Source organism: Hemiscyllium ocellatum, chromosome 22 (assembly GCF_020745735.1).
Source record: "Hemiscyllium ocellatum isolate sHemOce1 chromosome 22, sHemOce1.pat.X.cur, whole genome shotgun sequence".
NCBI classification, from domain to species: Eukaryota; Metazoa; Chordata; class Chondrichthyes; order Orectolobiformes; family Hemiscylliidae; genus Hemiscyllium; species Hemiscyllium ocellatum.
Genome location: NC_083422.1, coordinates 34,055,089 through 34,188,140, shown reverse-complemented (window position 1 = coordinate 34,188,140; position 133,052 = coordinate 34,055,089). Strand labels below are relative to the sequence as shown.

Sequence of the window (133,052 nt, the reverse complement as noted above, 5' to 3'; positions counted from 1 at the left end):
CAGAGGGGAAGCGCTGCTTTTTGCTTGGTGTTTGTGCTCATTGTTTTTTTTTAAACAGGATAAATCGCCACGGGTGGCACAGTGGTTAGCTGGGCACCCGGGTTCAAATCCTTGGCCAACTGTTTGTGTGGAGCTTGCATGTTCTCCCTGTGTCTGTGTAGATTTCCTATGGGTGATATGGTTTCCTCCACAGTTCAAAGATGTGCAGGTTAGGTGGCCTAGCTGTACTAAATTGTACATAGTGTCCAGGGATGTGCAGGCAAGGTGGATTAGTCATGGGAAATGCTGGGGTACAGGGAAGGGTAGGTCTGGATTGGATGCTCTTCGGAGGTGGTGCTGACTCGATGGGCTGAATAGCCAATCTCTACACTGTAGAGATTCTAGGAAAGTGAAGCTCGGGATCAAGGGCCCAGCATTATAGAGTAACATCACAGGTAAACCGTACATTCTTTGGTTAGTGATAGCTACTAATGTCCAAAAATGTGGTGCTGGAAAAGCACAGCCAGTCAGGCAGCATCCAAGGAATACAAGAGTCAACCGTTCAAGCATAAGCTCTTCATGAGGAATGGGGGTGACATTCCTGATGAAGAACTTATGCTCAAAACATTGACTCTCATGCTCCTCGGATGCTGCCTGACTGGCTGTGCTTTTCCAGCACCGTACTTTTTGACCCTGATCTCCAGCATCTGCAGTCTTCACTTTCTCATAGCTACTAACATGACTATCTATTGTAGGTTCCTTTCAGATTGAAGACATATAGAGGAAATACAGTTTACAAATTAAAAGGCCTGTACAGAATTTTGAAGAATCAAACAGAGATGCCAAACCAGGCAATCTCTTGTACCTACATTGTGGTTCATAGCGACTGCACCTGTGGGAAGGGTTGGTTGCTTGAGGAACCCTGGCACAGAGTTGATGAGCTGGAGTCTCAGCTTCAAACACCTTGACACACCAGGAAGGGGAAAATTACCTGGATTACCTGTGTTTCAGGAGGCAGTCACACCTCTTAGCTTAATGATCTCACATTCAATCAGTAGGACAGAAGGGTATGATTACCAGTGAGGTTGTCAGAGGGATCCAGAGTACTATTGAAGGAGCCTTATCCTATAAGCTTGTTGAACAGGGGTGTTGAGATTCTTCTTCCCTCTATGGTGGAGAGTGGGGACTGTGGCGAGGATGAGCAAACTTACCATAGCACTGTGATGCAGAGAGCCATTGAAGAGGGGGGAGAAAAGAGAAATATAGTAGCAATTGGGGATAGTATAGTTGGGAGAATAGACTATGGCCAAGATTGAGAGTCCCAAAGGCTGTGATGCCTGTCTGGGTTCACGATATCTCATCTGGGCTGCAGAGGAACTTGAGTGGGAATGGAAAGATCAAGTTGTCATGGTCCATTTAGATGCAAGTGAGGATTGCAAAATCCCCGTATACGTTTGGGACACCACCCATGCCCTCCATCTCCTCCAACACCTCCGTTTCCTCCGGCCCCCAATGCCTCATCTTCACCATGAACATCCAGTCCCTATACACTTCCATCAACAATGACCAGGGTCTCCAAGCCCTCCGTTTGTTTCTTTCCTGACATCCCTACCAGTACCCTTCCACTGATGCTCTAATTTGTTTGGCTGAACTGGTCCTCATCCTCAATAATTTCTCCTTTGAATCTCCCACTTCCTCCAGATGAAAGGGGTAGCCATGGGCACTTGCATGGGCCCCAGCTATGACCGTCTCTTTGTTAGCCAAGTGGAACAATCGTATCTTTTGCAGTTACACCGACACCATTCCCCACCTTTTCCTCCGCTACATTGATGACTGCATTGGCAGCACTTGGTGTTCCACGAGGAGGTTGAACAGTTCATCAACTTCACCAACACGTTCCACCCTGACCTTAAATTCACCTGGGCCATCTCTGACACCTCCCTCCCCTTCCTGGACCTCTCCATCAACGGTGACCAACTCAACACTGACATCTTCTACAAACCCACCAACCCCCACAGCTACCTGGACAGCATCTCTTCCCACTCTGCCTTCTGTAAAAATGCTATCCCTTATTCCCAATTCCTCCGCCTCCAATGCATCTGCTCCCAAAAGGACTAGTTCCACCACAGAGCACACCAGATGGCGTCCTTCTTTAAAGACCGCAATTTCCCCTCTCACGTGATTGATGATGCCCTCCAGCGCAACTCATCCATTTCCTGCACCTCTGCCCTCGCAAGCACAACGACAGACTCCCCTGGTCTTCACCTTCCACCCCACCAACTTCTGTATACATCGCCTCGTCGTCCGCCATTTTCAACACCTACAAGCGGACCCCACCACCAGAGATATATTTCCCTCCCTACCCTTTTCTGTTCCCATAAAAAAACATTCCCTCTGCGACTACCTCATCAGGTCTACGCCCCCCTAACAGCCCACCCTCCCCACCTGGCACCTTCCCCTGCCACCGCAAGAATTGCAAAACCAGTGCCCACGCCTCCCCCCTCACCTCTGTCCAAGGCCCCCAAATGAGCCTTCCACATCCATCAAAGTTTCACCAGCACTTCCACACGTCATTTACTGTATCCATTGCTCCCAATGCGGTCTCCTCTCCATTAGGGAAACAGACAACATTTCTGGGACACCCGCACCAACCAACCCCACTGTCTCGAGGCCGAACACACTCTTCCCCACCCCCCAACTCCGCCAAAGTCATGCAGGTCCTGGGCCTCCTCCATCGTCACTCCATAACCACCCAATGCCTGGAGAAAGAATGCCTCATCTTCCACCTTGGGACCCTCCAACCCCATGGCATCATTGTGGATTTCCCCAGTTTCCTCATTTCCCCTCCCCCAACGTATCCCAGATCCCCTTGCAACTCGCTACCATCCTCATGACCTGTCCTACTGTCCATCTTCCTTCCCGCCAATCTCTCCATCTTCCCATCTGACCATCATCTACTTATGGCACTTTCAGCTGCCTCCCCCACACCCCCTCACCTCAAGCCCCATGCCCATCCCCTCCCATTTATCTCACTACCCCCTCGGATTACAGCCTCATTACCGATGAAGGGCTTTTGCTCAAAACATCAACTCTCCTGTTCCTCGAATGCTGCTGTGCTACATGGTCCATGTAGGTAGAAAGAAGAAAAAGATGGTGCTGAGAGAATGTGAGCAGCTAGGGGCTAAATTAGCAAACAGAACCAAAAATATAACATTTCTCTGGATTACTACCTGAGCCATGAACAAATTGATATAGGGTCAATAAGATTAAAGAATTAAATGGATGGCTTAAAGATTTGTTTTGGGAGAAATGGGTTTGAATTCATGGGACATTGATACCAGTACTAAGAAAGGATGGAGCTGTTTTGATGGGATCAGATTTCAAACTAAATAATTTTAGCAGCGGGGGTTTTGGTTTAGTTGAATGGAAAATTATGAAAACAGTCAAACAGGTGGGGGACACAGGCTCAGCAGAGTTAAAGTTTCCAGAACAAGTAATAGGACAGGAAGTATGGAAAGAGTCCGGAATCTAACTTCAGGCATAGCAGGTAATGGGACAACTGAGTTTGGGGCTAGTTAAAGCAGGACTGACAGTGTTGTATCTAAGTGCATGCAACATACGAATCAAAATTCATGACAGTAGTGCAGATTGAAATTTATAGGTATGATGTTGTGGGCATCACAGAGATACGACTGCAAGGAGATCAGGGCCAGGAACTAACAAACAAGGGTACGAGTCCAATTGAAAGAACAGGCAGATAAGCAGAGGGGTCAGGGTTGTCTTGGTAGTGAGAAATGAAATTAAGATAAAGCGAGGATTACGGATGCTGGGGACTCTGAGTCAAAAAGTGTGTCATTGGAAAAAGCAGAATAGGTCAGACAGCATCTGAGAGGGAGGAGTGTTGATGTTTCAGGCATTAGCCTTTCATCAGGAATGTGGAAGGGGAAGGCGACAGAGATAAATAGGAGGGTAGGAATGGGGCAGGGGGAAAAGGTAGGTGGGATGGCGATAGGTGGTTGGTGGTGATTGTGATTGTGGTGACTGTTGGTGGGGGAGGGTGGAGTGGATTGCTGGAAAGGAAGATGGACAGGTAGGTCAGGTCAAGAGAGCGGTTCTGAGTTGGGGGTGCGGGCAGATTTGGAAATTGGTGAAGTCAGTGTTGATGCTGTGGGGCTTAAAGGTCCCAAGGTGGAAGATGAAGTGTTTTTCTTCCAGTTGATAGGTGGCTTTGATTTGGTGGTGGAGGAGGACCAAAATTTGCATGTCCTTGGGGAAGTGGAAGTGGAAGTGGAAGTGGGAGTGGGAGTTGGAGTTGAAGTGGTTGGCCACAAGGCAGTGGGATTGGTTGGTGTGCGCAAACCAGAGATGTTCCCTGAACCGCTTCACGAGTTGGTGCTCGGTCTCCTCGATGTAAAGGAAATCACATCGAGCAACGGATGCAGTAAATAAGATGGGAGAATATGCAGAAAATTCTGCCAGATTTGAAATGATCATTTAGGGCCTTGGATGAAGGTGAGGTGGGAAGGTGTGGGCCTAGGCTTTGCACCTTGTATGGCAGCAGGGAACGATGCCGTGTGTGGAGGGCCGTTTAATGGGGAGTGTGAACCTAATGTGGAAGTCATGGAGGGAATTGTCTCTGCAGAATGCAGATAGGGATGAATAGGGAAATATATTTTTGGTGGTGGCATCTCATTGTAGGGTGGCGAAAACAGCGGAGGATAATGCGCTGTATCTGGAGATTTGTGGGGTGGAATGTGAGGACTTGGGGGAGTGGGGTTTGAGGGCTGAGGTGCAGGAAATGAGGAGATGCGATGGAGGACATTGATCATGTGGGAGAGGAAACTGTGGTCCTCGAAATAGGAGGACATGCGATGGAGGACATTGATCATGTGGGAGAGGAAACTGTGGTCCTTGAAATAGGAGGACATGCAAATCCTCATCACCAAATTAAAGCCACCCGCCGACTGGAGGAAGAACACATCATCATCTGCCTCAGGACCCTATAACCACACAGCATCAACATTGACTTTATCAGTTTCCAAATCTCCCCATCCTCAACCTCATCCTAGATCCAGCCCTCCAGTTCAGCACCACTGTCTTGACCTGACATACCTGTCCATCTTCCTTCCCAACTATTTCCCCAACCTCCCACAGACCTATCACAATCACCTATCTGCATCCACCAATCACCATCCCAAACCCCCACATTTATCTCTCAGCCCCCTTCCCCCTCCAAAGAAATTAAATTAAATCAATACCAACAAATGATAAAAAGTCAGAAGATGCAGAATTTGTGTGGGCAGAGTTGAAGAATTGCAAAGCAAAAATTATCCTAATGGGAGTTGTGTACAGGACTTCTAACAGTAGTCAGGATGTGGGTAAGAAAAAAAAAATCATGGATAAGAATGACATTAGAGTAATCATAGGGGAAGTTCAAATATACTGGGAAAATCAGGTTGAAAGCAGATCTCAAAAAAATGAATTTGTGGCAAGTCCACGAGATAATGTTTTTGGGAGCAGCTCGAGGTAGAGATTCCTGATGAAGGGCTCATGCCCAAAACATTGATTCTCCTGCTCCTTGGATGCTGCCGGACCGGCTGTGCTATTCCAGCACCACACTTTCGACTCCACTATGGAATAGGCAATTCTGGATGTTGTATTGGGAAGACTATGTTAGGGAGCGTAAGGTGAAGGAACCCCAAGGAGGCGGTGACCATAATCTGATAGAATTCACCCTGTGGTTTGAAGGGAGAAGCTGAAATCAGATGTAACAGTTTTACTTTTGAGTAAAAGTAATTGCAAAGACATAAGGGAGGAGCCGGCCAGAGTTAAATTGAAGGGGAGCATAGCAAAGAGTTTCTGAGGTGAACTAGGAAGGCACAGCAGAAATTCATCCCAAGGAAGAAGTACCATACTAAGGGACAGCATAAAGCAAAAGAAAAAAGTAATGAGAGGGAAAAGATGAAATAAGAGAGAGAGTTGTTGGTATTTTAAAAAGATATACTCCACAACCACCTGATGAAGGAGCAGCGCTCCAAAAGCTAGTGATTCCAAATAAACCTGTTGGACTATAACCTGGTGTTGTGTGTTTTTTAATAATATAAAAGAAGATTTTAGATATTTAAAAAATAATTTTGCAAAGTAAGAGAGAGGCGAGGGTGACCACTGGGAAAATGGAACTGGAGTAGTAGTGATGGGGAACAAAGAAATGGCAGAGGATGTGAAGAGCTACATTGCATCAGTTTTCACAATGTAAGACACCAGCAGCATACCAGAACTTCAAGGGAGTTGGGGGCACAGCTGAGTGTAGTGGCCATCACTAAGAAGAAGGTGCTGGGAAGCTAAAAGTTCTGAAGGTGGATAAATCACCCAGACCAGATGGATAACACCTAGAGTTCTGAAAGAGATGACTGAGGACATTGGAGAGGCACTGGGGTGATCTTTCAGGAATCACTGGAGTCAGGGAGGGTGCCAGAGGACTGGAAAATGGCTGAGGCTAAAATCGAACCTGGGTCCTTAGCACTGTGAGACAGTAGTACTCACCACCATACGACTCAGATTTGTACTTAGATCCTACTTCAAATATTATTTCTCTCAGAAATTTCTTCCCATAATATAAGTACCTTCATGTTCGGCTACGTGGGAGTAGCTTATTAAAATGTGATCCAAAGACGGTTCCTCCATTTTATGTATTATAACATTAGAAAAGTATTTGTGTAAATGTGTGGGAAAACAAAAAAAAACAACTTTTAGGAAAATGTAAACTTTTACTTTTATTGTACAAAGAGCAACCAACACCTTCAGTTACACTTCATACTATATTTAAAACAATGTATTATACAAAATGCAACTCAAAAACAACCAAATTTGCCAGCTCTGCTTTATTTTACACAATCAAACTCAAAAACAGGAAACAATGTTTAAACTGCTCATATCACAGTACAGTGCATTTTGCCACTGCAACTTGTAGGGGCATGTAGTTTAGATAATCTCACATGAAATATCAAGGAACTTCACTTTTATAATTTTTGAAGTACAAACACTAGCTAGTTTAAACACTGTTAGCATTTTTCTATCAAGCACTTGTACCAATGTTAGCATTAGATAAATTAAATGGCTATTTAACAGTCACGTTAACAATTTATTCACAATTTTACAGCACCTAAATTTAAATGTGTATTGAATTATATGCACATTAATGTGTATACATATATACAAATGCATTGCTGAAAGACAACACAATGCAAACAAAAAAAACACTTTACATTAGTTACTAATATGTAACAAAACTTTCACTTTACAGCATACAAAATGAACTTGGACTTATAAAACTTAATTAGACAAAGCATTATTAATCACAAAGGCTTGGAATAATCAAGCCAAAAGCTCAACCACCTCCACCACCCACTTAGTAAATTCCTCAGTGTTCTACTTAATAAAGTGCTATCTCAGTGGTGTCTGCCATCATATTAATAATAGACATTTCCGTATATAATTATATACAATAAATCAATGATGGAATGTTGGACTCAGCTCAGAATTTCTAAAGGATACTGCTTTTCATTTGGTCAGAAACACTAAAGGATGATTTTAAGGAAGAGAAAAGTTATTACAATTAAAATCCAGTTAAACTGCTATTATCGAAGATTTTATACATAAACTAAACATTGATATTTAAAATTATAAAACAGAAATTTAGTTTTGATACATGGGATAATTGTATTTTTTTCAAGTAACTGAATTAGTAAAATGTGATTTACTGAATGGCATTCCAGAATTTTACAGGTGTTAAGATTAATTTAGGATATCTGGTCAGCATGGACAAGTTGAATCGAAGGGTCTGTTTCCGTGCTGTACATCTCTATGACTTTATAAACATAATTTTGTCCATTTGTAATTAGGCTTATTTTTATGATGACTGAATCAAATTCCACTTTTAATAGCCTAAAATGCTAGATATTCCAGAACTTTTATTGGTGTACATTCTGCAAAAACAAAATTGATATCAGTGGCTTTGTTGGCAATGTGATTGTCTCAAGTCTATTAATATAAATAGCAAACAGACCAAGAATGATTCTTTTGAAAATTCAAGCTTAGTCAAACCCTCCATAAAATTCAACTGATGCAAAGCTCTGTTGTCCATATCCTAACTCTCACTAAATCCTGTTCATCCATCTGCCCTGTGCTCACTGTGCCATATTAGCTCCCATTCAGCTGCAGTAAAAATAAAATTCTCATCGATATATTCAACTCTCACTGTGGCTTTGTATTCTCTGTCTTTGTAACCTCCTCAAATATTGTAAATTTTCAACATGTCTTGTCACTGTTGGCCTTTAGTAAACCCTCAATTTTCTTCATCTCTCCACTGGCTGCATTTAGTTGTCTAGGCCCTAAGCTCTGGAATTCCCTCCATAAACCTGTGTTTTTCTGGTTTCCATCAAAATGCTCCTTAAAATGGACTTCTTCCCAAAACCCTTTGTTTTTTGTGTGTCACATTTTGTCTAAGAATGATAGGTAAGTTCATTACGTTAAAAGGAGCTATAAAATGCAGGTGATTGTTTGACTAATCTCAGCCTGAATTATTCTAGGGATTCTAAAATTCACCTAACTACACTTTGTTTTTCTCTAAAATCTGTCAGATCATCTGACTTTAATTGTAAGAGGCACCCCTTTCAAACCATGTATGTGAACAATGAATTAGGTTTCATCCGATCAGCTATGACAATCTTACAATTAACGTGTGCTACATAGGTTCATATGTTGCCATCATCATTGGATTGAGGTATCAAGAGGACTTTGGAAATTTGGAACAAGAAAGATTAATATCTTAGGAACAGTTTGGATAAGCTGATGAGCTGCCATACGTTTTCCTGTTTGTTAAAACACCTTACCCTGAAAAAAAGGATGAACTGAATTTTCAAACTAAATAGAATTGCTTTTGTACTGCTAAGTGCAAGAAGGGTACAAGTTTAAAAAAAAACGATAAATCAGCTCCACTGGATATCAGTTGTTCTCGATTGATACATAATATGTTTGTTTATATAGAGGCCTAAAAAGAGTTGGCTATTTCAAGGCATGGTTCTCAGGAGCATAAAAAGAACTTTTACTTCAATAATGTTTTGTCTGTCAAAACTCTTCATATTAAAAAAAATAGAATTTCAGTGACTTGTATAGGCATGAATGCTTCAATTAAAACTAATAGCTTTTTGATGGGAAAACCTCTGTAGTTGAGGACAGGCAGTGAGACAAAGCTTTCCAAAGGTTCCATTTTGTTAACTCACTGTCTGTTTGCACACACTTTGCTAACATTGGATGGAACACTGGTAATAAAGAACTTAAATTGATGATGGGAACACAGTTCAGTGAAGTAATACTTGCATTAGCAATGAAATAAATGACTAGTTAAAATCATTTTGGTGTCATTGACTGAATGATGTACTATGGTTCACACACTTGGAAGAATTCCTTGTCCAATTAGTGCCATTTGATATTCGTTCTCAGGGAATGGAGAGATGTTGAACATCTCATCTAAAGGTCTGCATCTCCAAAGATTACACAAACCTTCAGTACCAAAATACATAAGTTATACATTCAACTCCTGGCACTTGTTTAATGTGCAACATTCTGACCAAGACATGAGCTTATTCACAGGCAAAGTGACACATAGTTGCAATCACCTTGTAAAGTCAGTATCTCTACTTAAAAAGAATCCAATATTCCATCATGAAAACCTCATATCTAAAATGAATTAGATTCATCTACTGTGTAAATGCATTATAACAACATATGCAGTTACTTGACATAACTTCATTTAAACCATGCTGTACCTATTATATTCTGACTTAATATGTATACTGAACCCTGAAAATGACATTTTTGGATCTTCGATGTATTTATTTGTTAGGCACTGCTGGTTATTAATTTAGAATTTAATCAGAAATTAAGGCTAAAGCTTATGCTTATTTAAATTCTGTACCAATAGCCAGTAATGCAGATCAGAAAAACATGGACTTGCTCAACATAAAACAAATGACGCTTCTTCCTCACTGACCACTAAAATTCAACTTTTGTCAATATCAATTTAGAATCAATAAAAGGAGAATTCAGCAGACAATATAACTTTATCTTTACACAATCACCACTTCCAAAGTGACATGAGAAAGATGATTGTTTTGCCAAACAAGACCAAACAAGCATTTTGTGCTAAATGCTAACCAAATGTATTGAAATCAAGTAATCAGAAATAAAAAACCTTGTTAAATCCAATCAGTTTTCAACCTTGAAGGCACAAAAGGTGTGTAACTTTTATTTGTTTTGGTGAAAAGCATATTTAATGGAGTTAGTTAAAAAACAATCTATCATTTATAATCTAAATCAATGATTCACCCTTGCCACCTAGCAATTGGTGGGGTTTGTGACGGACAGATGCTGTAAAAAATAATGTTGACTAATTGAGCTGTAATAGAAACTTTCTTAATACAGTCTCTTGCGTGTGTTACAATGGAGATGCATTTGCATTTTCATTTCTACACTTTTGCAAATGTTGAGAATTCACTCGATACTTCCTTTGCAAGCAACGAGATAATTCCTACCGGATCTCAATGCAAGGTCTTGGTATTCCCAGAACATGAACAGCCACAAACTTCAGGTACACACAAATGAAGCGCCTTGCATTTATTTGACTCCAAAAGCTGAACTTTAATCCAACAACAGATTAGCATATCCATATTTTTGTGGAATTTGTAATGCCGCTAGTTACCACAGCAGATTATTTACATTATGGATATTAGCCTTGGAGGAAAAACTGTACATCTACAGTGTGTTCCAACATTATTTTGTTAAAAAGTGCTTAAAGTATTCCAAAACCTAACTGTAAAAGAGTATGTTTGAAGATTATACATTGAACTCAGGTTTAGAATATGTATTTTGCATGAAGTGCTGACATAAAGCAATCTAATTTGCTACCTAAAATTCAATAGTTCTAATCTACCTTGATATTCAAAAGAAATCATTACATCTATTGGTTACAATGTATCATGGAGGGGAAAATTCCTGAACTAAACTTCAAGCAAAGCTCAACTTTTAAAATCCACAAAAAATGTTTGAAAATCAAGGAGTAAAATTTAAGGATGGTTCTCCAGCATATCTGCCATAACTTTGGTGTAGAAGCTGCGCAGGTCACAGAAAACATTTTATACCATGTTCCCAAGATTTCTGCAACTTTCTTCAAAGTTATGGTTGTTAAGTGGAAGCCCTTCTATATAAATCCAATTTTCTGCAGTGTAAAAGATACAGGTTATGAAGAGTTGCAAGCAAAGTAAAATAGTATCAGTAGTAACAAAGGACATTCAGTGCTGGAAGTTAAAAGCTGGAATTAGAATCCTGAGAGAGAAAATTAAGTGCCAACATATCTATGAAGGTAGCTAAAATTCAGAGACAAGCAAATTCTGGAGTGTGAGAAATGCACAAGAAAGGTCTGATCCAAATTCTAGCTTAACTCTTAAAGCATGTGAAATGCCCAGAGATCAATAAGCAGATTAAGCTGATGCACATACGTGAGAAGGGGGATTTGTCTATATGATGGCTCAAAGCTCATGATCTCACATACTGGAAGTGATTAAAAAGTGGAACATATCAAGAAATCATCGAACTCAAAAAATAATTGTGCTGTAAGAAGTCAGAGTTTAGTTCATTAAAATAACAAAATTGCTTAATTTCATCAGTACTAAATGTGTTGACTTTATATTGATATCCAATAAATAAAGATTATTATTGGACAACTTTTTTGAGTTCTTTTAAGTAAAAAGATGAGAATTGTCCTAACGTAGACCACAATAGGAACGGTTTTGCTGTTGTCACATCATCCACTTACACTGCCCACTTGTAAATTAAAGAATGTTATTAAATATAGATATAGTAATTAGAGCTAGACAGATTTAGTAATTTTGGAAATGCAAACCATTACCAAAGCATTTTACATTTTTGTACCTTTGATGCAGAAATGTTTCTTTGATCCGCAGAATTGGCATAGAGACATGTGTGAAGATTTTAAGGGACAACTGCTTAGTTTGACAGACTTGAAGCAGATAAATTCGACTCTACAATGGAAAGCTGTTAACTGTTGAATAATAAAATGTGAATGCTTACCAGATCTAGTGGGCTATTTTCATACATTTGACAAATAATTTATTTATTAATTTCTTGATAAACCTTTTGTTGTTCATGTCAAAACATAAAACTTTTTGTCTCAGTATTTTTAATGCAGAAAGGAAGTTTAATGTACAAAAATGCATTCAAATAATATAATTTATACAGCTAAATGCTATTTAACGTACTGTAGAATATCAAAAAATATATTGGGGCAATAATTGAAGTTGATAGCTTTTCTGTTATTTCTGCAGTAATGTTCTTCTCTCACTCGTGACAGATACTTGTCAAGATCAGCACTTGATATTCAAGTATAAGCCATGGTTCACTCAGATCACTGAAGTCTTCATGGAGATAAGAAGTGATGCTATTGCTGAATTTACACTGTAGGAGATATATCAAATTGTGCTGCAAACCAATATGCTTTAAAATGGTTTAATTCTAGATCATAACTACTTCAAAAGACTTAAAAAGCATTTTAAAGTATCCACAAAAGGAAAAAAAAGTGAGGCAAGTAAATCATTCCCTCTTATTACATATTTAATATTCTCAATATGAAGCAACATTAGTCTAATACGTATTGAAATTGAATACCAGCTCTTAATTAGGTGCTGTAATGTTAATTCTGCTTATGTTGACCCCGAGCAAAATGACAAGCAAAGTCATATTTGTCTCTACATTTACATCCACATATGTTACATTGGAATGGGTTCTTGTAACCATGGCACCCCATATGAATAGTGTAAAGGATATTGTCTGCAAAATACATGTCACAGTGTTGGCAATGATGCAGAAGTTGGGGATCCTGGACCTGAAGTGCAGGAGCAGGGGTGCTAGGCTGGCTGTTCGTCACGCTAGGTGTACTTGTATGAGCACTATGCTCACTACTGGGGCCAGCCACAGGACTGAAGTTCCGCTGATTTTGCATGGGACATGCATCTGGACTGACAGGAGATGAGCTTTGGGCCACACTGGAAGCTACCGTGGAAACGACTGGAGCTGTAGACTGTGAGATCACATATGGTTTTTCATCCCTGCAGGCTACCACCTCAGGAGATGCTGGAGCTTGGTTTTCAGGTGGAATGCTGGACAATTGGCCTGCTAAGGTAGAAAGCTGGTTTAATGGATTATCCACCATAATATCTTGCGTGTCCCTTGAGATCCCAACAGACTGTACTTTTTGCAAACCCTCATAGGAGTTAGCTGACATATCATGAGAAAAGTCATTGAGGTAATCTGGCTTCGGTACCATCATGGAAGAAGGACTTAGATTAATCAGAAGTCTTGTCCCATAACTCAGGGAGTTGTTAGTTTTTTTCTGCAAAATGCCCAACATTTTCTTATTGGTCAAGCAGGTCCTAGCACCTTTCAAGGGAAGAAGTTTGTGCCTACGTCTACGGTGATGGGATAGGTTACTTCGATCACTGCAGCAGAAAGAGCAAAGCTCACATTTGTATGGTTTTTCACCTGTGTGTGAGCGCATGTGTGCTTCGAGGTGCCGCTCATACGCTGAAGCAAACGGGCATAGGTGACATCTGTGGGGCTTCTCACCTGTATCAGAAAGAATAGATCAGCAAACCTTGCCATTTTCTCTCCCTTTTCGCATTTTTCTCATTTTTCCTCCACCAAGTAGCTTGTCCTTTAGCTAGGAATGCGACAGAGTGGTGGAACTCTTAAGATCATTGTCAACAATCCCATCTGGTTGTCAACATAGTTGCCATGTAAGAAATCTGGACAGTTTTGTTTTTCTTTCCTCGTGGTGAGACAGTTCAGATTCGTGGATTATTTTCTGTAGTGGGTCAATTAAAAACTGATGAAACTCCACCAACATAGCTGATGGATGTGTGTCAGTTGGATGTTTGCACCCTACTCACTATCACATTAAGGGCTGGAATTTTAGCTAACATGAAATATGATGAGGTAACTTGAAATTATCTCAACTTCTTAGCTACTTGGTTATCTGCCATCTGTTTTTGAATGAAATCTCATTAAAAACGTTGAAGATGAAATATGTTTTCAATTGAAAAATCAGCAGAAAATAACTTGCCTCTTACAGGATGCATTTTGAAAATCACAAGTGACAGCAGTTCCTGCACTGCCACATCATAATACATTGTATATTATGGGTGCCATTCTCTAATTACAAAGAAAAACTCTCAAATATAATTATAAGAAAGAACTGTAGCCGTTATATGCTGATTTTACAGCATTATATATCCTACTTAGAGGAGCAGTACTGTACTATGCTATCGTAGGCTTAACCAGATGGTTACTGAATACATTGATCCTTACCTGCTTTTTCGTTAGTCGAGGCCCTTTTCACTTTAAACTGGGGAGACTCACCATCGGTACTCCTTTTAAAAAAAATCAAACTGTTACAAAGAATTGTGATCAAATTTAACATCCTTTAGCTTATTTGTTCTGAGAAAATTGGTATTTAAAAAGGGAGAACGATAGTTGCTGGGGAAATCCTGCAAGAAGTCTATGTTCCTAAGTGACAGAACCTAACCGTGTGGAGAAACTGAATCAATACTAATACCGTAAAAACAACAGGAACATTAATTGATCTAAACTGAGTTAATTAATGTATCAGCAAATGTCAAACTAACTGCCTTACAATGCCAAACAACAAATGATCATAAACTACTTCCAACAATGAAGTTAGCAACACAACTTTAACCAAAGTAATCCAATACGACATGGCAGAAAATAAAAATTAACTGTATTTTAAGGGGACTTTGATGGTGAGACTCCATTTAAGTCAATTTATGTCAAGAAATAATTTTACACGTCACACTCATAATCAATACCACAAACTTAATATCAACCTGGACGCTAAATGTTATCTAAATACCCCAGTTTGGTCTCAGTTAGAATTTAATAATTTTGTATAAAGTATTCTCTTCATTAAATCAACAACATTTGTCAAGAGAAGAGCTTGTCCTCTATCATATAACCTACCATCTCTCTACCAACCTAATTATCAAAATGAATCAAAAGGTTGTTTACCTCATTTTCAATTGACATTCCAGAAATTTGGATTTTATACAACTGAGCATGTTTATTAAATTAGTATGTTTTCACCTTATTGTACAGTACTGCTCCTTTAGGTAGTTAGAATAGAAATAAACATCTGATAATAACTTCTATTTTAGATCACGTACAAGTCAATGTACAGTTGTTACCTGTGTGCATTCTGATATGCTCCATCAGACGTGCGGTCCCTTTACTAGCATAGTTGCAATATCGGCACTTTAGTTTTCCATCATATGTTCTTTCAAGCCCATCAGCCATTAGCCCAGAGCCATCATCCAATGAAACTTCAACTGAAGCATGATGCATTCCATTTTGATCATTTTCTGATCCTGCAGTAATAAATCCCAGAAAAGTAGAAAAAATTAAAAATTCTCTGCAATTTGAAGTACAGACAGCTATTAGAGAAGAAAATCATTTTACAATGCAGGTGACATAAATATATTGTCATTCATAAAATAAGTTCTGTGATCAAAGACATTTCTAAAACGTTTTGTATTTCTGCAAATATTCATTGATTTTCTATGGTAATTCTTGTTGACAGTAAAAGATCTACTATTTTGTAATAAATATGAATATGTAAATCAATGATTTACAGGTGCTAAAGTCAAATTTCATTTTTATTGAATGGTTTTCTGACTAAGTCTTACATTCTCAGGCATTGCAATATGCATTCAGCTAACACAAACAGGTAACAGCGGAAATGAGTAAAGTCCCATTACAACACAGGAACCACAGATGATAAAATATACAGAGTTTTTATTTCTAATGAAAAGATTTCCCTTTACGAAGGAGCATGAATTTATATAGTAACTTCCTTGACCTCTGGACATCCTAAAGTAATCCAACCAATTAAGTACTCACAGTATGGTAATCGTTATAATGTAGAGAAAACTAATTCAATTTGTGTGCAGCAAAATCCAACAGAAATTAATTTATCTTAGTGAACTTATCACCTATGGTGGCTAGATTACCATGATAGTCAGGGAACTGTTCTGCTCTTAAAATAGTGTGCTAGAAAATTTATGGGCGTCTGAAAGAACAGATGAGCCTTTAGTTTAATATTTCATCTGAACGATGGCACCAATGACCTAGCAGCACTTCCTCAATACTGGATTAGTACTGATTAATGGGCTTAATTCTGGAGTGGGGTTTAAGTTCATGATGTAATACAGAGGGACTAATATAACTATTTGAAGAGCGAAGAAGGTTACCTCAAGATTACAACGTGATCTTGATCAGATGGGCCAATGGGCTGAGAAGTGGCAGATAGAGTTTAACTTAGATAAATGTGAGGTGCTGCATTTTGGGAAAGCAAATCTTAGCTGGACTGATACACTTAATGGTAAGGTCCTAGGGAGTGTTGCTGAACAAAGAGACCTTGGAGTGCAGATTCATAGCTCCTTGAAAGTGGAGTCGCAGGTAGATAGAATAGTGAAGAAGGCATTTGGTATGTTTCCTTTATTGGTCAGAGTATTGAGTACAGGAGTTGGGAGATCATGTTGCCGCTGTACAGGACATTGGTTAGGCCACTTTTGGAAGATTGCGTGCAAATCTGGTCTCCTTCCTATCGGGAGGATGTTGTGAAACTTGAAAAGGTTCAGAAAAGATTTACAAGGATGTTGCCACGGTTGGAGGATTTGAGCTATTGGGAGAGGTTGAATAGGCTGGGTCTGTTTTCCTTGGAGAGTCGGAGGCTTAGGAGTGAAGAGCATTAATAGAATAAATAGACAAAGTACCTTCCCTGGGGTGGGGAAGTCCAAAACTAGAGGGCATAGGTTTAGGGTGAGAGGGGAAAGATAAAAGAGACCTGAGGGGCAAGTTTCTCGTCCAGAGGGTGGTACGTGTATGGAATGAGCCGCCAGAGGAAGTGGTGGATTGCAACATTTAAAAGGTATCTGGATGAGTATATGAATAGGAAGAGGTTTGGAGGGTTATGGACTGGGTACTGGCAGGTGGGATATCTGGTCGGTATGGATGGGTTGGACCGAATGGTCTGTTTCTGTGTTGTACATCTCTATGATTCTACTGAGATAAGGCTAATAATATAAAATTAGTTTAGACAGCAGCTTTCAACAAAACATATCACCTATGTATCAAATCTCCTATGGTAGTCTATATAATAAGACAGAACCATTTCTTTTACCAAGATCTGTTTTGTTTTCATTGTTGGTTGTCTCCTTGTCTATCTTTTTCACTTCTGTTTCTTTCTCCTTAACACTTTTTGTTTCTCACTTTAATTTCTTGTTCCTTTCTGGAAGTGGGTGGCATGGAGGGATGTAGTGGGATAATGCATCAAAAGCCTTTACATAATTACAGGAAAAATTAGGCTCTTGTAACTTTCTTTTCCAAACCTTCCCTTTCTCCCCTTGACCCACAATTATCCATGCTCACATTTTCATATACAATTTATTCCCTGGCCCTTTATCTTTCCATCCCTCCACAACTTAACCACCACTTATTCTATGATCGTCTACTTCATCTATAACACTCTGATCTATTGTTGCCCTTTTCCTGCATCCCAGGATAGTTTGTATTGCCCTCAAATTCATCTCTTCCATATTTTCCTCAAAGAGGCATCTTTTAATACTTTGAAAAAACAGATTCAAATGGAGAAACTTTTGTCTATTTAACCTAAGAGAAGAATCACCTTTTCCAACTGTTAACAACACACAACGACATAATGATTTGGCTTCAGAATTCACCTGGAGTTGTTTTTGTTGAAAGCTCAACTACTAACATGAGGAAGGATGAAAACAACAGCTACAACAGATGTATATTAAATACATTACATGAACTAGTTAAATAAAGATTTTGAAGTTTGTCTGCTAGGATTTCTTAATAAATTAGAAAAAAACTGCAAGAAGCTAAAGAAAAATGCAATGTAGGAGAATGAATTGGCCAGAATTGATAAACAGGTGTATGGAGTGATAACAGGAAAGAGACGGGTCAAATTGGGGAATAACACACTGGGGAAAGAGTGCTGCAAATGATCAATGACAACCCTTTCTAATCATATATCCATCCAACGTGTTTTAAATGTTGCAATTGTACTACTTGCTCTGACAACTCATTCCATTCACATGCCATCCTCTGACATTAAAATACAACCATTAACAATGTTGTTAATGAATAAATTTATTGAAAAGATCACTGACCAATGGCATTCAAATCTTCAGATTACTTTCTGCCAGCTTTTAAGATAAACTTTCATATAACCAGATACATTTTTAAATATACAATTTATAATCTATTGTACATCACTGCCTAGTTTGCAACATTTTTGTTCAGAAAGCATTTAGTTTATTGAAAAGAAAACAGTTTCAGCCAATATTAACGCTCCTTGCTTCGGCCCCTCTAGACAGACATTTAATTCAGTCAAGTGGAGATTTTAATTTGTCAGCTGCAAATGTGTTGCTCGAAGATTTTAATTTGTCAGTCCTGATTTGGGACTTCCTCCTTCTATGAATCTAAGTAACCATAGCGGACAAGTTAGCCTCAGAGTAGCATGCCAGTATTCACTATGCACAAAACATAATTTTTGCAGACAAAAATGTCCTTACCAGTTTGTAGAGATTCTGGGTCCTTCTCCACACCAACAGAGCCAGATATCATGTTCACATGTTGGGTTTGTTGAGTGAGATACTCCTGGAAATCCTTGACGAAATCTACAGAAGCAGCTCTCTTCTCCTCCATGATCTCTCAAATGTTTAAAAAAATTGGTTTATTTCCTTGAAAAAAGAAAATATAACTTTATGAGGAATACATTGTGAAGAACTACACTTATTTAAATTTGAATGTTGTAGCAATAGGCATTTGTCAAAGTATGTTATTCTCTATTAATATTTCAAATGAGGTGATCAAATACTTACATTTAATCATCAGAGCAGTACAACAAAGTTGCTGTGACTGAACAGTGAGGAGTTTTAAGTGTTCAGTAGGAACCCTTAGCGCTACATAATAGCATATATTTAATTTAGAGACCTGTTTCTTAAAAGTTTTGTGAAATGATACTGAAATGCCAACTCCTAAATCTTTTGCAAAAGCACATTTATAACACCACAGAATCACATCCAACAAAACCAAACATGACAGCAGCCATTTAGCATTGCAACTGGCGCTATTTTTATAGGTATCTGAGAAGGAAGGTTCTACTGTTCCAGCAGTTTGAATTTCTCAGAATTAAAACTAGAAAAATGCAGCAAGAATAGAATGGCAGTTTGATTAGAAAAATTAATTATGTCTCCTTCATGTTGCCAGGTTATAAAAATAAAAAAGAAACAATAAGTATAAAGGTGGGATATGTTTATCATGCTAACATTGGGCTGATGCTATCAGTGACATAAACAAGCATTGAGATATTGCATATATGTAAAAATTGTAGGGAATCAAGATCCCTCACAGGACCTGAAGTGTTGATCTACATGTACCTTTGATGTTGCCCAACACGTATGGGATGTTGTGTTCCATTATGAAAGCTGCATGAACTCTGCAATTTTGTTTCTCATGTTTTCTGTAGCACAATATACATCATGATATACTGAAAAGATGCATCTTGTGCATGTAGATGGTGCAGTACTTCATTACAACAGCACAATTTTGAAATATTGAGGGAGCTTCTGGCTTTCATCTGTAAAGAGCCCTGGCTGAGACACATTGAGCTTGAGCTGCTTCTTAATTGACGAGACATATAGATTTAAACAGATACAGCTTTACTTTAGCACAAGTAGTTATAAATTCTTGATATAATATTTTTATTCAAGTGACTACAACCAAAGCCAATGAAATTAGATGAGTATAACACACTGGTTCATTGATTAGTAATATCAGCAGATTCTGTTTAACACTTTCAGAAGTACAGGATTTCTGAAAAGGGTGGTAACCATGTCATGTATGATATAATAGGAGAATAGAAGGTAATTGAATGAATCATCTCATAGCTTAGCATTTGTGATTCTTACTACTATTCTGAGGACTAATTGTCATGATAGCTTAATTTATTCCTTTGTACTGTATATCTGTTGCAAATTTTAAAGCTGAGGATACAAACAGACATGTTTGTAGTACTAAAGGGCAAGGACTGTACAAAATCAGAGACTTATTTTAAGGTGGAGTCCATTTGGCCCTTTATAACTACATTCTTTGTTATTGCAATCCAAAAATAATTGTGTCGTACTTTTTCGTTGTATCACTTTATCTCCGTTGGCCTCAGATGACAACGTACTGCTTTCAGAAGACACATGATGAATGGTCTGTGCCCAAACTTTACCAGCAGCAGTGAACTATCAACATTTTTCGACAGCAGCATCCTCCAAGATATCAAAGCTCCTTTTAACTTTTCATAGAATTGGTACAGTATGGAAACAGGCCCTTCGGCCCATTAAGTCCACACCGACCCTCCGAAAGGTAACCCACCCAGACCCACTCTACATTTCCCCATGACTAATGCACCTAACCTACACATCCCTGAACACTATGGGCAATTTAGCATGGCCAGTTCACCTAACCTGGATTGTGGGAGGAAACCAGAGAACCCGGAGGAAATTCACACAGACACAGGGAGAATGTGCAAACTCCACACAGCTGGAATCGAACCTGGATCCCTGGCGCTGCGAGTCTGCAGTACTAACCACTGAGCTACCGTGCCGCCTTTGACTTTTTGACTTCATGACTGATTGTGCAGTTCGTCAGTTGTTAAGTTTCTAAGCATCACGGATTCCTTTCCTAAGCCTCTCTTTCCATTTTTAAGCTGTTTGTTAAAACCTCTCTCTTTGAGCGCTTAATCATCTTCCCTAAGATTTTTGTATGTGATTTAGGGACAAATTTTGGTTTAGATTATTACTTCATAAAGACATTACATTATGTTAAAACTGTTTTATAAATATAACATTGTTGTGCTTCCTAGAATCAGACTCAGTTTTTGAAAACAAACTACTCCTCATCACATAATTGATGGAAAGGGCTATTTCTTCATTATGGTGAGGAGCATGCAGTAGACTATGACAGATCATGACTTACATTCTGCCAAATACTGCACCAGAGCAGTTCAAGCAATTTTTGTTCAGCATTTCATTCCATCAATGCTCTGTTCTATCTACAGTACAAGTGGCAGTGTGACTACCAAAGATTTCAGTATGTGGTCATCAGAAGGATCTTATTGTCTACTGACCACACTTTGGTTTGCCGTCATGTTCAAATGCAACTAACATAGGAGAATGCCACATGAGGAATCCACCATCAATGCTGCCAGTATATCTGGCACTGACCTGAGTATTTGTTGTGGATCATCACACCAGTTAGATGTTCTGATCCAGGGTTCACATATGTTTCTTGAACAGGGTGGTGTGACTGAATTTTGTGTATCTGGTTTCGGTACCATCACTGTCATCTTGACAACCACTGGCAATGTGGTCCTTGTTATATTCAAAGACTGCAATTGTGGCCTTAATGGGTTAGATTTCAGTGAAAATATTCTTACTGAAGCGCAGATGCCCCACATATACTTTTCTTACTAAGGTGCAAGAGAAATACCCCCCAATCATTCCGAGTGCATAAAGCCTCTTGCTGAAGTCCTTCTGTCCTTCTCCTCTTCCATCCTTCCCTGCTCTGTCTGGCCTTTGTTATTTTCCATGTCATGCTGCATTCCAGAGCAATTCTGCCTTGCGTATATATGGAGGCAACTGATTGATTCAGAAGTTTTGAAGTCAGTAAAAACTCACTCAGCTGCTGCCACCTCATTCCTTATAGATTTTTATGACTTCACGGACTTGTACATGGAATTGAAGATTTGTAGAGTCCAAACAACAGGACTCAATTTGTAAGAAATGGGTGCACCCTTTAAATAGCACTGATGGAAGGGGTCTTCCTTCAAGCTGCTGAATGCATGTTCAGTTTGTGAGGTTAACAGAGGATAGTAGCTGCACTGTAGAGACTCAAAATAGCTGGGGATGCTGACTAAAGTCTAATGAAAAAATCCAAAGTCTGCCAGCTCTAGATGCATCTGGTGGCTGCCCAATGTGTGCATACATCTAATACCTGGTGTAACATGACTGAAATGTTTACAAGTCTCAGATGCCAATTTGAAGTTCTAAGGGTACCTTTAGATGACATTAAAGCTGCAATGCTTACTGAACTGCATGTTCACTTTAAAATTGCTACACAGCTAAGCAAACATGCATCTAAAGGGAATAAAATTAAGAACAATGGATGCTGGAAATATGAAAAACAAGTTACTTTCAGCACAACTAACTTATTTTCATTCATTCATAATGCTCATTATTACCTATCTAGTTTCTCTTCTTCCATAGCTTTCTACCTTTCTTTTTCTCTCTCTCTCTGGGCCCTGCCTCCACCTGTCAGAGCATTCCTTTTCCCTTGCCCTACCCTTGTCATCAAGATAAATACCACTTTTATTCCCAGATGTTATCAGTTCCAAACAATGCCCCTGGACTTAAAGGTTAACGCTGTTTTCTCTTCACAGACGATACCTTACCTGAGTTTCTCTAAAAGGGAATAGTGCTTGTACAGAAGTGGTTATTCACTGTGTAGTACATTCCCAATATCTATGCAGTCAAGCTGTTTCTCGCAAAAGGAAGACAGACATTATTTGCAACAGCCTAAATGAGATGCAATTGGTCTCAATTATTAGTTCAGAAACAAGAGTGAATCATAAGATATTTATAACTTGTCTACAGATCAAGAATAGGCTCGCTTTTAAAAACAAATTGCCAGATAGAGACTATCTGTTTCAACAGCAATCTGTGCAGTGAATCAGTGATACAAGGAAGTAACTCAAACCCTTTAAATACTTGTTGTTAACAGTGAAATTACACTGTCTGATAAAGCCATTTTATATATTTGTACTGAATCTTACAATGTCTGATTGTACATCATATGTCATTCAGCATTATGGCATTAGTCCTGTACAACTGAGGTTACAGTTAATAGTAATGATAATAGGAACATTCTAGATATTTATCTCCCTCAATTTATTATGTAAATAGGTAGTAGACAACTTTATCCAAAGGTTAGTTTGGACTACATACACTCTTGTGTCTCACTCAAGTATTCCACCACACGAACTTAAATTAGAGTATATATTCTAGGACATTTTTACTTCAAACCAGACCATGAGCATTCATAGTATTTTGTTTTTATTGTTCTGGGGACATTGATACTTCCCAGGAAAACATGTGCAGTTTGGGTCTCTAAGGAGGAACATACTTGTCACAGAGGGAGTGCTACAAAGGGTCAGCAGATTAATCCTTGGGATAGCAGGATTGTTTAATGAAGAGATTCAATATACCATATATACGCATAAGAGTTGAATTTTTTTTTAATATGTTTTAAGGTTGAATTTATGGCATCGACTATTAGATGGATACTACTTTTGAGGGGCTGAAATTCATGCCCATCAAAATTCATACTGTATCATTAGAAGCCCAGTTGATCTTGAAACAAATAAAGAAAAAGACACAATGAATTACAGTAATTATCAGATAAAGAAAATAGAAGATAAAATGAATTAGTGATAAACCTTGGAGCGACAATGACATCATCGGTGCAGCTGAAGGCTAGACTGGAATCCCAGACCGGAGCTGGACGGTCGGCAGACTGGAATCCCAGACCGGAGCTGGACGGCCGGCAGACTGGAATCCCAGAACGGTGCCAGACGGCTGGCAGACTGGAATGCAGGAACAGAGTGGTACGGCCGGAAGACTGGAGTCCCGGAAAGGAGTGGAATGGCTGGCAGAACAGAGAGGGATGGCCAACAGACCGGAGTCCTGGGGTGCAGCAGGACGGCCGGTGACTGGAATCCCAGAACAGAGCAGGAATGGCTGGCAGACTGGAATCCTGGAGCGGAGCAGGAACAGCCAGAGACTACAATCCTGGAATGGAGCAGGAATGGCAAGCAAGCTGGAATCCCGGAATGAAGCGGGAACAGCTGGCAGACTAGAATCCTGAAACTGAGCGGGAACTGTTGGCAGAACAGAGCTCCGGAACAGTGGGACGGCTAGCAGAACAGAGCGCTAGAGCAGAGCAGAACAGCCGTACAAAAAGTGAATACTAATTATAGTGTTTGCTCAATAATGAACTTAAGAAATCCGAAACCTAATGTCAGTATGAATTGTGTGAAGAACTAGGGTCGACTTTACACGAGATATATGGAAAATTCAAGATTTTTTGGCCAAGAACAGTGCTTTGACCTTTACATGGGATCAAGATTTACTTGAGTATATACAGTATACTCCCTAGAATTTCAAAGAATGAGGGTGAAACTCAAAACATTCTTAATAAGGGGTGTAATAGGGTGTATGCAGATATTTGCCTTGGCTGATGAATCTAAAATCAGGGAAGAAAGGAAGATGATGGCCTAGTGGTATTATTGCTAGTCTATTAATTCAGAAACTTAGCTCATGCTCTGGAGACCCAGGTTCGAATCCTGCTGTGGCAGGTGGTGGAATAAAATATATTGGGAATTAAAATTCTATTGAAGTCCATGAAACCATTGTCAATTGTCAGGAAAATTCCATCTGGCTTAGGGAAGCAAATCTGCCATCCTCATTGTTTCTGGCTACATGTAACCAGACCCACAGAAATGTGGTTGACTCCCAACTGCCCTCTGAAATGACCTAGCAAGCCACTCAATTTTTGTCAATCTCTACAAAGTCTCAAGGATGAGATGAAACCTTATGGACTATGCAGCAACAACCTAAGCTTCAGAAGCGACACTAGCACAAACAGCCCTGACAACCTTGCAAAGTGTTCATTACTAACTTCTGGGGTCTACTGTCAAAACTGGGAGAACTGTCTCACAGACTAGTCAAGCACCAGACAGACATACTCATACTTGTGGAATCATACCTAATAGACAATGTCTCAGATGCTACCATCAACATCCCTGAATATGTCCTGTCCCACCAGCAGGGCAGACTTGCGCATGAGGTGCTGGCTCAGTGGTATACTGTCGGGAAGGAATTGCCCTCAGAGTACTTAATATTGACTCCGAACCAACAAGAGGGAAAAACATACTTGACCTCATCCTTACCAATCTGCCAGTTGCAGATGCATCACTAGGAGTGACCATTGTACAGTCTTTGTCAAGACAAAGGCCTGTCTTCACATTGAGAATACCCTCCAGCATTCTGTGTGGTACTAACTGTGCTAAATGGACAAACTTCAGACAAATCTAGCAACTCAAGACTGGACATTGATGAGGTGCTGTACTCCGTCAACAGCAGCAGAATTGTACTCCAACACAACCTGCAACCTCATGGCCCAGCATATTTCCCACTTAACCATTACCATCAATGGGTCAATGGACAACGCAGGAGGGCATGCCAGTAGCAGCACTAGGCATACCTGAAAATGACATGCCAACCAGGTGAAGCTATCAAACAGGACTACTGCATGCCAAACAGCACAAGCAGCAAGTGATATACAGAGCTAAGCAATCCTACAACCAATGAATCAGATCTAAGCTATACAGTGCTGCCATATCCAGTCGTAAATGGTGGTGGACAAATACACAATTCACTGGAGGATAAGGTTCCACAAAGATCCCCAAATTCAATGACAGAAGAGCAAACTCTTAAGTGCAAAGGTTGAAGTATTTGCAGCAATCTTCAGCTAGAAGTGCCAAGTGGATGATCCATTTTGACCTCTTCTAGTGGTCCACAGCATTACAGATACCAGTCTTCAGCCAATTCAATTCACCCCATTTGATATCAAGAAACAGTTGGTGGCACTGGATTCTGCAAAGGCCATGAGCCTGACAACATTCCAGTAATAGTACAGAACTTGCTGTTTTCTTAACCAAGCAGTTCCAGTATAATTACAAGACTGCTATCTACCCAGTAATATGGAAAATTGCCCAAGTATGTTCCATCCACAAAAAGCAGGACAAATCCAGCCCAACCAATTATCGTCCCGTCAGTCTACTTTTAATCATTAGTGAAGTGATGGAAAGTGTAATCAACAGTACTATTAAGCAGCACCTGCTCACTGACACCCAGTTTGGGTACCAATTTTGATACAAAATTGGCTTGAAGGTGAGAGACAAAGGACAGTAGTAGAGGGTTGATTTTTACTGCAGGCTTGTGACCAGTGATGTGCTGCAAGGATTTGGGTCCACTACTTTTCATCATTTATATAAATGATTTGAATGTGAATATAGGAGGTATGGTTAGTAAGTTTGCAGATGTCACCAAAATTGGTGGTGTGATGGACAATGAAGAAAGTAATCTCAGAGTACAACAGGACCTTGATCAGATGGGCAAATAGGCCGAGGAGTGGCAGATGACATTTAATTTTGATAAACGTAAGGTGTTGCAGTTTGGTAAGGCTTATACAATAGTGGGGCCCTGGGGAGTGTTGCGAAACAAAAAGACCTAGATGTGAAGGTGCATAGTTCCTTGAAAATGGGGTCACAGGTAGACAGGGTGGTGAAGAAGGCATTTGGCACACTTGCCTTCATTAGTCGGTGCACTGGGTACAGGATTGGTTAGGGAAGTGGCAAATTCGGTACTATTGCTGGAATGGTGTCAAGGCTCATAGCCTTTGCAAGGTGCACTTGTAAAAGACATTGGTGAGGTCACTTTTACAATACTGTATTCAGTTCTGGTCTCCCTGCTACAGGAAAGGAATTATTAAACTTGAGAGGGTTCAGAAAATATTTACAAGGATGTTGCCAAATTGGAGAGTTTGAGCTATAGGGAAAAGTGGAATAGGCTGACGGGTGACCTTATGGAGGTTTACAAAATCATGAGGAGCATGAATAGGCTGAATAGTCAAGGTCTTTTTCACAGGGTAGAGGAGTCCAAACCTGGAGGGCATCTGGATGGATATGTGAATAGGAAAGATTGAGAGGGATGTGGGCCAAATTATGGCAAATGGGACTAGATCAGTTTACGATATATAGTTCGTGCAGGTGATTTGGACTGAAGGGTCTATTTCCATGCTTTATAACTCTTTGACCGAGTGCAGCATCATGGAGCCCTAGCAGAACTGGAATCAATGGGTATGCGTGGGAAAACTCTCTGCTGGTTGGAGTCATACAAGGCAAATAGAAAAATGCTTGTGATTGTTGGAGTTCAGTCTCCTCAGCTCCTGGACATCTCTGCGGGTCCTCAGTCGTGTCCTCGGCCCAACCAACTTCATCTATGATCTTCGCTCCATCATAAAGTCAGAGGTGGGGACACTTCCTGATATTCCATAGTGTTCAGTACCATTTGTGACTCCCCAGGTATTGAACCAGTCCAAGTTCAAATGCAACAAAATCTGGACAATATCTAGGCTGTAGCTGAAAAATGGCAAGCAACATTTGTGCCACACAAATGCCAGGCAATGATCATCTCCAATAAGAGACAGTTTAATCACTGTCCCTTGACTATCAAAATACTTGGGGTTACTACTGGCCAGAAACTCAACTGGACCTGTCACATAAACACAGTAGTAATGATTAGCTCAGAGGCTAGGTATACTGTGGCGAGTAACTCATCTCCTGACTCCCCAGTGTCTTTTGACTATCTACAAGGCACAAGTCACTTGCCTGGATGGCTGTAGCTCCAACAGCACTCAAGAAGCATGACACCATCCAAGGAAAAACATCCTGCTTGACTGGTAGTACATCCACTCCCTCCATCACGATCCACAGTAGCAGCTATGTATACTGCCTATAAGATGCACTACAGAAATCCAAAGATTCTTAGACAGCATCTCCCAAACCAATGAACACTTCAATCTAGAAGAACAATAGCAGCAGATACATGGGAACACCACATCATTTTTGTGCAAGTGGCAGAAGTGTCAAAATGAACTTAAATGGTGATTGCCATTGATTTCAATGAGAAAGCAAAGCTTTGATTTCAATGGGAAAACAAACATGTCTTCACCTGGAACAACAGTGGAACATATGTCTTGGGGGGAACAATATGGAGCAGTAATTATTGGTGCAAATCACTTCTTTCATAATTTCCTCTTTTTTACACTGTTCAAAAATTCCCATGTAACAGATGTGTTTAGAGGAAAATCTGTTGATAAATAGTGGCAAACAAATATTGCGTGTTGCTGCTCAACACACAGATGGGAAATGTTAAGGGCAGAATCTGTATGTATTATATTTATTTCATACTGTGTGCATACACACAAATACCACATATTTTAATGTATACTGGAATATTTCATTCTGTATTGTTTGCTAAGATGTTTCTTTACAGCCACAGTGCAACCAACCACAGGATATAAGAACATAAGAAATGGTACAGACATGGATCTTTTGGCCTCTTGAACCTGCCCTGCCATTCAACATGATCATGGCTAATCTTCCACCACAATTCCACTTTCCTGCATGAGCTTGACATCCCAATGTTCATAAGTCTATTGGTTACTTTTGAAGATAAGCACTGACTCAGCATGCAAAGTTCACTGACGTGGAAACTTCCAAAGATCCAAGATTCAATGAAGAGGTGTCTTCTGGTCGCAATCCTAAATGACCAATCCCTTATTGTGAGAGTGCACCCCAAAAGGAGAAAACATCCCATCAGCGCCTACCCTGTCTTGTCCCTTAGAAATTTTGTATGCTTCATTGAGATCGTCCCTCCTTTTAAATACAAGAGTCTATTTAATCAATTTTCATTAGACAGTCCCTTGAAACCACAAACCTAATGAACCTCTATTGTACTCAAAGGGTGGCATGGGATTCTAAACTATTCATTAGGGCAATTGCGAATCACGTCATGCTATAATAGTTTCAACATTATAAGAAAATAACCCTGAACTCAAGGTGATCATCAATGGTAGCTTATCCTTTGAAGAATAAACTTATTTCCAAGATGTTCCATAATTACAATTCCATTTGTAATTGGTTTTATGTGGAGGGAGAGCGACTGGACTCTGGACACCCTGATAAGTCGGTGATTGACACGCACTCCCACCTTGTTCCCATTCACTTCTCAAGGGACCTTGCTGATGGAGGGGCGGCACCGCTGCCTGGCCTGCTCGAGCCGATTGGTCAGTCACAACGGCCGCCGGTTCCCATTGAGCCAACCCCGATGTCAATCACGGACAGTCCATCAGCAGGTTAGGCTGCGCCGCTCAGGCCGTGTTGTGGATCTGGAAATGGGGGAGGGGATGTGGGATATTAAAACTGTCTCCCGAAAGGGATGGGGGTTAGTACAGACAGACGTCAGATAATTCAAGGAGCTGGAGACAGATATGTCCGGGGAGCGTTAGGTCGTCGCGTCAATCGATCGACCCGGACTCCCTAACTGTATATAACATACAGCTCCTTCGTCCTTAAAAGAACACTAACGCTGCATCCGACCTACCTACCAGCATTTTAAACATTGTATTTGTTCACTTACCCTCTAATTAACGTCTGCCCTGGAAACGCCGTTTCACCAGAGTAGCATCCCAATCGGGCTGGCGGAGGGGAGACGATCTTTTGCACGCGACCAACGGCATTGTCGTCGACAGGGGCTGCCAGCTAATTTAACGGATTTCTAATTTAAATTATTTTCTTTTCCGCCGAATCCTTGCTGGAAGATTGAAGCGAGCAACCGAACAAAAGCCAGGGGGGGGGAGGGGGGTCAGAGTTCGGGAGGGAGGAATCGGTGCGACAGCTTAACGAGTCCCCACGGAAACTGTCACCCTAGAAACCACAGCGCTAACAGAAGACAGCAATCATGGCAATGACTGACATCCTCATTTGTCAAACAGCAGAGAGAACCTTTGTATCACCAGGAAGGGTGAAGTACCGAACGAAGGACCTGACCCCTGTGCAATCGGTTTTATATTAATACACTACTCCTCGATATGGTTCTGGTGTGACGACAGAACCAGACCTATGATCTTAGCGTTGTCAAAGAGGGCAAAAGATTTGTTGAGAGTAAAGACAACTTTACACCTTTGTGAGAAAACTTTAGGTGCTGTTGTCTCCTTGGGGCCGGTGTAAAACATTTTGGAAAACAAGTGTGTAGGATTTGAACAAATTTTTAAAAGTTAAGGACATTCCAGCAATTAAAAGATGACATTCTAAGAATTATTCTCAAAGCCAAGGAACATTTAGCGTCAAACACCTTCCCTCTAGCCCAGGCATTGGAAATAAACTATCTGGGGTATTTTGTAATCAACCTGTTTCAGAGATGATACTACACATCTTTGGAACAGGTGGGACTTGAACCCAAGAATCCTGGTTCATAGATAGGAATGCTAACATGAGACTGGGGTTCATGAAATGGATGAGAGAAACAAATGGAGTACAAATATTAGAATAGATCTTCAAGGCAACCTGTTTCTAAAGTTGAATATTGGAGTTTAAAGATAGATAAATAAAGGGAAAGTAACTGATTACAAGAGAAACCTTAAAATCGAGAGCTGGAAACCTAATGAAAGATTTATTCCAAAGAGCCATCCAGTGGTTTTAATATGCAATTGCATTGTGATAATATCAAGAAAAACAGACAAGGAATCCATGTGGACACTGGATTTCTAATGGAAATTCCAACAAGTATACCTGATAAAATAAATGTACTTTCATCCTAAGACACTCATTCTTAGTCAAAAACCACAACATTTATAGCAAACTATTCAAATGTTTAATTTGCCTCCTGCTGATACAAAGAAATGATCGTTTGCCAACACCATTACAACTGCATTTAGTAGAAATATGTATTTGAAGAAATCCTTGCCTGTTCGATAAATGGAAGTAGTCACTTTTGTCACCTAAATATTTTCTTGGTCCAATTTACTTGAAATATAGGTAATACAGTCTAACAAAGCATGTTATTTTTTAAAAAAAACATCTGTTCAGCTGTGTTATGACAGTGCTGGAGCAAGTGTGACTTGAAACTGAGTCTTCTGGCCCAGAGATGTGGACAATACCAATACACTAGAGGCCTCTCATCTTATAGAACATTAAAAGGAAGTCTTAAGACAACCAGTAATTAGATTACTTAGTGTGGAAGCAGGCCCTTTGGTCCAACAAGTCCACACACCCTCTGAAAAGCAACCCACCCAGACCCATTCCCCTGCATTTACCCCGTCACCTAACAGAAATATTTCTGCGTAGACCAAGTAGAGGCAGGTGAGATTAGTTCAGTTTGGAATTACGGTCGACATGGATTGGTTGGACCACAGGGTCTGTTTCCATGCTGTATAAATGCAGAAAGCACGTGGATGTCTGTATTCAATTCTGCTGTAATACCACCATGTATCAGTCTACAATTTATTGCCGGCTTACTTAGTTAGTGATTCATCTCCTATTAAGGTGTCCATGTCTCAGGGTTGGTACCACTGAAACAGGTTATTTTAACCAACTCTTAAATTATTTTGCTGTGAGTTTAATACGTCAAGTCAAACACGTAAAAAAAATTCATTTTTGTCCTTTCTCATGCAATTAGGTTTTTCTTTTGGCTAACCATATTGGAGGTTATCTTGGAGAAAAATGTTGATTCCACAAGTTTCTACTTTAAAATTCAGTCAAGTCCACAAATGTATATAAGAGTGGGAAATTATATAATTTTGCAATATATCAGACATTTAAGTGCATCTTGCAAACAAGAAATTTCACATTACCACTAATTTGTCAGCAAAATGGTTGTATATACCAGCTAGGTTCTGCAAACTCACTCCTGACAGCAAAGACAGAACCACAGAATGTTTAGCAACAACATACAGTCCCCTCATTGACAAGATCTTCTGGTGCAATATATTAAATAGATTTTTTAATATCCTCCTGCTTTTAAAGGTTCTCATTAACTATGAATCCAAACATATTTTTTCCAATTTAACATGCAATGGTAATAACGTTAACAGCAGAACCACTTTATATACAAAACCACGTGATAATTAAGTGTAGAGGCACCTACGTAAAATCTTAAATTTCAGTTAGAGTATTAAGGCTTTTGTAAGGATACATGGTAGTAAATAATACCACAGGGTAGATAAAGGAACAGCCTTTTCTAGTAGTTGTATATGAATTGAGGCCATAAATTTAAAAAAAAAGCACTTCATTTCTGAATTTACTTTCAGAACTAAATGGTTGAGGCAAAACTGTCAACATTAAACATTACACTGGACAGATTGCTGAAGAACCAATTTCCATGTTGTAACTTAATGTATTTTTCTAATTTAGTTTGAAGGAATAAACTAGGATTTTTGCATACTTCAACCTTCTACTCCATTGTCAAAACCACATTAAATCTCACATCAACTTAAATTCTCAAAACTCCACGACCTAGGTTTTATCCTTGTATATCCATTTCTTCCAGCTCACCATTAAGCAGACAGAATTTTCTATTTTGTAGCTAACACCAGAAAATAAATTTGAAGTTTGCATTAAAGTGGTTCAAATTTTGAAAAAAAAACCTTTAAAAGCAACGTTCCTCATGAAGAAAAACCTAATAATTATGCTAATAGTATTTACAAATCCTCTATTTTAGGGCTGGTGAGCAACTTGTCTCAGGCTGACTTGAGACATTCACAAGACTGATATTTCCCTTATGAAGTACATGACTTGTGCTCATCAACCACCAGCTCTTTCCTCACCCCAATCTAACCCAGCCCAGCCCTAAAACAACATGATGATCTTCTGTCATTCAGCATATTTTGTTGAGATTTAATAAATGTACAGTTCTGCTATAATGCAGTAGTTTTGATCTTGCGCAATCCCTTGTTACAACAAAATTGTCTAATAGCACCACCATTATATGCTTTAAAACTTCTTGCTTTAGAAACAGTATCCCAATTCGTCAATTGTGTTACAGCAAATTTGTTGATGAAACACACACTATAGCAGAATAACCTGTATCTACTATATAATACTTGCCCACCTCTTAACTAATTCTCCTCTTTCCACTCTCCAATCACCACACATCAAGATAACACCTCTCCCTGATCTTCATGCTATCAATAGATTTGATTCCTTAGCAGTCTGGAATTCTCAATTTCCAAACCCTTCTTCATAGTTTCCAAAGCTCTTAATACTGTAGCTGACTCCAACATTGACCTCCATTGCCTCCCATCATCCAGTTTGATGGAATTGCCTTGTACAAATTTAATTCCCATTTTCTGAACACATTCAGTACGTGCTGAACAATTGCATCTCTACCTTCTCTATTTGAGATCTCCCCCATTTGACTTCAGCATCATTATTCAATATTTATCTGAACTCCTAAATGGCCTTTGTCTGGCAGCAAGTCCTGAATGAAGCATAGCCCACTTTAGTCCAAGTTAAGGACAACAGTTTAAGAATCTGTCACAAGCTTTACTCTCTTGACACCAACTCCATCCATTTCTGCTATTCTCAATCTAAACCAGTCAACTTGTAACCATGATGTCTCATCTGACCCAGACTAAGGTTTAGAAATGTCATTCATCCATCATGAACTCTTTATCTCCATACATCAAGACCAGTAACTCCTTTGCATACTTTTTCTACCCATATTTAAACACTGTTCTTGCTCTTCTTCCATTATTCATCTATAATCAACATTTCCAAAACTTATCATCCCATCCATAACTTGCAATGGTTCATCACCTCCAAATTAAAAAACTTAAAATCTTTGTTTATTACATCCACAGTTAGCTTTAGTCAATCTCATTTATGCTGTCACCTCCAATTTTGTAACCTCTCAAGATGGTTAACAATGGGATAGTCTGACGTTCTGTGGATGATAGCAGGTCAGGCAGATTTTACATGGGGTACAACGATACTTTTCATAACTCTACAGATGCTGAGTCTCTCCAGCATTTTCTCTTTTCATTTCAGATTTTCAATACTGCACTATTTATCTTTGACTAGGATCAACAGAATTTTACTTCAGGCCAAGACTTCTTTCAATGCTTGTCATCCTACCCTTCTTGACCTGAAGTTTATTTACTTACATGCAGATTTTGAAACATCCTAGGATGTTTCTCCATCATAAAGGGCACAAACTGCAAATTGTTGTTTGGTACATGCATAGAAAGGACGAACAGGTGATTCCAGTTCAAGCCTGACCCAAACAAGATGACTCCATTAGATTTTTAAATTTCAAAGCATTAAGGTTACAGGGAATATAAAACTGCACTACAACCTCAAAAGTGTTGCCAGTTTTGTATTCAGAGAGCAACTATTATAGATTCTGATCAGAAGGTACCTATAATTGCTGCACATGACAAACTCCATCCTATAATTTTAAGTTCTTACAACTTTTAACATTTTAAACGCACATATGAAAATGTAATTTATTTTGGAGGAACACATGAAATGGGAGGAACGCATGTAATGAGAAAATAGTTCAGTAGTTGCACTTATAATTAGTGGTACTGTTTCAGTTTAAACTACAGTAATATAAATAACAATAGTGCTGATTTTGCTGAGACCAGTTTACTCCAATGGCAAGTTCAGCTGATAAATAATGTTATGCATACAAACAATACCAGCAGAGATAACAAGCTGCTGGCAAAACAGACTCATATGAATATGTTCCACACCCTTCCTCATTTAACCCAATTAACATTTTCTTATACTCCTTTCTTTGCATGCACTTAGCTAGCTCCTATTTTATTACATCTATGTAATTATATTACCTCTGCGCAAGCAAGTCCCACAATCTAACCATTTTCTGTGTAAACAATTTTATTTTGAGTTTGTTTTAATACATCCAATGTCTATTTTGCATTTATGATTTATAAATTTGGTTTTGCACTTGGAACTATCTTCTTTGCCTACCCTATTGGATAGTTCACAATAAGACCACTAGTAGGCGACTACTCAACTCTTCACTTTTCAATAGAAAGGCCCAGCCCTTTGGATTTTTCCTGATTGATGTAACTTCAGTTCAGTATCACTGTACTAAGTTCTCTTTTGCACTTTCTGCAGTATCTCTATTTCCTTTTTATATTAAGACCAGAACAATTTACAATACACCAAAAGTTGTGTACAAGTTTATGCAAAGTATCTTTTCAATTCTACCCCTCTAGAAGTGAACCCCAGCATTTGATTGAATATACAAAGCCATAAAAGTTAATTTGTATATCTGCATCACTAGATTCCTCTTGCACTTATCTTTAAAGCACATTTGTTAATAACACACCCATTAAAATTTATTCATATCTTTCTATATTTTCATTTTTTCACAAAACTACAAACCTCAACCTCTTACTCAATATTTGAAATTGTACTTCTAATTCAAGAATCAAAATAGTTTATTTAAATTAAGTAGACACAACACCAATTCTTGGTAGAAAATTATTATACAGTACTGCTAGACAAATCTAACTTAAAAAGCTAAATCTTACAAAGACTTGAGCAATATGTGCACACTTGACATTAATATGCATCCTCCCCTTTCCAAAGGAGTTAGTATACAGGGCAACCTCAATTATTCGAACGACACAGGCGGGGAGTATTTTGTTCGGATAATCAAAAGGTCGGACAACAGTTTACCAGAGCATCGGGACCTTGAGATCTTGTTTGTATAATCTGAAATTTGGATAATCGAGGTTGTACTGTAATTTACATCTGCTGTATACAACACTCAGGCAAGGAACAGACAAGTAGAGTAGAATAATTAGAATAATAACAAGGATTTAGTTTATTCAGTATGGAAGGGAAATTAAAATTAAATCAAGCAGACCTAGGATGAACTCATTGGGTCAGGTGATAGGGTACAAGAGTTTCTTCAATTCTTTACTTGAAATCCTGTTCTTCACCAGCAACAGCTAAAATAGATCAGACATTTCCTAAGGAATAAGTACAAATTTCCATTTTTCTATTGAAACCTGGTTGCCAAGTGATAACATTGGCAAATCAAGAAAATAGCCCTCAGTAAAGACATGGTAGAAACCAGAACCCATAATACCAGCAAAAATAAGTAACTTTACAGGGAGAAAGAAGTATGGCTGTCATGAATCTTCTGAGAATGTTCAGCAGATTCATTCTAATGCTCCAGCCAAGAATTCTTCAATATATTTCTTTAAAAAACAAAACACTGATTTCTGAACAGAACCTTATCAATGGAACTTTAAAATCAACTATATTATTAAAATTAAAATATACACGTTTAAAATCAATTCCTAAGAGATTAGCAACAGAATGTTGTAACTACTTCACCATTCCTTGGCTAGAATTTAAGTGGATTCAGAGAAAGATAAATTTTGACTCAAGTGAGGATTAATTGCAACCATGTTCAATGCAGTCCACATTACACGCTTTCAATGATAAATAACTGCACAAACAGATTTGTAATTAAGCCACTTGAAGTAGGAACAAGGCACCTTAGGCAATCATATTGCCACTCAAGCTCATTCTACCATTTTGTGATCTAACTCTGCCTAACTACCTTTCTCCAGAAAATCCCTCAGAATCTGTGATTTTTGTTTCCAAATGGATTTCGGTTTTAAGATTTACAATGAATTTTAACATTAATTTCTGAAAAGGTCAGCCTGCAATTTTTAAGATTTTGTTTCTTAGTTCTAGATACTCCAATTTAAAAAAAAAATTCCCTTACTTCTTCCTTTAATATCTTAAAGACCTTCTATCAAATCATCCTATAAACTACCTAAATTCCAAAGAATGCAACCCCAGTTGATATCCTACCTTACTTTAACCCTGGAAATCCACATTACCATTCAAATAAATATAAGATGTACCCTTCCAAGGTCTTTCAAGAGAAATGAATTGAAGTAAATTATTTCCTTGTTTTCTTGCTTGATTCACCTTTCCCAACTTTTAAAATATGTTTAATAGCCTGTTCATGGTTTTTAAATACATATATGGTAGACAAGCAGTGACGAAGTTATTAGGTCATTGGCAGCCTGGAAAATATCTTAAGTTTCCTTGAAACAAATTGACAATTGATTAATCTAGTTTTTATTATAGTTTTACAAAAGATTGAAATAAATTTACCATTTAATAAAACAAGATTAATTTTGATTAATTTTAATAACTTTATTAATACAAATAACATTAAGTTTGCTTATGTTGACCCCTGGCAAAATGACAAGCAAAATCATATTGGTTTTTACATTTACAACCACATATATTACACTGAAATGGATTTTCATAACCATGGCACCCCATGTGAATAGTGTAAAGTATATTGTCTGCAAAATACATGTCGCAGTGTTGGCAGTGATGCAGAAGCTGTGGATCCTGGACTTGAATTGGAGGTGCAGGAGTGCTAGGTTGGCTGTTCGTCATGCAGGGTGAACTCATGTGAGCACTGCGCTCACTGTTGGGGCCTGGCACTGGACTGAATGTTCTTTGATTGTGCACAGGATGTCTATCAGGGCTAGCATTGGATGAGCTTTGAGCCACGCTGGAAACTACAGTGGTAACTATTGGCGCTACAGACTGTGGTATCAGATAAGGCTTTTCATCTCTGCATGTCACATCAGAAGATGCTGGAGTTTGGTCTTCTTGTGAAAGGCTGGAAAGCTGGCCAGCTAAGGCAGAAAGCTGGTTTAATGGATTATCTACCATCATTTCCTGTACATCCCTTGAGATACCACTAGTTTGTGCTTTTGTCAGGCCCTCATAAGATTCAGCTGAGATGTTATGAGAATATTCATCAAGGTAATCTGTTGTCTTCTGTGTCAACATGGAAGGTCCAAAGTTATTTAGAGGTCTTCTTCCATAGTTCAGGGAGTAGCTGGATTTTTTCTGCAAAATTCCCATCATTCTCTTATTGGTCAATGATGTCCTGCGTCCTTTCAGAGGAAGTAGTTTATGCCTGCGCCTACGATGGTGGGATAAATTACTTTGATCACTGCAGCGAAACGAGCAAAGCTCACATTTATATGGTTTTTCACCTCTATGTGAGCGCATATGTGCTTCAAGATGACGCTCATAAGCTGAAGCAAATGGACATAGATGGCATCTGTGGGGCTTTTCACCTACATGACAAAGAACAAATCAGCCAAGTTATTATATTTTTTCTCCTAAAGAATTAATATCTAAGCCAAATGTGAAAAGGATTTCTCTCCTTCCAACTGTAAGTTAATATAAATATTACTCAAATCTCCAGATGATTCACGGAATCTGATACTGATTGAAGCAGCGGAAAGCTTCAAGACTGGTCCTGTTTCTATGCTGAGTTAGCGGATCTCAGTTCTCACAATATTTGAAAAGCCTGTGGTTCCAGGGATGGAGTCCAGAATTATCTTTAATATAATTCAAGGACTCATGTTGGGAAATTAATGTATATGGGCCAGTCAGCATGACCTGACATTTGAAAAAAATTATAAATATGGACTATTTAGTTTCAATAGCATTGTCCCACTTAATACTTAGGAGTTCCATGGTTGGAACTGGCTTCAATAAAAAAGCATCAAAAACAGACTTAACATGAACAGTGACAACTTGGTCCACAGGTTAGCTTTGTTTAAATGAAACTAATATAGACTAAACAACAAACATCTTATGCTAAAATTAATAATTACCTTAAAGGCAATAAACAAGCAGCAATCCCCCTGGGGAGGTGTGAAAAGGCCTAATCTATTTTGAATGACACTGTTGTAAGAATATTCACATGTTGGACATGGAACTTCACCAAAGAAAAAAAAAAGCCTAAAAATATGCTTCTGTTAGCATGGAATACATAATTAAGTTTGTATTTCAACAAGATAAGTTTGTCAGGAGATAAAACTAAATATGCATGTCTGATCTGAGGCTTAGGACTCTGTCTCCCAGGAAGAACAAGCAACCAATGACAATACTAAATGAAAAAGTATGCGTGCCACTCAGTATTTGTCCATGATTTTCCAGAGGCCCTATGCTCAATGTCACATCGTTGTTATTTCTCTTAAAAGAAGTCCAATAACAGCAAAAGAATAACGTACAATTGCAGATCTAGAAAGGCTATTTCTCCCCCTACTTCTCCATTGAGGTTTTAATTTCCTATTCAAAGAAAGAGTTCTCAGATACATCATACTGTGAACTTTACACCAATATTAGGAAGCCAGACATACCAAAATGATACCATTTCAGTCCAGAGTGCCTGCACAGATGTTGTTACTGAAGAGAGACACATAGTAGCAATTTAATAAACATTAAAAGTAACTGCATAATGGCCAAAGGTTTGCTAACTCTATTCATGTGATCTAAATTAGAAAATAAATTTCTGGCGATTATGCATGCACATTTAAACAACAAAATCCAAAAGATTCCATCAGGCTACTTGACTCCTCTATTGTTGCACTGCAACTACCTTGCAGAGAGGCTTGGCATCATCAATGGTACCAAATTGTAGAAGTCACTCAATAAACTTGCCAGGAAAAATTAAAATCAGTACATCAAGATCAAGTGAAATTTTAATAACACAGTGAATGGTAATCACTACCAAACTTGAAATTCAAATCCCATTTTTGGAACCTTTGCTGTAAATGCCAAAACTGGTGGCTATAAAGATGCAGGTATACATGGAGGATAATGAATGTTGAGGAACAGAGGTTATTTTTACTTTTAATCACTGTAACTGACATGGAGTGTCAGAGCATTAAGATGGGCTTTAAATACCAGCCTCAGCACCCGGTGAACTTGCAGCTGCCTCTGAACTTTTTCTTGGATCAGCATCCTGAAATCAAAATCTAAAAATTTAGTTTCTCCAGAGTCAGATTCTAATAGTAAGGAATCTTTCTGATTTTGAGCTCCAAATTGAGAATGAAAAAGAATCATAAGTCAGTTAGGATTCTTCAGTCGGATTTGAACAGGCTTGCTGTTTAGACATCAAGCTCCTGTGTAAACTGCCTCAAAAACTTTCCAAAGGTTTGTGGTCAGCTATCAGGAAAATGAATGGCAAACACCATTACTGTCAACTAAATAAAAATCCAGATTAATATAATCAAGAAAAATGTACCCCCTAAGGTTTCTATTTTTTGGAATCTTTCATCAACATTGATTCAATAGTCATCTTTGGAAAAACTGTGTATACATTATTACTCTCCAGTAACCCCAAATTATAAAACTGTTCTGGACATAAGATTACGTTCCAGGATACATTTGAGTTTCAAAGCAAACAATGTTAGGAAGCATAAACCAAAGGACCCGTTACAAATTGTGCAAAAGCAAAATTAGCAAAAAAGATAACAAACAAGAACTGTGCAATGCTGTATACTGTCTTTTCAAACCTCAAAGTAGATTAAAACCAGATTATGTAAGCGGTGTGAAATGCTGAGGTGAAGAGAAATTAGACAATCACTGAAGGGATTTTTTTTCTTTAAAACCTTTCATGTGCCCTCTAAGTTGTGCTGGCAAGTTTCCTTTATTATCCAGTGCAGTCTATCTGGTGGACTTGCACTCAATACAGTTAAAAAGTGAGTTCCAGATTTTTGAACCAGGGACAGTGAAGCAACAGTGATGTACAGAGGAACCTCTATTATCCGAAGGACCCGAAGAAAACATTACATGAAAGAGATGTTTAAACCCTGAAAGCATCTTTTGTTTACACTGATTAAAAATCTCTGCTGAGACCAGTCCTAAACATAACCCAGGTACCGTCTCCAAATGACTGACCTCCCACCCTCTCCCTGGAGTTCTACATAGGCGTGAACCATAAACCTCCTTTCCCCAGATATTCTCTCTAACATTGTCCTGTACAAGGCAGAGGCGGAAGTTGTCAAAATGTTGCCGCAAAACATTGTTTATGGCTCTGTGTGCACATGCACATGCTATTTAGAGACTTACTCCAGAAAGGAGCACCTATCTTACTGTTGGCATCCAGTCCGGCTGCCTTGTGGTAGGAGAGGGGCGCGGTTTGGACAGTGCTGGAGGACTGGGCTAGGGGCTGTGTTGGATTGGTTTGGGAGGGCGGGTGGAGGGCGGTGTTGGTAGGGTGGTGTTGGATGGCAAGCAGGCAGGCAGAGCAGAGTCTATTCTCCTGAACAAGGAGCCGACTTAATAGAAAACCCCCGAGCCCCAGAGGAAAGGCATTTCATCAATTAACTGAATAATCAATTATCCAAACGAAATAGTGCCCAACCATCTCATTTGAATAATCAAGGTTCCTCTGTACATCCAACTCAGGATGTGTGTAACTTGAAGAACATTTAGGCAATGGTGTTCCCTGGTACCTGTTTTCATTGTTCTTTCAGCAATAAAGGTTGCTAATTTGGAAAATGCTTTAGAAGTAATTCTGGCAAGTTGCTGGAGAGAATCTTTTATGTTGCACACAAGGCTATCATGTGTAGCTGTGGTGGAAAAAGTGAATGTTTAACATGGCAGAAAGAGCGCCATTCAAGCAACTGGTTAGTCCTGATAGACACTGAACTTTGAATGTTGTTAGGCATGTACTTAGCCAGGCAAATGGAGGGTATTGGATTATACCCCTCATTTATCCTTCTTTTCCCCTGTGGGGGTATAGGGGAGAATACACTTTTTGAGGAGTCCACCCTCTGACCTGACCTTGTAGCCACAGAACTGATATGGCTGCTTCAGGTTAATATTAATGCCTAGGATATAGATAGTGGGGGCAATTCAAAAATGATAGTGAATTGAATGACATGGGAAAATTGGCAGATTCTGTTGTTGAAGATGGTTATTACCTGACACGTGTGGCACAAATGTTATTTGCCACTTATCATCCAAAGCCAGAATGTCGTCCGGAACTCGCTGAACTCAAAAAAAAACTTTCACGGAGTCATTAAAAATACTAAATATTTTGCAGTCAAACACCTGCATTTCTGATATTATGATGGAAGATGTTCATTGACAAAACAACTGATGATTAACACCAGGGCATTATCAAGGAAAGCTTATAGCACAGTGATAATGTCCTTACATTTGAGCTGGGAGACCTGGTTCTAGTCTCACTTGCTCCAGAAGTGTGCAATTAATATCTCTAATATATATTAATAGATTGATTAGTGAACTTTGGGGCTCTTGTGAGGTTGCGACAGTGGTCCTACCTTTGTGCGAGGAGAGCTGGCTCAAATCCCATCTGTTCCAGTGGCATATCACATGTCTGAACAGGTTAATAAAAGTAACTATTGAGGAGCTTAATTGCATTGATAGTGTCCCTATCTCTGGGCCAGGAAATTCAGGTTCAAGTTTCACCTGGTTTTGGGGCAAGGCATTATATGCCTGAACAGGCTGAGTAAAAAATATCTCCCTGAGGAGCTTCTGCATCAATGTCCTCAGAATGAAAATATTTTCCTCCTAGAAGCTTCATTTGTGTCAGGTATGATTTTACTTCCCAATTTCCATTAAATTTCTCTTTTGCTAGGACTCCTTGATGCCACAGATAAATGGTCCCTGGATATCAAAGCAGTCATTTTCACTTCCAGTATTTAAATCAGAGTTTGAGACCAAAAAAAAAGTGAAATGTAAATGAAATTCAGTAACATTAAAAATAAATTAATATAGAAATTTGGTTAACAAAACTTTAGTTTCCAAAATAAAAAGGAATTGAGCTCCAAAAGAATTCCAAATTTAATAATGTGATGAAACTGAGATGATCGTTTCAAAAACATTTTATCGATAATACAGAGGACTGGTTAGGTCAGTTAGCTAGCATGTAATTCAGAACACCACCAACAACATGGGTTTGTTTACAATTCTAGTTGAGGTACATTTGGAACCTTCTCACCCTACTCATGAGCGAGAAAGGCAATAGCAAACCAGTGACCAAACAAACAAGGCTCAGGATGAAGCAACAGATGAGTCAAGAACCTGCCTTTTTCAGGGCACAAATGAAGCAATGGCCTGTGGATAGACTCAATTTCACCAAATCAGTTCTTTGATTAATTCAAAAGCAGCTACTTGATTGTTGTTGTTTAATACAAGATAATCTGCTTTGTAGTCTATTACCTGTGTGCATTCTGGTATGCTCCATCAGTCGTGCTATCCCTTTGCTGGCATAGTTACAATACTGACACTTTAATTTTCCATCAACTGTCCTTTCTGGCCCTTCTCCTATCAATCCAGAGCCATCATCAAGAGAAACTTCAACTGAAGCATGGTGGATTCCATTTTGATGATTTTCTGTCCCAGCTGCCAATTAAATTGGAAGCATTCATTAAGACAACTGCACAAATTTTTAAAAATCTACCTAAAGTATGAATACAAACCAAATACTAAATTCACTTAACATGAATGCTCATACATACATATGTACACAAAAATACAAGACAATAAATAGATTAAAGTCAGAGGCAAGGTTCTTCTGAAAAGTAATTGTTGAAAATACAGGGTACAAATTGTGTTCTAAGGTAAGAGTATCATAAGACTTATGTAAAAAATGAAATGTGAACCCAAAGTTATACAAGACTGAATGTATGTGAAAAAGGTGAAGCAGCGTGCAGTACACTAGAGCTAGATGATCCCACAATCAACAGATTAAAGCTCTTCAGTCCTGCCACATTCAGTTATAAAAAGGTATTGGACAACCAAATAAGGTTTTTTTCCTTTATTCACTCATTCACGGGATGAGGGTGTCACCAACTGGGCCAGCATTTATTGCCCATCCCTAATATACCCAGAGGGGTGTTAAAGAGCCAACCACATTGCCGTAGTTTGGGATTCACACATAGGCTAGACTAGGTAAGGGTGCCAGTTTCCTTCCCTGAAGAACATTAGTGAATCAGATAGGCTTTTCCAGTAATCGATAATGGATTTGTAGTCATCATTAGACTCTTAATTCCAGATTTTCTTTTAAATGAATTCAAATTCTATCATCTGCCATGTTGGGATTCAAACCTAGGTCCCCAGAACAATATCTTGATCTTTGGACTAACAGTCCAGATTAATACCACTCAGCCATCGCCCTCCCCTTAAATAATTAATAAATGCATTGTACAACACTAAGTTGAAATATTCTAGTTCAACTTCAGACAGCTAACAGGGATGGATAGAGTCAGCAACAAGGGAATGAAATTTACAGAGTGACTGAAGACAATATTCAGCTGGAGGAAATCTTTGTTCATGTACTACTGAATTTGAAACCACAAGCAACATGACAAGTTAGTGTTAGAATTAGTGGAACAGATAAGAGAGATAGTGGTGGTGAGAACAAAATATGCGTGAACAGCTTACATATTGAACCAGAAGTGTTTTGAATGATGCTGGGTACAGCACATGTGTAAAAAAATAGAAGAGATAGCCAAGAATTGATTATATAGGCAAGAACGGCATGTGGAATCATCTAAGCTGACTTCCTGGACTTGACTAGATGGTTAAGAAACTAAGGAACAAAGTGAGTGTAGTAAGATATCGGAGAAGATTTGTACAGAAGGATGTTAGTGTCAAGCATTACAAGTACTGAGATAAATGAAATAGGATAGTTTACCAGGATCACAGTCACTTAGGATGAAAGTTTGACTGAGCTAGAAGCTGATTTGGACTACGACTGATTCAAACACGAGATTTCAAGAATGATGTGCAAAGATTTGGAAGGCATCATATGTTTGGTGATGTGAAAAGGTGAGGATGGAGATGGGGAGGTACTTTCACTGAAGTTTCAAAATAGAAATGTTTTTAAACATTATCCTCCCATATTGCTTCGACTTCAACGCACTTAGTGCTTTTGATTTGTTTTAGTTATACACTGCTCTAATAACTTAGTGGATAAAGGCAACAAACAAAATGTAATTTGGATAAGACAGGTGTTAGTTTCAATTAATCTAGAAGCGGGATGCAATAACTAGATCACACTGAATTTGTGATCAGTGTTCAATAATCCTTGTAGGAATCTGCATAGCAATACTGTACAGCACAGTTTGGAATTTGGCTACAGTTGAACAGCTGACCTCATGTCCTGATTCAACGTAGAAAGTAGTCACACATTACATACTGAAAAACTGTTAGAACTTCGAATTAAAGATATTACATCTGAAGCAAGAGAAACTTGGAAAAAAATGTACAAATTCATCTTTGCATCATACATGACACTTCATAATGTACTTCAGAGAAATACAAGTTCAATTTCATGTGAAACCCTCAGATTTCTTCACAAGAGATGTTTTTATCTGCAGATCTATTGACTATATACAAACAAAAAAATTCCTGATGAAGGGCTTATGCTCGAAACGTCGAATTCTCTATTCCTGAGATGCTGCCTAACCTGCTGTGCTTTGACCAGCAACACATTTGCAGCTGTGATCTCCAGCATCTGCAGACCTCATTTTTTAAACTAATTAACTGCTAATCCTTCTGAACTGTGAAAACTCATGGATGGGCTGTAATATGATATCAACGGGAAATTGACAGGATAATATAGCCCATCAAACATGGTAGAATTGCACCAACTAGGAACGTTGGGCTTTTTAAGTCAGAAAACTCTTGTCAGCATGATATGACAACCACTTTTAAAAATGTTTACTTCAAATATTAATTCCAAGAATCACAAAAATACACGATGATTGCCTACACACTGCACATTTGCGTAAACGTGACAAAAACACAAATATATTGATTTTTAAAAATTGTATGCATAGCATACACAGAAACCAAAAACCAAGGTTTTCTTAGTTTTGGGGACTAGTAAACCTTTGTACATGTATTTAGCTCAATGGTTGTCACATTCTCAAGAACCGTATTATTTCCAGAATTCTTTTCGTTGTTTTCAAACTGATACTTACCTTGGTATTTCAGTCAACCTTTTACAGTCTAAATAATCTTTAAGGCATAATAGTAGACAATTGTTTTAACAGATAAGGAATACTAACTAATAAGGAAATTTGAGTTAGTACGATGAATATTTTCCTTACTTACCAGGCTGAAGTAATTCTGGGTCCTTATCATTACACACTGAACCAGAAATCATGTTTACATGCTGTGTTTGCTGAGTGAGATACTCTTGAAAGTCCTTGACAAAGTCTACAGAATCATTTCTCTTTTCTCGCATATTCTTACACTTGATTGAAGCTTCTTTAATTCCTTAAGAAAGAAATACAATTAACTATTTTATATCCATAAGTGTTACAAAATACTTTAAATAATTCACTATGTGCTTGTATTATTCAGATTTGAACATCTTTTCAACAATGGTCTATTTTATTCAACAAGCAGAGTCTGGAGTAAATTGTTTCTTCATTCAACCATTTTCTGGTTCTATTGCAAATATTTATCCATCTCCTTCCATATCCCTACCTCACACCATTAACCCATTCCTCCAAATTTGACCAAATTCTGACATCGAAAATATAAAGTATCAAGCTCCAAGTACAGCTTATCTTTTATTAAAAATAAAGAAGTTTGCAGTTGTTACATTGTACTGCTGCATGTAAATCAAACAGCCCTGATTTATTAACATCTGACCTACGAATGTTCGTATTATAAACACAATGTTATGCAGGGTGTATTAATATTAATTTCACAGATTCAACATGCAAATGCTTTCCTCATACTTACACAGGTGTTTCATATAGTAATTTAGTGTGTTCCAAGTTGTGTACAAACTGACTTATGAATAGACTCAAGAACCTGTTTGCAATTCAGGGACTGCCTTTACCAGAAATTACATCAAACAGATAATGCTGGAATTACTCAGATCAGATCCGCTGAATACTTCCAGGATTTCTTGATTTCATTTCAGATTTCCAGTGTCTGTCTTATTTTGCTCTCTAATGTTCACTGCCTCTTCACAAATTTTGGCTTATTTTACTCCTTGGTACATTTAAATACTTATAGGGATTGGAACATCGCCATTAACAATGCATTGTTTTTAAGAAAGGCACAGATTTCAAAGTCCCCAAACGAGTGAATGGATTTTCTCGTTGCCAGAAATTTTATTTACGATCAGGTTTACCAAAATTTAGAGCTATACCTAAGTGGTATCACACCAAAGCATCATTGAAAATTTCTTGCACAATATTTAAGTAAATACTGTAATCTAGAATGTAAACTGCGTGGCAAATATATAATAAATGAAGAACACTGATTAGCTCTAGGAAATCATGTTACAGAAAACTAAAGTATGCTACAGCTTCTAGTTACATTAATTTTAATTAGGAAGTATCTTATTCCTTTGCAATTACCCAGCTTTCAAATAATAATCAAAACATTAAAAGAAAGTATATTAAGTTAGCTGCAGAAATTTGGATGCCTTCCTAGGAGTACCTTAGAAATAGTTTAAGTCTATGCTGCAGACAGCCAGGAATTATATTATTTGATTTATTTCTCTTCTTAGCCTAAACACGTGTAACATCTCTTCCACTGCCACTTTCACCTCAATTAACAATGCATCAACAAGAAAAAATTTATAATGTGGTTAATATCACCACCTCGTTAGATTGCCCCTCTCCTCTTTAATCACATACTGAAAATATATACTAGTTACAACCATCTTTTTTCCCCTCCGATATCAGGAAAGTCACAAGTAAAATCCAGTGAATATATTGTGTGGTCCAAAATGTGTTTGATATCCTTTAGATTATGAATCAAGTTAAGGAATCCTTGTGTCTCCAAAATTTAAAAACACTTTTATTCCAATTCAATTAATTGTTTACCATTAGAGTTAAGTTGATTACACGCATGTGTAATCACAAAAGAAAATCTGCTTCAAGTTCAGTAATGAGTACCAAAAACAAATGAGGCTCTCTTTTAGGGCAAAAATCTCCCCAAACATTATCTACAAGTGCCAGAAATAAAACTAACCCTCCACAAACATGATTCTCTCCCTTCTGGATAAGCAACTACACCTACAAATAGCTTTATTCCTCAGCTCCCTTTATGTAATCAGTAGCTATAGTGTCAGTTTCCGTCACAGCATAATCAACTCTCAACATATTAATTGTAATGAGCTAGAACACTCAGGTAGAACTTTGAAAAGATGTGTTGTTGTTCCCTCTGGCTTGAGACTCCATAGCTTCATCAATTTCGCCAACTCCAGCTTTGGTCAAGTTTAACTGAGTTTTACACCATCTAGACCTAGTTCAAAATGACTTGCAAATTCTATTTGAATCCAATAATAATTTGTTTCCATATTCACCTCTGGCCCCTTTCAGGAGGAGATGGTGGCAGTGTGGTAATGTTACCGGACTAGTAATTCAGAAGCTGAGGCTAACGCTCTGGGGACATAGTTTCAAATCCCACCTTAACGGCTTGTGGAATTTAAATTCAAATGCCAATCTCAGTAATAGTGGCAACAAAACCAGTCTTAAAAGAACCAGCTGGATCACTAACATCCTTTAGAAAAGGAGCTCTATCTTTACATGATCCAGACCCACAGCAATGTGCTTGACTCAACTGCCAGTTGAGATGGCCTAGTAAGCCACACAATCCAAACGCAATTTGAGATGTGCAACCAATGCTGGCTTTGACAGTGACAAACATCCCATGAACAAAATAAACAACCAATACTGAAGCTGCAAATAACATTGATACTTGAGTTACCACTAGATTTAACTTCTCCAAAAATCCTCTGCAACCTATTGCAAGCATTAGTTGTTCTACCTATTGTTTGCTCCAGCCCAATTACTATATTCAATCATTCAGTATGGTGTTTGACAAGGTTCCCCATGTAGATTGGTTAGCAAGGTCAGATCACATGGAATACAGAGAGTACTAGCCATTTGGATACAAAACTAGCTTGAAGGTAGGAGACAGAGGGTGGTGGTGGAGGGTTGCTTTTCAGATTGGAGACCTGTGACCAGTGGTGTGCCACAAAGATTGGTGTTGGGTCAACTGCTTTTTGTCATTTACATAAATAATTTGGATGTGAACATAGAAGGTTGGTTAGTAGGTTTGCAGATAACATCCAAATTGGTAGTGTAGTGGACAGTCAAAGTTTCATCAGAGTACAACAGTACCTTGATCAGATGGACAGATGGGCCAAGGAGTGGCAGAAGGAGTTTAATTTAGATAAATGTGAAGTACTGATTTTTGGAAAGGGAAAAATCAGAGCAGGACTTAATGGTAAGGTCCTAGAGAATGTTACTGAACAAAGAGACCTTGGAAGGCAGGGTCATAGTTCTCAAAAGTAGAGTCGCAGGGAGACAGGATCATGAAGGTGGCATTTGGTCTGCTTGGCTTTATGTGTCAGTGCATTGAATGTTGGACTTGGGAGGTCATGTTGCACCTATACTGGAGATTGGTGAGGCCACGTTTGGAATACTACATTCAGTTCTGGTCTTCCTACTGTTGGAAGAACATTGTGAAACCTGAAAGATTTGCTAGGATATTGCCAGGGTTGGAGGGTTAGGGCTATAGGGAAAGGTTGAATTGGCTGGGGCCTATTTTCCCTAGAGCATTGGAAGCTGAGTGGTAACCTTATAGAAGTTTATAAAATCATGAGGGGCACAAATAGGGTGAACAGCTATGGTGTTTGTTTCTCCCATGGTAGTGGAGTCCAAAACTAGAGAGCACAGGTTTAAGCCACAGGGATATGGGCTAAATGTCAGCAAGATTTATTTAGGAGATCTGGTTGGCATGGATGAGTTGGACCAAAGGGTCTGTTTCCATTCTGTACATCTGACTCCATTCGTCAAATCCTTGCACAACCTCACTTGATCCTACTTCTTCAGATTCCTCAGTTACATGTCCTAGCCTGCAGCTATTGACTTTTCAGTGCATCTTCCCTGAGTGTTCATAGCGCAGCCTTCCTCATTACAGTCCTACTGTCTGGAATTTCCCCTCCAAACCACATCTGTTTACTACTTCTAAACTAGCTATCCACATTCAAAAGCATCAGCAAACCCAATTTTTACACCATATGATGAAGTGCAACATTTACAATTTTATACGTGCACTCAACAGCATTACAATTGCTAGAACATGCACCAAAATGCTGGGGATTACCAACCAGATGCTTAAATGGACTAATAAATTAAATGCTGAGACTACAATAGTATGTCAGACTTTGGGAATTCTGTAATTATTGTGTCACTTCCCAACTCCCCTAAGTATTTCCATCATCAACAAGTCATAAGTCAAAGTGTGATGAAATATTTTCCACTTGTGGAGTACAACAGAGAAGAAATTCAACATGTTCAAGAGGAAAGCAGCCCGTGGGATCAACATTCCACCTAACAAACATTTACTCTATTCACCACAAGTTCATGATAGCTGCACATCTACGAGCTTGCCAAAACTCCACTGACAGCACTATCAACTGCATAACCTCCATCATCCAAAACCAGGAAGTGCAAGAAACACCACCGGCTGCAAGCTCCTCTCCAAGACATACACCAATCTGAACAAGTTGTATATCGCTGTTCCTTTACTGTCACTGAGTCAATCATGTAACTTCCTTTCCAATAACACTTCACATACAGGCAGCAGCAATTCAAGAAGACAGCTCACCAAATTCAAGGGCAATGAGGAATGGGCAATATGCGCTGGCTTTGCCAGCAACACCTCTATTCCATGAAAGGAAATAAAAGCTGTAGTATTTAACAAGCACTGTAAAGTTTTGGCAAGTACCTTAAAAAAAATAGATCGGCCTTTTTGGGCTATTTATTTGAGCTAACCTTTGACAGGAGGACCTTGACACCAGCATTTTTTTGTTTCCTTCACAGCCCGCTAAATACAAAGTAGCTAGATGCACACCGACAGTCTACACTTAGCAGTCAGTCAATGAGCAATTTTCCATCTGTGCTGAATAACCATTTCAACACTCTTGAGGAAGAGGGCTATCCATCCTTTATTAAATTATAGTTCTCTTTGTAATCATTTTATATTTTAGCCTCAACATGGATTCAACTCATTTCTCGGCTATCAACACTATTATTAGGTACTTGCTTTGTGGTCACTTTTGTAGAAAAAGTGACCTACGTTAGGCTCTCTCTTTCACTAAACTGAGTAGGATAATAAGGTTAGAGAGGTGCTGGAAAAGTACAGCAGGTCAGGCAGCTTGATTAAGGGCTTTTGCCCGAAATGTCAATATTCCTGCTCCTCAGATGCTGACTGACCTGCTACACTTTTCCAACACTACTTGAATCTTGACTCTAATTTCCAGCATCTGCAGTACTCACTGTCGCCTCGGATAATGTTCAGTCTTTTCAATACATAAGAGTGCTAACGGGATTAACTGCTGCACTTTTTGCCTTCTCCAAGGTAAAAGTGTCCTCTGCCAGTCACTCCTTAAACTCTCCGAAACCAATCATCCTCGGCATGAGAGGCTTCGTCTAACCACTTAAAAAGTACGTTTGTGTTTAAAATGCGACAAAGGTAGCTCACGATCAACTATGTAAGGTTAATTTGCCATTGCAGCCGCCCCTCCTGTCGGACTGAGGGAGAGCTTCGTTCCCGTTTACAAATGGCTGTTGCGGCCGACTCTCTCGGAGAGCCCACCCCTCCCTCACGCCCATTGGTGCAACGAGGGGAGACGTCCCCGAGCGCCGCCCCCCTATTGGCCGACTGGACCATCACTCATAACGGACCAGGCTCAAAGTTAACATCGGAGCGGCCCACGCTTATTTTTGAACATCGACAGACGCAGAATAAAACAGGCACAACGAATTAAAGAAGCACATCGATGGTTAAAAGAAACACAGGATCAGGTGTGGGTGGGAGAAGGTCGGAAGCAGTCTATCCGCAAAATCCCCATCAACGTATCTTACAAGTTTTACTTTCGGCCGAAAGCTGAGGGGGCTCGAGCCGTTTCGGTTATTTTTTTCAAACGCTCCATCCGGGAGCTGCGGGATTGTTAAAGCGGATCAGACCACTGCCCCCATCCCCACCCCCCGCTCGAGGGGGTGGGGGGGGGGGAACGATCACCAACCCCCCCAAATACCTTTAGCTTAATTCCACACACTGGTGAGAGGCTTCGAAACAGCAAAACATAACAGCACTCCCCACCGAGGAGAGAAAAGATGAGCGAGCCAGCTCGTCCGGACGCTCGCTTGGTGACTGTCCCCGTGATTGGTGGAGCGGGGATGGAAGAGACAAGGAGGCCGCTTTCCTTGAGCTCGTTTCCTGAGCCGCCGCAATCCCCGAAGGCGAAAGGAACAAAAGGCCGGCGTCGATGTCACAGTTGAATCGGGATACACAAACAGACAGGCCGCCAGAGGGAAGTGACATCAGCGGGGAGGGGCTACAGCACTTCCGCCAATGACAGGCCCCGGGACCGTCCGGAAGTGGAGCACAACCCCGCAGCCCAGAGCCAATCGTTGTTGCCGCCCGCTGTGACGTTTGAATTTTGCCCTTCCGTTTTCACACGCTTTTCAGATTACCCTAAAAAAAGAGGGTTGACGTCTCCGAATAGGTTGAGCGATTGATTTTATGTGTCTGAACTCTGGAGATGTGTAAGCTGCAGTAACCCCACTTCCAAGCAACAAAATCAAATACCACTAATTTATCCAAATTTTTCTTGTATTCCGTTAGTCGTTGCAAAGGATACAATGGCGACTTGGTTATTGCTTTCTCGGGTGAGTGGTGGTTCTGAATTGGTTCTATTCATATATACCTGAGGGGTACTTAGTTAATTGGATGTTTACCGTTTGGTTAACTGTAAACGTTGGTGTGTGCTCCAATAGTGCATAGTGCCCTTGATGTAATAAAACGCTCTTTGAGGCTTTTACTTTGATCATTACAGAATGAAATTTGACACCAAGGACAAATTCGAAACACACAGAAAGAAGTTGCTGGGAAATTTCAGCAGGTCTGGCAGAACCGGACCCGAAACATTAACGCTATTTTTTTCTTCACAGCTGCTGTCAGACCTGCTGAGCTTTTTTCGAGCAACTTTTCATTTCTGATTTAAAGCATTTAGTTCTTTCGACTCTTATACAAGGACAAATTGCCTAAATCTTGATGAACAGTGAGGTCCAAGGACATATTTAATGGAGGAGAGTTAGAGGTGATGAGATGTGTTTCAAGGGTTCTGCTGTTCAGTCTTTTATAATGGACTCTAGCATTTTCCCTATACCGATATTAGGTTGACTAGCCTATAATTCCCTGTTTCATTCCTCTACCTCCTTGTTTTAAATAGCTAATAATAAAGCTAAATACATTAGCTACCCTCCCATCCATGACAATTGTTTCAGTCTATAGGGTGATAATATAGTATTTTATATTGAGTTTGAGAGATTTGGCGAAGTTCAAAACTAGAGCCTGTGTTAGGTCCTTTTTTTTCTGAGATTCTTACACACTTGATGTGACTGCAATACACAAACTTCTGTGAACAACAACCAAAATTTTACTAAGCACTGTTCCGTAAAAACTTTGGAGAAACTCTTAGCACTCTGCCATGCTTGCGAAGTGTGTCGAGAGGTCTCTCTGAACAAAGGAGACAGTCCTTCCTTTATACAAAATCTTTACATCACAGTCAACAATGCCCACAATACAACTGCTCAGTCACTCCCCCACAGTTACATGCCACTCAAGATACAATGCAGTGACTGCATCATTTCCAGAAACAATATAATGTAAATCATCCCTTCTGTTGTGAATTTTTTTAAACTATAGGGAGTAGTCAAACAAGAGCAATGTTCTTATTGATTTTGAATAGGATGATGATGCAATTGTAAATTATCTCTGAATAATAGGAAATGGCCATGTAAATGGCTCTGAATGGCAAGGTAGGGGAATGTAAATTTACTGACATTCTACCTGTAGAACAGAGATGTCCCACCCTGCCCCAGGGCATTCAATTTCTTGCAGGTCAGCAGAGCAAATTAACTGTTTAATTTCATGCCTAGAGTCTGAGCAAATCAAATTTTGTTGCATATAGTATTAGATTAAAGGATAATATATTTTGGTGTTGCCTGAGATTGAGAATTGACAGGAGTTTAGCATTTACTTGCTCTAAAAATGTTTCTGTATCAAGAATATCATCTATGGTGGGAGAAAGTGAGGACTGCAGATGATGAAGATCAGCGCTGAAAATGTGATTCTGGAAAAGCGCAGCAGGTCAGGCAGCATCCAAGGAGCAGGAGAATCAATGTTTCGGGCATGAGCCCTTCCTGAAGAAGGCATATGTCAGCCAATTTCTAATTTCTCCCAGGTGCAAGAATCAATGTTTTAATGCCTTTGTGCCACTCTTGCAATCATCCTCAAAGTGGAGCTTTGGGCATTTCCACTACTGGCTTGTCATATAGAAAAGTCTTGTGTTCAACTTCCATCTCCAAGCCATTACATTTGGCACTCATCATTCAGAGACAACATATTTGGGAGATTTGCCAACATTCATTGTTTTGACTTTCCACGTGATGTCCAGAATGTGTTGCGAATTGCAAAAATGAGGGTGGCTGAGATTCATTTTTTTTCAATAGCTACAAGTCTTGTATATTTCTTTGCAGTGCAACTAGGTGCTGGGAACAGACCCATAAACAAGCAACTTTATGTCAAGGGTCAGCTTGATATTATTCTATTCTTGTTTTGTGAGTTAGCCAAAGTTCATAGCTGCTTTTTCGTTATGTATGAGGAGTTGTGTGTTAAGAGGCAAATTGTCTGTTACTATGGATCCAAGGTAGCAGAATTTACTTACCATTTCCAGCAGCATATTACTTATCAAGGAGAAGAACCATGATTTCAAATAGTATAGATTCTGAAATAATCTGCAATTTCTGGCTACAAAGATTAGCCTAATTCTGTATGCATGCCATTTATTGCAATGTCTTTATCAGTATGTTTCTTGGTACACTAACTGTTGGTTTTGCCATTCCAAGGTCAAGAAATGTAATCTTAATGTTGTGCAAATATATGTGCATCAGGTTCTTAGACTTAATGAAAAATGCCTTTGAAAACATGTCTACCTATGATCTCAATTACTAAATCCCTGAACTTCAATAGCTCTTAATTTAAGTGGCATAAAGGCAAAGGTATTCTTTCAGTAACGTAAGTCAGAATTGACCTTGTCAATGTAATAGAGCAGGGTTTCCAAAATGGGGATTGGGACCTGTGGGCTCAAATTTGAGCTATAATAGAATTCTGACCAACTTATAGCAGCTGTATTTCGCTTAATAGGTTCCTACTCTCACAGTCCCCATATCCTGCTCTCTCTTTCCATTCTCACTGAGGAGTTGCAACAACTTTCAAGTCTCAGTACGGGTCACAATGGGAAAGCACCATGATACAGAATGTTTATCATGTGGATGTCTGTGACCATTACTTTAACATTGACAGAAAATATTTGGGCTTACTTTACAGAAATTATCCAGATGGTGCTCTTGTTTCGGCAGTATTGCATTTCAACAGGATTCATCACTTAATTAAGCCAGTTCTTTTGCAATAGGTTATCCATTCTTATTAAATAATCAGTCAGACTATGATAGATGATCAATTTTGAGGTGGGCACTTTCACTGTACTAAAAGGGAAATTCCAGTCATTATAATTTAACATGGAGTGAAATATCTAAAAATATATTGTACTTTTGATTAGGATGAGACCACTTTTGAAAAACCTATTTCACATTTAGATTTATGTGTCACTCAGAACACTTTTACCTAAATATGAGTGTATTCTTTGCAGTCTAGGCTTTTTCAAGCAATTATATTGTAAAATGCTCATGTTATTAAATTTCTGTTCTCTGCCCCTGTGATATTTATTATTTTGTATTAAATTCTGTGATACATCTAATCCTGAACCGATCAATACATTTGCTTGTATAATGCAGAGAAGTATCAATGTTGATGCAAACACTGAAGCAGACACAAAATCCTTTGCCATCAAGTCCACACCAAACCTCCGAAGAGCATCCGATCCTGACCCATTTCCTCTACCCTATCCCTGTAACCTTGTAATTCCTATGGCTAATCCGCCTGGCCTATACATCCTTGGATATTATGGGCAATTTATCATGGTCAGTCCACCCAACCTGAGCATTTTTGGATTGTGGGAGGAAACTGGAGCACCTGAAGGAATCCTGAAGGGGAGAAGATGCAAACTCCACACAGGCAGTTGACAGAGGGTGGAATCAAACCCACGTTCCTAGTACTGTGAGGCAGCAGTGCTAACCATTGAGTCACCATGCCCTGATTTATGCAAATCTGTTACAAACAAGTACAGAGGAACCTTGATTATCAAAACGAGATGGCGGGCACTATTTTGTTCGGATAATTGATTATTCGGTTAACCGCTTAAATACCTTTACTCTGGGGCTCGGAGCTTTTTAAGTCTGCTCCTTGTTCAGGAGACGCACAGCATACCACACAAGAGCCCCCACCTGCACCCCCAACCCCATCCAACACCACCCCATCCAAGACTGCCCCCTGTCCACCCCCACCCCCTCTCCAGGGCACCTGGACTGGACATCAACAACAAGATTGCCGCTGCTGCTAGTGCCTTTTGGGGGATGAGTCTCCAAATACCGCAGATGCACACATACGCACACAACTTTTTACTGCAACTTTTTGGCAGGTTCCACTGTACAGGACAATGTTGGACAGATTATCTGGAGAAGTGGGATTTAGGGTACACCCCTGTGTAGAACTCCAGGGAACGTGTGGGGAGAGAGAGGGCAGGAGGTCTGTCATTTGGAGACAGTGCCTATTTAATCACTAAAACAAAAGACGCGACCAGTGTTGGAAACACACCTTTGTAATGTTTCTATCGGCACCTCGAGATCTCCTTCAGATAATCCGATTATTGCATAATTGATGTTCGGATAATCGAGGTTCCTCTTTATCATTCTATTTTGTCTCTTTGTGAGAGTTGATCTTAATTTCTATAGATCAACATAAATATTACTACCTTTTTTTCAATGTAACAGCTAACAATGACCTTATGACAAGTTTTTATTTATTACAGGTTGTTTGCTTAAGCCAGTTTAGGGCAAATATAAGGTATATGATACGATCCAAGATATCACCCCCCCCCCCCCGCCTCATATTTTTACCACCGATCTTCTTGATTACCCACTTTTCATACATTTTTATTTACACACCATAAACTCAAATGTTGAAATATTCCGTGGTCTTTATATTCTGTGACAAATGACAAATTTTGATTTTTGATGGTTTTCTTTGAAAGTTCGATGTTGGCTTTGAAATTAAGAGAATTTCCAATCTGTTCTGACAGTGACCTAACTTTTTTATTATATTCAACTGAGAGGTAGTGGGATAGGGTTTAAAAACATCCAGAAGGTGTGTGTGTTTTTTTAAAACTAGGTTTGCAATTATCTTGAACCAATCACAGAATTGTCAGGTGCAGAAAGAGGCCATTTGGCTCATCATGTCCACACCATCCTTTCAAACAAGCATCATGCCCACACCATCTTTTCAAACAAGCATCATTACTGAGTGTCAATATTCTTCTTTGTCCCCATATCCTTGCACATTATTTCTATTCACATAATCATCCAGTACCCTCTTAAATATCTCAATCAAACCAACTTTCGTCACACTTCCAGGGAGATCAGTTATTGGTTTGATGCTTGTCTTATCCCTTTATTATTTTATCAATCCCTATTAGCTTTGCAATAGCACAGCACAGGGTTGTAATATAAATGCATATTTCGAGTAGAGGAGATCCTTTTTGCATTCCACCCCATTCAAATTTTATGGCATTTTATAAGTTACACAATGAAATATTTGTAAAAAAGGTATTTCCCATCACAATTTACTTCATTGGAAATAGCAATCTTCATAGTAATGTTTAACGATTTTTGTACCAACTGGTATTTTTGCTGGTACTGTTTTTCTGTAAAACACTCAATTATCCACGTCATTCACAGAAACAGTGACTTCTAGGTAACCTTTGGACAATTCACTCTGAAGAAAATTCTTTCCAGACACTCTTGTGACTTAGTGATTTTTTTTTACAATTGACTTCCTTGTGTTGTCTTCGTTGTTATATTTGGTCCTGAGACAAGCTATTAACTACACATTCATGTTATAACTTAAAGCACCAATTTCTATTTTCATAACATCTTTGTCCCGCCTCAAATCTTTTATTGTTGAAATCCTCATCCATGTCTTGTTGACAACCATGATACTTTCCTGACTAGCCTCCATAAACATTGTAGCCTCCATAACTTACCCTCATTCAAAACTCTGCTATTCATGTTTAAACTTGCACTAAATACATTCCTCCATAACTCCTGAGTTAACTGAACTATCCTGGTTCTCAGTTAAACCATGTCTCAATTTAAAAATTCTCAGTGATGTTTTCAAATTCTTCCAGAATCAGACCATTTCTTATCTCTAATTATCTCCTGTGTTTCAGTCTTCTGAGTTAACTGTGTGGCTTTATGTCCCATTCTTTAAGCAAGCCTATTTTTGATTGTTACTTGTTCTGGTGCCTGAGCCAATAGCTGCCAAAGCTTAACTTTTGTAATTCTTTCCTTAAACCTCTCTACCTGAGGGCTTGTATTTTGGAAACCAAATCAAGGTAGGATCTAGAGACTGAGAGACTTTGCGCACAACGACACAACAGATGCAACTAATGGCCCTTGTCTTATTTTCATATTATTTGCTTAGAGGCTGTTGGTCACTATTCCATGCATTGTTTTTAGCACATAAAGGATGGTGGAACTTGTCACAATTTAGTAACTGAACTGTCAAGGAGGTAGACATGTTTGCATAAGACACCCTGTTATGTCAGTGTCACTCCTAAAGTGTGAGTCAGCAGCTTATATGACAAATGCAATTGCATGTACCTAAACCAAATGTCCATTTGTAAAAGTCAAAGAGGAGCAGTTCGTAATGGAGATGAGGGAATGATGTCAGTCAACAGATTTACTCACACTTAGTTAGCCATGGTCAATCCTGTAGGTCACAAACAAATAGTCTGTGTATTACAGGTTTGCCAGTCAACGTGCTGTGCAGACACCAGGCAGGGGAGATGGGCAGATTTTTGTTTTCCCTGTAATGAGATAAAGGAAAGGGCTGAGTCCAAGAAAAATGAATTGGAGAGCAGATAGTGGTGATGCAAGAGAGGTGGTGAGTAAATAGGGAAGGCAGGAAGAGTTAGTGGTTTGGAAGAACTGTGTGCATCAGTAGAATTTAGACTGAGTAGTGGCACAGTGAGTATAAGGTAGTAAAGAGAAGATGATGACACTTACACTTGCAGATAGTAGATGATCATTGAACTGTTTGCATTGTGTTTCTCTCCAGACTCTGCACTGACTCAGAATGTTATCTTGGTCGCTAACTTCTCTTCCTGGGATGTTTCTTTGGGGATAACAGTGCAGCCCCAAACTGTGAAGGGCACTTTCTGGTTTGCAGCTTCAGAAGTGGTGCAAAGCTAGGATCTCAATAAGATGCCTGTGGTGTGAACATAACAAACTCTCAGTAGTTGTGAGCATGTCTGCTTTCTTTGCCACATGATTCCATGAAATGGACACGATTAATTAGATGAGAGTGTGAGGTTGTATCAGTAAAGTGAACATGAATCTTACTTAAAAAAAATCACTTTGCCAAGAAATATGAAAATTTAGCCCAATAAATACAAGTTTTTGATGTCAGTTCAGGTATTAGTCAAATAAATCTGTTTTGCAGCTTCTTAAGTTCATCTGACCTTTTTTTTGTGATAAAAATGTATACCAGACTTATTCATGATATTTTAGTTATGACTTCACCAAATTCTATTCAAGTTCAATGTATGCTCTACTTTTCTATTTTTTATTCTCGAACTCTTGGTGCTTTGTTTGAGCCAAGCCTTCAAAGATTCTTTGAAAGGTTTCCTTCAGTTCCTTTCATTTATATACAGCTTGCAATTCACCTCACCTCTCCCAGGAAACTAGACAGCATCAATTCCTGAATTGAAAAACTGCATGGGATATCTGGATACTACCTGCTGCTTGTTTTTCTGGGCCTGTGTTTCCACAACCATTCACGAACGGGTCATTGAATGCTCCAATGACAGCTTCCTTGTCCAGCCTTCATTTGCCATAGTCTGCATCGGTAAACCACTAACCTTATCATACTGTCTTGAAGACATTGGACCAAATCATAATCCACTTCGGTACTTCATTTTGGAGCCCAGAGACACCTTTAACTTGCTTGCTCCTGCCTGGTTGCGTTGCACACAGCCATTTCATGCATCTACACAAGATGCATTTTATGGTGCTTTGCTTTATGTCTCAGTGCTCACTTACCTTGCATTTACATGAGAGCTGTCAGCCTCTATGGATTACATAGTTTTATTTAGCCAGAGGACAGGAAGGGTTAATAGTTGTGGAGTATAAGGTTGTGTGAAAGCTGTTGAGTGGAAATGCTATTTGCAGTAGTGAAGTTGGTAGTGAATGAGTGTTGTTGACTTTTGTGTGCAATGACAAACAAGTGTGACACAGCAGAGAGAAGATACTGGCATTTGCTGTTTCAGAACAGATCATTGAATAAAAGCAAAGTACTGCAGATCTGAAAATCTGAAGTAAAATAAGAAAGTTTTGGAGATACTCTGCCTGGTTTGGTGGCATCTGTGTAGAGAGAAAGGAAGTTAACAAAGAGTCCAATATGACTCTTTGGAAGTCCCAATGGAAAGAAGAGTAGAACTCCTTCAGAGTGGACATACCTGAACTTGAAAAATGAACTTTTTTTTTGTTCTTCTTTGGATCATTGATCCTTTTTCCTGCACATCTGTATATTCTCTCTAAGCCTGGAGACAGCATTGAGACAGCACTGCTAACTGTATCCAGGCTGACTGTTTTGGTGTGTGGCCTTCTCTGGTCTACTGGGTAGAGGATGACCCTATTCTTGACTGTCCCATCCACTAGGAAGTCCAGATTCCTTTCTGGAAAGCGGAGTGCTGGCTTTCCTTTCTGAGACATTTGGGTTTCCTGTGAGTTAATGAAGGAAAGTCATTGGATTGAAAATGTTAACTCTTTTTTCTTCTTCACAAATGCTGCCATACCTGATACTCTCTAGAATTTTCTACTTTTATTTCGGTATTAGAAAGTTCCTGGTGAGCAGTATCTGAAGTGGGTGTGCTGGTGGGCTTAAAATATGGCACTGTTGGTTTGGACTCTGGAAGATCCCAGAAGTGTCAAGAAATTCACATCCCCTGCCATGTGATTGCACATCAGGGACACCAGAGAGGCTGCTTGTATAATTAACAAGGTGAGGAACGGTAGTTAGTGAGAGAAAAATTGCTCTGGGCCAAAGTGGGACACCTGCCATGAAACCCAGGCCTAAAAGTATTCAACCAAAAAAATGGGAAAATCCAACCCCCCCCCCCACTTTAAAATGTATAGCTGCAATCCATCCAAACCAAGACCTTCTACCCTTTGTAAGTTTGATTTAATTTATCAAATATCTCCCCCATTTCAGCCTTAAATGTCGAGACTTGTATTTTATTTTTTCCGACACCATCTCTACCACGTTAGTGTCATTCTGAGAGATCTAACTTTGAGTGCAAGGAAGGCAATGGGGCAGTTTAAATGTTTTGATAGACTAAAGAGGCAAAATTATTTTGTCTGTTGGAGCACTCAGAGTTGAGGAATCATAATCTTTAAAATTGTCACTAGAAAGATTTTTGAATTGGAGGAAAGTGAGATTATGAGAATATACTTTACAGATTCCAAGCACGGAATGCAGTGAGTAGTTGAAACAAAGTATTGCGGGACAAAATAATTGAATTGGTTAAGAAGAGCAAAATAGATACTTAACTTTATGATAATTTAACACACAGCACTCATTATATAATTAAGGAATGTTCTGCCTTATCAACTTCTTTGACGTTTTTGAGAAAGTAATCCTGAAAGTGGACTGAGAGAAAGTTTATAATACATTAGGCCTAATCTTCTTAAGAATGTTTAATCAAGACCAGGAAAAAGGCTGAGCTGAAAGGAGTAAAAATTTGCAAAAAAAAAGCACGTGGTGAATAGATAATGGACTGAAAGCTAGAAAGGACTTTAGTTAGATGTTACAGCTACCAACCCCATCAGGGGAAAAAGTACTGTGCAAACTATTGGGATTAAAAGCAGACAAGTTCCCAGGGCCTGATGGCCTACATCCTGGGTTCTTCAAGAAAGTGGCAGCAGAGATGATGGATCCATTGGTTGTAATATTCCAAATTTTTCTGAATGTGAGGAAGATTTAAATGGATTATAAAAATGCTAATTAACACCTTTATTCAAAAAAGGAGGGAAGCAGAAAGTAGAAAACTGCAGACTGTTTAATTTAACTTGTATCTTTGGGAAATTTTTGGAATCCATTATTAACGGAGTAATAACAGAACATTGGGAAAGTCAAAAGTGCAGTTCATCAGTGAGCATGGTTTTATAAAGGATAAATCATAATTAATTTGTGAGTGTTCTTTTGAAGAGGTAACAAGCAATATGGATAATAGGAATCCTCTAGAACTGGACTTTCAGTAGACATTTGATAAAGTGATGTACAAAAGGTTAAGATACAAGGTAATATCACATGGGATTAAAAGTAATTTATTAGCTTGGACAGAAGACTGACTAACTAACAAAAAGCAAATAGTTGAGATAAATGGGCCTTTTGCTGGATGGCAAGTAGTAACTGGGGGTGCCATAGGGATCGGTCCTTGGGCTCCAATTATTTATAATTTGTATCAATGACTTGGATGCAGGGATAGAAAGTATTGAAGCCAAGTTTGCAGATGATACAAAAATCGGTGGAAAAGTAAGTTGCAATGAAGAAATAAGAAATGTACAAGTTGTTAAGGTTAAGGTAGGCAAATTTAGCAGATAAAGTTGAATGTGGATAAATGTGGGAGCATCCATTTTGACTGGAGGAATAAAAAGGCAGCTTGTTATCTAAACAGAGAGAAGCATTAGTGCTCTTCAGTTCAGAGGGATGTGGATTTCCTTGTGTATGAATTGCAGGAAGCTCGTGTGCAAATAAAGCAGATAATAAGGAAGGCAAATAAAACTTTGGCAATTATTGCTAAAGGAATAGTGTGAAAATAGACAAGTGTTCCTGCAAGGTATTAGTTAGACTGCACCTGAAATATTGCTTACTCTTTAGTCCACTTACGTGAAGAAGGATGTAATTGCATTGCAGGCAGTTCAGAGTGGGTGCAGTAGATTGATTTCAGGGATGAGGGTTTTGTCTTGCATTTTAGGCCAGTACTCTCTGGTTTAGAAGAATGAAATGTGATCAAATTAAAGTATACAGAATGCTAAAGGGGATTGACAAAGTAAATATAGAGAGGAGTTTCCTCATGGAACAGTCTAGGACGGGAAATCTTAGTTTTAGGATAAGTAGCAGCAGATTTAAAACAGATGAGCAGAAATTATTTCTCTCAAAGGGTCATGAATCTGTAGAATTCACTATCTCAATGCAATGAATACTGGGGCATTACATATATTTGAAGAGATAGACAGATTTTTAATTAATGGATTAAAGAGTTATGGAGAGTGAGCAAGAATTATTAGAATTAGGTTTTATTGTCACACATACTCAAGTACAGGAATACAGGAGTACAGTGAAAAATATACAGAATCACCGTTCCTAATGCCATCTTCAGTGCAAAGGTATCTAGGTTCAAAATCTTAGGTAGAAAGTAGAAAAATTTTTTAAAAATCAAAATTACAGTTCTTTTTAGTTTAAAGTAGAAAAATAAAGAAAATGAAGTTGTAAGTCCAACATTATAGTCTTTGTTTAGCCATGGGCCTACAGACACTCCATGCAGTCTAGATGACATCATATCAAATGGTAGAGTAGGCTCAAGGGGCTGTATTATCTACTTTTGTTCCTGTTTCATTTGTTCTAATCTGTGTTGGGATTTATGCCATACTAATTTATGTCAATGATGATTATTTTTCAAACTTTTATTAAACCTGGAGAATGGAGCATTGAATCTATGTGAACAGACAGGGGCAGCTACAAAAGTTATGTAAAACTAAGTGGTCAAAAATTATAATACATGCTGAATATGAAGCATAAGTATTATAAAGATGTTCTCGAGTATTACTCGATTACCAAATGTATTAGACTCTTATGATTTATTGCAGTTATGACTTTCCTGTTTTGCTTACAGCAAAACAACATTGGTTTCAAATATAAAAATGAATTGGGAAAGTATTTTACTGAAGATGGTGAACTATGGTTAATTTATCTTTACACCTCTGTACTGCAACCAATCTATGATTCTTTAACTGTCGCTTGATTTACAAGTTAAATAACACAAACCTGTTTTATTCTAATTAATATATTACATGAATGACAAAAAGCTGGGAAGAAATTTTGTCAGACCCAGGTGTCCAACACTTCTAAAGGTTCAACCACAGATTTCAAAATTTTCCACTGCAGAAATAGCTTTGGACAATGGCACTGCAGTTGGCATCCGTCATGCACCATTACAGACTTTCACCGAAGAAGAGCTGATAATGAAAGAAACAGGTAACTTACTTCCAGTTTGTTTTTGCACTATCCCTTGTTAATTAGTATTAAGACTAGCAATTCGATAGGTATATTCTTGCCAAGAATTCTAAGACAAATGGAAATAAATCTGGAAAACATATTCTTTAAGACCAGGTACATGCTGACTCAGTGATTAGCACAGGACCAAGGACCCAGGTTTGATTCCACCATTGGGCAATTGTCTGTGTGAAGTTTGCACATTCTCCCCATGTCTGTGTAGGCTTCCTCCGGGGTTCCGGTTTCCTCCCACAATCCCCAGATGTGCAGGTTTGGTGAATTGGCAACGTTAAATTGCCCATAGTGTCCAGGGATGTGCAGGCTCGGTGGATTAGCCATGGGAAAGGTAGGTCTGTATGGGAAGCTCTTCAGCAGTCAATGTGGACTTGATGGACCTAATGGGCCTGCTTCCACACTGTAGGGATTCTATGATTATGTGCATTGTCTATTAGTTCCTATATCAGTCTTCTATAGGCTTTTGCAAAGCTGGCAGCTACAAAGTAATTTGGTCAGCTCATGCTGTTAACTCCAGCCATCAAAAATAAATTCCTCAATGGAAGTTGTTGTCCTCCCTCTCCAACTTAATGTTGAGGCTCTCTCCAATTCGACTGACCTTAATACATTTATTTTTCTTTATACTTACATGGATGTGATGTGAGCATTGTTGTCCATTTGTTGCCCATTCCTACTTACTCTTCAACTCTTGCTTTCTGGGCAATTTGAGAGGGCAATTAGGATCAACCATATTACTATGGGTCTAGAGTCACATGTAAATCAGACTAAGTAAGCATGGAAGATTTTCTTTAATAAACTGGATGGGTTTTAGCGACAATTGACATTAGTTATACTTGTCACCATTAGACTACAATTTCACCATATACTATGGTGGGAATCAAACCCATGTCCATTGATATTACTATTATACCACCACTTCCCCACCAGGTTTTCAACACCTCAATTTGGTACCGGGTTCTAGTGTACATTCCTGATGAAGAGCTTTTGCCCGAAATGTTGATTTTCCTGCTCCTCGGATGCTGCCTGACTTGTGCTTTTCCAGCAGCACTCTAATCTTGACTCTGATCTCCAGCATCTGCAGTCCTCACTTTTGCCTTCTGGTGTATATTGTCACGTGAGTTCCAGTGTTAGTATTGTTTCCCTTTCTTTCTCTCTAATTTCTAAAATTCCCTAAATTATAACATTTATGATACAATGTGAAACAGGGACAAATTATTCACCATCTTTAATCATTTTAGTTTTTGCTTCACTCTTCTGTTGTATTTAAGGGGCCTTTATTGGGCCGATATAATGAATACATAATCGGTAGGAACTAGATTTCAGCTCAACTACAAATTGCAATATATGCGTAAATTAATAGGGAAATTAGATAGTGTAGATAGCTTATCTACCTTTTTCCTGCCAAAGTTGGAATTCTGTCTTTCATCTGTAATGTTGTGCTAATTAGGATTCCATTAGATTGCAGCCCATATTTCTGCAGATTGACAAGTTTTTTTCAGATGTCCTGATGGTAACTGGTATGGAAATTGAAATATTGTTTTTGGTAGTACCTCATTTTATGGGATTGGACATAAAGCACCAAGAGCTCTATCATCGTCTTCTGACCCCTTGCTAACTCTCTGATATGGGAGAACTTGATGCTGACAGTGATGTTGACTTGTTTCTGGCTTCTTGGATTGTGGTATTAGAATCTCAATGGTGACATCACAAAATCTGACCAACTTTTAAAAACCACTTACCATTTTTCAGCTGCGTCCTAGAAATGCATACTTGCTTGATTCTAAAGTTTTTGTCTTAATTTTTTTTTGGACCCATTTTTTCAGTTTCCTTTTTTATTTGACTCCATTATTCCAGTGTAAATAAGTGTATTGATAGATGGGAAGGCCACACAATTGAACCTTCTACTAAACGACTGGGCTAAAGTCTAGAAAGTCTAGAAACCTGACTTATGCGTATCATTTTTATTTCAGTAGGGAACATGCATTGTGATTATCCACTTTTGGAGAAGCATATTTAAAGTGGGCATGTGTAATGCAATTGAAAGTTGATTTTTTATATTGAAATGCTCCTGATAGGGTTTACTAGTACTTGGGGGGCAACAAACTAGCAAAAGGCTGTGGATCCAGAGGCTAATTATTCTTGTAAAAAAAACTCTGAAGGAGCAGGAGTATCCTTCATTCTTCATTCCCAAAAGAAACATTTTGTCTTCCTTCTGCTAATTGAAGTCTGCCCTGATTTTTGTTTTATTTAAGGAAGAGCACAGAGTTCTTGTGGTGTTTCTTCAATTTTTTTTAATTCATTCATTCATGGAATGTGAGCATCATTAGCTGGCCAGCATTTATTGACCATTGTTAGTTGCCTCTGAGAAACTAGTGGTGAGCTACTTCCTTGCACTGCTGCAGTCCATTTGCCGTAGATAGATTCATAATGCCATTGGGGAGTGAGTTCCAGCATCTCGTCCTGCAACACTTAAGGAATGATGATTATATTTCCAAGTTAGAATGGAATATGCCTTGGAGGACAACTTGCAGTTGATGGTGGTCCCAAGAATCTGCTATCCTCGTCCTTCTAGATGCAAGATATTGTCTAAGAAATCTTGGGGACTCTCTAATGTATCCTATAGATGGTACACACTGTTACTACTGAGCATTGGTGTACAGAGAGGAGTGATTGGCAAACCACCATGCCTTCCCCGCCTCCTCCCCCAAACCTCCACTTCCTCTATCCTTGAAGCCAGGATATGTCACCTATTCTGTTCTTCAATTTCCATAAGATACAATAACAACACAATATGCTGCCATCAAATTCCAAACTTAATGCCTGCATTTACCTTTCCACTTCCTAGCTGCACTAATGGCCCATTCTCACATCTTTTGCATTGTTTAACATTAGGAATCGTGTTCCTTTTATATTATGATATAAATTGCATTTTAAGTATATTAGTGAAAAAATGGACCTGTGTACTTGCTGATATTTGCAATTCTTTATTACAAATATTATTATTTTTGTTGTCTCAGTTTGTGGATGTGGACAGTTAGGGGTCAGAAATCTTAGTTCCAATCTTTTCAGTCATAATATAATCTGTCTGTGTCTTTCTGAAAAGTTTAAAGTAAATTGTCTAACCTTTGTAATTATTGGGATTACATGGGAATCCTCTTCCACCATTGCCAATAACTCCACATATGATTTTAAATCAGTTCCTCTGTTATTATGCACTTCTCTGATTCTCCTAACATTATGTCTGTAATCAAGTACAAAACTAGGCAAACAGAAAAGCCGCCTGATATTTAAGATGGAAGAGACAAATAATAAACACAACCAGATAAGAAAATAAATGAGAGAAGCAAAATGGGACAATACTGTAGAACGAAGCCTGATGTGTAACTACTTCACTTGAGTAGTGTTAAAGAGCTATGACTGGTGTTGCAATTCGCATCTTATAGCTACCAGAAGCTTTCTTTATTTGATATCTATGGGAGTTTGTAATGATTTGACTCTGTCTTGTGTTAAATGGAATATTGCAATTTAGAGGGAGAAGGAGCTTGATACTATTTAATTGAAGATCGCAAATAGCCAAAACTAACTTGTTTTACAAGTTGTGAGATAGAACTTAGTTTGAGCTACAAGGTGTTGGTAAATATAACCAAGATAAACTATTCCCCCTGTTAAATTTATTAATACCTTCACCTTGCAGGACCAAAATACATGACAGATTAAAAACAGACAGGAAATTGAAATTCAACCTGTATCATCAATGGGAGAAATTGTTAATCTATATGACAATTGAGCATGGGATCACGTTATTATTAATTCTTCCACCCCCCACCCCCCCCCCCCCCATGAAGGTTTGCACTTGCATAAAATGTGTGAAAAAATACACTATGTATTCCTTTTTTCTTCTTAAACACAAAATTTCACTGCACAATTATACATTATACTGTTTCTCAGATAGACGATCAATTCTCTCAGAACCAGTCCAAAGTGATTCTTAACTCCGAGAATTTATGTCTATTCTTTTCCTTTCCCAGCTTTGTAACTCTTACACCCATAATCCTCTTGTGATACAAGATTTTCCTGGAGGTTCTGCCTCTAATACAACTTAAACAAATCTTCTAGTTCCATTATAAATCCTCACAAATTCATTCGTTTGAATTCAAGTGCAGACTGTCTTGCTTGCTTTGCTCCATGATAATCCAGAGACTCTTGCATCAAACAGCTCTGTTGGTCTTAGATCCAAGCAGACAAATCTGTCTGAAAATCAATGATATTTTAGGGAAACCTGCAACATGATCATTCAGTGGTTTCCAAAGGATTCTTGCCCTCTCAAAGCCTATCTCCATGATAGTATAAATCATACCGGTCTTGTATCCAGGTAGAAATGTTGATCAGTCTTTGTTTAGACCATAATCTTGGAAATAAATAAGACAGTTTATTGAATTACTACTTATCACTCAACATTCTTAACAAGTTCCTGGAACTTTAGGCGGCTAGTCTCTAACCACGATATACGCCGGCCTTGTCTCCCCAATGTGAACACCTTACTTCCCCTTTTCAGCAAAACAACTTGAACCTCCCTTTAACCTCTAACATCCAGATCACCCTGGCCTGATGTTGGGCAGAGTTCAGAAAAGGCCACATTACCCATTTTAATTTTACCATGAATTATAAACAATCCTAAAACAGAACAATATCCATTGCATTTTAAGATAAGAAATACTGAACAGAGCCTTGGGGAAGGGTAGACAATTAAATCTTGTTAGAACTTGAGTCTGTGAAGTCATTAAATAAAATTTCCCTTCTTAAAGTGGATTTACTAAAAGGGTCCTTTAGATTGTATAACATTACTTATTTCATTATTACAGAATAGCAATAGCTATTATGTGGAGGAATTATATCATAGAATCAAAGAAGTATCATAGAATCTCAATAGTGTGGAAACAGGCCCTTCAGCCCAACATGTCCACACTAATCCTCCGAAGAGTAACCCACCCATTCCCCTACATTTAACTCCTGACTAATGCACCCAACCTACACATCCCTGAACAGTGTGGACAATTAGCATAGCCAGTTCACCTAATCTGCACATCTTTGGATTGTGGGAGAAAACTAGAGCACCTGAAGGAAACCCACGCAGATACAGGGAGAATGTGCAAACTGCCCACCGACAGCAGTCCAAGGCTGGAACTGAACCTGGGTCCCTAGCATGAGGCAACAGTGCTGAGCCACCGTGCCACCCATATGAATGTGTAGTATGATAATTGTTATTTGTTTAAACTCAAAACTTTGCTTTTATGTTTTCTAAATGTATTTTCTTAATATAATAAGAAATATAGAAAATTAAGCTTTAAATCTCTTTAAGAACCTTTTAGTAAGAACTTTGACCCTTGCTGAAGGTAGAAAGTGGAAATCTAGCAATACTACAGAAATGATTGATCATCTGAGTTAATTATTGAAGTATAGTCCTCTTGTACTTTATTTGAGGCATCAACTCCAGAATACTTGATGCTGATGCTGGGTGCACAGTAGAAAACTGTCATTTCTACCAGTGACATTTATCATTTTGATAAGGAAATAAGCACATCAGAAGAAAATGGATGATATAAATTCCTAAATGTGGACTATGAGAAATAATGTCTGCATTGTTTCATAATCTTTTCAATAACTTGAAGCATCATTTTTGTTTCTTACTGACAGTTTGACTTTTGTTTTTAAGTTGCTAAGTTCGCTCAGGAACGAATAGCTCCACTGGTTCGCAAAATGGACGAAGAGTCGCGCATGGATGATTCAGTTCTTGCGGGATTGTTTGAGCAAGGGGTTAGTAATATTTTGTTCTTGAATCTTGTATTGCTTTCCATTGTGATAATAGCTACAAAATCATGGAGATTAGCTTTCGTATCTACTGATCATATTTAGGAATGATTTTAGTGTTATTGCTTTCACATATAATTTGATAAATAGTTGTTTATTGTTTTCAGTTGAAGATTAGATTGAGTAGTAAGTTAGAAGTCACAATCTCTGAAAAATTGCTTTTAATCTGTCATAGACAGAAGGGATGTACATATCCACTCTGAAAGGTAACAACACAAACATGGAGCAGAAAAAGTCTATATCACTTACAGTCAATTTATTATTTTCTTTATTGTGAACACTTGACGAATTATTTAGTTTTCTGGTACAGTGATCTAACCAATGGAAACAAAGATGAAATTCTCAGATTAGCAGACAAATCTCCTTTATCTACCAATAAGTAATAAGCACTAATTTATTAAACATGACTGCTTAGCCTGTAAGTATATTAAAAGAAATGAGAAAACATCCACTCATATTTACTAATGAAATCCATAGCACAATGCAGATGGTCTCATTTCTACATTAATTGCAAAGTTTTGTTTTCAGAAGGTTTAATAGGTAGGAATTGGACATGACATTAGGGTTATCTGTAGTCTGTTGGGAAGTTTAGACATCCAATACATCTTGTATCTGACAAGAAGCTTTTGTTTCTTTCTGGTTGAACTACACTAAAGTATTCCATATTTGCAAGAAATTTTAACAGATGAAAATGGACTGAAACTGCTCCAAATAGCCATATGACTCAAGTGACTTGAAATATAAGCTCTCTAGCATTATTTAGTTTTCACAATCTATATAATTGCTGGCCTGTATGACTTAGTACAGTTTTCTTGAGCTGAGTATTACAAAGTAGAAATCAGGGAAGTTAGATGTTGTATTTTCAGAAACTATTTTCTGAAGCAGATTGTCTTACTGCAATTTCCTAAACCTGATTACAGATTATTTTCGAACCTCTGCAATTCTGAGCATCCTGTTTATTTTCTTCAGAGGATTCTTTTGAGAATCTAAGCAGAGAAGATAGTTAATAACCTAATAAAAAAAAAGGAGACCAAGAAGTAGCATTATCATCTTTTGACACACAGAATTTTAGAGTATTTCCAATTGGTAGAATTTGGTCATGTAAGCAATCTACAATCAACATTAATCCAGAAGACTGATAGATTTCCATGAGATTGAGGTCAAGTCTAGACTAAATTGCCAGGCTTAATAATGTTAATAGTTTGAAATATTGCTGTATTAAGCACATATCTGACTGCGATTTTACTGTCAATGGTGAAGAAATGGTACTTTGCCGACAGCGATGCAAAAAGGTTGCCCTAATTTAGTGTCTGATTCAATGCAGAATCTCATGAAGAGGTCGTTTGGCAACCTTGAGCAGGAAAATGAAGAGTGAGTTACTTCAGCAAATCAGATTGGAGAACCTTGCAGAATTGTGATATTAAATCTTTAAATTATGATTAAATGTTGTGCAGATCAAGAAAGCACAACAGATCAGGAAAAAATGATGGAATTAAGAGAGCAATGAAAAGAAGAGAAAAGATTTTTTCAAGCTTTTAAGGAAGAATCCAAGACTAGGACGACACGGTGGCTCAGTGGTTAGCACTGCTGTCTCACAGCGCAAGGGACCTGGGTTCGATTCCTGCCTCGGGTGACTGTGTGGAGTTTGCACATTCTCTCCGTGTCTGTGTGGGTTTCCTCCGTGTGCTCCGGTTTCCTCCCACAGTTCAAAGATGTGCAGTTTATGTGGATTGGCCATGCTAAATTGCCCATAGTGTTAGGTGGATTAGTCAGGGGTAAATATAGGGGTGTGGGTTACTCTTTGGTGTGGACTTGTTGGGCCGAAGGGCCTGTTTCCACACTGTAGGAAATCTAATCTAATCTAATTAACTTCTGAAGGAATCGAACTCTACACTTGGCAAAATTTGAAACTTCAGAGGTTATTTGGCACTAATAAACTAATTGTCACTCTACCATACCTGTATTCCTGAATGCACCAACTCTAAATTATTTTCTTTACATCTTTGGTGGGGAACTGTTGACCAAGTAACCCCTGTTCATACTATGGCATGTCTTTCAAGGCTGAGCTTCTTGAGTTGTACTGCAGAAGTCCTCACGTTGGAAGGGCAAGGGTTAACTCGAACGGCAATTTCCAGATTTCAGTACTTAATTATGCATGCATGGAAAACAAAAGGTGCTGTCCAATCTACATCATAATAACTGAGCACGGTAAATTATCCATAATTGTTAGTGCAAAATTCCAGCCATTACACCTATACATCTTTTAAATAAAATAAATTAACCACTATAGCTTGAGTTAATACAGAATTTCAGTTAAGAAGAACAGCAAAAGTCTGCATAGTCCTCTATTGGAATCACCATTACCAATATTAATATTTATTTGCATGTAATAGGTGAAAGCATTTAATTTCAGTGTTGCCAGTGGGTTTGGGGTCTATGTCAGTGATACTCTAGGCATATCTCCTAAGATGCCAGAGCAGCAAGAAAGTGCCATCCTTGGACAGAAATGTTAAACCAATGAGCAAGAACTGAGTTATATCCCTGTGGACTGTGAACTCTGTCATGTTTTTTGGACGACTGCTGTCTTACAATTGCAACGGCTTGTCTCCTACTTATTGTTCTTTCAAACTGATGTCCTAATTTAAACCACAAGTAGAAAAGAACAAAAAGAGTTTTCAATATCTGTCATACAAACCCAAATTATTTTAATTGGATTTTCACAGAACATGATATTGAAATTAGTCAACTGTTGTGAAATACATTCCAAAGGTTAAAGAGAAAGGAAGAACATTGTAAAGAAAATTGTTTAATTGTTGAGAAAATAGTTTTTAAAGATTTTATGGCATAGACTATAAAGTGTTAGGAGTCAAATAGCATGCAATCTGCTAATCCCTAAACTTGCGCAATAGTGATAAAATGTGTAGAAAACAATGAGATTCCTGACATTGTGAGAACAAAATTCTGATTTTTTTTCCATCTAAGATTTCAAATACAAGGCGAGAATCTCGCTAGTGAGCAACAAAAAGTCTATTTACACGCAGTAACATCTCATTCATCCAACTTCATTATATACAGTTTGTTATTTTGCCTGGTAGTGGAGACAATCTCGCGGGCTACAGTTTCTGTCAGGGAGGTCAGAGTGGGTAACTGGCAGTTGCAACTTGCCACCATCTTCTCTAGGTATCCAAAAGACCATAAGATGTAGGAAGAAAATGGGAGGAAGTGTTGGAGGTTGATGAATCTTTCGGATCTCATCAAGTGTATCCCAGGACATTTTGGAAAGTTAGGGAAGAAATTATTGAGCCATGAGCAGAAATATTTGCTTCATCTATACTTATGGGTGAGGTGCTTGAGGACTTAAGCTTGGTTAATGTTGTGCCTTTATTTAAGAAAAGCTGTAAGAAAAGCCTGGAAACCATAGACCTGTGAGTCTGTTATCAATAGCGGGTAAATTGGAGGTGATTTTCATAGGATTTACATATATTTGGAGAGGCAAGGATTGATCAGGGATATAGTCACCATGGTTCTGTATGAGGGACATTGTCTCACAAACTTGAGTTTTTTGAGGAAGTAACCAAAACGATTGAGGCAGTGTTAGACATTGTGTACATAGACTTTAGGAAAGCCTTTGATAAGGTTCTGCATGGAACTAATTAGTAAATTTAATAAACATGGGATTCTGGGTGAGCTTGTAAATTGAATACAAAATTGTCTTGATGGTAGGAGACAGAGGGTGTTGGTGAGGGGTTTTTTGGACTAGAGGCCTGTGACCAGCAGTGTTCCATAAGGGCCAGTACTGAGTCCACCTTTTTGTTTGTCATTTATATAAATGATTTGGATGAGAATATAGAAGGCATACGTAGTATGTTTGCAGATTTACCAAAATTAGTGGCATAGAGGACAGTGAAGAAGGTTATTTGAGATTACAAAGAAATCTTGATCAGTTAGGTCAATGGACTGAGGAGTGACAGATGGAGTTTAATTTGGACAAATATAAGGTATTGCATTTTGGTAAAACAAACAAGAGCAGGACTTGCACAATTGATGGTAGGGCCCTGGGTATTATTGTAGAGTAGACACCTAAGGGTTCGGGTACATAATTCTTTAAAATTTATGTCACAGGTAAACAGGGTGATTAAGAAGGTTCTTAGTACGCTTGCCTTCATTGCACAGACCTTTGAGTACAGGAGTTAGAATGTCATGTTGTACGGAACATTGGTGAGGCCTCTTTCTGGAGTTGTGTGTGTAGTTCATATCACCCTGCTATGGGAAGGATATTGTTAAATCGGAGAGGATTCAGAAAAGATTTACCAGGATGTTGCTGGGAATACAGGTTGACTTATAAAAGATAGGCTGGGATTTCCTCCTTTGGAGTTTAGGCGGTTAAGAGGTGACCTTATAGAGGTTGATTAAAATCATGAGATGCCAAGATAAGGTGAGTAGCAAGAATCTTTTTCCTAGGGTAGGAAGAGTTCAAAACTGGGTGACATATTTAAGGGGAGAGGAGAAAGATTAAACAAGGAAATGAGGAGTAACTTTTTTTTTAAACTCAGGGTGTTTCATGTGTGGAATGAACTGCCCGAGGAAATAGTGGATGCTAGTACAGTGACAGTATTTAAAAGATACTTGGATAAGTACATGAAAAAGAAAAGTTTGGAGGGACATGGGCCAAGCACGGGCAACTGGGACTAGTTTAGTTCGAAAACATGGTCAGTCTGGACTAGTTGGACCAAAGGGTCCATTTCCATGCTGTATGACTTTATAATTCCACAAGAAAAGCTCATTTAGTATATAAATCAGGGAAATCAGTTGGTGAAACTCTCATTAGTGTAAATGAAATTGCAGTTTGAAACAGATTGTGGACCCTGCAATTTACATTATCCATGCGGTAACAGGCTAATACAAGCGCCTGATGACCTCCAGCATTTTTATGGTGTAGATCAGGAAAGTAGATAAATGAAGCTGCAAACGCTGTACAGATGCTTTGGGACTTTGCCACAGCAAGACTGTGCTTTCCAGTTTCTGACTCTGCCCTTCAGCCCTCCGTTCATCAAACTGGTTTAATTGCTTCATATCCACTCTGTGCCCTTGTTTCCAAAATGAAACTTTGTCTTCCTTCTGGGTTAACCTCCCTGCAATCAAAGGGAGGGGTGGATCAGAGTAAATATTGAGAACACTGAGGGTCACACCTTGAGTATTCTGCTGTGCTGTCACCATTGTAGACAGACAGGAGGCTAGAAGAACACAGCAAGCCAGGCAGCATCAGAAGTTGGTGTTTGGGTGTAACCCTTCTTCTGGACTGGGGTTGGGTGTAGGAGGAGCTACAGATAAAGGAAATAGCAGGGATAGGATGGCCAAGGTAGAGGATATGACCTGGTTGGTCAATGAAAGGAACAAATCTGGTTGGTGGAAGGAAGGGGGAGGGGCTGGGAAGGGAGGTCACGCACAAGGATAGTGATAATTGTGTCTGGGATATTGTAATTGTGAATATGTAACTGTGACTGTGTCAAAGCAGTTAGCTGTTTCAGTTGAAGTATGAAGTGACTAACACAACACTGGTAATGAAATGTGAAATCAGTCATGCAGACAATATCAATTGACAGACTGAAATAACAGACACTGCTTTTATTTGACTTAACACTTCAGGCATTTACTTTTCAAATATTTAAGTGTCTTCAGTATTGCTCAAAAAGAATGTTTTTGTGTTGCACTCAGCACGTAGAGAGGGACATGATTGGCGATGAGTTTAAGCTGAGGGTTGTCATTCCTCTGGCAAAAGTTGCTGTTGAGAAGATGGAACCTTCATGGTGGCCTGAGCCAGTGTGGAGATTGAACTGTGCTGGTGGCTTCACAAACCAGCCATCCAACCTCTTGAACTAAATATCCTCTCTCACCACGGCATACACTTAGTTATCCTAGTGCATATTTCCAGATTACATATTAGAATATTCTTAATAGTTACAAGTCAACTTTACAGCATGCCCATTCTCTATTTATTTTTGTGTGTTCCTCACTTTTAATTCTCTTTCATTTCCAGTTGATGGGAATTGAGATTGAAGAACAGTATGGTGGACCAGAATCAAGCTTCTTTTCCTCTATCCTTGTCATAGAAGAGTTGGCCAAAGTGGACCCATCAGTTGCAGTTGTATGCGACATACAGAACACCCTCATCAACACGTTATTGAGGAAATGTGGGACTGAGGATCAAAAAAGAATGTATCTACCTCGACTAGCTATGGACATGGTGAGCTGTGAATGGAGATTTCAAATGCGCTAAATATAACATGTTTCTGCACTTCTAGAAGGAACACTGAAATCTTGCCCACAGCATTGCTTTCAATTCTCTCTTTTTTAACTGAAATAAAATTCAGTATAGATTGTTGCGAAGGAACGTGTGAGTTGACACATTGATAATCATGCTTAATGTGCTCCTCTTTTTTTTAATGTCTTGATAGCTTTTACTACACATTCATCATGAGAATGTCAGAAAGGCCAAAACTATTTAGTATTCAGTAAGAATCTAATAACTACATAGCATTTGAATTGTGTGTGGCTATATTATGCTGGGATAAGATGTTTCTGTTGTTTGATGGATTTTTGACATCGGCATCTCTGAAATTCACCTTTCTTAATGTGTTTTGACCTTTGAGAGACAGTACAAGGATTTTAAAAATTCACAACAATGCTGCCAGTGAGATTTAGAAATGTTGCCAAGTTGAACTGGGGAGCAGCGAGCATAGGAAAGAGAGAGAGCTGCTTTTTCAGTCTTCGATTTTGTGTCTCCCTTCCTTGCTGTACCAGCTTCTCCAATCACATGTTCCCTCCCTTTTATTCTTGTTGCTTCAAAAGTGAAATGATCTATTTTTAGAGTAGCAACAAGGGCTGGGGATTGGAACTTGTGTTTGAAGTAGTTGGAGCAGTTGTTCTGGTTAGTTTGGTTGCCATCATGCAGGAGACTTTAAGCTGTGCCTTTACCAATTGTTCAACGTCTGCAGAAGAAGAAGAAGAATCAGAAAATGAAAAAAAGTCATCACTTAGCCTCGCACCAGGTCGAATCCAGCTGCCATCCATGCTGCTCAAGCTGGGTCCTAGGGAAGAGGAACACACTAATTTGATGGCTCTCATTTCTAGTGATATTGTGTTAAGCAACAACTAAATTATTTGTTAACAGGGTGGGCCATATCGTTCTGGGGGCAATCATAGTTCAGGTACAGGATTATGCACACAGATATTGTAGGAGTGTGGACTGGGGTTTATTCTGTCAGGGAGAGCTGTTTGTTCCCACTTCTGCTCTATACCTAATCCCAATCTCTTAAATTTGGCTGTTCTCTCTGTCAGACTTGGCACAGGACCTGGATACATGCTGTGTGTTGTCACTGTGCTCAGCACACCGTGATCATGGGAGACTCCTTCCTCTTTATCCCACAACTCCTATGCTCCTCATATTTTCTTCTCCCTCCTCTTTCCCACCCATTCCTCAATAGATCAAGGATCATTGATATTTGAGTTACAATTTTGAACTCTGATCACAATATTTGATTGTTAATTTAAGACTTAACCAATAAGGAAACTGGAGATAGTCTGGTTCAGTAACTCGGGAAACATTACTTAAGTAATATTTATTAAAACAGGACGGTGACTTTGTAGGCACAGTATAGTTGTTGCTTTTCAATTAATCTTGGGCCATGTGGCAACACTCAGTCTGTGGTCTCTCTCCAATATTATCAGGATCTTCTGTTTTCACTTGGACAACAGGAAACCATGACTTCATTTTCAAACTTGATGTATGCCTTGCACTTATTTAGTTTCACATTTGTGAGGCATGTAGATGCAGTTTTAAAATAATGTGTCTCCAAGTTAAAACAAAAGTGAGAATTTTTTTTTCTCTCCAGAGTTGCTAGTCTTTGTTTTTTTTCCCTGGAGAGCAAGAGGAAGTGGGTGATTGAATATATTCAAGGCTGAATTAGTAACCAGATTTTTGATCTACAATGAACTCGAGGCTAATGGGTACCACATAAGAAAGTAGAGTTCAAGCAACAATCAGATCAGGCATTAGCTTATTGAATGGGGTTGCATACTCAATGGCCAAATTGCGCATTCCTACTCCTATTTATTATAAGCTCTACTTCTTTACCAGGTCACATTAATGAGCTACAGAATCCTAGCCCATGTACTGATGTTCCTGGATTGTTGTAATTGAAGTAGTACTTTCCCATTGCACTTTGAACCTTCCTTAAACAATGAAGAATCTGTGGATACAACAAATGTGCAAAAGCAAACTTGCAAATGAGCTAATTAAAATATGTTATATCTTTTTAACTTTATCTTTTTATTGTCTGACCTTCAGAATTGTATGTTTAGTTTGACAGATCAATTGTCTATAGGATATTAAGATTGTTTCATTTACCCATGATTTTTAATACATTTCTGTTCTTTCTTAGCGTTACAACAGACTTTGCATGTTGCATTACATATTTTCTCAGCAATGCTGCTATTAGTCTAAGTTTATTTTTTATAATATACATGCATGCCTAATGCTTTCAACCATATCATAGTGTAATCAGAGTTCGATGGTGAGATAGTGGAGTAGTTTCCACTGGTATTTCCTAGCTGAGGACCTTGGAATTTCACTTCCAAGGGATGTTCAGCACCAGTCAGGTATCCATAATTATTGTCTATTGGTTTAAAAAACATCATACAGAAGACCTGTCTACAAAAATTGGTCACAGCTCCAGTCTTCTCACTGCACTTCTCCATTCAACAAAAATGGAAATCAAACATTAGATATGATGAGGCCAGAATGAAAGGTTTGAGCTGTTTAATTTCTCAATCAGCAAGTCAATGTTCAGAGTAAGAGTTGTCACTATTTTGGGAGTTAGCACAATTTGAATATATGTATTCAAAAATAATAAAGAATATGTATATTCTCATATCAGTGATCTCCTCTTGTTTGACCCAAATGTTAATTGTGAATCACTCATGTTGCTTTTGCTTCTGAGTTAGAAAGTTGAGAGTTCAAGATACACTCCAGAGACTTGAGCGCAAAAATCTAAACTGATACTTGACAGAATACTGTTCTGGCATTAGTGAGTTCCTTCAAATGTAACATTAAATCACAGCTTCGTCAGTTAATTCTAGTGGATGTAAGAAAATTCTAAGCACTGTTTTGAACAATTATGGAGTTCACTCCTTTGTCCTGGTCAACATTTAGCCATCATCCAAAGTTAATAAAACTAAATTATCTGGTTGTTCATGCACTGTGGTTTATGCATTTCGATTACTACGTTTCTTAACTTATAGCAATGATATCATTCTCAAAAATTACTTCATTGGCTATAACACTGGTCTTCCATAGTATTTGTTGATTTAAATCTGAACATCATGGAACATAACTCCATAAGAAATAGGAACAGGAGTAAGCCATTCAGTCCCTTGAGCCTGCTCTGCCATTCACTAGGATCATGGCCGATCAGCATTGCTCATGTCCACTTTTCTGCTCGTTCCCCATAGCCCTCGTTTCCCCTGTGATCACAAATCTATCTATCTCAGTATTAAGTATGTGCAAGGATTCTGCTCTTCCAGCTCTCTATGGCAAGGAGTTCCAAACACACTCACTCTGAGAAGAAATTCCTCCTTATCCCAGTTATTTGTTTTGTAAATATGTTTATTTGCAAATTTTTTTAACTTTTAAAAACATATAAAATTACTGAAAAATACAATCAATAACAAATATCAGTATAATAAAAAGAAAAAAAACACAAATTACAATATAACTACTGTCTACCAACTACTAACCTACCCTGTAATACAAAACAAACCTTAACACTGTGCAAAGCAACACCAAAAAAAGCAAAAAAAAATAAAAACCACAAAATACAGAACAGCTATGCTCTGCGCAAAGCACCCAAACAAAGGAACGGGAGCATTGTGTATGTATACATTGTATATATACCCATATTAACTCAGGAGAGCCCTTCCAGGGTCCAGGGCTTGACAAATCTAACCATCCTGGTTAAACAAACACACTAGTTAAGATAACTGACAAATGTATATCCAAATAACTCAAGTAGGGCTGCCATGAATTATAAAAATGGTCTGTTGTGTGGTGCACCATGTTTGTAAAAATAAAAAGCCAAGGGAATGTGCTCCATAATTAATTTCTGCCATTCCAGCAAACCCGGGAGGTTCTCAGACACCCAATTCATCAGAATATTCTTCCGTGCACAGTATGTAAGAATATTAAATAGTTTCTTCCCATGCCCATCTAAAGATGGTAAATTCGGTAGACCTAAGAGGAGAGATATCGGGTCTACTTTGACTTCAGTCCTCAATACCCTCCCTATCTCTCCCAGCACAGTGCTCCAATAAACACGAAGCCTGTGGCATGTCCAGAAGCAATGGATAAGAGTACCTATGCTTATTTTACATTTGGAGCACACTGAAGAAGCTCCTTTTTTAAACTTTGCCAGATGGTCTGGTGCCAGATGAGCCCTATGCAGAACTTCTAACTGAGTAGCACATGTCCTATTATAGATTAAGATCTTTCAAGTATTCTCCCATATGTTCTCCCATGTTTCAGAAGAGATCTCCACTCCTAGCTCTTGCTCCCAGACCTCTCATACCTGGTTAATATCCTGCCAGGCCCTGCCACCCAGCAGAGGGCACTGACCAAAAGGGTGCTTGTGGAACGTAGCAAGAGCCTCTCTGTATCGGGCTTATAGGGCTTAGTGAGAAGTGTAGTCTTCTTCTGGATGAAATCCCTAACCTGAAAAAAACGGAAAAGATCTCTGCTGGGCAACCCGTATTTGCGGCTCAGTTGCTCAAAAGACATCATAATCTCCCCCTCGAACAAGTCTCCCAAACTAGAAACTCCTCTCGCTGCTCATAGTTTGAACCCTGAGTCCATCATCCCTGGTCGGAACCCTGGCATGCCATCTATAGGTATAAGTGGTGAAGTCATGGATAAACAACCCTCACTCTGACGCATCGCCCTCCATGCCTTGACTGTACTAATGACAATGGGGTTCTGGCAGTGGTCCACAACTGCTCTCATCTTATCCATGAACAACAGGTTAATAAGAGGGCACTTTGCTTGGGAGGCCTCAATATCGAACCATATTGAGTTTGGATCGTTACCTACCCAATCACAAAGGACAGCAGGGAACTCAGTTGATACCTCCTGATGTCTGGGAAATCAACTCCTCTCCCCTCCTTGAGACAACTGCAATTTAGTAAGTTTGGTGAGGGGCCACCCACAAAGCCAAAGGAACTAAACCACCCCATAAGCTTCCGCAGCATTGACCTGGGAAACATTATAGGGATAAAGCAAACGGGGAAGAACATTCATCTTATTAAGAGATATTTGGCTTAGCCATGAAATTGGAAGAGCCTCCCATCTCTGGAGATCTCTCCTAATATTGTCAAGCAAGTGAGCAAAGTTAGTCCGAAATAACAGATCAAACTTGGAGGTAATAAAAATGCTGAGATATCGGAACCCTGCCTGTGACCACTTAAAAGGGAATGTAGGGCCACCTTCAACTTCTGGCACATCCTTATGGTTCCCCAAAGGCATAGCCTCTGATTTTGCAAAGTTAATCTTATATCCTGAAATAGCCCCAAATGAATTGATACATTGTATCTAATGGGGTACAGAGGTCATTGGGATCGATAAAAACAGAAGGACGTCAGCCGCATACTGTGGAATCTTGTGTGCCCTCGATCCCACTTCCGGAGCGGTTATGTGGACGTTCTAACGAATGGCCTCGACCAGCGGCTCTATCACCAACGTAAACAACAACGGTGAGAGGGGGCAGCCTTGCCGACGACCCCTACCAACGACCCCTACCAATCCTAAAATTCCCAGACTTCACCCCGTTGATGATGACCGCGGCCAGAGAGTGGTGATATAAAACATCCACCCACCTAGCAAAGACTTCACACAACCCAAACTGTTCTAAGACATAAAAAAGATACGGCCATTCTACCCAGTCAAATGCTTTCTCTGCATCTAAGGAAATCACCAACACCTGAATCGATCGTTGCTGACAAACTTGGACTATATTCAGCAACCTTCTAATATTATTAGAGGACCTGTGGCCCCTTATAAAGCCTGTCTGGACCTCTTTAATAATGTGGGCAACACCCTTTCCAATCTCAGCGCTAGGATCTTAGACAGAATCTTGAAATCTGAATTTAATAGAGAAATGGGCCTTTATGGGGCACAAACCTCAGGAACCTTCCCTTCTTAAGAATTAAGGAAATATTAGCTTCTCTCAAAGATGGTGGTAGGTATTCATGCGTATGGGAGTGATTGTACATCTCCAACATCGGCCCTGACAGAATTCCTATAAACTCCTTATAAAACTCACCCGGGAGACCATCAGAGCCAGGCGCCTTCCCACTCTGAAGTTGCCTAGCTTCCTTTTGTATTTCCTGAACTGTCCTTATCGCAGTCTTAAATTGGCACCCCTTTATTCTGAGACTATGCCCTCTCGTCTTAGACTTTCCCATGAGGGGAAGCATCTCTCAACATTTACCCTTAAGAAACCTATATATTTCAGTGAGATCCCTTATTCTTCTAAATTTCAGTGGGTAGAGTCCCAACCTGCTTAGTCTTTGCTCATAAGACACTCCCTCATGCCAGTGATCATCCAGTGAATCTTCTCTGAACTGCTTCCAATTAAATGATATATTTACTGAAATGAAGGGACCCCAGAACTGTTCACAGTTCTCCAGGTGTGGTCTCACCACACTTTGTACATTTGCAGTCAGACCTCCTTCTCTTAGTCAACCCACTTGGCTCAGCAGTTAGCACCGCTGCCTCCCAGCACCAGGGTCCCAGGTTCAATTCTAGCCTCGGGTGACTGACTGTGTGGAGTTTGCACATTCTCCCTGTGTCTGCATGGGTTTCCTGCAGTCCAAAGATGTGCAGGCGAATTGGCCATGCTAAATTGCCCATAGTGTTAGGTGCATTAGTCAGAGGGAAATAGGACTGGGTGGGTTACTCTTTGGGGGTGGTGTGGATTGGTTGGGCCGAAGGGCCTGTATCCACACTGTAGGGAATCTAATCTAATCCATTAACCTTTCTGATTATCTCTGCACCTGTGTGAACTTTGTTTTTTGTTCACAAGTACCCCAGGTCCCTTTGTGTTGCAACTACCTACAGTTTTTCTCCATTTAAATAACATTGCTCATTACTTCTCCCTTCCAAAATGTATAGCTTCACATTTTTCACATTATATTGCATTTGTCATCTTTTTGCCAAATTAAGTAACCTGTCAATATTTCTCTGTAAACCATTTGTATCCCCCTCACCACCTGCCTTGCCACCTATTTTAGTGTCATCTGCACAATTTGGCTACAATGCATTTACTTCCTTCCTCCAAGTCATTAATATAGTCTGTAAATAGTTGTGGTCCAGCACTATTTCCTGTAGAACCCAACTGGTCACAGATTACCAACCTGAAAAAGAATTGCTCATCACCACTCATTGTTTCCTGCCCATGAGCCAATTCTCCATCCGTGCCAATATATTACCTTTCATGGGCTTTCATCTTTTTACTTAACTTTTGTCAGGTACCTTGTCGAATGCCTTTTGGAAGGTCAAATATCACACATCTACTGATCTCCCTCTATCCACTCTGGTTGAGACTTCCTTGAAAAACACTAATAAATTAGGTCAAACGTGATTTCCTTTTCATGAAGCCATGCTGACTTTGCTTGATTAGATTATGATTTTCCGAATGTTCTTTTAGTTCCATAATGATCGATTCCACTACTTTTCCAACAATAAATGTTTGGCTAATCAGCCTACAGTGGCCATCTTTTTGCCCCTTTTCCTTTTTGAATAGGAGTGTTACATTTGCACGTTTTCAGTCTTCTGGTGCTTCTCCAGTATCCAAGGATTTTTGAAAAATTACAATCAATGCATCCACTATATCTCTAGCTACATCTTTTAGAATCCTAGCATGGAAGTCATCAGGGCCAGGGAACATATCTACCTTTAGACCCACTAGCTTGTCTAATTTTCCTCTTTAACAGTGACAGTAATTAATTCCTCCCATGTACTCTTCAGTATTAATGGAATATTCAAAGTATCCACTGTAAAGACTGATGCAAAGTATCTGTTTAACTCCTGTGCCATTTCTTTGTTTGCCATAACTATCTCCGCAGATTATATTTTTTAAGGGGCTTGTCTTCACTTTGATTTCTCTCTCATCCTTTTTATATATGTAAAGAAGCTTTTATTTTCAATTTTTATATTCCTTGCTGGTTTGCCCTCAAAAGCTTTATTATCTTTTTAGCTTTACTTTACTTTTCAGAGGGTCGGTGTGGAGTGCTTGGGCTGAAGGGCCTGTTTCCACACTTTATGTAAGAAAGGGGTGGCATGGTGACACAGTGGTTAGCACTGCTGCCTCATAGCACCAGAGACCCAGGTTCAATTCCCGCCTCAAGCAACTGTCTCTGTGGAGTTTGCACATTCTCTCCATGTCTGCTTGGTCTGCGTGTGTCTGCGGGTGCTCTGGTTTCCTCCCACAGGCCAAAGATGTGTAGGTTAGGTGAATTGGCCATGCTAAATTGCCCGTAGTGTTAGGTGAAGGGGTAAATGTTGAGGAATGGGTCTGCTCTTCGGAGGGTTGGTGTGGACTTGTTGGGCCGAAGGGTCTGTTTCCACACTGTAAGTAATCTAATCTAAAAAAAGGTTCTGAATTTATCCCGGTCTTCGGAGCTATCACTGATTTTAGTCGGAAGTCATTTATTAAACTTGGTTCGTTATTCATTACAGATCCAAGAGAGTCTGCTCTCTTATTGGCTCCATAACATATTACTCTTGGCAACTATGTCTGTTTCACTGTATGAAGTTGTTACCTTCGCTACCACCTTCAATTTGTTAACCCAATCAGCATGAAAATTAAAGTCATCCCTAATTATTTTTCTATTCTTCTTACACGTTCCTATTCTTTGTTAATTTATAGTCTTTCCTTCTGAGTGGCAAGTGTTTGGGGCTTTGTATACTACTCCCCTATCAATGTCACGTTTTTCCTTGCTGTCTTTTATGTCCACCCAAATCTACATCATCTGAGCCTAGATCACCTGTCTCAACTGTCTGCTCTTAGTTGTGTTAAAGGTGCTATCCTACCACCTTTTTCATCTGTCTATCTGTAAGGTCAAACATTCCTGAATGTTAAGTTCCGGTTTTGATTTCCTTGTAGCTATGTGGTTATATTGTTTACCTCGATTTTTGCCATTATTCATTGCCCTATTCCCCATGCTTCGTGGGGAATAGGGCAATGTCTTTAAGTTTGTTTTATTGTTACACTTCCTACACTTCTGTTGTTCCTTGGTACATTCGCACATTCTGTCCCTTCCTTTTGTTTTCTGGTAATAATCAACTCCAGAATAACCTGGAATCCTACCTTCTCCTTTACTTTTTACTTTCAAATTCTCCATGCAACTGAAGTCACTCACCCCCCCCCCCCGCATTATTTAGTTTATAGTCCTTTTTGCAGCTGTAGTCATACGAACCACAGTACTCTGGTCCCAGCATAATTGAGGTAGAACCCGTCCCATTGCAGCAGCTTCCTCCTTCCCAGAACTGATGACAATGTTCCAAGGATTTGAACCCATTTCTCCCACACCAATCTTTAAACCATGCATTAATCTTGTTGACCTTGTGCCAATTAGCTTGCGGCTTAGGTAGATCTGAGGCTAAAAAGGTATATTACCTTTTTGGTTCTGCATTTTAATTTAGCTTCTAGCTGCACATTGTCCCTCAACAGAAACGCTTTCCTCACACTCTTGAGTTCCTTTGCAATCCAGATGAGATATCCTCAACACAGCCTTTAGGACTCTCCATCCAGACCACTGAGAATAGTGTTGATTCTCCTGACTATAGTATCCTCAATTACAATTAAGTTTCTCTGTTTTCCCTTCCTGTTAAATGGCTCCCATGCCATGATGCTGTGGTCAGTTTGCTCATCCCCTCTACACCTCCTTGAGCTACTCTACCTGTCTCTCTGGTCATCTCATCCACCAGTCCCTGACCATTGATCAAATTTGAGGTTGTTAATTTAAGGGATGTTAACTGACCCATGAAATACAGCATCTAGGTAACTTACCTCCTCCCTAATGCGTCACCATGTTTGAAACTCAAAATTGAGCTCATCACCTCTCAGGCAGAGTTCCTCAAGCAACCAACAGATGTGGAGGCTGTAATGATACAGCGATTTTAAGAGGTATATTTTGGCACTTTTTTTAAATGAAGAAAGTTAAGACAGGTGACGAGCAGTCTGATTCAAAGCCAATTTTTAAAAAATTGGAACAAAAGAATCCGTCTGCATGAATAGCGTCAAGCTCCAACAGAAACAGGATTTTTTTTTTAGTTTGAGCCTTCAGTAGCAGCTCCTGGGGTCTTTAAGCGGATCTGGATCCTCTTATTTCTCTCTCTATTGCAGCTAAAAGCTGGGGTTCTCTTCCTGCTGCTAGAATTGCACATAAAACAATCTACTTCACTGAATTTGCCTTTGCCAAAGGTCTGTTTATGTGATGTTACTATATTGAAACAGTTACTTAGTACTCATTAATATGTATTATTTTGTTAAGCATTTTTGATAGAGTTGCAGTTAAGTCAATCCTTTTGTTTTTAATTTGTCTCTATTTTAATTATATTGTTATAATAAAGTGTGTTTTGTTTCAAGCCTGGTAGTTTGACCAATTGAATTGCATCCAGAACACAATGCCTTACACTTCCCCTTTCTTTTCTTATTTTAAAATTATCTTAATATATGTTGAGGGGGTTTGGTTTGGACCATAACAATTGCTATGCACCACAATTGGGTCCACACCAGCTCCCACATCATGCAGGTACAACACATTGTCTAGCCTTGCATCTCTGTTTTATTGACTTTGTTTTTAATTTTTAAGCAATTCTCTTCTGGTCTTCTTTTATAATCTGTAAATATTTCTCCTATTCATCTTCACCTTTAAAGTGAAAATAACGTATAATTGTCATTTTTTTTTCCAATTTTCCCTGTGTTAATTTAATGTATTGTCAAGATTATTGAATTCAAATTTCAAACTAATTAAAATATATACTTCGGGGGGAAAAAAAACCATGCTGATTAGACATGAAGATTGTTGTGTATGAGCTTACCACTACCACCACCTTCTGAACAGCAATTAGAGATGGAAAATTAATGCCTGTTTAAGGAGCTTTTGGAAGTCCACCCTGCTAATATTTGGACACACGCCATCAGCCAATAAAGACATTATTGCCTGGAGTAGCTCTTGGAACAAACTTTACAGCAAACAGACTGACACATGACCACTGAGATCACACTTCCAGTTACTTCTTTGCTTACCTCAGAGGCTTATTTACAAATTAATCAAGCCCTATCATTACAATATGCATGAACATTAGTTCAAAGTATTTATTTCTTCACATGCTGAGTTTTGAATTTTAGCAATAAACCTGGCTCAGACTGCTGTGGCGAGGCTAGATCCTTAATCAACTTATCTTTTATGTATTTTCTTACTTGTGCTTTTTAAGCTTTTCTGTAGGTCCTCTGTAAATATTGATGATCCATTTTCTAATTTCTAATTTTCTCAATTCAGCTTTCTAAAGCAAGACAATTGAAAAATAATTGCATGCATATTGTACTTTGCATCTCCTCAAAATATTTAAAAATATATCAAGACAACACTTTTTTGCTCAACAACCAATCGCATATTTCGAGATGCAATCATTGTTGTGATATAGGCCAACATGCAATCAATTTGCACACAAGGTACCATCAGCAGAATTGAGAAAAGTGATCAGATCATGGTGTTGGTTGAGGTGTAAATATTGACCAGAGAAACTCCTCTGCTTTTCTTTAATACAGCCCTGGGACTTCTGTATTCATCTAAGAAACTAGATGGCACTTTGTTTTTAGCATCTCATCCAAAATATGACGCCTCTCAAGCTAACAGCACTAAGTGCTGATGAAGAGCTTATGCTCAAAACATTGACTCTCCTGCTCCTCGGATGCTTCCTAACCGGCTGTGCTTATCCAGTACCACGCCTTTTGACTCTGAGCACTAAGTGTTATCCTAGATACGATGTGTTTACATAATGGACTGTTGTCTGCCTCTAGCACAGTGGAGGTACTACCGGGCCAACAAAAACATCTAATGCTAACAAAAGTACATTGTCTCAAAATCAGCAGCCTCAGGACATTGTGATTTCAGAACTTAACAGTTTAAATGAATAATCCACATATGTTCATTCAAATTGGAACACGTTAACCTAATATTACGAAGCGCAGAAAAACTGATACGATTGCAAAGCATTTCAAGTTAATGGCTGTGTCACTGTTGATATTAGTTAATTGATGCAATAGATTTAATAGATCTTTCATGCTTTTTTTCACTTCCATATATCTGTGCAACCTGTTTATAATGAGAAATTATTAATATAACTGGTTTTTGGACCACACCAGTTTGTGGTTGAGGTACTGTACTGCAATAAACATATTTAATTAGCTTTAAATGCCATTAATTCAACAAAAGCAGGAATCTAATAATAAAAAATCAAAGTTCTGTATGTTAAAGTGTCTGGGAACCCAGAATATAAGATGAAAATATACATAATTTTTTATTCCCAAATGTGGGCTCCTTGGCAGAGACCCAAGTCCAGATCAAAACCTTGGTGTGAAATCTTGAATTGTTGTCATGTAAGAAATTAAGAAAAAGACATGGAAAAAATATGCAGATAATTTTGAACATTTAGCTAATTTGTAATTTTGCATTTCCTTTTCGAAGATAATAAGTGTCCAGCATGGACCTTCTGACCATTTAGCATGTTATAGGCATCTTAATGACTGACTATTTTTGATATCTCTTTTTTTAGGTTGGCAGTTTCTGTCTGACTGAAGTTGAGTCTGGAAGTGATGCATTCTCTTTGAAAACTAGTGCTGAAAAGCATAAAGATTATTATATCCTGAATGGCTCTAAGATGTGGATTAGTAATGCTGATTATGCTGGAATATTTCTTGTTATGGCAAATGCTAACTTCTCTGCTGTAAGTATCAAAGCAAACAATTCGTATTTGCAAAAATGATAATTTAATAATAAATGCAAAACCATGCACATCGATTTTCTGGAAAAATCTATCTTAATTTGACATAGATTAGTGTGCATGTCTTTGTGTATCATTTGGATAATTTTGAATTTTATTCAGTTAATAAAGAACTACCATCCATGTATCTGAAGCAGCATAATACTGTTAATGAAGGGGAAACGGTCAAACCTGTCTGATAACTAACCTGAAACACCAGTCCCAATCTGGTATGGCGGGAGTAGAGGTTCCCTTCTAATAATTAAAGCCGAAACATCCAGAAAAACTCACCTTGCCCTTCCTAATCTGGGAGAAAGTGAGGATGTAGATGCTGGAGATCAGAGTCAAAAGATGTGGTGCTGGAAAAGCACTGCTGGTCAGGCAACATCCGAGGAGCAGGAGAGTCAACATTTTGGCCATAAGCCCCTCCTACACCCAACCCTCCAACTCAGCACTGTCCTCTTGAACTGTCCCACCTATCCATCTTTCTTCCCACGTATCTGCTCTATCCTCCCCTCTGACCTATGACCATCACCCCCACCTCCATCTATCTATCTCCCTCCCAGCTTCCCCATGGCCACCCTACCAACAGCCCACCTCCACCCACCTATTTAACACTCGGCCACCACCAGCACCCCCGTCACCACACCCTTCACACCACCACCACCATATTTCTGATTACGGGCTTATGCCTGAAAGATCAATTCTCCTGCTGTTCAGATGCTGCCTGACCTGCTGTACGTTTCCAGTTCCACACTTTCCAACCTGATCTCCATTTTTGAAGTAACAAGTAACAATTTACTAATTTAATTCTAACAGTGAACAAATTAACAGAATTGTTAACAAACTGAATAATTCCCCCCTAATTATTAACTGGTCCCTAACTGAACTAAATTCTACTGGTGTACTGTTCCAATTAACACAGGTCCCATTTATATAAATCCAAGTGATAAGAAAACAATTAATTAAAAGTTAGTCTCTCAAAATTCTGGAATGCTCTGCCTTCTACACTGTCTCTCTAGCCTTTCCTCTGCTCATCCTGCTGTCAGGGATATTTTCTCTGTAATTTCCTCAAGCTAGAAATGCCATGGTATCTTTTATGGTGCTTTTTTTTTAAAGAGCTTAGTGATTTTGTGTGAGAACTAGGTATTTATTCCTCAGATGGCAGGTTTGCTTTCACACCAATCTGCAAAAACCTTCTGCTTCTATACCTTGGATGACATATCAATTTTGTTATGAAGGTGTAGGTGTGTACTGTACCTTTTAAGAGAGAGAGGAAGCTAGCAACGACTGAAAGTACAGAGTGTGCTGAACAATGTAAAAATGTAACATCTGGTTGACACAAATACCCGGTGCTGTGTTGCCAAATTCAAATTTGGCCGGTCAGTTTAAATTATGCCTCAGAGATCAAAATCCAATCGAATTTGAATTTTACTGTTTGGGATGACATCAAACCAATGACATGATCCGATGTTTTGGAGTATAAAATAAGACATTTTAAATAGTTAGAGAACTGTCAAGTACCAACAAGTATAGACTGCTAGCCAAGTAGGTCTCTGAAAGATAGCTGTCCATAAAAAAACGTGTGCAGCAGAAGACCGAAGAAGAGACGACCCAGGAAAATACAGAGGTAAATCTGCAAAGGCAAATCGACAAAGCTGACTGGTCTTGAAACGTGATAATTTGTTTGTAAATCTTGATTGGGTTTCTATTGAGGTCCTGATAGGAACATTACATCAAAGACGTGTTTCCAACGCTGATCACGCCTTTTGTTTACACTGATTAAAAACTAACTCTGGTTACTGAAATATTGCTGAGAACAGTCCTGGACATTGATGGGAGCCCAGGCACCATCTCCTGGAGTTACCCTGAAGCCCCCTTCCCAGATAATCTCTCCAACATTTTCCTGTACGGGGCAAAGGTGGAACTTGTCAAAATGTTGCAATACAACATTTTGTGAGTGTGCGCGTGCGTGCGCACGCACATATGCAGAGACTCCCCCACTCGCCAAAGGCAGCAGCAGTCTTACTGTTGGTGTCCAGTCCAGCTGCCCAGGGTGGAGGTGGACTGGGGTGGGGGAGTGGGGATTGGGGCATCGGTCGGGGTCAGGGGGTTCAGACGGGGGTGTGGGTTGGTGGGGGTCGGATGACGATGGGTTGGGGACGTTGATAAGGGTTGGAGGGGTCACGGGCGGGGATTCACGAGTGGTTTGCTGCTGCCTAGTCTCCTGAATGGGGAGAGGACTGAGCAAGTGCTCGCCCGCGTCAATCCCATTGAACTGATTGGGGAGGGAAGCTTCAGCAATGCTGCAGGTCCCTTACTGAGCAGTGTACGTCTACTCAGAAAGAAACCCTGAGACAGGGAGAGGCAGCAAGGCAGGCAGAGCGAAGAAAAGGAAACTTCAGAAAACTCCGTGCCCCAGAGGAAAGACATTGAATCAATTAACCGAATAATCAACTATCCAAACAGAATCATGCCTCCCCATCTTGTTTGGATAATCGAGGATCCTCTGTATAGCACGAGGTGAGCTTTTCTATATGTCAGGTTTAAATTAGCAGAGGGGATTATCCCGTGTCATAACAATTTCTTTACAATAACATTAGTCCGAGGTTGTCAAAACCATCAGAGTTAAATTCAGTTGGCTTCTAGTTTTGAATTAAGATTCACCAAACTATACTTATACGTTGTGCATTCTATTCCAAAAGCTCTCTTATTAACAAGCACGTATTTATTTTTATTTCAAAAGATGTGGGTGTTGCTGGCCAGGCCAGCATAAATTGCCTAACTCTAACTTTTTAAAAAATTCATTCAGTAGTGGGACATGGGCATTGCTGGCCGGTCAGTATTTATTGCCTATCCCCAGTTGCCCTTGAGAAAGTGGTGGTGAGCTGCCTTCTCAAACCACTGCAGTTCATATGCTGTCAGTTGACCCACAATGTATTTAGGGAGGGAATTCCATGATTTTGACCTGGCAACAATTAAGTAATGGCAATATATTTCCAAGTCACAATGGTGAATGACTTGGAGGGGCCTTACAGGTGGTAGTGGTCCCAAGTATTTGTTGCCCTTGTCCTTCGAGATGGAAGTGGTGTTGGTTTTGGAAGGTCTGAGGATCTTTGAATTTCTGCGGTGCATCTTGTAGGTTGTACATACTGATTCTACTGAGCTTCAGTAGATGAGGGAGTATATGCTTGTGGATCAGGTCTCAGGCTAGTGGGGTCTCTGTTCCAGACTGATGTCAAGCTTCTTGAGTGTTGCTGGAGCTGCACTCATCCAGGCAAGTGAGGAGTATTCCGTTACATTCTGTCTTTTGCCTTGTAAATGGTGGACAGTCTTTGGGGAGCCAGGAGGTGAGTTACTCACTGCATTATTTCTAGCCTCTGACCTGCTCTTGTAGCGACTGTGTTTATGTGCTGAGTCAATAGAGTTTCTGGTCACTGGTAACCTCAAGGATGTGGATAGTCTAGGATTCAGTGATGGTAACACCATTGAATATCAAGAGCAAGTGTTTAGATTGTTTCTTATTAGAAATGGTAATTTGCCTGGCATTTGTGTGTTATGAATGTTACCTTGCACTTGTCAGCCGAAGCTTGGATATTGTCCAGATCTTATTGTATTTGAACATGGCCTGCTTCAATACCTGAGGAGTCAAAAATGGTGCTGAACGTTGTGAAGTCATTGTTAAACCTCTCCAATTCTTATCTTATGATGGAGGTAAGGTTACTGATGAATGGTTGGGCCTAGAACACTATCTTGAGGAACTCTGGCAGAAATGTTCTGGAGCTAAGATGACTCCAACAACCGTAATTGTCTTCCTGTATGCAACACTCAGTCAAATGTGGCCTTGTTGTTAAGGCCTTTCACTCTGCAATTCATTAAGAGAGCACAGAAATTGGCGATTCTGGAGGTGATGTGGATTAATTATTTCAATAAATGGACACAGTTTGAAGTAGTTTTTGTTCGGTTATGTATATGTTGTTTGTAATGTATAATTGTAGAAATGAATTGTATAAGTAAATTGAAGTAAATATTGCCTCCAGTTCATTTCTTCAATATCTGTTTTTTCTGAAATTTAATATGGTAGCATTTCAAAGGATGTAGGTTGGAAACTCAGATAAAAAAGCAACAAGTCTAGAGACCATTGCGGAAAATGTCAACAAGCAAATCTAAATGGATAGGATATATTTACACCCAATACGCTTGAAATGTGAACTGAATTATCAGTGGAAGAATTAAGTGGATGACCCAGTGAGGGTGAGAAAATGAGGTATGCCATGTTTATAAACTTAGAGCCCCATCAACCCATCATGTTCACACCAATCACCAAGCACCTATTATTCTAATCGCATTTTGCAGCTCTTAGCCCATAACCACGTATGCTACAGTGTTACAAGTTTTCATCTACAAACTTTTTAACTGTTTCTGTTTCTACTACTCCTTTGGCAGGATCCTGAGCAGCATTAATGTATCGAGGGATCTGGGGATTCAAGTGCATTGTTCCCTGAAAGTGGCCATGCAAATAGATAGGCCTTTACCACCGTATGACATGCTTGCCTTTATTGGTCGGGCAATTGAGTTCAAGAGTCTGAATGTCATGTTGAAGCTTTGGTTAGGCCACACTTTTTGTATGGTCTTCAGTTCTGGTCACCACATTACAGGAAGGATGTGGAGACATTACAGGAGGTGCAGAAGAGGTTTACCAGGATGCTGCCAGGATTAGAGGGAATGGAGCCATAAGGAGAGGCTAGAAAAGCTCAGGTTGCTTTCTCTGGAAGGGAGAGGCTAAGGGAAGATTTGATAGAAGTCTATAACATTATGAGATGCATAGATAGATTTGAAGGTCAGAATCTTTTTCCCAGACTTGAAATGTTTAATATTTGGAGCACGCATTTAAGGTGAGAGGGGGTAAGCTCAAAGGAAATGAGGGGTGCATTTTTGACAGAGGGTGTCAGGAGTCTGGAACTTGCTACCAGAGCTGTTGGTGGAAGCAGATACATTAGGGGGATTCAAGGGACTTTTGGATAAGCATATGAATATGCCAGGAATGGAGGGCCAAGGACAGGCAGAAGGGATTAGTTTAAGCTGGCATCATATTCGGCACAACATTGTGGCCGAAGGGCCCATACCTGTGCTGTCCACTTCTATGTTCTATGTTTTTAGGCAGTGATGTCTAGGAAAAAGATGTTTGTTCTCAATTCCCTTCTAAACCTCCTACCCTTAATTTGAGTTTATGTCTCCTGATTATTGACCCCTTTATTAAGGGGCAACATTTTTTCCTATCGACATTGTCTACACTCCTCATAATTTTGCGACCCTCAGTCAGGTCCCCCCACTCGGCCTTCTCTGCTTTAAGGAAAACAATCTCAGCCTCTTTTGTGTATCTTCATTGCTGGAATGCTTCTGGAAAATCTCATTCAGTGAAATCCATACTTCCGAAAGAGCAATCAGAACTGATCACAGTACTCATCATAACCTCCTTGGACTGTATACAGTGCCTCGACTAATAAAGCCCAGTATCCAAATGCTGCCTTAACCACTTTATCTACTTTCTGCTGCTTTCAAGAATCTATGCACAAGTACATCAAGATCCCAGTGATCCTCTATTCTTCCTAGTGTGATACCATTCATCATTTATTCCCTTGTCTTGTTAGGTTGCCAAAATGCATTGCCTCACACTTTTCTGGATTGAATTCCATTTGCCACTGTTCTGCCAAATGACCAGCCCATCTTTATGTCCTGTAGTCTAAGGGTTTCCTCCTTGCTATTTACCATGCCATTAATTTTATGTCATCTGTAAATGTATCAATCATATCATCTTCAATCAAGTCTAGATCATTAAAATGTGCACTACAAACAACAACGGACCTAGCACTGAACCCTTGCGGACACAAGCTTTCAGGCACAAAAATAACTTTCGACTATCAGCCTCTGCTTCCTGCCGCTAAGCCAATTTTAGATCCAATTGGCCAAATTGTTGTGGATCGCGTGGACTTTTATCTTCTTCACCAGTCTTTCATGCAAGACCTTTGCAGAAAACCTTACTGACATCTATGTAAATTACTTCAATGGCACTGCTCTCATCTGTACACCTAGTCACTATCTCCAAAAATTCACACTTGTTGGATCTGAGCTTCCTCCTGACAAACCCATGTTAATGATTCTTCATTAATCTTTGTCTCTCCAAGTGAAGGTTAATTCTGTCCCTCAGAGCTTTTTCCAAAAGTTCCCCTACCACTGAAATTAAGTTCATTGGCATTTACATCCTTGGTTTATCCTTACCATCCTTCCAGAATAACAGAACTACATTATCTGTGCTGTAGTCCTCTGGAACATCTGGTGACCAGAACTACACACACAACTCCATGTATGATGTAACTGTTTTATACAGCTCTATCACAACCTCCCTGCTCTTGGATTGATGCCTTAACTATATAAAGGCCTTTATAACTATATGATCTACCTGCTGCTTTCAAAGATCTATGAACATGCACACAAAGATCCATATGATTCTCTCTATGTCCTAGGGTCATACTATTTATTGTGTAATTCCTTGTCTTGCTAATCCTGTCAAAATGCATAACCTCACATCTTTGGCTGTTGTTTTCTACCAAAAAAAAAGAAATTTTGAAGCAAAAACGATTTGTACCTTGTACTAGAGTTCTTGGATGTGCTCTGTGGGGTTATCAGCCACAGTTACCCATATTTACATCATGTTAAATTTGGATGTTATAGTATAAATTTTATATATGTTGCAGATTGCTTTACTGTTCTTAACTTTATAGTAAAGTTTAATCTGTTCAATGATAATGAGACTTTAATTTTGAAATACACCGTTAAGAAGAATATTTCATGCATTTTAATAGATTGACAAATTTCAATCAATTGATCCATGGATCAGTACTAGCATTTAAATTGCTGGATTGAGCCAATGCATCTCTTTAAGACAGTATTAGTTTTAACTGGTGCACTCAGAAATATGATACCTAGTGTTTTGAGAACGTTCTGAGAAACAGTTATTTAGTTTCAGCTTCATGGAATAAATGGTAGTTTCTGCAGTGATGCAAAAATAGAAAACTCAATGATTACCTGGGTTTGAAATGGTCTGGATATAGGATGCAAATATAAGTCCAGTAAACAAATTAAAACTGATATGGTTATTGCAATGGAACCTAGAACTCTACCAGTAATAATGAGCAAGTAGAGGTCGAGAATGCCCAACAGTTAATTGGTTTTTTTCACGTGAGTCAAAAATTATAATATGATGAACTGTCAAAAACTGGACAACATTGCCCTCAAAATTACATTTGATGAAGAGGATAAAGACAATGATAAATTTCAAAAAAATATATACAAGGATTTTGCATCCTATGATGGATGTATTATTCACGGACTCCAAACTGTAGTGCTAGATCACGTTTGTAGCAAGTTAATAGGTGTTCTTGTGTTAAATGGTTGATGTGAAAAATTCACTACTAGATGATAGAGTCCCTATCAGTCTCGGGAAAAATCCTCATCTTCAATTCTATATGATAACCCTTCTGCTCTGGAAGGTACTATATTTGCTTTCCTTTTTCTCTGTACATTTGAATTGTTTTGTATGCAGGTCTTAGAGAAAATTAAGGGTATTGAGATGTTATACCAGCAGGGATTAATTTTTATTCAAGAGTTTTGAGGAGGGTCATACAAAATGAAAAAGTAATTGTCATGACAACATAGTAATTCTAAACATGCACTCAAAATGTTAAGATTCATTCTTCATTATCATAAAATCTCAGACTCTGAGCAACTGATAGAAATAAATAATCTTGTACTTTATACACTGATGTGCTTTGTGATAAAGGTTCTTGGGAACAGAATACAGCCAATCAGTGATGAATTAGATACCTTGTAAAGGAGATAATGTTTTGCTAAGATGTAGTTACCCAGTGTTACTCACACCTCAGTGGACGTGTTTTGACTGCATTCACTACTTAATTTGCTATGTGGGGTATTCAGTCACAGTCACCCATATTTACGTCATGTTAAATTGGAGTGTTATAGTATAAATTATATAAATATTGTGGAAAGATGTAGAATGTAGGGAAATAGATGGGGACATCTTGAAAAATGTCCATATTACATAGGAGGAAATGCTGGATGAGTTGAAACGCATAAAAGTGGATAAATCCCCAGGACCTGATCATGTGTACCCTGCAACTCTGTGGGGAACAAGGGAAGTGATTGCTGGGCCTCTTACTGAGATATTTGTATCATCGATAGTCACAGATGAGGTGCCAGAAGATTGAGGTTGGCTAACATGGTGCCACTGTTTAAGAAAGGAGGTAAAGACAAGCCAGAGAACTATAGGCCAGTGAGCCTGACATCGGTGGTGGGCAAGTTGTTGGAGGGAATCCTGAGGGACAGGATGTACATGTATTTAGAAAGACAAGGATTGATTAGTGATAGTCAACATGGTTTTATGTGTGGCCAATCATGTCTCACAAACTTGATTGAGTTTTTTTGAAGAAGTAACAAAGAGGATTGATGACGGCAGAGTGGTAGATGTGATCTTTATGGACTTCAGTAAGGCGTTCGACAAAGTTCCCTATGTGAATCTGGCAAGCAAGGATCTCATGGAATACAGGGAGAACTCGCCATTTGGATACAGAACTGGCTCAGAGGTAGAAGACAGAGGGTGGTGGTGGAAGGTTGTTTTTCAGGCTGGAGGCCTGTGACCAGTGGAGTGCCACAAGGATCGGTGCTGGGCCCTCTACTTTTCATCATTTATATAAATTATTTGGATATGAGCATAAGAGGTATATAGTAAGCTTGCTGATGACACCAAAATTGGAGGTATAGTGGACAGTGAAGAAGGTTACCTCAGATTACAACAGGATCTTGATCAGCTGGGCAATGGGCTGAAAAGTAGCAGATGGAGTTTAATTTAGATAAATTTAAGGTGCTGTATTTTGGGAAAACAAGTCTTAGTGGGACTTATACACTTAATGGTAAGGTCCTAGGGAGTGTTGCTGAACAAAGAGACCTTGGAGTGCAGGTTCATAGTTCCTTGAAAGTGGAGTCACAGGTAGATAGGATAGTGAAGAAGGCAATTGGTATGCTTTCCTTTATTGGTCAGAGTATTTGAGTACAGGAGTTGGGAGGTCATGTTGTGTCTGTACAGGATATTGGTTAGGCCACTGTTGGAATATTGCATGCAATTCTGGTCTCTTTCCTATCAGAAAGACGTTGTGAAACTTGAAAGGGTTCAGAAAAGATCTACAAGGATGTTGCCAGGGTTGGAGGATTTGAGCTATAGGGAGAGGTTGAATAGGCTAGGGCTAATTTCCCTGGAGTGTTGGAGGCTGAGGGGTGACCTTGTAGAGGTTTATAAAATCATGAGGGCCATGGATTGGATAAATAGACAAAGTCTTTTCCCTGGGGTGGGAGAGTCCAGAACTAGAGGGCATAGGTTTAGGGTGAGGGGGGAAAGATCTAAAAGAGACCTAAGGGGCAACTTTTTCACTCAGAGGGTGATACTTGTGTGGAATGAGCTGCCAGAGGAAGTGGTGGAGGCTGGTACAATTGCAACATTTAAACGGTATATGCATAGGAAGGGTTTGGAGGGCCGGTTGCTGGCAGGTGGGACTAGAATGGGTGGGATATCTGGACGAGTGGACCAAAGGATCTGTTTCCTTGCTGTACATCTCTGACTTTATGACTCTATTGTTTTACTGTTCTTAACTTTATAATAAAGTTTAATTCATTTCTTTAAAATAGTAGGATCTTTTGGCTTTGCTCTCTTAGTGAGTACTTGGTATGTTAAACTTTATTGTCTTAAAACAAAAGAAAAACGTACTGGTTCCTGGTCAATATAAAACTTAATATAATTTTTGCAGTCTTGTCAGGGATAAAAAAAAATAGCAGTCTTTCTTTATTGTTCTGATCTTCAGTTTGTTTTTCTGATGTATTATTCAAATTGAGACAGCATCGAACTTTGCTCACCCCCACACCCATCCCTTCTCACACTTAAATTGCATGGCCATTGAGTTGCCGAGTAACCAGGTATGAAACTGTCCCTTTTTGAAACAATAAAATTCTTGACTTTTTACTGTTCTTCTTTATTAAAAATATTATTAAAATTAGTTTAATGTTCCTAATTTAATGTCTTGTACATTCAGGGTTACAGAGGGATCACATGCTTCATTGTAGACAAAGACACTGAAGGCCTGCAAGTGGGAAAAAAAGAAGATAAACTTGGAATTCGTGCATCATCTACTTGTGCAGTCAATTTTGATAATGTAAAGGTACATTTTTCAAAGTTGTATTTAGCATATGCTGGAATGTTATGCATACAAAAGGTAAGCTGCAAATATTTCTTTGCTATTTTTCATACTCCCCATAGTAATGGACTGCTGCTTAAATGTGGTTCCACGAATACATTTCACCTGCAGGTATTTTGTCCAAGTGGCAATTCTCTGTAATTCCACACTATTGATAGACTGCTTTGACCATGAGGAACCAGAGCAAAACCAAATCTATTTTTATCTGGCAGTAGTGCATTTACTTTTCCAACAGATGTCACTAGATGACAATTGTGAGTGTGAATCTTGGATTGTTCACGACTCCGCCACTATTATTGAGCATAAAACAGAAATCAGTCTTGGAACGTGTATGTGTGTGCATGTGTGCGTGAGCGCACGTCTGTCTGTGTAGCGTTGCTGCTCAGCTTAACTAAACCACTGGAAGAACTTTGTTATTTACTTGAATATGTTGTAACTTGTGAAAAAAAAACTATATGTCTTTCTGTGTTGTCTAATGTGTGTTTCTTAAATTAAATTTATTTATTATATAAAATATTTGTAATTATAACTTTGATCTATTGTGGCTTTGTTACAAGGATCGTTATGACTAAAGCACAACTGTTAATCTGACCTGTGCGTTCAATACCAAATAGGAAAATCCAGGTACTTGTAGCCACTTATAAACAGTTATGTTCATGTAGCAAAGACAGAGGGATAAATAAGAGTCCTAAATCAGCGACAAGTATTCAGGATATGTTGCAGGAACAAAGATCATAGTTTCAGTGGATGAAATTGAGGCTTATGTGATTACTGATGTATCAGTGGATGAAAGTGAAGAATTGCGAAAAGTGGCAGTGTAGTACAATTCTGTGTATTTGCACTAATGTGTTAAGTATGGCGCCATCTCTGTATTTATGCCACTGACGGACAGCTTGTCGATCAGCAAGAGAGGAGGGTCAAGAATGAATATTCATGATAGATGGCAGAGGTAACCATGTAGATGTGGGAAGAAAAATATTACAGACAGTCTGGCCATGGTCATAGAGGTAAGTGCAAAAACCAAATTCCTGCTTTCACTGCATAGGTTGGGACTGGAGGAAGGTTTTGGGATTTAGGTAAGTGAAGTTCTTACAAAATCAGAGATTTCTGGAATCTGGATGTGACTAACTGTGCATTCATTACTTCTTAATAAACCAGACAGGAAATCAGTTCTTAACAGGAAAAGCAGAGAAGACGACAAGATTCCATCGAATCCCAACAGTGTGCAAACAGGCCATTCAGCCCAATATATCCATACTGACCCTCTGAAGAGTATTACACCCCGATGCATCCCCGTACTGTTTCCCTAGATTAATGCACCTAACCTATACATCCCTGAACACTATCGGCAATTTAGCATGACCAATCCATCTACGTTGCACATCTTTGGACTGTGGGAGGAAACCAGAGCACCTGATGGAAACCTATACAGACACCAGGTGAATGCGCAAACTTCTCCCAGACAGTTGCCCAAGGGTGGAGTTGAACCAGGGTCCCTGGCACTGTGAGGCAACAGTACTAACCAGTGAGCCACCAGGCCACCTCAGGCAACATATGGAGGCATATGGAGGCTTCAGAAAATTATAATGAACAGGTTCCAACTCTCAACTATTCTCCCATTTGTCATTTTCGTGCCCAATCTTTTGCCTATTAGGTATGCCTTAGGCGGTACGGTGGCTCAGTGGTTAGCAAGCAATATTCCAAACATGGCCTTACCAATGTCTTGTACAGCCGCACCATGACCTCCCAACTCCTGTACTCAATATACTGACCAATAAAGGAAAGCATACCAAACACCTTATTCGCTATCCTATCTATCTGCTACTCCAGTTTCAAGGAGCTATGAACCTGCACTCCAAGATCTCTTTGTTCAGCAACACTCCAGAGGACCTTACCATTAGGTGTATTAATCCTGCTAAGATTTGCTTTCCCAAAATACAGCACCTCAAATATATCTAAATTACACTCCATTTGCCACTCCTCAACCCATTGGCCCATCTGATCAAGTGATAACCACATTTCTATGTATTTACAACTCACTTTATTTAGATGCCACTTCCAATTCTCTCCTTTCTCTAGAAACTGAATGGTCTTAATTCCTGACAGGTAAAACAGAAGCAGTACCTAATGGCTGCAGCTCATTCCTTGTTTCAGGCATGAGTAAACTGCCTGTTTAGAGCAATGATCAGGCATGCTCCATGTCCATGTGAGTCAGCGGCAGCAGCAACCTAGCAGCCTCACCACTTTATGTCTGCTTTTTGACCAATTCACACAACTTCAGTCCTTCAACACTTTACTTTGGATCTCAAGAATATCTTGCAAGCTACTGCCTGTAGCTTTACGTGCAAGGATACAAACTTCTCGTGCATCTGCACAGGATGTATCTTTTGCTCTTAGCTTGCTTTCCTAGTGATCTTTTACTTGGAGTCTGCCAGCCTGTATCTATTTCATATTGCACACTATTTAATTACACGCTGCCAGCCTCTGTGCCTTGCATTGCCTTTTAGTGCAGAGGACAGGGAAGCAGGATGTGACATTGGGGTGCACTGAACAGTCAAGAGGGTGAACATGTGCAGTGCTGAACTATGTCAAAATGACACACCTTATGCATTGGTCAGCAGAATATGTCATAAACATGTTATGTGTGTTCCCAAGCAAATGGTGATGTGTGAAAGTTGAAGATAGCAGTCCTTGGTGAATGAGAACTATACTCCGTCAAGAGGTAGTCAGTTAAAGAGTTGCCTGATTTCAATCAAGTGGATTAACATGGTCAGTCAGGCACTTAGTCCTCCTGTAATATGGGAATTGAGGCATGGTCAGTTCTCTCACTCAAGTGCAAGCAGTACAAAGATTACAGATACGATAGTTTGGGTGCTATGAAGATATAATTCAAGGTGCTGGGCCAATTGTTTTCCACAATGCAAATACATATGATGGAAATGAATGGAAGAGCAGATAGTTTTGATACATAAACGGGAGAGAAAGTAAGGTTCCCCAGTAAATGAGTAAAAACACACAGGTCAAGATTTTGCAAGGGTGATGTGTGTGAGAACATGAGTGGACATGATGTATACAATAGTGAGAGTTATAGTCAAATAACTATGGTGAGAGGCATATGCAGTGACAGAGAGATAATAACTGATGGCCCTGTGCGGGAGCAAAGAGATGATGTTGATACTTATCTTTTCGGATCGGAGAGTTCATCAACCTTCTTTCTGCAATGCTGGGCTTCCCTCTTCTCCCAGGACACAACACTGATCCAGGCTGCAATATAGGTCAGTTGCAATTTTGTTCTGATGGTGTGACCGCCTGTGGTAATCCTCCCTCCTCTCGACCACCTCAACCACCAATGCCTTAGGACTCCTATCTGTAAAGCAGCAAGCTTTTCTGTCCTCTGTGATATATCCTTCATGAAAACAGTTAAGCACTGTTATCAGTGGCAATTCCTGGCTTGCAGCTTCTGAAGTGGTGTGTAGCTAGGCATTAAATATTGTGTCAGTCATGAACACCACAAAGTCCAACAGCGGCAAGCTGTTTACCCTGAGCAAAGTGCCTGAGAACCCAATTGCATAATCAGTGAGGTGAAGAGCAGGAGATTGAGAAAAGTCACTCCAAGCTATGAATCTCACTTGACAAAACACTAACAAAATGGGCGTATTCTACCAAAATTTTCAGCTAACGTGATCATTCCTTTTAGACCCTCAAATATATTGGTCACAAGAATTATGCTGCCATTTGGTTATGGTTTATGAATTTATCTCTCATTTTTTCCACTGTCTCCTACACTCTAATCTAACTGCTATCAAAACCTTCCAACTTAGAGTAGCTATACTGTCTGAAAGGAGTATCATAGCTGATAATATTCTTCTGTTTTATGCAATTTGCTTATTTATTGGCCCAAGTCTTGGAGTAGTTCTGACCGATGCTAATTACAAGAAAATATACACATTTGCCTGCTGGCACCTTTCAGATCAGACTTCTAAAGCTGGCTGCTCCCTGGAACCTCCATTCTAGAAAACTAGGCAGGCCTCAATATAGCGCAGAAGAAGCCAAATCCCTTTTTTATGGCATTAGCTGTAATATTCTAGGGAGTAAAGTTCAAATATTCCAGAATTTCTTTTGAGTTAGTGTGATTAAATGAGTGAATAGGTGAAAGTGTAGTTGTGTTAGTGGGTACATTGGATGAGGTTAGTTGGTAAGGGGTTTGGGTGGCAGAGAAGTAAGGTAGGTTAGTAGGACACTAGCTAGATAGTCTGCTACACCACCATTCTGTCAGCTAATTAGGGTGGCTGGGTGGATAGGGGCTGTCATGGAGGGAGTTGGGAGGTTCAGAAGGAGTCGATTGTATAGATAATAAGAATTGGAACTGATAATATTAGGACTAACAGTTTCTTGGTAACTATCCTGGTAAGTAAATTAAAATGCTCAGAAATCTCAATCTACAACTCAGAGACTCTTTCAAAGAGTTCCAAAGTAAGTTTAACTTTCCAGACAATTCTGCATAATCATTGCATTCGGACTTAAAAAGTGAATCTTCAGGGGTATATCCAATTCCAATTATCCAGAGACAAAGATTTGGACCGTTGTACTATGGTTTGCAAGCTGACGAGATTCAGTACTTGGATAGATTGAAGAAGCTGGCCAGTTGTCCTTAGAGAGAAGGTAATTGACAGACAGTGAAAATAGGGAGAAACTGTTTCTACTTTCAGAAGGATCAAAAACCAGCACACACCAGTTTAAGATTATTGGTAAAAGAACTGATGGTAACATGAGGAAAATCTTTTTTGTGTGTAATGAGTGGTTAGGATCTGGAATGCACTGCCTGAGAACTGTGGTGAAGACTGATTCAGTCAGGATTTTCAAGAGGGAATTGAATCATTATCTGAAGAGAGAAAATTTATAGAATGATGGGGAATAAAGAGGGGAGTGGCATTAAGTGAATTGGTCTTATTGAGCCACATAGCCACAATGACTAATGGTCTCCTATTTGAGAACCATTCACTGATTCTATCCAATGATTCAGTATTTGTTCGCATTTTTTTCTTCTGAAGTGGATCACATTTTACTTCTTTGTTGCAGGTTCCAGAGAGTAATATTTTGGGACAGCAGGGACAAGGGTACAAATATGCCATTGGAATGCTAAATGAAGGCAGGATTGGGATTGCCGCACAGGTTTGTAGAGCAATACATAACTAGAATATTTGCAGATATGTAAATTTCTATTGGGGACCTAATGTCACTCAAGGAGAGCATTCTTAGAGTGGGTCAATGGTTGCAATTTCAGACTACTGTGTGAGCTAAACTAAAACTACTTAAGAGGAGTTCTATACCATGTGGTATAGATTTTTTAAAAATATGCTGAAACGAAATATATGTTGTGTGATTTTTAACTTTGTCCAACCCAGTCCAACACCAGCACCTCCAAGTCATAAATATATATGCTTTGCTCTAGTATTTTGCAGCCAAATCATAGACTCAGCCCATAGAGTCTACACTGACCCTCTAAGGAGCAGTCCAGCCAGACCCACTCACTAACTTAGTTTATCGCTGTAACCCTGCATTTCCCACAGCTAGCCCACCTAACTTGTACATCCCTGTACACCTTGACAATTTAACATGGTCAATCCACCTAACCTGTACATCTTTAGACTTTGGGAGGAAACCAGAACACCTGGAGGAAACTGACACAGACACGGGGAGAACATGCAAACTCCACACAGACTGTTATCTGAATCTGGTGCTGTGAGACAACATGGTAACCACTGAGCCACCATGTCACCCCGAAAGAAGGCATTCATCTCACTGAGTCTACATCCCACCCAAACCCACCCCATCCCCGTCACTCCACGTGTTTTTTTTTTAAACTAAGGCTAACACACATAACCTTCATATCTTTAGGGTTTCCATGCAGAAAAGGGGAGATGTACGAACTCCACACAAACGGTCCCCCGAGTCTGGATTTGAACCTAGGTCCCTGGTGCTGTGGGGCTGCAGTGCTAACCACTGTCACCCCAGTCAAGTCTAGTCCATTATATTCATGGTCTGTGCTGTGGTGTCAGTTGGTCTAATTGGAAAATGGTCAGCATTCTTATTATAGAACCTAGAATATTAAAGGGGGACCGCTTTGAATGTAAAACACTAAATTTTTCTGACTCTTTTAGGCAATGATATGTTTCAAATTTTGTTTTCTACAGATGCTTGGGTTGGCACAGGGATGCTTTGATAGCACTATTCCTTATTTGAAGCAGCGAGTTCAATTTGGAAAAAGAATTTATGATTTCCAGGTACATACATCAAACATGTTTTCTATCATTCTGGGACTTTGTTTCTTTAATATATTTGGATCTTATGCTATTTTCAGCTTTCTTTAGTCACTGACTTTTTTCAAGGTAATTCCTAACCCTTCTGTCTTGAGGCTGACTGAGATGCACCTAAGGATACTGAGGGAGGTGATTATACATTATGGCAGAGACACTAGCCATAATTTTTCAGTCATCTTTAGATTCAGGAGTGATCCCAGAGGACTAAAGAATTACAAAGACTATGCCCTTTATTGTAAAATAAGCACAGCAATTTACACCAGTCAGTTTAACTTTGGTAGTTCGGAATTCTGAATAGGATTAATAGCCACATGGACAAATGTGGGTTAATTAAGGAGAGCCAGCATGGATTTTGTGAGGGAAAATTGTGTTCAACTAACCTGCTGGTGTGTTTGAAAAGGTAAAGGAGAGGTTTGATCAGGGTGTTGCTGTTAATATCAGCTACATTGTTTTCCAAAGATGCCTGGTAGAGTGCCACACAAGCAAAGTTAGAGCTCCTGGAAATAAAAGAACAGGTAACGATGTGGATATAAAATTAGTTGCACAGGGACCAATTTCAAAGATTACAGGGAATGTAAAATTTAGAAACACTATAAGAAGGACAATGCAGAATTTTGAAAGAGCATTGACAAGTTGGAGGAGTGGACACCAAAGTGGCAGATGATGTTCAATGCAGAGAAATATGAAGTTGATGCATTTACAGTATAAAACGAAACAGTATAAAATAAAGAGTATTACTCTAGAGGACATGCAGGAGCAGAGGGACCAGCGTGTAAATGTACATCTCATTTAAAGGAGGCAGGACAGACTGGACCCTTAACACAACATGCTGAAAATGTGTTGCTGGAAAAGCGCAGCAGATCAGGCAGCATCCAAGGAGCAGGAGAATCGATGTTTTGGGCATGAGCCCTTCAGGGCTTCCTGAAGAAGGGCTCATGCCCGAAACGTCGATTCTCCTGCTCCTTGGATGCTGCCTGACCTGCTGAGCTTTTCCAGCAACACATTTTCAGCTCTGATCTCCAGCGTCTGCAGTCCTCACTTTCTCCTTAACATAACATCCCAAGTTATAAGGCTTTTAGTAGAAACAGTGTGGGTAACAAGGGAGAGGAGGTGTTGTAGTCTTGGTTAAAGATAGTATCATTGCCAGTGAATAAAGTGCTTTTCCTGAATTGGAATTTATGTGGTTGGAGGTGAGAAACAGGAAGTAAGTGGTGATTTTGTTGTGTATTTATTATAGACTCCTAACGGCGGTGAAGACGTAGGAGAGAGCATTTGTAGGCCGATTCTGGAAATCTGCAGGACAAGTAGGATTGCAATAGAGTTGGTGATTTCAATAACCTTAGAGGAGACTGGGAAAGCAGTAGAGTCAAGAGTATGGTGCTGGAAAAGCACAGCAGATCAGGCAGCATTCAAGGAGCAGGAGAATCGACATTTCAGACAAAAGCCCTTCATCAGGAATGAGGCTGTAAAAGCTGTAGAGTGTGGGGCATGGAAGGGGAAATATTCCAGCAGTGTGTGCAGGAAAACTTTCTGGAACAATGGATAGAGGAGCCTCAATTATCCAAACGAGATGGGCGGGCACATTCGTTTGGATAATTGATTATTCGGTTAATTGATTCTGGGACTCAAGAGTTTTTCTGAAGTTTCCTTTTTCCTTCCTCGGCCTGTCTTGCTCCCTATGTCTGCCTCAGGGCTTGTTACTGAGCAGACACACACTTGTGTGTAAGGGACCTGCAGCATTGCTGAAGCTCCCATGCGCCCCCCACCCCAATCAGTTCAATGGGATTAACACAGCGAGCAGTTGCTAAATCTGCTCCTCATTCAGGAGACTAGGCAGGACCACACCACACGTGAGTCTCCATCCCTGCCCTGCGTAGAATTCCAGGGAAAATGTGGGGAGAGAGAGGGCGGGCAGTCAGTCACTTGGAGATGGTGCCTGGGCTCCCATCGACATCTAGCACTGTTCTCAGCAACATTTCAATACGCCGGGTTCATTTTTAATCATTGTAAGCAAAAGATGTGATCAGTGTTGGAAACACCTCTTTGTAATGTTTCTATCAGGACCTTGAGATCTTCTTCAGATAATCCGAAATTCGGATAAATGATATTTGGACATCAATGATGAATTTTGAAAGCCACTCAGTTAGGGCTAGAGAATGGGCCTAGCTGGGTAGCCCTTTTAGGAGCAATAAAGACATGGGTCAAATGGCCTCCATCTAAATATAAAATTTTCTGATTCTATGACAGATTGAGAGAGCAGTTAGTAGAGCATGCTATATCTTATGATTTATTAAAAAGGGCATAGAGTACAACAGCAAGGAGATTATTGCTGAACTTGTTTAAGAAACTAGTTAGACCTCAGCTGCAATATTGTGTATTGTTTTGGATGCCACACTTCAGAAAGGATCTGAGTGCATTGTCAAGAGTACAACAGAAATTTGTGAGAGCGATTCCACAAATTAGAAACTTTTGTTATGAAAACAGATTTCAGAACTTGGGACTGTTTTCCTTGGTCAGAAGACAACTAAGGGGAGATTTCATAGATGTTTTCAAAATCATGAGTCTGGACAGGGTAGATAGAAAGAAATTGCTCTCACTTGGAAAAGGTACAAGAATGAGAGGGCACAGATTTAAAAATAAATGACAAAACAAGCAATTTCATGTGAGAAAGTGAGTATTTGGAATTCAGAGTGCTATGCCTTGGAGTCTGTCAATGGCAGGTTTAATTAAAGCATTCAAGGTGATATTAGACGATTATTAGATTAGAAATAAAATGGAGGTTTCTGGGAAAATAATATGGTGGATTTTGGGGAAAAGCAGAAGTATCACTAAGTTATAATGCTCATTCTGAAAACCAAAGACAGAATGGGATACTGGCTTCCTCCTGCACAGTAACAATTCTGTGATCAAGAAGGCTGTTGTGAGTCAGAAAATACTGCAAAGCCATAGCAGAGTAGAACGTTGATTTGCATGAATGACCACAGTTGAGAATGTGAAATATCAGCTTCTTGTGTTTGTCATTTTTCTGTAAACTTTCTGAAAGAAAGGTAGTTGGTTTCGCACAGAACAGAGAATCTCAGAACATAGTTGAAACCTAGGCGTAAGCTTACACTGTCTGAATTCCTTTAAACATGATGTTTACCTGTTTTTAGCTTGGGCTGAGGTCACAAAAAATACTGTTTAAAAATTCAGGGCCGGAATGATCATCTGGCCTTGTTTTGAATGTGTAGGCAGGTCACTGAGTCATTTTATTTCCCAGTTTGATTCCACCAGGAAATCATGTGGCTTTGAAAGTAATGGAAAGTGTACTTAATGTAATACACAAGATATCAATTGCATGAGACAGCATGATTAGGCTGAAAGATCCTTTCATATTATTTGCTATATGGTGAACTTGTGATCCCAGTTGTAGGGAGGCCATCTATTTTACTAAAAGGCAGAAGTCAGAGAAGTAATATATCCTAATGAGAAAAGCATTGACCATTGTTTCAGGATGCTGGTCTTTGTTTTTGCCTGAATATGGCTTATTGTACCGTAAGACAATGGAAAAGAAAACTTTGAAATAAAACATTTTGGAGATGAATATTTTTATTTCTGGCAGGGGAAATTCACACTGTGAACATAATTCCTGCTGTAAGAGTCATTTCATCCACAAGCTTTCCCACTGATAGAAAAAGGACTGTCTAGAAATGAAGAAGCAGAATCCTAATTCATTGATCCATGCAGTCGCCTTTTTGTATGATATTCTGTTGATGCTGATGTGTGATAGGTAAATGTTGGTTAATAACAATTAAATTTATTGTGCCAAAAATAATTTTCAAGATTCATAATTCGGCATTGCTTTATTTATGCAATTTTAATTTCAATTTTAATTTCAATTTAAATAACTAGAATAATAATCTTTAGTCAGCTGATTGGAGGAAAACCAAAAGTAGAATTCTGCATTGTTCAACCACTAACACCTTTCAGATTCATTGCCTAATTCTTTAGCAACTTGACCTGGTTTTTATGGTTTAAAAATAGCAATTTGGATAGCATTACCAACAGAAACTTGAACTTGAAAATTGAACAGCAACTTCTGACAGCCTGACATCCATATTTTAAAAATTTGTTCATGAGATGTGGGTATTGCTGGACATGCCTTCATTTATTACCCATGCCTAGTTGCCATGGAGAGGGTGATGTTGAACTGTCTTCTTAAATTGCTACAGTCCTTGCGCACCCACTATAGTAAACATGAAAATCATGTAGTTACTGTCAGAGTAACCCTCCTTTGCTTGAAGATGCAGTATTACGAAGACTGCAACAAAATTCAGCATTTAAACAGAAAAGCGTGGAGTTTGTTCACTTGAATGCATGATGAATATTTACTTTAAATTGACATGCCAATTCTTTCTGTCATATTAAGTATAAGGAAATGTTTAACTATGTGCTAGGACACACATACTACCAAAAAAATCTCTAATCTGACAATTAACTTTTCTATATGCAGATTTGTATTAGAACATAGAACAGTACCGTGCAGAACAGGCCCTTCGGCCCTTGATGTTGCGCCGACCTGTGAACTATTCTCGGCACGTCCCCCTACACTATCCCAAAATCATCCATGTGCTTATCTGAGGATTATTTCAATCTCACTAATGCAGCTGATGCATTACTTACATTCCAAGTGAAGACTTTGCTAATCTTCTTTGTTCTTTTGAAAGAAAGAGGAGAATACTTTTGCTTTTTGTATATAATTTGGCATTGAAGTAGCTATTCTGATTTACGGTTCCTGGTTTGACTGCATGTGTCAGTAAGAATTCTTCAATCTGATAGCTGAAGGAGATTACACAGTTGCTTGTCGAATTTGCACGATCGCAGATTTTATCTAGAGGATGGTGCACGATTTAGATTTGTAATTTGATCAAGTTCCTTTCCAAAAGCCTGTCAAAATTTTTTGGGTGTGCATAATGTAATGAATGGCCAGTGCTGTTTGTTTTCCATTGACTACAAAATCTGAACATTTCATCTGTTTCAAAGGTATATCTTGCAACTGATACTTAATGTAATTAGTGGGCACAAATTAGAATAGTGTAAGTTGTGATTTTCAACAATTTTGCAAAGATAATGGCTGCTAACTTTAAACCAAAGCTGAGTAATGCATGGCTATAGCATGCCAAATAGTAAAAGAGTTCTGTTGCTTAGAATGTTTTTTTTAAAAGAGTAGAGGAAGTGCTGGAGATAAGTAAAATTACAACATTTAAAAGGCATCTGAATGTGTATATGAATTGGAAGGGTTTAAAAAGATATGGGCCAAGTGCTGTCAAATGGGACTAGGTCAGATTGAAATGTCTAGTAAGCGCGCATGAGTTGGATGAAAGGGTCTGTTTCCATGGTGTATGATTCTTTGACTCAACATTTGTTTTACAGGGTATGCAACACCAAATTTCTCAGATTGCAACCCAGTTGGAAGCTGCACGGCTCCTTACTTACAATGCTGCTCGACTGAAAGAAGCAGGGAAACCCTTTGTTAAAGAAGCCTCCATGGCAAAATACTACACTTCCGAGGTTAGGAACTAAATACAGATCAGGTTGAATTCAAGAATAGTGCTTGTTAGACAAGATTGATATATTTATTATAATATAATTGATACAACTGTTTCTTTCAGTAGTTTTAAATATGAGAAACAAAGAGAATGTTGGATCTCCAAAGCTGCTTCACGATATGCCAATCCAACTTTATATCATGGAGCTTGAATAATGTTGAGAAAGGTTGAGTGTGTGGTACTGGAAAAGCACAGCCTCATTCCTGATGAAGGATTTATACCCAAAACGTCGATTCTCCTGCTCCTCAGATGCTGCCTGACCTGCTGTGTTTTTCCAGCACCACACTCTCGACTCTGATCTCCAGCATCTGCAGTCCTCACTTTCTCCTAATGTTGAGATGAGGCTGGATAATGTTTCTTTAGCTGAAGGTGAGATGGGAATAAAATCACAAAGGACATCAGATTGTAACCATGCTGCAGTGGTAATTGAAAGGGCAGCATCAATAGAGGGCCTGATATTACGTGCTTGCGAAGCTTAATGAGAGAAAATAAGGTGTGGAAAATAACAATTTTACTAGGTACATGTGTGAAGAATTATAGAAACCATATGTATGATCTGAATTTTTCCAAAAGTGGCAAGAGTTACTTCCCTCTTAATATTTATTTCCTACAGGTGGCAGCCTTGACCACTTCCAAATGTATTGAGTGGATGGGAGGAGTTGGCTTCACCAAAGACTATCCTATAGAAAAATACTATCGTGATTGTAAAATAGGTAAAAAAAAATCTTGTTTATGATTTGTACAAAAACATTGATATATATATATATTCAGAACTTGTGGTTGAATATTTATTTTCAAGGGTAGTGAAAGATTTTTGAATTTTATCACTAACTAGTATTTAAAATTTCATAAATGGGTTAGTGTTCACATTTTATGTTTAAAGGATGGCATGAGGAGAAGGGAATGATCAATAGACAAAACCTTATACCTGAACCCTCGACTTGCTGAAGTGGTCATTTACCTTTGGTTAAACTTCACCTTGTAATCGATTGACTGATTGAAGCAGCATGGTTGTGATTGGCTAGAATATTTGTAATTATATTTGTTATCAGAATTATGAGAATTTTGGACAAGTTGGATATTTGTATTTCTGGAAAAACACAGCAGGTCAGGCGGCATCTGAGGAGTAGGAGAATCGATGTTTCGGGTATAAGCCCTTCATCAGGGATCCCTGATGAAGGGCTTATGCCCGAAACGTCGATTCTCCTACTCCTCAGATGCCGCCTGACCTGCTGTGTTTTTCCAGCACCACACTCTCGACTTTGATCTCCAGAACCTGTAGTGCTCACATTCTACTGGATATTTGTATTATCTAGTTTGATTGCCCATAATATTTCAAAATACGAAATGTGTATGAGAATCAAGGTAAGAAAGAAAGCAGTCAGATTCCAAGTCCAGATGAAATGTCACAAAATACTTTGATAGAAACTTAAGTAAAACAAACATAAGTAATAATGACATGTGTGTTGACCAGGTAATGCCCTAATTCTAAACTGCATACACCACGTATACAACTTGGACTGTTAAATTCAGGATTAACACAAAGTAAATGAGATAACAGACAAATTGTGGTTGAACATCCTGCAGATTGCAGTTTAGCGAGTTGATGGGGTCAAGGCAGATGTTAGTGACTTTCTTCGGTCAACAAATCTCATTAAAATTTGGCTTAACAAGGGTCTAGCCTTGGAAAGGCCTTCAGAGCTTTGAATCAGACTGCTTGCATTTAGATAATTCTATCTATTCTCCAGAGACAAAATACCTGGGATTCCTGACACTGCTCCCAAGTGTCTAAATATTGGCAGAATTTCAGTTTTTGCCAAACACAGCTTCACCGAGCTGTTGCTGAATTTCTCCAATCTCCAGCCTTTCTCAAATGCATCAACAAATATTGCTTCCTTCAATCCACTGTTTGCAGTTTATTAGCAGTGACTTTCAGGGACCAATCCTGCCCTAACCAAATCTGCCAAACAGCTGCATTCCTGCTGTTGGCAGCAACCTCCTCGTTTCAGCACACTTCCAGCTTCAAGATGCCATTGACCTCTCTTAGTAAACATACCACTTCAATAAAGGTGAAAGTGATGAACTCTCTTCATCTCCACCATCTCTTTGATATTGTAGCCTGTTCCAAGCTGCCCTTAACTTGATCTTTTGGGTTCATTGAATGCTTTTTAAACTAGTTCTAACTCCCTCTGGACTGCCATTAACACAAATTTTGAAGACACCATGTGTCCAGCTAAAAAGCCCCCTAAAGTTTTTTTTTAAATGGTTCAATTTCTTATAATCTGATACTATTAAATAAATTTGGATAGTTTTCTGAACTGCCATTTTCTTTTAGGTGCTCTTGCAGTTCCTAAAGCCCAGCATTTTAATTCCCTCCCTTTCCTAGCTGTTAACCTCTTAAAGCAACATGACCCCGACCTTTTAAGCGGAATAAATGTCAAGGTGTTTCAGTTGCTTTAATCCCATTTTTCACTATCAAATTTGAATCCCTATAACAAAATGTTATATACTAGTGTACATAGTATTAAGAATGCACTTTAGTTTTTTGAGGTTGCTGTCTAGCTTGAATTTGCTCATCACAAGCAGTCACCCCATGAGTACAACAGTCCATTATGGCACAATTACTCAAAGCAACTGCAAAAATAACTATTTTTGCTGATTTAGTCACTGCTTTGAAATTTGTCTTTATGAATTGTAATCCAGTTTATTGTGCTTTTCCAGGTTCAATATATGAAGGAACCTCAAACATCCAGCTGAACACAATTGCAAAATTGATAGATAAAGAGTTCTAATCATGCTGTATGTCATCAACAGCTGCCGTTGGTACTATGTTAAGAGTACAAATGCAGTTCCATTTACTGCAAATAACAAGAACGTACAGTGCAGTTTTGAAAAGTTGTTTTACCTTCTGCATACAATGGTTTTCATTTATTATAATAAAGCTTCACATGTAAACTCAAATAACATTTTGGTCAAATTGTTTTAATATCAATTTATTAAGTTCCTCTTTCAATGGCTTCAAACAGTTGTACTTTGAGTTTTGACATAATTGTTCCTGTGTGAATAGAGATCAAGTTAATAAATTATTGCTTTCAAATACCTGCAATATGTTGTACATGAATTATGCCTGTATCTGTACTGTAAACAAAAACAGCTTTTTAGCAATAAAATTAAAATTGGCATGTTTTTGTGGTGTACTTGAACTCTTACGATATCACTTTAGAAGTTATTGGTATTTTGCTTTTGTCATTTCTTAGCAAGTTAGAAGTTACTGTAAGTGGTCTTCACTCTGTGGTTTTCTCTTATTCTAGACACTAAAGGCATCAAGGGATATTGGGGACAGTGGTCAGAAAAAGGATCAGCTGTGATCATACTGAATGGTAGATCAAGCTTGATGGCCTAAACAGCCTACATGTGTATCTAATGTTTCTATACCTGTATAAAATTACCTGTCAAAATTTCTCATGGTGAAGTGAATCAAAATTATACCGTTTTGGGCTTTCCTGATTTCCTAATTGATCAGTACCCAGTGGTGATAGGTTTAAATTAATTGGCAAAACAATTGAGAGAAGTAGATTCATTTTTATAGAATTGTTGAAATTCAAGAATTCATCACCTGATAAAATCTGACTCCAAACAAGCTTTTGGAAGGTAATTGTACATGTAACAAAAGAAAACTAATTTGTATAATTGTGGGGAGAACGATGAGATTTGGGACTAAATTGGACAGCTGTCCAAAGACCAGCATGAGCATGATGGTTTGAATGGCTGCCACCTGTGCTAGATGGTTGTGAAAATAATGCATTAATACACCTCTTGGGTTGTGTCTTTTTTTAAAATGTGGGCGCACACAATGAGTGGCTCAATATCTGAGGAGTTACAAATGATGCTGAACATCCTGGATTCTGACCTTCTGGAGGGAAGGTTATCAATGAGGCTGCTAAAGTTGATTGGGCCAATGACACTATTGTGAGAAAGCCTTTGGAGATGTCCTTTGCCTGACATAATAAACTTACATCAACCACAACATCTTCCTTTGTTCTAGGTGTGGCTCCAAATAATGGAGATGTTTCCCCCTGATTGCCACTGACATTGAGTACTTGCCCATTCAATTGCTGTGTTCAAAAATGAAGTACAGTCACTCAGTTCTCATTGTCTATGTTTGGCCAAGCTACACTGAGATCAGGTGCCGAGTGTGAACAAGCAGGTTATTCCTTTGCAAGAGCCACTTCATAATGCAGTGGAAGATCTCTTCCATTATTGAGTCATAGATGTACAGCATGGAAACATAGATACAAATTAACTGAAGACTGGCAACTTCAATCAGTTGATGTCTACCCAAGTTGAGTGAGTTGAGATGACTTTTTTAAAAATTTAGCATCTTTTCAACATTATTAAAACATCCCAAGGCACTTCACTGCAGCATTAAGAGATCGAATTTACACCACACCTCAATGACATTTTAGGACAGCTAACCAAAAAGAAATTGGAGAAACATCTGGGGCAAGAACTTCAGAGCGAGGGTCTAGTCAGTTAAAGCCACCAATAGTTTAGTCAATTAAACTCAATGTTGCACAGAAGTAAAAGAAATCTGGCGGAACATAGAGTTCTAAAGGAGTTGTAAAATTGGAGGCTGGGCAAGGCAAGGAAGAATTAAAGATTTTTTTAAAATTTGAGACTTTCTAAACTAAAAATGAATAGGGATCATTACGCATAGGGATGTTTAGTTACTGGGACTTTGAACAACTTAACATACTGGCAAAAGAATTTTGCATGACATTTGTGGAGATTGGAAGATGGGAGGTCAGCCAGGAGAAAAAAGGAATAGTTGAAGTCTGAAGGCAATGAGCATGCTCAAAGTTTTCAACATGTGATAATAGGCAGAAATAAGAATTATTACAGACCTAGAAGTAAGCATTCTTGTAGGTTTATGGGGTCAGAAGCTTAACTCAGAGTCAAATAGTACACTGCACTTATGAATAATTTGGTAAGGACTCACTATGGGAGGAAAAAAAAACTGTTGACTAGGGAATATAATTTGTGGTGGTTGTTGAATTTAATAACTTTGATCTTCCCAATATTTAATTGGAAGAATTTTCTGCTTATCCAATATTCAAAGGTAGACAAAGAGCATAACAAATCGGAAAAGTAAAGGGGCCAAGAGAGGAGAGTTGGGTTGCAGCAGTGGAATGGAATTGAATAAGATCATAGATTGGTTATAGCACTAATGTCCTTTGGAGTCTCCACAGAGTTAGCAGGGAGTACAATTAAATGTATTGCAGAAGATTTTCTTGTTATGATTGGATAGATAAGAATGGAAAGAGATGCCACTCAGCTGAACATTGGAGAATGGCACAGTGAAACAAGGTTAAGGCTGAAGATAGATTGAGAAGGAAGGGCTGGTGCACTACAGTCACTGTCACATATGTTATTTGCAACTTTGAAAGGACTGTTTCAGCATATTGTCAGTGGCAGAAGTTTAATTGAGAGTCATGTGAATATTGATACATGTGAATATTCAAGGACTGAAGAAAGAAAAGGGCGGTTGGAAATGGAGCAGTATACAAGGGTCACAGTTACATTTTTGAGGATGGGAATGGTAATGGCATGTTCGAACAGGTAGAAATAATATCAAAGGAGAGGAGAGTTAATGGCTGATGAGACCTATCTGAACTGTATTCAAATTACCAATCCTTCATTCTCCTTCCTTGATGACCATCCTCAATGTTGCTGTCTATGGTAATGACAATGACATTGGTACTAATTCTGGGATTGTTACACACAAGGCTTTGCAGTTCAAACACTTTTTCCAATATTTTGAAACAGGTTTTTGAGTTCCTCATGATCTGATTTACAAGATATTAATTAGATTTAATAATCATAGTAGGTGTTCAAAATTAGGACTGGCCTGGGAACAGGCGGTACCTTGTTTAAACATCCATAATAGTGAGAAGACTTCAGGGATTAAACAGATATTTTCCACACTTAAAAGGCATTTTCTGGAAGAACTGGTCCAGGATTAGTGTTACAATATGGTGTCAATATAATGAAGGGTTTCATGATGAACAGCAATAAAAGGCACATTTGGTATGGTGCTCAGATGTACATTGCAATTGGTTAACTTAAGTTTACATTGTAAATTGTCACTGACTACATTTGAGCACTAGATGGCACTGTTAGCTGTGTTTTAACAAACCCACCTGGTGCCATGGCAAAACTCATTTTAATTCGAATCAGTTTTATCAGGATTGAGTCTCATTTGATTGTGGTGGCCATGATTATTCTCATCCAGTCATTGATTGAGATGAGCAATGGAAGTGGTAAATATTTTTTCATTAAGACAATGGTCAATATTTTGCAGTTGCTGGAAATCTGAATTTAAAAAAAAACATCGAGGAACTGAGCAGGTCTGCCAGCATATGTGGATAGAGAAACAGTTAACATTTAAAATCCAATAATCAATCAATCAGATCAGGCATGTTATTGACACACCTTTGTAACCAGTGAGATTTGGAACTCAGGTCCTGTGGTATAGAAATAGAGAGACTGCCACAAGAAGCCTCAAGGAAAGTGATGTGGATTTTGAAATCAAAACATTCAGAAACGTTCTATGCACGCCTTGCCCAGATGCTCTCTGCTTTTTCCTTGAAAAGAGGCCTAAACAGTCTCCATCCACCAACCTCCTCCTTTGTCCGGTCGTGTCTGTGTGGGTTTGCTCCAGTTTCCTCCCACAGTCCAAAAATGTGCAGGTTAGGTGAATTGGCCAAGCTAAATTGCCCGTAGTGTTAGGTGAAGAATAGGTCTAGTTGGGTTGCTCTTCGGAGGATTGGTGTGGACTTGTTGGGCCGAAGGGCCTGTTTCCACACTGTAAGTAATCTAATCTAATCTAAAACTTGTTCTCATTTTGAACAACTTCTGCTTTAACGCATCACATTTTCTTCAAGACAAAGGTATGATCATGTGTACCCAATGGGTCCCAGCTACTCATAAACCTTTGTGGGGTACGTCAAACATTCCTTGTTTCAGTCCTACTCAGACTCCCACCTACAACTCTTTCTCTGATACATTGATGATGTCTTCAATGTGCTGCCTGCTGTCATCCAGAATTGGGAAAAAAGATCATTTTGCTTCCAATTTCCATCCTTCTCTCATCTTCACCCACACTTCCCTTCCTTGACTTCACTGTTTCCATTTCTAAGGGCAGGCTGTCTTCCAAAAGTCATTAGAAGCCCGTGGTTAACTTGTTTATACAGCCCTACACCTTTTCCTGCAAGGATTTCCATTTCCTGAAAGGACTTCCATCACATCTAGTCTGATGATGCCACATTTCACCAGGCTGCCTTTGATATGACCTTTTTCCTCAACTGAGAACCTCCCCTTGCCCTCAACACACCTTCCAAGCAATTTACTTGTGTTTCATTCAATCTACTCTACTGCATTCGCTCTCAATGTGGTCTCCTTTACATGCGCGAGACCAAACACAGACTAAGTGATTGCTTTGCGGAGCACCTCTTCTGTCTTTAGGCCTGACCCAATCTCCCAGTTACAAGTGCTTGCTATTTCAATAAACAGCCTTGATCTCATTCTAACATTTCCGTCCTGCGTTTGCTGCAATGCTCCAATGAAGCCTAATGCAAGTCTGAGGAGCAATGAATTTTCCACTCAGGCACTTTATAGTCTTGAGGTCTCAACATTAAATTCCATACCTTCAGAGACTGACCGCATTAGCTCTGTTCTCCGTTTTCATACATTTTCTCTCCACTTTCCTCTACAGTCTAGTCTTTTTTGGGGCTTGTTTACTTTGCTCTTAGTATGAAAGAACCCATTCTCTTCCTTTCACGTCTTATTTCATATCTTTTTTTTCTCCTCAACTGGAATCTGTAGGGCGTTCATTGCTATACAATTAACAACTTCTTTGTCTTTTTTAATGGGTCACTTCACAAGGAGCACTTGCTCCTCTTCTGTCTCTGTGAAAGTACACAAAAAACCATTTTCCAACACCGGGGTTGCACGGTGGCTCAGTGGTTAGCACGGCTGCCTCCCAGCACCAGGGTACCAGGTTTGTTCCCAGCCTCGGGGGACGGTGTGGAGCTTGCACATTCTCCCTGTTTCTGCGTGGGTTTCCTCCACATGCTCTGGTTTCCTTCCACAATCCAAAGATGTGCAGGTCAGGTGAATTGGTCATGCTAAATTGCCCATAGTGGTAGGTGCACTAGTCAGAGGGAAAAGGGTGGGTTTCTCTTCAGAGGGTTGGTGTGGACTTGTTGGGCCAAATGGCCTGTTTCCACACTGTGGGGAATCTATTTATTGAAAGAATACCTTTCAGTTCTGACACATAGAAACATAGCAAATAGGAACCACAACAACGAGCAACCGAGCTACAAATCTTCTCACAAACTTTAAATAGGAACAGGAGTGGGTCATTCAGACCTCCATGCCTGCTCTATCATTCATTATGACCATGGCTAATCATCTAACTCAATAGCCTGTATTTGCTTTTCCCCATTGCTTTTAGTTCTAGGAGCAATATCTAACTCATTCTTGAAATTATACAATGTTTTGACCTTCACTGCTTTCTGTGGCAGTGAATGCCACAGACTCACCATTCTCTGGGTGTAGATATTTCCCCCATCTCAGTCCTGAATGGTTTATGCCATATTCCTAAACTGCAGTGCTGGTTCTGGACTCTGTTGCCATCACAAATATCCCTCTAGCATCCACCCTGCCTAGCTCTGTGAGAATTTTGTGGGTTTCTATCTGATTCCCTTCTAATTTTTTCTGAACTCCAGTGAACACATTCCCAACCAATTCAACCACTCCTCAAGGTAAGCCTTCACTGGAGTCCCTCTATGGTGAGAACATCCTTCCTTAGAGAAGGAATGCAGAGCTGTACACTATATTCCATGTGTGGACTCACCAAGGCCCTGTACAATTACTGCAAGACCACCCTGTCTCTCTACTCAAAACATACCATTTGCTTTCTTTAATACCTGCTGCACCTGCAGGCTTATTTTCATTGATTGGTTTACAAGGACACCCAAGTCTTATACCAGATTCCCCTCTTAATTTATAGTCATTCAAATAACAATCAACTTTCCTTTTTTTTGCCACCAAAGTGGATAATCTCACATTTCTCCAAGTTATACTGCACCTGTAATGTATTTGTCCACTCACTCAGCTTGTCCAAATCACACTGAAGCATCCCTTTTCCTCCTCACAGCTCACTTTCCCATCTAGCCGTGTCTCATCTGTAAACTTGGAGATATGACATTTAGTTCCCTCATCTGAATTATTAATATATATTGTTAATAGCTGGGGTCCTCACACTATCCCTGCAGTACCCCATTAGTCACTACCTGCCATTTGGAAAAAGTCCCATTTATGTGAACTCTGTTTCCTGCCTGACAACCAATTTGCTATCCATCTCAATACATCACATGCACTTAAATTTTCAATGCTAATCTCTTATGTGGGACTTTGTCAAAAACCTTCTGAAGGTCTAAATAAACCACATCCATTGGCTCTCTTTCACTAATTCTAGTAGTTACCTCCTTGAAGAATTTGAGTAGATTTGTCAAACATGATTTCCCTTTTGTAAATCCATGCTGACTGTACAATCCTACAACTGTTTCCAAATGCTCTCCTACTAACAAAAACAGAAACAAAATCAGCAATTTCTGCGTTTGTTTTTGTTTCAGATCGCCAGCATCAACAGTGCTTTGTTTTATTTTATCTGTTACTAAATCTTTTAACATGGGCTCTCGCATTTTCCCCGCTACCAACATCATGCTGACTGGTCCAATATCTCTGGTTTTCTCTCTACCTCCCTTTTAAAATAGAGTTTACATTGGCAACCCTTCAATCTATAAGAATTATTTGAAAGTCTATAGATTCCTGGAAGATGACCACCAGTTCTTAACTCAAAATGTTATTAGACACCTCTAGGGCAGGGGAGATTTAAACACAGACCTTCTGACCCAGAAGCAGACACACTACCACAAGGGTCGTCATAATGAAAATAGTTTGTTAATTTCTAAGATTGGATGATCTTTAATTGAAAGAGACAGGATATGCCTCGCATTATGTGGGTCAATTCCTTCATTCCCCAACCCCTGCCCGCCCCTCACAACTTGTATTCACAGATACACTTGGATTTCTAATAAGATATGATCCTTTCTATTGAACTCCATCATCTCCCTTAAATTACAATCTAGTTTATAATTGCAAAATCACAGCAAGACACATTTTCTAAACATGCCATAAAGTCATAGAGATGTATAGCATGGAAACAGATACTTTGGTCCAACTCGTCCATGCCAACCAGATATCCCCTCAACCTCTGATGCTCCAAGGAAAACAGCCCCAGCCTATTCAGCCTCTCCCTATAGCTCAAATCCTCCAACCCTGGCAACATCCTTTTCTAAACACTTTCAAGTTTCACAATATCCTTCCGAAGAAAGGACACCAGAACTGCATGCAATATTCCAAAAGTGGCCTAACCAATGTCATGTACAGTCGCAACATGACCTCCCAACTCCTATACTCAATGCTCTGACCAATAAAGGAAAGCATACAAAATGCCTTCTTCACTATCCTATCTACCTATGACTCTACTTTCAAAGAACTATGAACCTGCACTCCAAGGTCTTTTTGTTCAGCGACACTCCCTGAGACCTTACCATTAATTGTATAAGTCCTGCTAAGATTTGCTTTCCCAAAATGCAGCATCTTGCATTTATCTAAACTAAACTCCCTCTGCCACTCCTCAGCCCATTGCCCATCTGATCAAGATCCCATTGTAATCGGAGGTAATCTTCTTCACTGTCCACTATACCTCCAATTTTGGTGTCATCTGCAAACTTACTAACTATACATCCTATATTCACATCCAAATCATTTATATGAATGATGAAAAGTAGTGGACCCAGCACCGTTCCTTGTGGCACTCCACTGGTCACAGGCCTCCAGTCTGAAGAACAACCCTCCACACCATCCTCTGTCGACTACCTTTCAACCAGTTCTGTATCCAAATGGTGAGTTCTCCCTGTATTCCATGAGATCTAACCTTGCTAACCAGTCTCCCATGGGGAACCTTGCTGAACGCCTTACTGAAGTCCATATAGATCACGTCCACCGCTCAAAAAACTCAATCAAGTTCGTGAAACATGATTTCCCACGCACAAAGCCATGTTGACTATCCCTAATCAATCTTTGCCTTTCCAAATATATGTACATCCTGTCTCTCAGGATTCCGTCCAACAACTTGCCCACCATTGACGCCAGGCTCATTGGTCTATAGTCCCCTGGATTGTCTTTACCACCCTTCTTAAACAGTGGCATCACGTTAGCCAACCTCCAGTCTTCTGGCACCTCACCTGTGACTATCGATGATACAAATATCTCAGTAAGAGGCCCAGCAATCACTTCTCTAGCTTCCCATAGAGTTCTAGGGTAACCTGATCAGGTCCTGAGGATTTATCCACCTTTATGCATTTGAAGTCATCCAGTACTTCCTCCTTTGTACTATGGACATTTTTCAAGGTGTCACCATCTATTTCACTACTTCCTACATCTTCCATGTCCTTTGTCGCAGTAAACACTGATGCAAAATACTCGTTCAGTGTCTCCCCTATCTCCAGCGCCTCCACACAAAGATTGCCTGGTTGATCTTGGAGGGGGCCTATTCTCTTCCTAGTTACCCTTTTGTCCTTGATGTCTTTGTAAAAACCCCTTTGGATTCTCGATAAATCTATTTGTCAAAGCTATCACATGTCCCCATTTTGCCCTCCTGATCTCCCTCTTAAGTATATTCCTACTGCCTTAATACTCTTCTAAGGATTCACTGATCTCTCCTGTCTATACCTGACATATGCCTTCTTCTTTTTCTTAACCAAATCCTCAATTTCATTAGTCATTCACCTACCAACCTTTCCTTTCACCCTAACAGGAATATACTGTCTCTGGACTCTCATTATCTCATTTCTGAAGGCTTACCATTTTCCAAACGTCCCTTTACCTGAGAACATCTGCCCCCAATCAGCTTTTGAAAGTTCTTGTCTAATACCATCAAAATAAGTCTTCCTCCAATTTAGAATTTCAACTGTTAGATCTAGTCTATCCTTTTCCATCACTATTTTAAAATGAATAGAATTATGATCGCTGGCTGCAATGTGCTCCCCGACTGACACCTTAGTTACCTGTCCTACCTGATTTCCCAAGAGTAGGTCAAGTATTGCACCTTCTTAATATCGTAAGTACATGAGCTACCATTAGATTGAGCCCTCTAGCAAAAGGAATATATTAATTGATATAATATCTGGAACATTGAATTACTATGGAAATTTACATACTGACCAGTGCTAAAACAGTGTAAAGTTCAGAATGGTGTATCTTTTTCTAAAAGCATCATGCACTGTGTTCAACAGTATCAATGTCGTGGTGCCATGTTGATCTTTGCTATCAGTTTTCCTTTTAGTTAAAGAATCGCAAATGATGGCAAGGGCAAATTCCAACTAAAACATGTTTCAAGTTTCTAACAGCATCACACCGAATAGTTATTTTTCATGGGACATCCAAGTTCTTTATAGGTACATTCTGTTATACTAGTTCCTATTAGCATTTCAGACAGACTGTCACAAACATAGATGAGTCAAAATCAAAGTGTAATTGTGGCACTAATTAACATGTTCGACTTACCTGAATTAGATTGTAAAACGGTCTAAACATTGAAGGAAGTACAGAGGATTCATATTCATGCAGTGGACATGGACTCCAAGAGGTCATCAATAAAGTGTCACAAAATAAACGTTTTGAAGCTATAACGCATGGAATAAAAGGGCCAGTAGCAACATGAATACACAATTGGGGGCCCAGTAGGAAACAGAATCATGGCTTTTTTTGAGCTGGAGGCAGATTTACAGTGGAGTTACTCAGTGATCAGTTTTGGATCCTTGTTTTTTCTGATACATATATTTTAATGATCTTGACCTGGTGCAGACAGCACAATTTCAAAATCTGTGGATGATACAAAACCTCAAAGCATTGTAAACTTAAAAGACGATAATGTGGAACTTCGACAAGTTGTTGGAATAGGCAAACAGATGGCAGATGAAGTTAAACATGGAAAAAAGTGCAAGTGATTCACTTTGGTCAGAAAAACACAGAAAATATAAAATAAAGAGTACAATTCTCAAGGGACTACAGGAGCAGATGGACCTGCTTGTAAATGTGCTTAAGCCATTGAAGGTCAACAAAATAATTAATAAAGTGTCTAATATTCTGGGCTTTATTAATAGAAGAATTCCGGTTCAAGAGCAAGGAAGTTGAGTTGAACTTGGATAACTTTGTATTCATCTGCAATATTGCAACCAGTTCTGAGCACTTCACCTTAGGAAGGACATAAAGACATTGGAGAGTGTACCGAAAAGATTCATGAGCTTAGTTGCAGGGCTGAAAACCTTCTGTTATTGAGATAAATTGGAGAAGTTAAGATTGTTTTCTAGAGGTAAGAAGGTTGAGAGCAGATTTAATTATGATATTCAAAATCATAAGAGGTGATGAACAAAATAGTAAAATAAAGCTATCCCTACGCATGAAGGGATCGGTAATCAGAGGACACAAATTTAAAGTAGAAAGCAAAAGCAACACAAGGGAGAATTTTTCACACATTAAGTGGTAAGGTCTGTTTGCACTGCCTGGTGGCAGCATTAGCTAAAGCATTCAAAAGGGAATGAGATTATTAACTGAAGAAGAATAATGCACAGAGTTATGGGAAAACCTTTCTACTGTCCAGCACAACAGAAATGCCCTCATTTGATTTCACTCTTATCTATCATGTGAAACCCAGAGAATCTGACAGTTGCTTCTCCACCTGTCTCTTTATAGTTACTCCACTTGTGTCATGCTGTCCCCAAAGACATTGTGTCATTTTCAATAGGATGGAAAGGTACACATGGATGGAAATTTTTAATAGATATATTGATGCTAATCACAACCACCATTATATTTCTACTACTTCTATGGCTACAGGTACATAGAACATAGAAAAGTACAGCACAGAACGGGCCCTTCGGCCAACGATGTTGTGCTGAGGATTAATCTTAATGTAAAATAACCTAACCTACAAACCCGTCAACTCACTGCTACCCATGTGCACGTCCAGCAGTCGCTTAAATGTCCCTAATGACTCTGCTTTCACCACCACCACTGGCAACGCATTCCATGCATTCACAACTCTCTGTGTAAAGAACCTACCTCTGGTGTTCCCTCTATACCTTTCTCCTAATATCTTAAAACTATGACCCCTCGTACCAGTCGATTCTGCCCTGGGGAAAAGTCTCTGTCTATTGACTCTATCTATTCCTCTCATTACTTTGTATACCTCAATCAGGTCTCCTCTCTTCCTCCTCCTTTCCAGAGAGAAAAGTCCGAGCCTATTCAACCTTTCTTCATAAGGCAAACCCTCCAGTCCAGGCAGCATCCTGATAAACCTTCTTTGCACCCTCTCCAAAGCCTCTGTATCTTTCCTATAGTAGGGTGACCAGAACTGGACACATATTTCAAGTGTGGTCTCACCAGGAACTTATAGAACTGTAGCAAAACCTCACAGCTCTTAAACTCGATCCCCCTGTTAATGAAAGCGAAAACACCATATGCTTTCTTAACAACCCTATCCACTTGGGTGGCAACTTTGAGGGATCTATGTACTTGAACACCAAGATCCCTCTGTTCCTCCACACTGCCAAGAATCCTGTCTTTAATCCTATATTCAGCATTCAAGTTTGACCTTCCAAAATGCATCACTTTGCATTTCTCCAGGTTGAACTCCATCTGCCATTTCTCAGCCCAGCTCTGCATCCTGTCTATGTCGCACTACAGCCTGCAATAGCCCTCAATACTAACAACTGCACCCCAACCTTTGTGTCATCTACAAATTTACTAACCCACCCCTCAACCTCCTCATCCAAGTCATTTATAAAAACTACAAAGAGCAGAGGCCCAAGAACAGACCCCTGTGTGACACCACTCAACACTAACCTCCAGGCAAAATACTTTCCATCTACAACCACTCTCTGCCTTTTGTCAGCCAACCAATCCAGATTGTCAAATCTTCCTGTATCCCATACTTCCTGACTTTTGAATGAGCCCACCATGGGGAACCTTATCAACTGCCTTGCTGAAGTCCATATACACCACATCCACTTCTCGACCTGTCTTGTCACCTCCTCAAAGAACTCAATAGGATTAGTTAGACATGATCTGCCCCTCACAAAGCCATGCTGACTGCCTTTAATCACACTATGCTTTTCCAAATAGTCATAAATCCTATCCCTCAGAATTCTGTCTAAAACCTTGTTGACCACAGACGTAAGACTGACTGGTCTGTAATTGCCAGGGATTCTCCTATTATTTTTCCTGAAAAAGAGGAACAACATTCACCTCCTTCCAATCCTCCGGTATGAATCCCATGGAGAGTGAGGAAGCAAAGATCTTCACCAGCGGCTGAGCAACCTCCTTTCTTGCTTCCAGGAGCAGCCTGGGATAAATTTGGTCTGGCCCTGGGGAATTATCAATCTTAATGTTTGCCAAACTTTCCAGTACATCAACTTCACCAATCTTGATATGTTCAAGCCTATATCCCAACTCCTCAAAGTTCCCTTTCCGTAGTGAAAACTGAAGCAAAAAACTCATTTAGGGCTTCCCCTATCTGCTCATACACCACGCACAAGTTCCTACACTATCCCTGATCAGCCCTACCTTCTCCCGATCATTCCCTTATTCCTCACATATGAGTAAAATGCCTTTGGGTTCTCCCTAATCCTTCCTGCCAAGCCTTTTTTGTGCCCCATCCTGACTCTCCTCAGTCCATTTCCAGCAAGCCGGTAATCCTCTAAAGCTGTGCTAATTCCTTGTTTCCTTCACCCTACGTTTGCTGCCTTCTTGCTTTTGGCGAGAAGCTCCTCTGTTCTCGTCATCCAAGGCTCCTTAATCTTACCCCTTCTTACCTGTCTCAGAGGGACAAATTCATGCATCACTCGCAACAACTGTTCCTTAAACACTGTCTCCACATGTCTGCTGTGCCCTTCCTGTGGAACAATTGCTCCCAGTCTGTAATTCCCAACTCCTGTCTGATAGCGTTGTATACATGGGATAACTCAGAATTACATTTCAGGTTATAAGTATCTTTAACAGGAGGTTATTTGAATAAGAAAAAACTCAGTTGATTTTAAAAGATTAGAGAATTAACAAGAGAAATTATATAAGATCCTGAAGTGGTATATATCCAACACATCACATCCAGCATGATTCTTTAAAAGAATAGTACATGTGCTTTGGCTCCAATCATTTAGTACATTTCACACCATTAAGATCAATTTGTCAAAAGCTGAAAACTTGCCAATGTTAAAAATTAAGTACAAGGGTAAAATGCAAGAGGTGATAGATATATTTTAGTGTAGACTTTTTGTTTCTATTGCAAATAAACTAATTCCACATCACATTGTACATTTCCTCTCATTCTTTCTATCCATTATTCTATACAGAAGAAATGAAATGTACCAGGCATGTTTGATACAAAGATCTAAATGATATTTAAAGAATGGCTACAGCATTTTTTTAAAACTCCTGTAGATTTAAGTATCTTGTATTTGAGGAAATAATTAATTATTCATTCCAGTGAAGATCTACTCGAGCTGATAATTGTTTCGATATATCAATTAAAAGCCTCCAACCATGTGTACCATTCCATCATAACAAATCAAGATGCTAATTGGATGAGTTCTCTTTTATTCTTCCCTCAAAAGCGGTATAATTGAGCTATAAGATTTTTAATTTTCTGGGCTGTGAATTAATTAAAATATTTACACATTAAAACAGAAGCAAATCTAGTCACAGTTTTGACTATTCATTTTATAGAAAGGAGATATGCATTTTCAAAAAATAGAAAAACATTAATGTACTGAAATGGTTGATAACAAATTGCTCTTACTTCTTTGATTTAACTGACGAAAAATAATACTGGTGAAAATGATTTCTCAGTACTGCTGCGCCATGCTAATGTTTAGGGGCAGCGGGTTGGGATGGTATTGTTGCGATGCAAAGGCCTTCCGGTAGTTTTTGAGTATAAAACATTGGCAGGAAGAAATGAATCAGGAGAAAGCAGATGGTACTGTTTGCTCAACCTCTCCCCTTTATATCAACACTGACTTGGTGGCAGGGGGAAAGAAGGTGTGGAGAGAAAGTAGAAGGCAAAACCCTGATGAAGAGTCATCTAGACTCGAAACAATAGCCAGTCCCCAGATGCTGTCTGATCTGCTGTGATCTCCAGCATTTTGTTTTTTCAGTACAGATCCCAGCATCTGCAGTAATTTGCTTATACAAGTCAGTCTTCCTCGTTTGATTCACTCCCTTAGAATCAAGGATGATGTCCTACCACTCTGGTTTGATAGATTCCCATTTGGTTGATAGAGTCTACAGATCCTGCATTGGAGCTATCACATGGTGGATAGGTAGCACTCAAAAGACCGGCTGAAAGGGTTGTTTGGAGTTTGCACACTCCTCCAAAGCCTGGATTCTTAGCAATCTTGTTACAAGTGTTTTAAATTCAAATTTAATAGCCTCAGATCAATTAGCTACAGTCTTATATTATGAGGTACACAACAAATTACTAAATACCATGTGACAGATTGTTACTTTTTCAAAAGAAAGCAAAAATACAATGTGAAACAACATTTTGTCTAAACCCAGTTGTGTGTGTGTGTGTGTGTGTACATCAAAAATTCTCTGTCCGTCAATTAAACCTTATCTTTTCTGGGCAATGGCTTTTTGTCACAGATACTCCAGACTTATTGACACTGTCTGGCTCAGACAAATTCAATGGAGTCAGAACTTGATTAGTTTTGGGGGAACAATTCTTGAACATCTAAACATCTTGCCCCAAATATCACAGATTACTAAAACAAGAAATTTAAAGTTTTTTTTAAAAAAAAGGGATTATAACTGAAGTGTATAATTATGGAAGAACTAATAAATTAAGATTTAACAAACCAAAGCATTACATCAGGGAGGGTCAAATAGAAAGAGAAAACAAGCTTATGAAGAAACAATGAAGTGATTTGCAAATTGAAGAAAATATATTTTGTTTGAGGAAGTTATGCCATTTACAAGGATATCCAGTAATTGTGTAAAGAGAAACATTCAAGGAGAAACAAGAGTGGAGCACTGAGGGTAAAAACATAACTAGAAGACAAAGGTCCAACGTATCAAAAGAATGAAATAAAAGCAAATTAAGAATTTATATTTAAAAAAGAATGAAAATGGAGTTTTCATTTTGGTTTATTCATACAGGACAATGAGACTAGCACTAGCGGTTGGCTGCATTCTGCATAGATTGAAGTAATTTAGCTACTTATCTGTGATTTATAGAGAACAGTAGAATATCCTATATATCCAATCAAGGACATATCTTTCGGCCTCCTCCTAACATTATCATCTCTCAGCTTCGGGGTCTTGCTTGGTTACAAAAAGATACGGGTCTCCATTGTATTTCGTCTACATTACAGCGTGTATTTAAAACAAAGCAATACAAATGGAGGGAGACAGGTCGATTTAAATTGTCACCCTAACGAAACAAATACCAAGTATATCTTGTCTCGATTCATACTTGTGCCTGTATGTCTGAAGGGAGTAATTGGATCAGATTTGATAGTGTTGTCTATTTTGTGCTGCTCTGAATATTAATAAGTCCTGCTCTACACCTGTTTGCTCGGGAAGTCACACAGTTATTCACTTAATCTTAATTCAAATTTAAAGGGGCAATTAGAACGAAATAGGAATTACGTCTCTAAACTGGTTGATTTATGCGGTGTTTGCAATTTATAGGATACAAAACAATTAATTTACGTGTGTAAAGAACAGTACACTAATCCGACCGGCCCTGGAGCTTTTAAAGACTTGCATCATATGTTGGGCTAATTTAAAACTTGCATAAGAAATTAGTCAGAATGAAACCATTCATTTTGAAAAGTGCATAATAGTAGTTGTCCCTGGTATTTCTGCTAGCTCATTACACTGAAAGGTTAAGAAGACTTTATTTTTCAGATTCAGTATTTATTTCCCCCATTTCAGCTCAACATGGTGCATTTCAAAGAGAGATAAAAAGAATAAGAAGCTTTTCATTCGCTACCACTTAATTTCCTGATTGCCACGCGGATCTCGGTAATGAATGTAATTGCTACCTTTGATGAAAATACCATTATCTAGATCACACATAACATGTGAAACGGTTTTTTTAAACCATAGCCACTGCGATCTCTAATTATGCGTGCACTAAGTGGCGCCTTAACAAAAGAGGAACGGTGTTCACAATTACTGCGAATTCAAGCAAGCCAAATTTACACAAAAGAGAGATTAGATTTGCTACACGCTCGACAAAGCCCATTCCCCTGATTAATTTCCGCAAAACTGAAACGATGTTCTCGCTTTAAATAGAGCATCCCCGACTCAGAGCGATCTGGGTTTGAGATGTGACACTTCTAGATCGCCTTATTGTGAAAAAGATTGCGAATTGTTCTGCTTTGTGCTTCTGCATTACATGAAGAAACATTTGTTTCGTTTCGTCTCGGCCCTTCGACAATCCAGTTTATCATCTCACCCTTTTAATGAGCATAATAACGATTAAACAAACCTAAATCAAATTCTCACTCTTATTTGAATGGAGCGTACGTTGCTTGTAATTAAGATTCGGGGACCATTTATTGTAATATTGTTCCGAGGCAGACACAGTCACAGTGTAAATATAACCTATTGGGCAATGATTACGCTTGGAAATTTTCTTTTAGGCTTTGGGTTTCGGTTTAGATTTTGTACCAATGTTGAAGTCAAAACTGACCATTGCAAAGCAAACGTTTCCCATTGTTAAGGCTGCTCCAAGTTCAATAGTCTAATTTCAACTCTCACTTCATTGCAACGTGTAAGTTGTATTGCATTGTCAGATGTACTACCAGACAAGTGAGATGGAAACTGAAGCCCAGCTTGGCACAAGTTGAAAAGGTGACTAACCTTTAATTCCGAACCAACATTAAAAACGCATTTGGAAGAAGTATTCTGTCCACTTGGAACCTCTCCATGTTTCAATAACACATTGATATTAGTGTCTTTCCAAACCTGAAATGGATTTGCACCAATTGCACGTTGTAAATACACGTTCTGTGGTGCTTGAAGTTCTCTGCCAGAAGAATACTGCTTCCCTGACGTAACGTTTCATGTTAGGAAGGTGCAGATAGGCCAATCCTTCTCAGCAAGTTAAAAGCTTAGTGCTAAGTCAGATTAGTTTGAACAAACATCTGATCACTATTCAAAACTGCAACATTGCTAGAATAAAAGTATTTCTCAAAATGACAGGCAACTTATTTGGCCCAGAGATGGGCTTCTGACTTTTGAGTCATAACAGTATCGAAACAGGTCCTTCAGCCCAACTTATCTATGCTAACTAGTCCCATTTGCCTGCACTTGGTCTGTATCCCTCTAAATCTTTCCTATGTGCCGGTCCAAATGTCTTCTGGATGTTGTAATTGTACCCACCTCCACCACTTCCTCTGGCAGCTCATTCCATTTATGGGCGGCACGGTGGCACAGTGGTTAGCACTGTTGCCTCACAGCGCCTGAAGACCCGGGTTCAATTCCCGACTCAGGCGACTGACTGTGTGGAGTTTGCACGTTCTCCCCGTGTCTGCGTGGGTTTCCTCCGGGTGCTCCGGTTTCCTCCCACAGTCCAAAGATGTGCGGGTCAGGTGAATTGGCCATGCTAAATTGCCCGTAGTGTTAGGTAAGGGGTAATGTAGGGGTATGGGTGGGTTTCGCTTCGGCGGGTCGGTGTGGACTTGTTGGGCCGAAGGGCCTGTTTCCACACTGTAAGTCTAATCTAATCTAATCATATACACACCACCCTCTGTGTGGAAAAAGTTGCTCCTCTCCACATATTGATCCCATTACTAAGACTGTCTCTCTCTTCTCCATTATAATAGTGCTTGTAATATAATTACGAGATTGCCTCAGGACATCTATTTCTGAAACACTTTCCAATATATTTGTTACCTCCAATCAATGTTTGCCTACTATCTTCTTATGTAGCTCAGTGAAAAATTTTGGTTGACTGTGATCCACTTTGGAAGCCCATTTCTGTTTGGTTTTAGTGTTGTCAAGAGTTGGTTTGGGAATTTAGTTTTGAGTCATACTGCCCTATCACAGTAATCTGCATTTGAAACTAGTTTGCGCAAGAGGCTATTGGGACTGTAAAATCTTAGTTTGATTGCACCATAAGTATGACTCCGATGACTTTATTTTTCACTCCTGGTTTTCATCGTTATACACACTGTTGACAATCTGAGCACATTGCCCCAATGCAGGTGATAAAAATGAGATTTGTCTCTTCTGCCAATTTTCTAAAAGGATCAAGAAAAATTATTCAATCCAGTAAGTGAGCCATGTAGACTTCAATCAAACATGGTCTGCGTTGAATGATTTACCTTAGCTCTTTACCTTAGGGGTGGCATGATG

General features: G+C 39.1%; 3 protein-coding genes across 4 annotated transcripts; 1 reads left to right on the top strand and 2 right to left on the bottom strand.

The window, feature by feature from the left end:
• Positions 1–12,680: 12,680 nt before the first annotated feature.
• Positions 12,681–29,727, bottom strand: LOC132826273 (zinc finger protein Pegasus-like). 2 transcript variants are annotated; one of them, XM_060842033.1, is made up of 4 exons: positions 29,523–29,727; positions 18,723–18,890; positions 15,312–15,491; positions 12,681–13,677 (listed from the first exon to the last, which is right to left on the bottom strand). In XM_060842033.1, exons 2-4 carry the CDS (start codon positions 18,853–18,855, stop codon positions 12,746–12,748), a joined length of 1,245 nt encoding a protein of 414 aa, XP_060698016.1. In that variant the 5' UTR covers positions 18,856–18,890; positions 29,523–29,727; the 3' UTR covers positions 12,681–12,745. The 2 variants fall into 2 exon arrangements, with proteins under 2 accessions (XP_060698016.1, XP_060698017.1); XM_060842034.1 differs by lacking the exon at positions 29,523–29,727 and adding an exon at positions 29,094–29,154.
• A 7,384-nt stretch (positions 29,728–37,111) lies between these two features.
• Positions 37,112–51,281, bottom strand: LOC132826146 (zinc finger protein Pegasus-like). The gene is made up of 4 exons (XM_060841792.1): positions 51,257–51,281; positions 45,851–46,015; positions 42,950–43,132; positions 37,112–38,040 (listed from the first exon to the last, which is right to left on the bottom strand). Exons 2-4 carry the CDS (start codon positions 45,981–45,983, stop codon positions 37,112–37,114), a joined length of 1,245 nt encoding a protein of 414 aa, XP_060697775.1. The 5' UTR covers positions 45,984–46,015; positions 51,257–51,281.
• Positions 51,282–52,197: 916 nt separating this feature from the next.
• acadsb (acyl-CoA dehydrogenase short/branched chain) lies at positions 52,198–114,683 on the top strand. Its single transcript, XM_060842032.1, has 11 exons — positions 52,198–52,446; positions 64,105–64,273; positions 70,020–70,120; positions 76,212–76,418; positions 89,064–89,234; positions 99,428–99,553; positions 104,669–104,761; positions 105,784–105,873; positions 111,322–111,459; positions 112,111–112,210; positions 114,219–114,683. The coding sequence occupies exons 1-11, from the start codon at positions 52,420–52,422 to the stop codon at positions 114,287–114,289; spliced, it is 1,293 nt and encodes a 430-aa protein (XP_060698015.1). The 5' UTR covers positions 52,198–52,419; the 3' UTR covers positions 114,290–114,683.
• The last annotated feature ends 18,369 nt before the right edge of the window (positions 114,684–133,052 follow it).

Coding starts and splice junctions, on each gene's coding strand:
- LOC132826273 (XM_060842033.1), bottom strand. CDS start 18,855: ATGGAGGAGAAGAGAGCTGCTTCTGTAGATTTCGTCAAGGATTTCCAG. Junction 15,492..18,722: donor CCCAGAATCTCTACAAACTG/GTAAGGACATTT, acceptor TTATTACTGCAG/GATCAGAAAATGATCAAAAT. Junction 13,678..15,311: donor GCATATCAGAATGCACACAG/GTAACAACTGTA, acceptor TTTCTGATACAG/GTGAGAAGCCCCACAGATGT.
- LOC132826146 (XM_060841792.1), bottom strand. CDS start 45,983: ATGCGAGAAAAGAGAAATGATTCTGTAGACTTTGTCAAGGACTTTCAA. Junction 43,133..45,850: donor CCCAGAATTACTTCAGCCTG/GTAAGTAAGGAA, acceptor TTTAATTGGCAG/CTGGGACAGAAAATCATCAA. Junction 38,041..42,949: donor GCATACCAGAATGCACACAG/GTAATAGACTAC, acceptor TTTGTCATGTAG/GTGAAAAGCCCCACAGATGC.
- acadsb (XM_060842032.1), top strand. CDS start 52,420: ATGGCGACTTGGTTATTGCTTTCTCGG. Junction 52,447..64,104: donor CTTGGTTATTGCTTTCTCGG/GTGAGTGGTGGT, acceptor AATGACAAAAAG/CTGGGAAGAAATTTTGTCAG. Junction 99,554..104,668: donor TCAATTTTGATAATGTAAAG/GTACATTTTTCA, acceptor TCTTTGTTGCAG/GTTCCAGAGAGTAATATTTT.